This window comes from Dreissena polymorpha, chromosome 1, assembly GCF_020536995.1.
Source record: "Dreissena polymorpha isolate Duluth1 chromosome 1, UMN_Dpol_1.0, whole genome shotgun sequence".
Taxonomy (NCBI): Eukaryota; Metazoa; Mollusca; class Bivalvia; order Myida; family Dreissenidae; genus Dreissena; species Dreissena polymorpha.
This window is the reverse complement of record NC_068355.1, coordinates 72,310,737-72,454,915: the sequence shown is the minus strand read 5'-3', so window position 1 is coordinate 72,454,915 and position 144,179 is coordinate 72,310,737. Positions and strand designations below refer to the sequence as shown.

Here is a 144,179-nt window from a genome sequence, read left to right as displayed (position 1 = left end):
TTGTCGAAGTTTTTCGACAACGACACCGACAATGAAGATTTCAAAGGTTTTGACGCATCAGACATCGACAGAAGACCATTATAGACAACACCTAGACCATCACGCTGACCACAACGACCCTTTTTAGGGCCCCCATATTCTCGAGAGAATAATCTTACAAATTGTCTAAAATATAGTGCTATGCAACCCATGCTCCTGATCGTATAAATGCTCCCTTCTTTAAAACAAACAATTAAGCGCTCGAGAAACTCAGATTAAATGATTGTGCAATCTTAAAATGGCGGCCATTTTTGGCCCGATTTTCAGGTATTTTGGTCTTGATTTCTTTTTTTTCTCCATTTTGGCTTTTAAAAATTGCATGAGCGCTATACATGGGAGCGCGCTATACAAGGAAAAATACGGTAATTGGCATCAATAAAGGTAAGATTGTACTCAGTTTGGCCATAATAGTATATTGAATTGAAAACCAAATCTTATATGCTTTGTTTTGCTGTTTTCATGAAACAAGTATACATTTTACACCCAAATTAGTAACACACTACAAAAAAAGTACTATACAACTTGTTATACGTACTACACATGTATGTAAAGTAACTTTATTCATTGGTAAATTATACAATTTTACAATTGAAGTTTTGCACACAATTTTTTTAATGAAAGCAAAATGCAACATTGATTTAATTTCTCTATGAAGCTCTGACGTGGGTTGACACTAAGTAAATACAATATTGAAAACACTTATTCTCAATTTTAAAGTATTTGTTAGCGTGCAATAAAATACTCAAATTTCCCAAATTTAGTCAAAGCAATGCTATTTTCCCCAAGATACAAGGCCCAGGCCGCTTCCCTATACTTTGAAACCATTATTATTCGTCCGACATTAATTTTCGCCTTTTTCGTCTTTCGACCGATGGATGAATTCAAGATCCTAACGAACAATAATGTCCCATATTTGAAACAAATAAGACTGAATTACCGTAGGCATGAGGCATTTAAATCCAGCGTAATCCATGCATATACACAGGGCTCGAAATTAACACTCGCACACTCGCAAAATGCGAGAAAAAAAGATTGCAAGGTAAGTTATAAGCCACTAGTATTTTTTGCAAATAAAGAAATAGTGAAAAAACGAGTTATATTGCTTAATGCGTTCGACGGCGTGAACGCTAAACCGTAGGTCAATTTTTGGAACATCCGAATACCCATATGCGGAAGCGCGCACCTTGTTTGTTGACTGGTATACTTATAATACAGATACACAGATGGTATTGATACAAAGAACATGAAACAGTCGACTTGATTCACACTCAAGTTAAATCCGGTTTTGACACAAAGGGGTGTTCATTATACAGTGTGCTGACAACTGACATTTCCTGTAAAACGCGAATGCAATAAGGCTGTATCGAATGCGTCGACTTCATTTAGGTATAATAGTGTGGATTAGCGCTAATTGTTAACAACTTTATTACCCATTGTGTGTATTGTGTTTTTCAGGGGTGTTGCAGATTATACAGCCTACACGCGGCGAATCCGGATTAAAGACAATACTATTAAACGCAATGAAAATATGACGATGTGTGATCAACACCTGACTGAAATATATTCTGCGCTTTTATTACAAATTAATAAAGAACATATTGATTTGTGTTTGGTTGTCCGTGATTGTCATGGAAAAAGACTAATTGGCAATTGGCTTCGTTGTTTAAAACACTCGTTAACGGTTATTCAGTCCCACTTATCCGCTAATCATAACAAAGAACGTGTCAATGACACATTATAAGGGACAGTTACTATCACCTGAAATAACAGACTTGTTAATTGGCATATGCCAAAGTGTCACCTCTCTTTCCCCAGCACGATTTTTTCGCAACCGCGTATTACATGTATTATGAACAAACAAATCGGACGTTTTTGGTTTTTTTCAAAACCAGAAATGGACGAATTTAAGAGCGGACGAAATAGTCATTTTTATGAAAAAGGCGAAATTGTGTGCCGACGAAAATAAATGGTTTCACAGTATGCTGAAAGGTATATGGCATTTTTACTAAAACATGACAATGTACAGCACATTATAAAAGAATACAACAAACCAACAAAATATCAATTAGTTGAAAAAGACTGGTTGAATGTAGTGGCTTTCAGTCAAACCAACCCTAGTTGTTTATACAATGCACAGGTTTAATGGCTACAATGCACTAACAGTGCGAAGGATTATTAAACAATAATGCATAAATGACCAAAGTCATGTTACAAAGGATCGAATATTTTATGTTTGTTTGCTTGTTAAGTTATATTTGTTATATTTACCACTCCAATCGGTCTCTACAGTGTCCTTCTCCACGATAAAACCGCTCTACATGACAAACTACTCACAATATGTCATTGCAATACCTTCATCCAAACTAAATGTTTTGAGCAGAAACTATTTTTCTACATTAAGAGACAGTGACCTTGAACCAAATGCAATCTCAAGCTTGGTCAGTCTATACTTCCATACGTAAGCTCTACAGCATAAGCAGATGCCCTCTTTGTCGTAAAATTGACATTGACCAACCCCAAATGCAATCTCAAGCTTGGTCAGTCTATACTTCCAAACGTAAGCTCTATAGCATAAACAGATGCCCTCTTTGTCGTAAAATTGACACTGACCAACCCCAAATGCAATCTCAAGCTTGGTCAGTCTATACTTCCATACGTAAGCTCTACAGCATAAACAGATGCCCTCTTTGTCGTAAAATTGACACTGACCAACCCCAAATGCAATCTCAAGCTTGGTCAGTCTATACTTCCAAACGTAAGCTCTATAGCATAAACAGATGCCCTCTTTGTTGTAAAATTGACACTGACCAGCCCCAAATGCAATCTCAAGCTTGGTCAGTCTATACTTCCAAACGTAAGGTCTATAGCATAAACAGATGTCCTCTTTGTTGTAAAATTGACACTGACCAACCCCAAATGCAATCTCAAGCTTGGTCAGTCTATACTTCCAAACGTAAGCTCTATAGCATAAACAGATGCCCTCTTTGTTGTAAAATTGACACTGACCAACCCCAAATGCAATCTCAAGCTTGGTCAGTCTATACTTCCAAACGTAAGCTCTATAGCATAAACAGATGCCCTCTTTGTTGTAAAATTGACACTGACCAACCCCAAATGCAATCTAAAGCTTGGTCAGTCTATACTTCCAAACGTAAGCTCTATAGCATAAACAGATGCCCTCTTTGTTGTAAAATTGACACTGACCAACCCCAAATGCAATCTCAAGCTAGGTCTCAATGTAAGCTTCCCACACAGAGCATTTGAATGCAATACCTTTATCAAAACTTAAGTTATTGAGCTGAAATTGTTTATACATTTTTAGTAAAATAGTCCTTGACCCAAATACCTATCAAATACAAACTTTAGATTGGTCTCCATTTAAACTTGCTTTGACATCTGAATATCATCAATAATGGTTAATCAAACTCGAGTAATTGGGAACAAAAAACCCTTTTATAGAGGAGAAAACTTGGCAAACCGGGGATAATTAAAATGCCATAATTCAGAAGTATTCCTGGGATTTTGATGGTTATCAAATTTGTTGGATATTATATGCCAACAAACATTACCACCATGTTTCATGATCTCCAGATGCAAACTATGGGAGTAAAGAGGAAAAGGGAATTTGGGCATTGTTTTACAATTTAAATAATTCAGATGTGCTTAATTGGATCTGGCTGGTTAACAAACTTAGCCTATATATTACATACATTAACATTATCACAGCGGATATATTACAACCATTATTAACAAGTTGCATGATGATCTGATTTTAACTGTTTGAAGTACATGTATTGAGTTAAAGATCTGCTATTAAGTGTTCATGGATGAAATAACAAACAAACTAAACAGTATGAGTGTAAACCACTTTACAGTTAAATCAGATAATATCAGACAATCCCTTATAAGTGTCCTATGTATTCAACGCTCCTGTTTTATTTTTTATGAAAAAACACCAGTTGGACTGCCACATTCTTGCTCACAAAAAAGCTTTGAAAGACAACATATATGTTATAATATTATTTTCAACATAAACCTTAAGTCAACTTTAATTTAAATAACATTAGGGATGTTCCTCATCAGTTGTTTATATTTGTATGACAGAGCAGTTTTATGTTACTGCTCAAGATATATGTGTTTCTTGTTGAATAATTATAATTGAAATAGAAATGTAAAATTTGAAATTGTGGCTAATTTACACTTATTAACTTGAAATACTTAAAATAAGATCCAGGCCATGCAATTTTGTTACAGGCAAGCACTTAAGCAATGTAATAAACAGAGGATTATCATTCAATATCTTTTTGAAACAGGAATGCACACTGCATACACACTTAATACTAAAGACCTGAACATGTCATTAGCATGCTTAAATGTTAGAGGTATATTTATGGAATTTATGTAACACTCATTTAAAATAATTTGACTGAGTTGATACAAGTGATAAATTACATGCTTGATAATGACTTGATAATTGATAAGACTAACTTTCAACTTACAACACTGTAATGAATATTTGTCTAAAATTACAATGTCCAATCCAAATTTACAACACACAGTATCTACATGTTATATGGATTCATTCTCAATTGAGTTAGAACTGAAAACACATGTCCAGTTTTTTTAAACTTTTTTCCTGTGTTACAAAAACATGACAGGCAACACACATTTGACAGCAGACAAAGACTGATCATAATAGAACACATCTAAGAACTTAACCTCAATTGAGCATGCAATCTGTGATTGGGCTGCATGCCACTGAGGCTGTGACTGTTATTGATATCAATGTAATCTTACCTGACAAGACTTGGCTTGTAATTCTTGACTTGACAACAATCTCAACCAAAGTCACTTCCACCATAAAGGAGGGAGGTCAGTATAGGTCCAGTGTCTGGCTGTTCCATTTCTGCTGCTCACTTGACCACTGTTCCAACCACAGTCACTTCCACCTAGGCAGGATAGAGGTCAGTACATGTCCAATATTTGGCTTCAATTCTGGTTCTGCTGCTCCCTAGATAACTATCCCAACTACTGTCACTTCCGGACGGGGCCAGTATTATAGTGTCAAGTGTTTGGCTTGAGTAACATTTCTGCTGCTCACAATACCGCTGTTCCAACAACAGTCACTTCCACCCAAGCAGGAGGGAGGTCAGTATAGTATAAAGTGTTTGGCTTGAGTTACATTTCTTCTGCGTACAATACCACTTTTCCAACGACAGTCACTTCCACCTAGATAGGAGGCAGGTCCGTGAATGTCCAGCGTCTGGCTCAAGTTCTATTTCTCTTGCCTAAAATGCATGAGCCCTTGCTTGCCAAAGTGTCCTCTGTACATCAACTGTGTATTCAAAACAGAAAAATAATTAGCTCATTAATTATTTCCCAAAAAGGTCAACAAACCTCTGTGAATACATATTATTAATACCTTAATACCTGTTCAGCCTTCAAACACCCTATCAGTTTCTCAACTAATTGAAATCAACTTACCAACATTGCTACCTGAAATTGTTTTTTTTTTGGGGGGGGGTGCAGGAAGTATTTTCATCATAACTCCCAATATAGTTCAATGTTTTATTAAAGGTTAATTATATCTTATTACAAAACTGAAATCATATAACAATTATCTTGCTCAAATATGTTGCTATGTCTGCTTTACAAGACAAATCAGGGATACAGGATGTAGAAGTAAAGACAAGTATAAAATTGCGATTTTTTTTAGAATGCAAAAATATGAACCTTAAGGAAAATACTTGTGTTTTGTGTGTTCCTTGGCTATTCATAAGCAATATGAATATTGCATTTATCAGCTACTGAGGTGTTTTCATGACTCTATTAACAGTATAACAAAATACACCAATTACATCAATCTGATGTAATCAGGGCATTCTCGTTCGTAATATAAACATCATTCACTACTTGTTTGGGTGACATAGTGTATTGTTATGTTACTTCTTGCTTGGATGATGTAGTATATAGTTATGTTACTTCATGCTTAGGTGATGTAGTATATAATTATGCCACACCAAAAAGGAGAGTTCTCTGATGAAATAAGCATTAGGACAACTAAACTTAAAAATTTCACTTGTATATAAACTTAACAGTATACCTTCTTCTCATTATTGACTTTCCTCATTGTATCACTGGTGTTAACAATTCAATAGTATAAGCTAAAATTTGTTAAGATTAACAGTTCTCAATTTATAAAAGGTTGAACATGAGTTCACAAATAACTATAGGTATACTATAGACAAGGACAAAAATGCTTTATATCGCTAAAACAAAACATAAAAAACAACTAAATATAACAAGAAATATCTTTACAATAGATGTTCGGCATAAATGCTGACTTTGAAATAAAGTTAAAAAATGTATGTGTCTAAATACAGTAGACTCTGCCAATACCGGACTCTCGGAATACCGGAACTCTTCCGATTCCGGACGGTCGGGCCAGTCCCGTATTTTCTTCTTCAATTTCTTTGTTAAAAATGTTGAATAAACCGAACTCTCTGAAAACCGGAAACCGGACGGGTATCTCCGTATATTTGGTCATTTTCATCGTAAAATACATTGAGTATACCGGACGGTCTAAATTCTCAAGATGCCCGAGGCGTGAAAATAACAATACCTAGTCAGCACAGCGAGTGCGGTGTCACACATTTTGCTCGCTCAATTATCGATAATCGTATTAAACATACCATAAAGGTGACAAGTCGTTACCCCGCTATGGGAGTCCGATTAAGTAATGTAAAACAAACTGTGAATGTCTATAATAGACGTGCGGTAACATCAAAAAGTAAAGTGATTGACTCGATCGTTTTATTAATTATTTATTATCGCCTATGATAAACAATTTAATTAAAAAAATTAATGCATGCCGTTGCGACAATCACTTTCTTGTGATCTTTTCGGGTATTTTAAAAGATCTTATAGCCTTCTTAACATTGCAGAAAATAAGATCGTAAAGGAGAAATGTGCTTTCAAGCAGAGAGTGATCTTGGACTTTTTCGAGAAATCGTAAACTTCAAGAATTAGTAGGTTTTGAGATTATGAATATCTTAAAAAATAATTATGACGCTGTTTTTTTGCTTGTGTGTATGTTTTATGAAATGTGGTACATGTATGTATTGAATAATAAATCGTGTATCTACAACAATCTTATTTTTAAGAATGCAATTAACATCATCAGTACCTGCGTACAGTTATCACATGGTACATGTAAATGTATTTGGTTTGTTTTATTTTTATGTGATTCTGTAAACAATACATATCATGTATATTTCGGCAATATGCATACTCTTGGTAAACCGGAACTCTCTGAAAACCGGACGATCAGGCCGGTCCCGAGCCTGTCCGGTTTACAGAGAGTCTACTGTAACTTAATTTGAAACACAAATTTAACTATTGTGTGTTTTTTTCCACAAATTTGCATAGTCTACGCATGAAGTGTGTATTTTTTATAGTCAAACTATACATAAGTGTTAGTAGATACAAATTATACTATGGGAGTTTACATCATATTGTCCTCACATGGCTTACTATGAATTTATTTCTTCACCATCAAAATATATTGTATGTTAATATTTGATTAACACACAGTTTTGTTTCGATACATTCAAATCACACTTTTATAGCCGCTTTATGCAAAATGGGTTTTATGGCGTTTTTGCAAGCCTAGCTTAAGCCCAGCCTAGCTCAAGCCCAGCCTGCACATTTACCCAGTCTGGTCAGAGGCGAAGGTATCCCCCTATAAAATCACTCAAAGTTGTTATGGCCTCATTATGTATTTCCTGACCAGACTGCAAGATGTGAAGGCTGGGTGGGCTATAGCTATGATGGGCACGTATGGCATAAGACCCATTTTGCATGACTGTCTTTTAAAATCTTATTGCGCATTATAAATGGCACATTTTGGCACAATGTTTTTCGATATAAAATTGAATTCAAATAAGCAAATATAGCAATCTGGCAAATAAGGGTAGCCTATTCAAGCGTTCAGTAACGATTTCCAGAGGTGCTGACCGAGTACAGCAAACTGTGGTTAGATAATTAAACGATTTCCATCTCATTGAGACACTTCAATTTCAGTAGTGTTTGTTTTCTCATATTAAAAGCAAAACTGTGTTAAGCAACAGTCAATTATGTCTTCCCCTGACGATTTAGTGACCGTGTACAGACCCTGAAATTCTGCGATATGGATTTTAACGCGTAATTGTAACTGAGCCACAATTCGTGTCTACATGTGTCATTTGAACATTGAGAGAGTAGTCCGGAATTCCTTACACTGAACAGTGTTACATGCTTTACGCTGTGCACAGACACAGTGATGTAAAACAGTAAAATATTTGAATGTATTCAATCGTGTCTGCTGGTGTTATGTATAGGTCAAGTATCCCTCCGTGGTGACTAATTTCTAAAGAGTTCTTTTTCTCTTCATACATAAAAGCCATTTAACAATCTGAGACTTGTATTATGTGGCTATTTCTAATATCCTACCGGTATATGCTTGTTGAGTATTTTGATGACATCAATTGCATTCTAACTTGAAATATTAATTTTAAGTGTGTGTTTTCTGTTGTATGGGGCTTTTGACGAAAAATGCTTTATCGAAATATAGCTGCCAAAACGCTGTTTGGACTGGTGTCTGAAATATTATTGAAATTATTGGAAGACGACATTAAAATTATACCAGGCTTGGAAAAGGAAAAGCCAGAAATAATGTTTTAAAAGTTGGCAGTATTATAATGGGAACCTTTCAGATTGGAATACGTGTAATTTAAATTATAAAAGCACATAGACTGGAGTGTCAAAGTCGCAGAAATTCATCTGCAAACATGAAAGGAAAAAAATGTTTAATGAGTTTTCGAGAGTTGGAGTGCTAGACAAGATAAGAGATGTGAATATTTTGGTAAAAATGGGTGGGAATGTAAAGGATAGGAAGGGGATCTGGTTGGGAAGAATAAGTGTTACATTTCCGTATTACCTTACGATGATCTTCATATATTTAAATTACAGATGGAGGACAAGATTTAAAAATACGCAATGGCATGCATGTACCGGTATCCCATTGATGCCATTCTCTCTTTTTTGTAAGCCTGATCATTTATCCCTTTTAAATCATTTTGCAAAAAAATCAGTGGCAGTCTTGCTTTGACCGAGTACTGGACATGATTTCAATCAAGATTATCCGGATTAAATCATTTGAACACCACTATCACTTTTCTGACTTAAATAGTAATGTCTAAGCTTTGTTTTACCCGTGGACCTACATTTTAGTTTAGTTTAAGTTGGTTGATTTGCTTGTTGTTTTGTTCAATTTTTTATTTGTGTTTGGTATATCCCATACACCATCAGTCACTAACTGTGAAACGATTATATCTCAACCGACTACTCGATTACTCGGGGTCTATGGAAATTACTAGGGGTATATGGAAAATACACCATAGGCATGCAGGTAAATTTTCCCCCAGACTTCATTCCCCCTCCCCCCCCCCCCCAATTTTTTTTTTTTTTTTTTTTTTTTAAACTTCAAGTACATAAGTTAAAGCCAGGCCGAGTTGATATTTCTCACAACAATTTGGTTTTCTCAACTGACCAGAATTGATCAATATTCGTAAGATACATTCTAAACCTTAACTCTTCCATACTGATTTTTAGCAAAAATTGTGCCAAAAAATGCTAAAGCATCAAAGATACAAAACTTAATCATGTACATAACGGAATCCTCAAGACTTTTATTAGCATGTGACGTTTACTCGCCTTGGGTCACGTGAGCGCCAATTTCACGTGATTTCCACTTCGGCGCTTTTCAAAACAAAGAACAACTACTTAACCATAATTGCTGGGCGCGTGGCCAAATCACATCATCAATATGTAATAAAACAACATTTTTCATCATTTAGACAAAAAAAAATATGATAAATTATTTATAAACAAGGAAGGTATCTCTTGACACAGGAAAATCACCTACTTACAACTATCAAAATATCACAGCTATGGAACATAATCCACATTAGTACAATTAACAAATACGAGTGTAATAAATTACAACACAGATTTGTTCTTTTGTTTGCGTTATTACGTCAAAATCGTGGTAAATCGTGATTTTTTTATCGGTAATTTCGAGGCCAGCTCAATGTTGATCAGATGCTCAAGTTGAATCAATTCTCGGTTTCAGATATTCGTTAACTCTGAAGCGCGGAACCAATAGTTGGATAAATAGTGTAAGGTGAAGGACGGTATATCGTACACGATTGAAATAAAAATTTAAACATAACGATTATATTAGTGTTTGGTGTGGGCAAAAGACAAATCTGTGTTGTTAGTTGATAAACTCGTATTTGTTTATTGTACGTATGCTGATTATGTTCGGTAGCTAGGGTATTTCGATACCTTTACTCTTGATAAAATCAGCCTAAACGTTCAGTCAGACGAGAGCCAACCTATCATTTCTACGAGTTCGAGAAGTGTTGTAGTTTAAATTGGCAAGTAGCCGTTTTTGGACATTGTTTGTCATGAGACAACCTTTCCCAACAAAATGGTACATATTTTACGAAAATCTACCGCCATTTAGGCACTTAATGGCTTAAAAAAGTGTCGAAGAAGGTGATTTTCTTGTGTCAAGAGATAACTACCTTGTGTGTGTATATATATATATATATATATATATATATATATATATATATATATATATATATATATATATATATATATTGACAAAAAAACCTACATATATATATATATTGCCAAAAGACCACGCGCCCAACTCCTATGCTCCGAGTCTGTGCATTTATTTTTATGCTTCAGTCCATGCCTCGAGCGAATCACATGGTTTTACATGTGACCCGCGCGTGTTTAAATATAGATCATTTCTGTCCATGGACAGAAATTGAAAAGCCCTATCTTTGTACTGATTTTGGGCATTTCCTGACCGAATTTGGCCAAATCTTTTGCACATCTGACATAAATACGTTCACATTTTGACTCATAATCACTTTTTGTACCTTTTTGCTTAACTGTATGTGTATATAACACTAGTGACACTGCAGCAGGTTGTTGTTATTGTGTTGTTTTTTTTCATACATTTCACTTGATACACTGTTGTAGTACTTTCTGTACTATACATCTTTTTATTAGACCATGTGTGTGATGTGCATTAATTAATGCTTCTTTGCTCATCATTTGCCTTCTGAGGCTCTGAAATAGTGCTAGTTACACATGCGGTATAATCACTTAAGCATTAGTATTGTATTGTTTTGCATGTATAATGATATTTTATTCTTCATTCATCATTGTTGTATTTTGTTGATTTTACTGTGTGAAATTTGCTGATCAGTTCCCTTCAAGTCTGATTTGAGGTGATAATTTCCAATCTTTAACACAGCTCTTAAAGGGGCCTTTTCACAGATTTTGGAATTTTTTAACTTATTCAATAAATGCTTTATATTGATAAATGTAAACATTGGATCGTAAAAGCTCCAGTAAAAAATCAAGAATAAAATTAAAAAAAGGAAAAGAACATTGCCCGGAGCAGGTTTCGAACCAGTGACCCCTGGAGTCCTGCCAGAGTCCTGAAGTAAAAACGCTTTAACCTACTGAGCTATTCTGCCGAGTACACATACTTGACGTATTTTATACCTTATATAAGCAATCTTCGTAGTTTCACAAAATTTAACGACAAAAACAGAACTCTCCAAATTATTCAATCGTTTCGCGTTGCAACGCTTTATAATTTTTAGGTTTTTAAATCGTCAAAAGATGCATATAATGGCTATATTAGACCATGGTAAATGTTCAGTATTACTGTTTCCTCACAAATATCATAACTAAAACGAAAATGTGCGAATCTGAAACAACTTTTTGCAATTTTGTCAATTTACCAAAGCGTGAAAAGATCCCTTTAATTTTGAATGTATCGTTCTGATGTATATTTTTGCCTAGATTTTAATAATGTGCTATAAGAATACTGCTTTAGTTATGCTTTTAGTGTGTTTTATTATTATAATATTTCTTATGTATGCCATGTATTTATGGTGTGTTGACATTTGCTACTGTTTGTTTATAGGTCAGTCAAAAGCTATACATAGCTTATGTTATACTCATGTTATCTCATACCGACAATAAATAAATTTTGATTAGATTTTAATCATCTTCCTTGTAAAGGGTATATGCTATAGTCTGGTTGAGTCGTGGGTAATTTTCATAAAGTTGTTACATCACAAATATTTTATAAATATATGACCATGAATCATAATGAAAATAATTATTAACCTTTCTTCTTCAAGATGTGTTGCTTTTTTACAAATGTTTATCGTCATTAAACATCAAAATCATCGACTGTCATACATGCCATACGTCCCGGATTGTCTGGGACAGTCCTGGAAATGAAGAACTTGTCCCGCTGTCCCGGAAATCTGTCAAATGTCCCGGAATTGACAAAATCCATTTATACATGTACCTTATCTTAGGCTTAACTGCACCTCAAATCTGTGTATATCTGCAGCTTCTCCATGACAATGATGACCCGAATAGGCACACTACGCTACGTGTCAAAATCGATCAATTAGTAGGGGTCCTGTTATCATATCGATTTTCTCACGTTCGACGAAAAGGCGGCATTGTTTAATGTGGTTGTTAATTGACTTTAATCTACTACGTCATTATTTCTCGCTGCGTAAGGGCAAAGGATAGTTGTTCACACATCTGACTGTCCGGATTTTAAGTTGACGATCTACCGGTACTGTTTTGTTGTATTTGTTTTATTGTGATTGGTTGTATGTATTGTGAATTGATTTGAGTTGACGATCAAACGGTACTGTATTGTTGTATTTTTTATTATATAAATGTTATAAATGAATAAAGGCGTATCAACAACTACGCGTTACACACCGGTCTTAATAATAATAATGCAGTGACGTCACCATCTATGTTTAGAACGCTTGCATTAAATTTGACGTTAATAGATCAAGTGTATTTCGGATAGGCTTTCAAACTTTTGCAATTAACAATGCGAAACAAAAAAACGTACCAAAAATGCATATGTCTATAAATATCGTTACATTTTATACATGTCCCGGAAAATCGGCAAAAGTCCCGGACAATTTAACTCAATGTCCCGGAATTGGTCTGAAAAATTATGGCATGTATGCGACTGTGTTGATAGTGTCAAACTACCATCATGAAAATAAGCTTCCGGTTGATTCGTGGGTTCTGATTGGCTGCCAGAATTTTAAGATTTGCATACTATAAATAGCCTTTAAACTGCCTTGCAGGACAGGTTAATTTCTTGTGAATAAATGTCAACAGACGATGTAGCATGGTAAATACTCATAAATAAACAATTTTGTGTAACTTTGAAATACTATATGAACAATACATAAATGAGGAAATACTTCATAAGGACCTATCAAGTTATGATGAATTACACTATTTACTTGTTTTTGACGCATTTTAGATCGGAAAAAAATGGTGACCGTTTCAAAACATTTTTCAATCACGAACTGCATCATGTGCGAACGTTCTATCGTGAGATTTCACGCGATTTCTATACCCACAAATCAAACAGAACCCACGACTCAACCGGTAACAACCATACTGTAAAAAATGTTTTACCTTTTGCCAATGACAGGTTGTACGAGGCTGCTATTTAGAGCAAAAACAATCACTGCTTTAGAAAGAGTAATCAAACTAGACCTGCATTACATGTTGTATTGGCAATTCAGAGCACGGTATCAATTAACTTTAAACCTATTAGTATTAAAGTCCATGCAAACGGGATCGAACTTGTCGTGGGGCGAATTATAACAGTGTCTTCTTGTGGTTCAATTTCATTATTTATACTTAAATATATGGCAAACAAACACTACGAATGTATTATGAGAAAGGCCTACCACATCTTCATCGTTGTTGTTTCAGAATGGAGCTTTTTGGTCGTTTATCGGAAATACACGAGATATTCCCGCGTTGTTTACTGCGTCAATATTTTATGTGGTCGTGAAAATAGCTTCTTTTAGATCAATTCGTTCTTCCGAATTTCGTAACAAAATTTAAATAAATTCCTTATCCCAACTCGGTGATAGCGTCGTTGTTATACCGAATTATGATACAGCAAAAGTATACAATTCCCTTGAAAATAATTTTGCCAAATAATCAGTTGCTTCAAAATCACATGAATTTCACAACAAGAGGCACTTTTGCTCCCTTCGTCGCGAGGGATATGATTGAAGACCGCAGAGGACCCATATCCGCGGAAAGGGTTTTAATTGAACGGAAATGGCAAAAGAAATGATTATCTTTTCGGTTACGAATATGTTGTCTTAACCGAAAACAATCCACTGACCACTACTGCTAAGCTTGATGCCACTGGCCATAGATGGCTGGCCGGTCCATACAATCACCGAAAAGCACCGAAAAGCGCCGAATAGCACCGAAAAGCACCGAAAAGCACTCAATTTCTCTCTATATATATGCAATATATCGTTTCTAGTGTGTGTTAACGAGTTAAATTAGTAATAAATGGTTATATGATTGTATGTTTATACTACATTGTGCCCAAAATGGTAAATATCGGCAATTACCGACCGAAAAGCACTTCATGTGAAGACCGAAAAGCACTCAATTTCTCGCTATATATATGAATATTTGCGTTTCTATTGTGTGTAAACGGTTTAAATTAGCTATAAATGGTTATATTTCATGCATATTTATACTACCTTGTGTTTATTATGAGGTATTAATGCCCAAAATTGGATAAATATCGGCAATATACCGACCGAAAAGCACTTCATGTGAAGACCGAAAAGCACTCCCGCGACAGCAGAGAATCACCGAAAAGCACTCAAGTTATCTATATATACATGAAAGTTAACTATAAGGGCCGATTTTAATGGATTGAAAAGATGTACATATTTATTTAGTCAATGTCTGTTCAGATTAAAACTTAATTTTAAGGTCTGAAGTCATCAAAAACAACTTGTGAACGAACGGCCGGTACGCTTCTTTAATCAGCACAAAGCAGTTTTGAAATAGATTTTCGCACCTTCAATAAATTATATTCCAGATAATGATGAGAAGTTGTGTTATGATCGGCGCCTTTCATTCATGTCCGAACGGTGCGGCTCGTGTGAATTAATGTACAGTTTTGTTGAATTACATGTGTTCAATTAATCACTCGATGTACGATGTGAATCTAATCTTAGTTTAAGTGCAGATTCGTTCATACGACACAAAGACACTATTTTATTTTACGGATCATTTCGGTTTAGAGGACTGAGACAGTCATGTTAAATATCGAATATAATATATATTTTTATAAACAACTGGTAGCAAGTTATAAATATATCGGCAATGTACCAACCTAAAAGCACTTCATGGTGTATATCATCTTATACGTAAATTGATGTATATGTTTTAAGTATTTCTAATTGACGTGAAACTCTTAAATAGAAATTGCAGCATGACTTTTAGTTAATGTGCTTTGTATTAATAATAGCGATTTTAATCGTTCCATTAAAACCATTCATTGCGCGAGTATCGAGTGTACGCTGGTAACTTAACATACATTTTAAATGACTATTAATTTACAGCTCAAACACAAATTTAAAAAGGCGCGTATGCGTTAAATCAATTACAATGGATTATTGAAGATACAAAAAATCAACATGTACACTTGAAATTCAATAGCTCCCCCAATAAGTGCAGAAAAAACAACAACGTGTCAACGTGAAACCCGTATATTTCCCCTCCCTAACCTACCTGAATTAATATTGCAAAAAACAACGTGTCATCATTGCTTCTCGTATGACCATCCTCCCCCAATTAATGCAATAAAAACAACGTGTCAATATGGGACCCAAAATACTTCTTTGAACTTATGTTGTCCGCCGACTTTTAGAATAGTTAGTGTCAGTAATAAATGTATTGCTTAAGATTCACATGTTGTTGTTTTTAGATATGAAAAATGCAAATGTGTCTTACTTATATTGTTTTCTGGTCTTTAATCTATCTTATATATATGTGACTACGTGCTAATTTTTTGGAGAAATGAAAGATTCAAATGTGTCTTATTTATATTGTATCCATGTATCATGTGTATTCAGTGACATGCGAAAATAGATCTTATTTCTTAATTTCCACCTTCACACTTTATTAGCGCTGTCTTTAATTAACCCAGTAAATTAATTAATTTAATAAAAAATGTGCAACGGTGAGGTGGATCAATTCGCGTTGTTAATTGTTAAAGTACACACCACTTCAGCAATAAATGAAATCAGTTATTTTGGCTGTAAATCCGATATTTCCAGTACAGTAGCCATGTTCCTGTGTATTGAGCTGATAAGATAAGATCACCACAGCAGGTTGCTAATACACAGTGTAGACTGAAATGAAAACAGTTATTTTGGCTGTAAATCCAATTCCAGTACAGTAGCCATGTTCCTGTGTATTGAACTGATAAGATCACCACAGCACGTTGCTAATACACAGTGTAGACTTCCCCTGTTTTATTATAGTAATTGTTATTTACCTGCTTGGAATAAATGGTGTATTTATTCGGGTCTGATGGCATTACAATTTCATGAAACAATGGATATATTGGCGTGATGGAACATGATTCATAAATCAAGCTGACAGAATAGTATCAGCTTTCAATTATGTGCAATTTAATACGCATCTCCCCCTTAACTCAACGTTCAATGGCACGCGCACTTAGCACAATTATAAAATATCATGTGCATCATTATTTTTCTTTTTTATAAATTATGTACAAATATTATATGTTATACATGTTTTTTGTGTGTTTTTTTACTCACCCAGAAAGAAGTAATATAACATTGTTATATATAAAGCTCGTTAATATTGCAAAATTCTACATTAAATAAAGAAATATCTTTTTTTTGTTAAGTGTACGTGCTTGATTTATTTATATAAAATAACAGTTTTTTCTAATACAATCGGATTTTGACATTCAATTTGATGCATTCCACATTTTTTTTAAGCGGACAAGCGCAGTATTCTGCGCTCGGCCGCTGATGGTGTATTGTTATATATATAATTCTGATAAGAAGTAGTAGCACATAACAGGAATTAGGTTGATAAAAAGAACTGATGTATTTACTGAAAGTGAATAACAACACCAACTAAAAAAGTTTTGAAATTATAAATTTGCCCAGAATAGTTGTATAAAATTATTCATCTAGCGGCCAAGTGCATTAATCTCGACCGCTGTTGGGTATTTTACTGTTTAGTAACACCTTAATACCATCATTTTTAAACTGATAAAGGAAATAAAGAAATATCTTTTTTTTTGTTAAGTATACGTGCTTGAATTAATGTTACATCTTTCATTGGAGATACATTGCGGCAGAGTTCTAGGTCGCAGCGTAATCAAGCTCCGTGTAATCGGTATCCTACAATAAATAAGTGCAACTCCAGGAAGTGTTTATGTTGCAAGTTTTTTTTCTGACATAATTTTTCAATCATTTAAATTAAAAAAATAATAATGAAACAATGAACATATTGTCGCGATGAAACATGATTTATAAATCAACCTGACGGAATAGTATCAGTTTTTAATTATGTGTAATTTAATTCGCAACTCTCTCTTAACTCAACGTTCAATGGCACGCGCACTTAACAAAATTTTAAAACATCACGTGTTTTTGTTAAGTGTACATGCTTGATAAATTCATAAAATAGCAGTTTTGTTTTAAAACAATCGGACTTTAACCTTTAATTTGATGCAAATGAAAAGAAGAACTGATGTATTTATTTAACGTGAATAACATTATGAACTAAAAATGTTTTGAATTAATGCTAATGCAAAAATAAATCTATAACATTATACCGCTGTTGGGTATTTTACTGTTAGTAACGCTCGATTGGTCATTGTCGGCTCGGGTAAAACTTACATGTACCCCGGGTACTCTTAAGTAACTCATACTCAAAAATCATGTTGATGCAGTTTTTCTTAACAGAAGTTTGTTTAAGATAATCGTTTGCGCGTTTTACGACATCGGATTTTGGGCGGGAATACAACTGGGGTACAGTCTAATATCGACCGGGTACATGTAGGTAGTACCCGAGCCGACAATGACCAATCGAGCGTTAGTAACCCATTAATACAAACATTTTTAAAATGTGAACGGAAATAAGGAAATATCGTTTTTTGTGAAGTTTACGCGCTTGATTTAATGTTAGCTGTTGAAATTTAGTCAACTCTTCGGGACACCCTCTTTTTACAGACTTCGGGCCGCATTACAGTCAAAAAAGAAAATGCATTGATAAATGCTGCTAAGTCCGAAAGGAAACTATTAGATGCGTATAATGTGGGATTCAAGCAGACGGATGTTACGTTCCCGTCTTCAGACGCGGACAAGATGGCGATCAATATTCTGCACAAATTTCATCCTGTAATGATAGGGCATTACACACCTATAAAAACAATCGGTGACGGCAACTGTCTGTTTAGATCTACATGTATTTCAAAATGTTTGAATGGTAGTGAAGAGCAACATATTTTGTTGAGATTGTTATCTGCTCTTGAACTTATTGAAAACGCTTTTATGGTATTTTTAGTTTCAAGGAAGTCACTCCTCACCGAAAATCAAGTTTGGGCGAAAAGTGTCGTCCCTGATTAGCAGCGCGGACTGCACAGGCTAATCTGGGACGACACTTTACGCACATGCATTAAGCCCATTTTTCTCAGAACGCGCCTCATATATATAGTGCTTTATTTTTAAACTTAAATCAATATTTTACGAAGTCATCATTGACTATATTAAATATAGAGAGAAATTGAGTGCTTGTGCTTTATCTTTAAACTTAAATCAATATTTAACGAAGTCATTATTGACTAAATAAATATGTACATCTTTTCAATCCATTATAAACGGCACTTATAGCTTAGTTTCGTGTAAATATTGAGAAATTGAGTGCTTTTCGGTGATTCTGTGCTGTCGTAGGAGTGCTTTTCGGTGGCCACAAAATAGTAATGAGCTTTATATTTAAACTTAAATCATTATTTAATGAAGTCATTATTGACTAAATAAATATGCACATCTTTTCAATCCATTAAAATCGACCCTTATAGTTAACTTTCATGTATATATACAGAACTAGTGTGCTTTTCGGTGATTCTCTGCTGTCGCGGGAGTGCTTTTCGGTCTTCACATGAAGTGCTTTTCGGTCTGTATATTGCCGATATTTATCCAATTTTGGGCATTAATACCTCATAATAAACACAAGGTAGTAAAAATATGCATGAAATATAACCATTTATAACTAATTTAAACCGTTTACACACAATAGAAACGCAAATATTCATATATATAGCGAGAAATTGAGTGCTTTTCGGTCTTCACACGAAGTGCATTCGGTCGGTTTATTGCCGATATTTATCCAATTTTGGATGATAATACCTCATAATAAACACAAGGTAGTATAAATATGCATGAAATATAACCATTTATAACTAATTTAAATTGTTTACTAACAATAGGAACGCAAATATTCATATATATAGCGAGAAATTGAGTGCTTTTCGGTCTTCACATGAAGTGCTTTTCGGTCGGTATATTGCCGATATTTATCCAATTTTGGGCATTAATACCTCATTATAAACACAAGGTAGTATAAATATGCATGAAATATAACCATTTATAACTAATTTAAACCGTTTACACACAATAGAAACGCAAATGTTCATATATATAGCGAGAAATTGAGTGCTTTTCGGTCTTCACATGAAGTGCTTTTCGGTCGGTATATTGCCGATATTTACCATTTTGGGCACAATGTATTATAAACATACAATCATATAACCATTTGTTCCTAATTAAACTCGTTCACACACACTAGAAACGATATATTGCATATATATAGAGAGAAATTGAGTGCTTTTCGGTGTTATTCGGCGCTTTTCGGTGCTTTTCGGTGATTGCAGCATTGGCTGCATACAATTTCACCATTAAGTACAAACTAAATATTGATGCTGATTCTTTGAGCAGGATACCTGAAGTTTCTTCAGATATGGTCCAAGCCATAACACAGGCATCTGAAGTACAAATGCCCCTAGCAGAATGTATTGCCATTGATATCTGTCCTCTTGCTGCAGAAAAGGCCAGATCTCAATTACAACCTGCACAAAGGACTGACTGGAGTACAGCTCAGGCTCAAGATCATTACCTGGCTAGAGTACTTGACCTATTAAGAAGCGATTCCCGACCCAGAGAGGAGGCACTCCGTAAGGAACCAAACGAGGTACAGCTGTTACTCAGAGAATGGAAACGACTCACTATTGAGGATAAACAGCTGTACCGAACCACCTCTTTAGATGGTCAAGTCGTTAAGCAATTAGTTTTACCTAGTGCATTCAGGGAACAGGCTCTTAAAGGTGTTCATGATGATGTTGGACACCCAGGCAAGGACAAGTCCTTGTGGTTGGCCAGGCAGAGATTTTATTGGCCCCATCTAGAACGAGATCTAGAACTGAAAATTAAGGGTTGTACCAGATGTATTTTGAGGAAACGTCCTCAACAGACAGCTGGTCTGGTGAACATCAAGACCACAAAACCCATGGAACTGGTTTGCATGGATTTTCTGTCCCTAGAACCATCAAAGGGAGGCCATGAAAATATCCTGGTAATAACAGACCATTTTACCAGGTATGCACAAGCTGTCCCTTGCAAAAACCGAACTGCCACTACTACAGCAAAAGCCCTGTATGACAACTTTATTAGATACTACTCATTTCCTGAACGCCTTCACAGCGATCAGGGCAGAAATTTTGAGAGTAAGGTAATACAGGAGCTTTGCAAAATAGATGGAATTGAAAAATCCCACACAACCCCATACCATCCAATGGGTAACCCAGCGGAACGATTCAACCAAACACTCATAAAGATGTTGGGAACACTAGATCCAGTCCAAAAACAAGATTGGAAATCCTTTGTAGGTCCCATGGTGCAAGCCTATAACGCCACTAAAAGTGACGCTACAGGATATTCGCCCCACTATCTCATGTTTGGGTGGCATCCCAGACTTGCGATAGATACATTCATGGGTACCGAGCCCGGGAATGAAGGATCTCCAGACCCTACTGGTTACATACACACATTGCAAAATCGCATGCAGCAAGCCCATAAGCTGGCTGCAGAGGCCTCTGCGAAGCAAGGTGTAAAGAATCAGGCATTTTACAACCGCAAGGTGAATGCCACCAATATTGAGGTCTATGATAGAGTTTCAGTGAGAAAAACTCATTTTGATGGTAAGCACAAGTTGGCTGACCATTGGGGATCTGAACCGTATACTGTCATGGAAATCCCAAATCCTGACATTCCAGTAAACAAGGTTAGACGAGAAGATGGTGCTGGTCCTATCAGAACACTGCATAGGAATTTACTGCTGCCAATAGCAATATTCCCTAGTGCTTCACCCACATCAATTCACAAAAAGGAAACACATGTCATGAAAAAAGGATTATCAGATCCCAGTCAAAACACATGGAGACATCCGATAGTGACTGCACGTCCGAGTCAGACTCTTATGTCATTCCACAGCGGAGTGTCGGATATGTACCTGGGTATGTCACAAGACAACGGACACACAGTACGGTTGTCAATGCCAATTCTGAGATTCTCAGTCCTTTATCTCAGACACCGTCAGCGGTAGATGGTAGCATGTCTGAGCAGTCAATCAACTCACTCAATTTGTTGAGTGATCAAAATTCCACAAACTCAGGAGTTAACTCTCATGTTGGTGAGTTAGTTAGTCAGCCAGTGAGTAACCAATCTCAAGGTGAGACTCAGACTTCATCACATACAACACAGCAACATACACCTCAGGTTACACCACCTACAATAATACAACCAGAACGAGTTGGCAGACCCCAAAGGCTAAGACAACCTCCAGATAGATATGGAGAATGGGTCATGCCAATCTTTGCTCAGAACTATAATGATTGTAAAAAGGAAGTCCATATTTATTATGTATAACTTATTTAGTATACATAACAGTCCCTATGAAAATGCATTGTCTATCTGCTTTTCATGAAAATATTTAAACATATTTTAAAACAATTGTTTTAAATTGATTTTGTTTTTGCATGTTTTAATTTATCATATTTCAATGGTTTAATAATATTTAGACCTGATGAATGGTATTGTTTAATTTTCATCTTGTGTACATTGTCTTCTTAAGTCAATGTGATGTTTGCTAAAGAACAGTTTTCAGTATATTATTATCAGGATATATTTATCTATATTTTGGTCAGTAAATAGAATGTTTTAACAGATTGATTTATTTGCAATCTAATAATTTATATTGCAATTAGTGTGTGTACTTAGATTCAACCTTCTAAGTTGAATTATTGTGCATATTTTCCCTGTATATATATAGCACAAACTCTGTTTACATTTGATTGACAAGTGGGTGAACTGTCAGCTGATTGAACAGCTGTTTTCATACATACTGTATATAGGTCAGGAATTTTCCCACGCTCCTTGTAAACACTGTATACTCTAGTGGAGAGTGTACTTCAGTAATGTGAACTGCTGGTATAGTCAAGGGGGTACTATAGTAGGGATTGGTCATTTAAATTTTTGTGTTATATGTTTAAAATGTCAGGAGCCATTTTTTCCAACATAGGGAGTATGTAACAGGGTATTCACTCTGACACTAATCCTTTAATATTACTAACCCATGCAAGAATGTGAGCGAGTATCAGTGTGGGTGCTAAGTGGTGAGTGAATGAGTTACTAACACTGTATGTTTTTATGTGAGATGTTTTAACTATGGAGTTTCAATGGTTTTATACCCTAGTTTATGATCATTCCATCATAAAGTCTCGTAAGAGATAGATGTTGGCATGTTCCATTTGTCAGCATATATTTATTTTAAAACTTAAGTCCTCAGGTCGCTGGCCATCATTTTCAATATTATAGACATCTATAAAATAAAGAATATATACGACAACCCACTTGTGTTCTCTATAAACAACCCGGCTACACCATTAAAATTTTTTAGACCTGTAATATGTGGCTATTTCTTATATCTTATATGTGTCTGGGGAATTTTGATGACATCAATTGCATTCTAACTTAAAATATTTTTTTAGTGTGTGTTTTCTGTTGTATGGGGCTTTGCTTTTGTGGAGCAATGTTTTGTAAAAAATGATGTTTTTATCGTGTCTGCATTCGTAGGACATGCCTTTTTATTGCAATTATTTCAAGACATATAGATCTTTAAAATTATACCATGGTTGGAACAGGAAAATAAAAGGCCAAAAAACATGCTTTAAAAGTTGGCAATATTATAATTTGTTCACTTAAAGTCACTTGCTCACGAAGTGTGTGTTGTCATGTGGTTCATTCCGTCACGCATAGTCACGTGCTAACCTAGTTTTTGCAGTCACGTGGTTCATTCTATCACGTGATTCATTTTGTCACATTTAGTCACATCCTCACGTAATGTGTGTTGTAACGTAGTTTGTTCTGTCACGTGTTTTGTTAACGTATAGTCACGTGCTTATGTAGTGTGTGTTGTCTCGTGGTTCGTTCTGTCACTTGGTTCATTCTGTCACATACATTCACGTGATCACGAAGTGTGTGTTTTCACGTGGTTCGTTTTGTAACATGGTTCATTCTTTCACATATAGTAATCTCTCACGAACAGTGTGTGTTGTCACGTGATTAAACGTTCAAATGTATTGCAGAGTGCCGGGGTGCGCAGGAGAAGGCGGAGGTTGCGGGAACTCAAGGAGCACCGGATGGAGCGGCGCATGCATTCCGACAAGATCTTCCACTACAACGTGCACTGGGTCGGCCGGGAAAGTATGTCGGGAGCCCAAAGGCTGGTCGGCCATACATTCGCTGAACCCTTTAACACTCCGCTTCTGAGCAGGAAAGGGTTAAACTCAATTACAATTACGCACGATTTTAGACGACAATAGCCCCTTATTCCCCGCGTTTGGCTTTCACAAGCGTACGGGAGCAGCTACTGACGCTCTTTTCCATTTGCAGACAATCAAACGCTTATGCGTACCTTTAATAAAAGTAACAGTAACAGTGTTTTCCACAATTGAATTGTATATGCGGACGAGTAAACAAATATCGCTACTAAACATGTACACCTTCAATTCAATGAAATTAGTGTCAAGACAATTACTTTTTTACCAATTTTAATGCCACGATTGATTGTGTTTTATATTAATATTCAAATGTAATCCAATAAACGTGTTAGGTTTTAAGCACATCCGGTTTGCGCCGCAGGTATCTAGCCGGATACATGCTAAGAGCACCGGAAGTACCTGGCGCGCCTCTGCAAGGACTTCGCGGACAACATGATCTCTCGTGTGACGCAAGCTATTCGGAATCGAAAGCTTCTGCACGTCCGACTCACCGAGGAATTTTGCAGCACATTCGGTTGTGCGCGGAGTTCCATAGACGTACCGAGATTCTGGATGTACGCGCGCTCAACATTCCAACGCTATCAATTTGGAGAATCATGAGCGATATCTCTGTTACTAGTTTGCTACACCTAATTGTGTAATGCTCTATCGTATTAAAATCTGTATACTACACTTTGAGTATGTTCGGGTTTTCAATCAAGGATCCTCCAACTGTCCAAGACAGAGCGGTAGTCGGAAATAAATTGGCACAAATGTTTATCTTAGATTTAACATATTTATTTTAGCTCGATTGCATCGAAAGTCTCAGGCTTACAGAAACGCTCTCGAGTCCGATTCCTGAGTATATAACTAGTACTTGGTGTCTTTGGGAAAGATCTAGAGAACGCTCCCCGAGTGGGGGTCGATCCAGTGACCGCCCGATCTCTAGGCGAACACCTTATCCATAACGCCACGGCGAACTGAATGTTTATCTTAATAAGCAGTTGTAGAGTGTAATCAATTGGTGGCTTCTTGTGTAAGGTCTTTTCTGTATTAGGACTTTAATATACTATTTGTGTTAATAGTATGTGGATGTTCGATTATTATTGTTAAACATGAAGCTAAGACAAAACGTGTGCAAGTTATCAATGACTTAAGATTTGAGCCTCGCTCTGGGAAAACAGGGCTTAATGCATGTGCGGAAATGTTATTCTCAATTTAGCCTGTGGAGTCCGTACAGGCTAATCACGGACGGCATTTCCCGCTGTTGAATTTTTCATTAAAAATGGTTCTCTTTAAAACGAGAATCAAAGTGTAATTAGTTTGTTGGGACTGCACAGGCTATTATGGGACAACACGTGCATTAAGCCCTGTTTTCTCAGCACGAGCCCCATTTGTTGCCACTGTGCATTCTTCTCTTACAGCGGATCAAATCCTTCTTGATGGACGAATCGACAACGGCCCCGCTCGTGGTGCACGGAAATAGAGGTTCGGGCAATTCCATCCTGGCGTTGTCGGAAAAATTGAGCAAGATCTGGCTGGCCAAGACGCCCAAGCTCGTGTTAAGGTAACTGATGCCATGTCGATTTGAGCATATCTTGAGTGCCCTCGACCTGGAGGGTGTAAAGATTAATTGAAAAAACACACATACGCACGCGCGCACGCACTCGCGCGCAAATGAGACGATGGATGATGGAAAATGCAGTATTTGTTTTAAACTGTTTAAAATAAGGTTTCCTACATGAACTACCGATATAGCAGTATTGGAACTAGTAAATTTACTTATGTCATAAATAAGTTGCGAAAGAGATAAATTTATCGAATATACTCTTTTTTTTCGTAGTTTTGTAAGACCTTTATAAATTAAAACCGATCAAGTGTTCATTAGTTTACGTGTTTGTGTATTTCGAAGTTTAGGAGGCCCGTTCTTGCCTGAGGCTTGAATAATATGTTTTGCTATGATAAGTCCACGAATAAATTGTGGTCGCAGAAACTAAATAAACGCGATTTATCAATTTTGTGTAGTCCGTTAGCAGTGTAAATTGATGTCCTCTTTATCATAAGAAATAACGTCATTTTGCTACCATTTACACGCAAACGCATTATTCATATATTTCGGCTTGTTCTGGAAAAACGAGGCTTAAATCATGTGCGTAGAGTGCCGTCCCAGATAAGCCTGTGCAGTCCGCAGCGAAGACACTTTCCGCTTGGAGCGGATTTTTGTTAAGAATTTTTATTTAAACGAAAATTTTCAGAGAACGCGGAAAGTATCGTTATTTTACGCACATGCATTAAGCCCAGTTTATCACACACAGGTTAATCTGAGCCTACACTTTACGCACATGCATTAAGCCCAGTTTCTCACACACAGGTTAATCTGAGCTTACACTTTACGCACATGCATTAAGCCCAGTTTCTCACACACAGGTTAATCTGGTCCTACACTTTACGCACATGCATTAAGCATAGTTTCACAGAGCAAGGCTTCATTATTATTATGTACCTGAAACGTTAACACACATCACATGACGCATATTTCTCTGGGCTGCAGGTTTCTCGGTACAACAGTGGAGAGTTCTTCCGTACTGCCTCTGCTACAGAGTCTGGTGCAACAACTGAGTATGCTGGGGAATCAAAGCCCACGACCCGGCCTGGTACGTGTGTCATTATCATCATCATCATCATCATCATCATTATCATCAGCATCATTATTAGCATCATCACCATCATCACCATCATCATCATCATCATCATCATCATCATCCTCACCATCATCATCAACGTCGTCGTTGTCGTCAATAATTTCATTATCATCATCATCATCATCATCATCATCATCATCATCATCATCATCATCATCATCATCATCATCACCATCATCATCGTCATTATCAACATCATCATCATCATCATCATCATCAATAATTTCATCATAGCATCTCACCCTTTTCTTATATTTAGCTCGGCTGTTTTCGGAGAAAACTCGAGGTATTTTCATAGCCAGCTCGTCGTGTCGTGTCCGTCGTCGTGTCTTGTCGTGTCGTCCGGGTCTAGCTAAATCCTTAACATTATGTCAAAGTTTTGAACATTGGCTCTAACATCAAAGTGCTTTCACCTACAACTTTGAAACTTTATATGTAGTTGCACCTTGATGGGTTCTACATGCCACACACATATTTGGGTCACTATGTCAAAGGTCAAGGTCACTGTGACCTTAAAAAAAATCTGAAAAGCTTTCATTTATTCAAAATGCACCCGCAGCCGAGCGTTGGCACCCGTTATGCGGTGCTCTTGTTCTTATTATTTTTGGCTCGTAATGTTGTTTCTTAAAATTTGTCTTCTTTGTCATAGTCATGCTTACATAAATAAATCTGGTCGTACAGTCTTAAATATTGTAGAATGCCAGTCCCAGGTTATTTCCTTTCAAGATGCATATGAGCCTCGTTCTGGGAAAAGTGGCTAAATGCGTGTGCGTTACATATTAGCCTATGCAGTACGATATTATAGAATTCAGTACGGTATTATGGAATTTTTCGTATAAAGGAAGTCTATTTCACACGCAAATTCAGATAAGGCGGAAAGTGTCTTCCCTGATTAGCCTATGCGGACTGCACATGCTATAAAGAGACGACACTTTAGCACATGCATAAAGCCCAGTTTTCCCAGGGCGGGTTGCACAGGCTAATCTGGGACGACACTTTACACACATGCATTAAGCCCAGTTTTCCCAGGGCGGGTTGCACAGGCTAATCTGGGACGACACTTCACGCACATGCATTATGCCCAGTTTTCTCAGAACACGACACATATGTATATCGGGTACCATACTATTTTGTTTAAAACACTCCTTTCTTAAATTGTCTCGTGCAAAGATAAATTGTCATCTGGATTCTGAACAATAGTTTTTCTTTTTCAGACCGTTGACCTTCTAAAAGTCCAGTTGAATCCGCTCTAAGAGTAAGGCACAAAGAGTGTTCACTCGTGGTCATCTTGGACTCGCTTGACCAGCTGGACACCTCACACAATGGTCGCTCTTTGATGTGGCTTCCGGCCTCCCTGCCGCCTCACTGTAAGATTATTGTGTCATCACTTCCGGAGGAGAAATACGAGACGCTTCCGGCTCTCAAGGTAGCGAAACCTTAAAAAAAAACTCAACTAGTGAACTAGTATAAAGATAAAATAACATGTAAGGGCGAATTCTTATTCATAGAAGTACTCCCGGCTGTACATTTTAAACCTTGTTATGAGTGATAAAAGAGCAACACACGAACCTACATTAATATTCAGTTGTCAGTAGCTTGTCTATTAACAGTTATTTTAATAGTATTATTGATTTAAATTTATTTATGCTGTCATGTGGTTTAAAGGGAAATAACATTGATTTAAAACTGAGATTCACTGTTTCAAATAGTAAAAAAAATATATTTCGACGTCCACATTATATTATTCCAGTGAAAGTCACCAGTTTATCTCCACATAGGGCAAAATGCATAAAATATAAAGATTTTTTTTTACATATGGTAGACTATCGATTTTTAACCACGTGTGATCATTGAAAATCTTTATGTTCACTTATAGCTGCCCCATTCGGTGTTAAGATATGCATTGGTTACCGTATATTTCAATCTATATGTTCACTAATGGCTGCCCCATTCAGTGTTAAGATATGCATTGGTAACAGTATAGTTCTTATATCTCTTAGAACCAGTTTTTCCAGTTTACAAAAAATAGAGAAGAGTTTTGTTTCTACGTGCCCATTGACTATTTAAAACACTGGTGACCACATTTATTATTTGATTGTTCTTTGAGGAATATTTTTTTTAATACCAAACGACTTCGAAATATGTGTAGATATACACTTAAAATATACGCCGCCAAGAATTCTTTAAAATAATTCACCAAACTCAAAATGTTTCATTATAATATTGTAATACATGTTTGCCGTTTTTTATAGAAATTATTTCCTGACGAGGATAGGTACATACAGGTCCCGGAACTAGGTCAGAGGGACGGGAACAGCCTTGTGTCGTCGTGGGCGGAGAAACGGAACCGGAAGTTGATCCAGATGGACATCCTGCTTAGCACATTCCGGAAGTGCCCGACACCGAACGATAAAGAACATTCTTTTTGAAAGATGAATAGTTTATTAGTGCCAGTTGTATTTGTAATCTTACATTAAATGTCAAGCAAAAATACTTTTTAGTCAGTAAAGCATCATTGAATTAATTGGGAATTCATTATTTTCTTTTAGTAATCAATCTCATGGGTAATCCCAAGTTATAACCGTACTGTCCAAAAAGTCTTCAATCAGGATCATATGAGTCGACAAGTTTGAAGTGAGCAGAAATTTGAACGTTTGATGCAAACCATAAATTACACAGCTAGGTTTTTTTTCAATAAATCATTTTGTATAACGCTATACTGACAATTTGTTCAATTCTGATCAGCTGTCGTTTGACGAAGCCATGCTTTGGCGCTCGTTCGACCCGCCGTCACGGACAGTACTGCAGACGACAGTCCGTACCTCAGTCGACTTCCTGTTCAGTCGTCTGGAGAAACTGCACGGCCGGATATTGGTGTGTCGCGCCTTGGGATATTTTACCTTAGGTGGGGGTTGAGTCACTTGTATTTAAGTCTTATTCTGAGAAAACTGGCCTTAATGCACTTAATTCGGCCTTAACTGGATTTTTGTTTAGAAGAGATTGTATACTAACCAAATAAAAGCGGAAAATGTCTTCCCTGATAAGCCTGTCCGGACCACACATGCTCATCTGGGACGGCACTTTTCGCACATGCATTACGACCAACTTTCCCATAACGAGGATCACTTGTTTATCTACTTGCTAGCACATTAATGGAAGTCTCGTTTAGCAAAAATCCAGTTCAATATGGATCTTTACTTCAGCCAATAACGGAATCACCGAGGCGGAGCTTGATGACGTGTTGTGCTGCGATGATGACGTATTAAATGACGTCTACACCTACTGGACACCGCCCATGCGCAGACTGCCCCTCTACTTCTCGTGTGCATACGGGCGGACATCGACCAATATATCGATACTGAACTTTACTGTTATTTTCTCGTTTGAATTTAATGTTTTACGAACGTCGAACTGATGAGAAGACAATGATGTTATATGTACTATGGCGATTTATATTGGGATTTCCAATTCATTATCAACATCGCATATTATTAAAATAAAGATAAAGCGGTTATCGCAACGCGGTTGAACGTCTGCCTTAAGAACTTGTGATCATATAGGTTCGCTACCACTTGATGCTTTCTGATTTGTTTTCAGCTGAGAAACACTTTGTTCAACTTTCTTTAAGTGACTTGCTTATGACTTTTGCATCAGCGGAAGTGGTAAATTAGCTACATTCTGCATGTAAACAGTACATGTACTACATACACACTGCGCGTATTTTTGTAATGCTCTGTGACTGACTATAATTAACAGATGTGTTGTTTTTTCACCGCAGTTGAGCGCGGTGCAGACGGTGCGCGCGTGTTGAACTGGTACCACCGTCAGTTAACGGAAGCTGCGCACTAGCGCTACTGCGCAGATTTTGCGCAGAAAAGCGTCTCCATAGCAACCTAGCTGATTTCTTCGCGGGAACCTGGGCCAATGGTAGTATTGTGCATAATTATGATATGTATGGACAGTTAGTCGTTATATCAGAAAGATAATCACAATAACGAGTATGCAAAATATGAAAATATAAGTTGATTGTTCAATCAGGCGCAATTTGCTATGTGAGTCTTTGATAATTTTTGATCCTCCAATAAAGAAGTATAATGAGGAACATTATCGTATTCATGAGTTTTTAAACGTTTCGTTATTTTCGAATTGCCGCAAGTCATTTTTAAATAGAGACTTTTGACATTGGTTTTACTAATTCACTCCCTGTAATATCGAAATTTTCACCGAAAATACATGTAACCAAATTCATGTGCTAGCACGTGAGTATCTATATAAGTCTCGCTTAAGGAAAACCGGACTTAATGCATGTGCTAACATTGTCCCGGATTAGCCTTTGCTGACTGCAGAGGCTAATCTGGAAGACACTTTACGCACATGCATAAAGACCAGTTTTCCGAGATTGATGCTAAAATAAGCTTTAAAGTGTTTTATTCCAGGGAGAAAAGGCCGTATACGAACGATGAAGGGGAGGTAATAGAAGAGGACCGCTATGGGACGTCACAGCCCTTTGGCTTTCGAGAGGATGACTACAACAATCGGGCTCTCAACAATCTGCCCTATCTCCGCTTGCACGCGGGTCACGTTGACCTTCTCAAGAAGGATGGTCTCGCCAACGTGCACTTCTGCGTTGCTAAGTTACACGCACTTCCTGTTGAGTAAGCGTTATGGTTAAGAAATGTTACATCGTATGTTATAATTACTCACTTAAATTGTTACGACCTAACCCTCTACCTTTGGTTTTAGTTGTCGTTTACTGTCATTGTTACCACTGTAACTATTGTATGCGGACTTACTTACCTGATGTAATTGTAGACTGATAAAATGACTTTTTTACCTGTTTAAATACACGTTAAAGTAAGACTGCACGATTTTGTCAAATATTTATTAATTTACATCAAATATTTATTAATTTACATCAAATTTAATCTAATAAAAAGACGAATGCTTCGGTTATTGTAGGAAAATATGTACGAAATATCTTCGTCACAATCGGCTCGGGGCGCTAATTTGTCTATGCTGCATTTTATGAAATTCGTCTTTAATGTATAATTTTTCTTGGCTATTTCGTGTTATTCTAACATATTTTTATCAATTTAATACATATAAAAATCGTGCAGTCTCACTTTAATTTAGATTGTTTGAGTTTTTTTATTTGAACATTATATATAGCTTTTAACAAATAAGTAAGTAAACTTTGCTCGGTAACATTTTTAGCTTTTCGTTAAAAACATATGAAGATAAATAATGGTACATGTTTTTACTGTCGAAATAAACAAAAATACTGTCTCTTGTATTAACACTGGAACATGAGCCAAACGCGTCTTAAAAGTATGTAATTCACGCATGTTTCTCGCGGCTCTCCCAGGGCGCTTTTAGACGACTTCACGGCGGCCAAAGCGGCATTCCCGGGGAAACCCCTGATCACGTGCATTCTGGAGGCGCTTTTGCTCTCCCGGAAGGGGCTTCAAATGGATCCGGTTCAGTTCATGCTTCAGCTACTAGGGCGCCTGGAGGACAACGAGGTTTGAAATAGGACTGATATGAGCCTCGTTTCAAGAAAACTGGTCTTAATGCATGTGCGCAAACTGTTGTCCCAAATAACCCTGTGCAGTCCAAACATTCTAATCAATGACGACACTTTTCGCCGAAACTGGATTTGCGTTTAGAAGAGACTTCTTTTTAACGAAAAATTCCATATAAGCGGAAAGTTGCTGCCTGTTCTGGCTAATCTGGGACGACAGTTTACTTACATGCGTTAAGCCCAGTTTTCCCAGAACTAGACGCATATTTATAAACATACATTAAGGTAAAACAAGAATACAAAATCATTTTTGTCCATCTCCGGTAGCACTTGAATAATAGATCATTGAATAAGAGATCTGCTATTCAAATATCTTTATTAATTAAGAAACCCCACGCATACAAGTGGAACACTCTTTTTCACCAAAAATAATCAAAATATGCTGTTTGATGTTATAATACGTTATATGTATACAGGCATTTAACAAGGAAAATCACCGAAAAATGTTTTCTTAAAAGTTCTGTGTGAATTGAGCCGCTTCATGCGAACACTGTTCTTTTGCCGTATGTGGTCAGCGAAGCCCCAGGCCATCCTGCGCATTCATTCAGTCGGATCAGGAGTTACCATGTCTGCTATTGACATCACGAAATATCGCGTGACTTTAAAGAGGACAAAGTAACTCCTGATCAGAGTGCGCAATCGGCATACGACCCATATTCGCATGACGCGGCTCAATGCAGTGTTTTGTTTCAGTCAACAGCCGAGTTCAAGCAGCGCTTACGTGAATATAGCTCAAAAGTGTGGTTTGAGCCCGATGTCAACATCCTGGAGCGTACCGGGGGTCAACTGCTACACAGCATCCACGTGCACGCGTCCGAAATTGACATGATGACGATTACGTCATGTGGAACTTACGTAATCACAGGTGCATTATACGTTATGGCATAACTTTATAAAAGAGTTGCTTTTTGTGGGGGGGGGGGGTTTACGAAACTGAATTAACGTTTATAGTTTCACAATTTTCGACATGTATAAATTGTAAGAGTGGGTATTTTATTACAGTTTTGAACTTTCTTTATCAACATATATAAGCGTAATCGAGGCCACATATTTCCATTACGATGAAACAAATATTGCACGAGAGAGGTCCGTATTTACCGTTTAATGGTGTGATGAAAAATGAAATAATTCACAGTTTTCTACAGAAACGAAACCAAAATAAATTGGCTCTAAACTGTAAACAAACGTGAAACGCTAAACAAGATGGTCTCATATAGAGAGATTATTACGGCTTGACCTTCTTGAGTCTGCGGGTCGTTGAAGGAGATCAAAATCTTGAACATCAAGGTCGACCCCCACGGTTGCTACGCAATGTGACGGGTAAAGGTCAGTCTAGAAAGATCGCGTTTTGTCATGGTGATGAGTGGATCGCCATGAAATTTGGCAACGTAATAAAAGTAAAAGGTCTGCACACAGGTGAGCATTACCAATAAAAAACTCTATATTGAAATATATATTTTTGATTGTGTATGTATGCATGTTAATTTGTATTTTGCTAGTCTTTGAAATATTAATATGTGTTCTTATCATAAACCAACAACATATTTTTACAAACAAACAGAACATCAACACAATAATTAGGCCAAGCCGAAAATGACTTTCTCTAAATACTAGGATAGAACCTGTCACGAGTTTCTTTTCAAACACCCTATTGTTATTCAACGGTTTTGGTGGTTACTGACGAATTTTCGGGACGAATAAATGATATGAAATAAAATAACAACGAATGTCGGATAATTTTATCAACAATCAGTTCTGATTCGCTGTAAATTCATAAACACAAAGTCATTTCACCTCTCAAAGAAAATGTATACTTAAAATGTAAAATACATATTTAAAATGTATCTTCCACATTTAAAAGTAGCAATTAAACTCCATAAAACTTAACAGGCATGAAATTATTATTATTATTTACTTTTTTTATAACAAAAACCCCAACTAAAACATACAAACATACCACGATTACCGGTCATTGCAAAGAATTGGTAGTTTGCACGCTGCAGTTGCATTCAACTCTTATACGGTTGCAATGATGCAGTCGATAGTTTGTTCGTTTGCGACCGGGCTATCACTTATTAAATCCCCACTCGGGGTGCGCTCTTAGAATCATCTCAAAAGACATTAATACGTTGGTCTTGCTATGAAATGGAATCGATTCAACTGCCAAAAGTATCCGATGTTATATGGTTTTAATAAAAAAGATTATATAACCTTCATTATCGCATTCCTGTTTGCAGGTAAACAATGTATGGACATACCGCTACTCAACGGCGATTTTGGTAACAGCGTAAAGTGTGGTCCCAGATAAGACTGTGCAGTCCGCACAAACTATATATGTATACAAGTATTGACTTAGATATTGAATGTATTAGAGACTCGCTATTGGTAAACCGGGGCTTCTTGCTAGTACGTAAAGTGTGGTCCCAGATAAGACTGTGCAGTCCGCACATACTATATATGTATACAAGTATTTACTAAGATAAAGAATGTATTAGAGACTCGCTATTGGTAAACCGGGTCTTCTTGCTTGTACGTAAAGTGTGGTCCCAGATAAGCCTGTGCAGTCTGAACAGACTAACTAGGGACGACACATTTCGCTTTATGGTATGTTTCGTTAAAAGAAAATCCAATTAAGGCGGAAGTGTCGTCCCTGATTAGCGTGTCCGGACTTCACAACCGAATAAGGACGATACTTAACGCACAGTCATGAAGCCAGTTTTCCCAGAGCGAGGCTCAAATCTTTATCCATGTAAAATCTTTACATGCAGTAACGATTCAGAAGGCATACCAAACACAAGTTACGTAATATATTTCAGTTCTTCGTTGAAAAATAAACAAATAACATTTATTAAATAGATAAATACAAAATAATACAAAAATACATACATACATAAATAAATATATGAATAAATAATAGGACTTTGGTTAAGAACAAAAATGTTATTTATTCAGCTATTCATGGTTCGGCCTGTATCATCGATTACGATTACAAGATGTGGCATATTTTCACGGCATCGTGCACCGCTCTTCGCGACAGGAGGAAGATCGTCTGGAACACACAAATGATCTGAAAGGCGCGCGCACCGTTGACATGGTAACGGTGGTAACGATTGCAAAAGACAACAACCTCAGGGTGTGGGCTCGATCCCGGGACAAAAAGAGGACCACAGATCGGCAGGCCAGGACGCTGGCGCCAATAGAAAGGATCGAGTTACTAGCGATAATTAAAAAATATATAAAATATAAAAAAAGTATTCTGGTAAAACGGGGATAAATGCATTTGCGTTACGTGTCAACCCAGATTAGGTCATGCAGTCCGCACAGCCGATGGTAAACGGGGATTAATTCATTTGCGTTACGTGTCAAGCCAGGTTAGGTCATGCAGTCAGCACAGGCGATGGTAAAACGGGGATAAATTCATTTGCGTTATGTGTCAACCCAGATTAGGTCATGCAGTCAACACAGGCGATGGTAAAACGGGGATTAATTCATTTGCGTTTCGTGTCAACCCAGATTAGGTCATGCAGTCAGCACAGGCGAACCAGGAACGACACTTGTCGCTTAGACTGGATTTTACTTTAGAAGAGACTTCCTTTAAACGAAGATTTCTATTAAAGCGAAAAGTGTCGTCCGTAATTAGCCTGTGCAGATTCACAAGCTAATCTGGGACGACACTTTTCGCACATGCATTAAACTCTAATTTCGCAGAGTGCGGCTCATATATAATTATATTTTACTTATTTTTAGGGCTGTTTCGTTTCCGGTTTCGTTTCAATTGTAACGTCATTTATTATATTTTATTAAGTTCAAGTTGTTATTTTTAGCGCATGTTTTTAGTCCTCTTGATTCGCGACTTTAATATCATACAGCTTATTTATATTTATTTTTGTTGTAAAGAAATATTTCAGAGAAACGTATTTGCTTATTATATAACTTAAAAATTATATTAGTTAAAGGTTACACATATTATTCAATAAAACAACAACGGGGACTGTGTGCGCAGAGAAAAAAACATTTCAATGGCCTAGCTATAAAGTAAAAATACACCGCAATAGCATTAAGAAAACTAACAATTATTCTTTAATTAGCCCCAATAAAGTCTGTCTACACAGAAAGTGTTTTCCGGCGGACCACCATAACAATTATATTAGTTAAATGTTAAATGTTACACATTATTGTTTTTAGAAAATATTAATGGTTTCGCTATCAAGTAAAAATACACCGCAATATCATTCGGAACACTAACAATTATTCTTTAATTACCGGTAGCCTCAATAAAGTCTGTCTCCACAGGACGTGTTTCACTGGACCACCAGGATGCGTTGTTCGTGACCGGCAGTGCGGGAGAGGACTCGCCGAACATAGTCGGCGTGTATGATGTCGGCAGACTGGAATACCGCGCAATCCGAGAACTTGTTAGACGGGTTTTATTTGGCTCTTTGCTAATTGTATGTGTATTGCTCCCATTTGCTTAAATGAATTTCGACAACATATAATGATGACGTCTATATGAGCCCCGTTCTGTGAAAAGTAGGGTTCATGCACGTGCGTAAATTGTCGTCCCAGATTAGCCTGTGCAGTCCGTACAAGCTAATCAGAAACGACACTTTCCACGTTTGTTGAATTTTTTCGTTAGAATAAAGTCTCTTTTAAACGAAATTTCAGTGTGGAAACTGTCGTCACTGATTAGCCTCTGCGGACTGCACACTCTACGCAATGCGTGAAGCCCAGTCTTTCTCAGAACGCGGCTCATATAAATAATCCATTAATTACAGTTTTGTTTTCAAATATTTTTTATTGAGATTCTTTTATGTAATTATACTTTCTACACTTAAAACGTCCATATTTTTGTAAAATGTTGCATTCCCCCTGAAAATTATTCGATACTTAAGATACGTTCATGATCAATTTGATAACAAAACAGTCCAATTAAGTAAACTTTTCAAAAATAACAAAATATCGTGCGTCATACTTGCAAACGTTATACTCAACAGAAGGTGGCCTGCAATGCAAACACGAGGTTTTACGAAGCAGACAACAGATCAGTGGTCATGGAAATTTACGATAAGTTTTACTTGTTTGACCTTGAAAAAATGGACGTCAGCATCGTGTTTCTGGGTCGAGTAGTCGATACACGAGTGTTTATCTTGACCAAACGGAAGCGTACGTATAATTCTTATTTACATTTTACAATTCATGTGTGGAGGTGGCAGTATTCACAACATAGTTATTAAATATGCCGGTCATGGTGTGTCATTACTATTCCGCGTCACTAAGAAATCAAATTCATGATTTAAAGATTTTGCTAACTGAACGATTTGGGTCAGACCGTGTTAGAAACCGTTCCGCCCACTTTATCTCTGTCTATGACGTCATTCTTCCATTGTAGAACTCCTCGTGACGTCACGTTTTGTCACGTTTTGGCAAGAACGTGAAACTGTACAACATCACAAACGGCTGCATTGACGACATAATAAAAACTGGGCACAAGAAGGAGATCTACCAAGTTGTGGTCAGTTTTTATACCTTTCTTAACATTATGTCATATGCCACCTGTACTGTACAAGTGTAGTAGCAAGCAGTGAACATCTCAAAACTGTATTGCAGTTTGTTTTTTAATGTTGTGACGAACATTTACATTCGCAAGTAATGTGTTCATATGTATACGACCATTCTCCCCATACCTCTGATTCAAGTAGGGGAGTTAACAGATCTGATAAAAGCATGTGTACTAACTTTTGTACTAAGTGATTGGAATCGGTTCACCAAAACGGAGTCGATTAATCGGAGGCCATAATCAGCGATTAATCAATTAATCAGCTTTTTTAACAAAAAAAAAAGTTTTTAATATTTAACCAATGTTTTTGTTGATATTAACATTATATTACTATATTTTATCAAAAAGAACTTTATCATGACTATTCCTTATGTGTTTTGTGATTAAATAATGAATACATGCTTAAAAATCTTGCTTTGTGTTTGAAATATTGGCTGCAATGTTACGTACTGAGTGAAAAAGGCGTTAAACCCCAATAACTACAACAAATCTTGTACAGAGTGAAGAGTAATACAGATTATTAAATAAAAACAGACCTTTAAAAAGTAATTTTATTTCAAAAGAAAAACTTGTATGATCATTATCAGAAGAATATGAAAATATCTACTTAAATATGGACCTTATGATAATAGTTTCTTGACATGGAAAGGGAACAAATTCTTCTCTGACCGACATCTTGAATGAATTGGCTATAGCCGCTATACACATCCGTATTACGATCGCTGATAGGTTTAAAGGGGTTGTTTTATAATGTTATTGATTAGTTGCATTCATATTGGCTTTGTTATTGAGCTAAAGACAGCCGTATTGGCCTGAGGCCGCAGGCTCAATTACAAAGCCAATATGAATTCAACTAATATATGACAATTTTATTAATTAACTTTATATTGTTCAGCAAGAAAAACTTCACTTTCGAATTACAAATTTACAGTTTTTTGCTATTTAATTAAGAATGAAGTTTTGAATAATAGGAAAATTTCTGTTCTATACAACTTATTGGTGCACAGAAACAATAGCATTTAAACTAAGTATATGGCGAAAGATGCTTTCTAGACATTACATGGTGCAGGAACACAATTTGACAGGTCGCGAAATTATGTAAAATTTACCTGAATAACCATGATAACATTTCAGTCCCACTGGATCCACTACCGTTGTTTTTGATACAACTCAGAAAGACAATAAGGATTGAAAACTTACTTATTGCCATTAGGAATTGCATTTGCAATGTGTAAATCCTCCATGATTTCGAATTTATTTTGCTGTCTGCGTTCGTTGTACTTGTACTTGTATCTCATTGAAAACATTGAAAGTTGTTATTTATGTACGCTGAAATATTTAACCTTACTGCACTATTGTTATTGTCAAAAAATGGAGCTGAATATGCAAGGGGCTGAGTGCTTAAAATATATTTTTAAAGATTTAAACTTTTGCACACAAAAACATATATATCGAATGATCCGTGCGTTAAAAAAATCCTCAACTTTTCGTTGACTCTAAATTTTCATGGTCATCGTCACGTCAGCAGCAATTCGTCGATTACGCGTCGACGATCTGATTAATCAACTCACCACTAGTACTTAGTAATAGGAAATCAGCTAGCCAATTAAAAGTGTATGTTAACTGGCCGCCACGATATGACTTGTATACTGTTGAAAACGGTGATCAATGTAAATAAACCCCGTTCTGCGAAAAATGGGCTTAATGCATGTGCGTAAAGAGTTATTTCAGATTAGCCTGTGCAGTCCGCACAGACTTATCAGGGACGATACTTTTCGCTTTTACGGAATTTTTCGCTAAAAAAGGTCTATTCTTAGCGAAAATCAAGTCAAGGCGGAACGTGTCGTCTCTGCTTTCCCAGAGCAAGGCTCATATCGTTGTTTTACAGGTGAACGATCCGGGAACGCTCGCTGCAGTGACGGTAGTTTTTGGACCTGTAGTGTTGATGGACCTTGTCACTCACTCTCGCATGTATGAGATCTCAAACAGTACGTTCAGGAGATGCGAAAGTATCTTTACCTCTCAGAATTAAACATACGTTGGAATTTCGCGGCATATATCGTACAGTATATTTTAATGTTAGCGGCGTTTCTTTTTCTGTGTACGCATTGCATACTAGCATAACATATACTATCAATAAATCGCACTTTGCGAATGTTGTTTTCAAGATCAGTTTATGGTGTTCGCTCCATATGTTATAAGACAACGAAAGTGTTATCGACCAATCGACTTTTAAGTTTGAACGGATGTTGTTTACCAATGAGTCTCTTTCGTCATGTTAATCTGTTGAAGAAATTCAGTTCTATTCAAACAAATATTTATTTTATGTGAACACATGTAAGCACCGTTGTCGCTTAGTTGATTGCCTTTGTAACTTAATATATAAGCCGCGTTTTGTGAATACGGGGTATAATGCATGTGCTTAAAATGTCGTCCCGGATTAGCCTGTGCAGCCCACACAGATTTATCAGGGACGACACTTTCCTCATAGAATAGATTTTCGTTTATAGGAGACTTCCTTTAAACGAAACATTTCATAAAAGCGGTAACTGCACATGGTTATCTGGGAGTATACTTTAAAAGCATGCATTAAGGATTGTTTTCCCATTGTTAGCTTTGTTAGTTTCCGGATTGAAAGAACTTAAATTACCGGTCGATGTTTTTAATTTCGATTTCTTTGGTATTGGCAGATCAATGTTTTACAAGGTCTTATTAACACAAATGTGAGTACATGTATAAATATATGGTATAAATCTATGTATATATTGTTTATACCCATATCCTTTTCTAACTCCCGATGCACATGGTTAAATGTCGTTCAGAATATTGCATCATGAACATGTCATTTAATTCATAACTGGTTATTTAAATTTATATTAATTTCTTAAAAAGATGTTCTCGACATGTCTGTATTTCAAACGGTATAATTGTAAATATTCAAAGCGGTTGTCAGCAACATTCACTTTTTGAGCACAAATACGAATTGCATAAAGATCAAAAATCGAATGTCAAGAAGTAATCAAGCAGTCGCTACTCTCAAGATTGATATCTGCAACAACGCATTTTTTTCAAATGTTTATTGAGCAAAAGCAATTAACAAGAAGCAGTTAAGCATTCTTTTTTCACCTTGAGATGGTCTCATCTGAATAAATACTAAATACAGGTGTAAAACAGTTACGATTAAATGTAACATAAAGGTTTGAAAAAAACACACAACAACATGTCTTTCATTCAACGTTGAATCCGAAATAGGAATCGCTTGAAATCAAAGCTAAATCTGAACCAAATGACTTAACTATGTCTGAAAGCGGACAGTGCCGCCCCTGATTAGTCGGTGTGGACTGCACAGGCTAATCTGAGACGACACTTAACGCATATGCATTAAGCCCGATTTTTCCAGAGCGAGGCTTAAATGATTTTACAGATTTAGGATACCAAAGAATTGTGCATGGAACATCACGAAATATACCGGTAAGCAACAAAAAAATCTTGATGCAAATCACATGTACATCCAGGCTCCTTCGAGTAGCGCTATTGGTTTGAATGATGCAATATTGTCATAATAGCGATGGTCTATGAGCCGCGTCATGCGACAATGGATCGTATGCCATAATCACTCACCTTATTCAACCGCGTGTTCGGGCCATTTAAAACTAGTAGATTATTGAAACAGATACGTTCATAAAAGTTTCGTTTATCTCGTAGTAGAATACATGCTGAGTCCGGTGTATCTGAAAAACACATGATAAGACCAAAAGTAAGTACATGATATTTCGCATCGGTCTACATTTGGGTTTTAACAGACTGATTTGGGTTTATTAAACCAAGTTCTAAAACCATACATGACCTATAAAGTAAGATAAGTCCTATTCACATTACATTGAATGTCCTTTTCACGTTTTGGTTAATTGACAAAATTAAAAAGAAATGTTTCAGATTCGTAAATTTTCGTTTAAGTTATGATCTTTGTGAGCAAACAGTAATACTGAGCATTTACCATGCTCTGATATATACATTTTATGCATCTTTTGACGATTTAAAAACCTGAAAATTTTAAATTGTTGCAACGCGAAACGACTGAATAATCTGGGGAGTTCTGTTGTTGTCGATATTTTTTTTTTGTGACACTACGAGGATTGCTTATATAAAGTATAAAATACATCATTCATTGTATGAGAACGGATGGCCGAGTGGTCTAAGCATTAGACTTTAACGTCAGGGGTCAGTGATTTGAGTCCAGTTGAGGGTTACTTTTTGTTTCTTTCTTGATTGTAAACTGGAGCTTTTAAGATCAAATGTTTAAATTTATTAATATAAAGCATTTAATGATACACTACAATAAATGCCAAAATCTGTAAAAACGGTCCTTTTGAGTCCATACACAAGTCATTTAACTTTAGGCTTGCTATGCTGTTTAAGCATGTACTTAGACAAGACTTCAATATGGTGTCACATACATAGGTAATACGTATGCGATTCATACCAAACTTGATACCGTGGAGATGGTAATTAAGGAAATATTTACAAAACAAATATGCTCGATTTGAATCATTATTCCAAACATTCGCGGTTCAATATGGGAACATGAACGCTTTCGTCATCAAACGAGTCGCGTTCTGAGAAAAATGGGCTTAATACATGTGCGTCAAGTGTCGTCCTAGATTAGCCAATGCAGTCCGCACAGGCTAATCCTGGACGATAATTTCCGCCTAAATAGGATTTTTGCAAAGAAGAAACTTCATTTAAACGAAGAATGTCGTAAAAGAGGAAAGTGTCGTCCCTGATTAGCCTGTGCGAACTGCACAGGCTAATCTGGAACGAAACTTTACGCACATGCGTTATGCCCAGTTTTCTCAAAACGCGACTAAAATAAATGACAAAATGCTTCCATGAACGAACTGTAACATTGATAGAGCTACGACGCTTGATAGAGCCACGACGCTTGACAGAGCTACGACGCTTGACAGAGCCACGACGCTTGACAGAGTCACGACGCTTGACAAAGCCAGGACGCTTGACAGAGCCAAGGCTTGACATAAAAACGATGTTTGACATAGCCATGACGCTTGACAGAGCCACGACGCTTGGCAGAGCCACGACGCTTGACATAACTATGACGCTTGACAGAGCCACGACGCTTGACAGAGCCACGGCGCTTGACAGAGCCAAGACCTTTGACATAGCCAAGACGCTTGACAGAGCTACGACGCTTGACAGAGCCACGACGCTTGACAGAGCCACGACGCTTGACACAGCCATGACGTTTGACAGAGCCACGACGCTTGACAGAGCCACGACGATTGACAGAGACATAACGCTTAACAGAGCCATGACGCTTGACAGAGACATAACGCTTGACAGAGCCACGACGATTGACAGAGACATAACGCTTAACAGAGCAATGACGCTTGACAGAGCCATGACGCTTGACAGAGCCATGACGCTTGACAGAGCCACGACGCGTCTTAGGATTGGAAACACACTCTAACTCGGTGGCGCAGGAGAGTATGTCATTGTTCTGGAACCGTTGTCGGGAGCCCTTCACGGCTGCCAACATTCTGCTACACTGCAACCTCTTTTCATTGCAGAGGCGCCGGCTTTGAGCCGCATTGCACTCCCATGGACTAGTGTTAAACCTTTTCATCGACCCCAAGGAGCGACAGGGAAGGCCCGGTCTTCCCTGTGCTGTCCAAATATCTACTAGACATTCGGATAACTGACAAAATCTTGGTCATTGGGAAAGAGGCAGTCAATCCCACCAACGTATCATACATCTTGCGCGGAAACATACCCGGGCTGATTCTAGTAATATGGTACCGCATTCTTATAATTATTGGAGTGATAGGTGCAATGCTAATTATAATTAAATATTAATACAAACTTTGTATAATTGTATAGTCAAATTTCATATTATAAATACGTATTTAATGATAGTTACAGTCAATACAATATAAAGAAGTGAAACTCCAGCTGCTGGAGCAGTATTGAATTTTCATTAAAAACAATTAGTTGGTCCTTTATTTAAGGCAAGTGACCGATTGCCCAAACAGTACAAAACAGCACAATACAGCACAATACAAACCAACATAAACACAAAATATGAATAAAGCTGGGGTCACCGCCTTGGAACGGTCAATGCAAAGCATTGGGGGTTTAAACCTGGTTATAGAGCGCTCAACCTCACACTTGGCCCAGCAATATTCATAATACATTTAAGTGTAAATAAAATTTAACGTCATAGCATTGTAACTCAAATTAAACAATAATAAAAGGGAATTAAAACGCATTCAATTTAATTACTATTTAATTACTCAATTGCATTGAAGATACAAGAGTAACAGAATTACAACTTTTTGACGAACGATCAAATAAAACTATTAACAATTGTCAACTACATTCCTTCTTTATAGAAAAGATTTGAGAATGTAGAATCATAGAGTTAATATCTCAGATAATCATCGCGCAAATACAGGAAGAATAACTATATTAACACTTACGTACGCTCTGCGTGTCATACCGTGGTAATGTATAGTCCAGTATATTCCTTATGCCCTTAGGAATAAACTGTTTAAGACCACTATTGTGGACTCAAGAATGGTTACACGATTTTGCTATGATTTGACATAATGACATAGTTTCAAACACGTGACTAAAATTGTGTCTTTATATAATGTTCAAACAGTCCAATATTTTCTGACAAATTTCCATAAAGATTAGATGGAAAACGTGGCCTCTATATTTGCAACGATCTGAAATATTACGATACACACATACCGCACACCAAATGATGCTGGACGCTTGACATAGGATGATTACAGAAGCTCACTTTGAGCACGGAGAGACGTTCTTAAAACGAAAAATATCATAAAAGCGAAAAGTGTCGTCCCTGATTAGCCTATGCGGACGGCACAGGCTAATCTGGGACGACACTTTACGCACATGCATTAAACCCCTTTTTCACAGAACACGGTCCAAATATATTAAAAGATCACTAGTAAGAACAATAAAATAAGAATGCATAGATAAACACATAAGTTTAACAATTTATACCAAACAACCCAACAAGAAAGTGTTAATTGTCATTCTATACAGTCATGCGCCTTTTATGCTCACTAGAAACTATTTTTTATAAATATGTAATGTTGATCTTATCAATATCAATCTTATTTTATATTATGTGAAGTGTTATTTACCTTAAACTTAAATGTCTATTTTATTATTTTATCCATATTTCATGAAGTCAATGTCGAAACGATGACACCTGGTTTACTGCACTGATTACCATGGTACCATGTGGAATACTTAATTGTAACATGTACTGTTACAATTTTGTTACACGTATACACTATATGGGCCTTGTTCTGAGAAAACTGGGCTTAATGCATGTGCGTAAAGTGTCGTCCGAGATTAGCTTGTGCAGTCTGGACAGGCTAATCAGGGACGACATTTTACGATTTTTTGGTTCGTTTTAGTTTCAAGGAAGTCCCTTCGTATCGAAAATCAAGTTTTGGCTCAAATTGTCGTCCCTGATTAGCCTGTGCGGACTGCACAGGCTAATCTGGGATAACACTTTACGCTTATGCATTAAGCCCAGTTATCCCAAAACAAGGCTCAAATAGTTTCATCATGTGATCTTTATAAAAGTGGTATACTCTTCTTTTCTCTCTCTTCTCGCTATAGTTCCAAGCTGCAGAGAAAGAAAAATACTGAAATAATATCACGTTATCATATTTATTGTAATAAAACGACGCCAAAGTGTGTCTGGTGCCATGTGGAGTACTTAATTGTCACGTGAACTGTTACAATTTTTGTTACAGGTATACACTATATGTTCATAAAGTGGTTCTATGATCAAACAATATAACGATTTCATAAATAATAAAGCACGGTTTGGCGGAAAAATCTCGATGGCATATCTCACTGTACCTGATTTCCTCGTTGTGATCATTCCCCAATTTGGGAATGTAAAACTCGTCTATTGCTTGTTTTATGTTGTAATGCCCACTTCATACAGACAATATGTTGCTATTCTATTATTGCATAATTTATCGAATCGGCTAGGCTTTACATACCATGGCCTGAAATGCGTATATGAGTGTTTTGACCCTTTACCAATTAGATACGTATTTTCAAGCATGTGTAGTCCCTTAGAAAGTACTTTTAAATTAAAGGCCTTTCTTCAAGTTTGTAAGGCTTCCTTTCCAACACTTAGATACTGGTGCGTAGCAAACAGCATAAAACCTGAACAAATTGCGAGTTACTCCAAGGCTGTTCTGGTTTTATGCTGTTTGCACATAGTCATTTTCACTTTGCTTCTGAATGGGAGAGGGTTTAATATTATACTGCGTGGTTGATATATACGTGAATTCTTCAGCAAATACAAAAGCTTTTTACAAGTAAAAGAACTAACGTTATAAAAAGTATTTAAAAACATCTTATCCTAATGCTCACGCACGCGCATTGACAATAATCAAATTGTAGTTCGGCCGTGTTAGATACATTGCTTTTTTCAAATCAGATAGCGTTGCAGTCTACTATTGTTCATATATATTTCTCGCTTATATGGCTGGAAAGTGAGCGGCATTAAAAAAGGTATTCAAGGTCATACAATGGCGAAAAATACGAATCTCGGAATGGGCGTCGCCAAATTGTCTGTCACGTGATTGCATCCCACTTTTATTTATAATCTGAATCAGCCTGTTGACAGATTTATTTCTGAGAAAACTGGGCATAATGCTTGTGCGTAAAGTGTCGTCCCAGATCAGCCTGTGCAGTCCATTTTCGTTAAAATGAAGTCTCTTCTTAGCAAAAATCCAATTAAGGCGGAGAGTGTCGTCCCTGATTAGCTTGTGCGGACTCCACAGGCTAATCTGGGACGACACTTTGCGCACATGCATTATGTCCAGTTTTCTCAGACTCATTTAGTCCAGTTACTCAGGACTATGAAATATCGGTTGAATGGTTTCAATGTAAAATTGTATTGTTGGTTTATATCAAATCGCTCCATTGGTGCAAAATGGTACCACATACCGTTAAATTTAAAGTACACAAGGTACCTTTTTGCACCATGGGTCGAAATAAAACTATGAAGCGCATGCGAATGAAATTGATAAAGACTGATCCTTTTATGCTACTTTGAATTTTGAGCTGAAAATACTGCCTATGATTGGTCGGCTAAGTAAGGGCATAAGATTGCTGATGATGGGCGTTAGGTCACTAAAGTTAACTTATTATCAGAACTGTTAAAATAACTATATTGACTGTGATCTGTGAAAAAGGGGTTAAATGCATTTGCGTAAGTGTCGTCCCAATCTGGGACAAATAATTTTCTTTACATCTTTTTTGTTGTTCCCATAAAACAAACATAAATAAAACATAGCCGTTAATTATACAGGTATGTTATTAAACGTCAGAATGAGAAATATGAAATAAGACTCTTTATATAATTGCTTATTTATTTTTAAGTTTCATTACTCATTTCCAAAAAAAAAAGTTATTATCTATACAAAAAGTATTTTCAGCTTTATAACAAAAAAACAACAACAACATTATTTTAACGTTGGCGCGTATATTAATTCGGTATATTGAAATTCCTATAAGCTTCTTTAAAACAAACAACAGTTTGTTTATGACGTGAAACCCAAGTGTTTTCGTTCAAAGAATTATTTTATGTGTATTTAAAATATGTCATGCATTAACTCATTTATGCCTAGCGTCTAGAAAAAAGGCCTTGGCAAACAGCGCAGACCCAGATGAGACGCCGCTTGAGGCGTCTCATCTGGGTCCGCGCTGTTTGCTTACAGGAATTTCTGTAAGAAATATTCTAAATATATAAATAAAAATACTAGACATCCCTAATTTTGGAATAAAATTGATCCAATTTAGAATAATGGGAGAGTCCACTGGGCATACATGGGTTAAAAGTCTCAGTGGTATTAGTTGCGCTATGGCTTTAAACTCTTCATTGTAAACACTATTTTCATATGACAAAATGTTCTTCCTTTGATATTGTATCCGCATTTCTCCGTCCATCATGCTTCAATAGCATAACTTTGATTTCCGATTCTTCTTAAATTATTCAAAGCGACAGCTTTCCCTCATGACATCATCAAACGTTACTAAAACAAAACGTTTGTTGTTATTGAAGTATCTGATTGACACATTCATTTCCTCGCATTTTCATTTTCGGCCGCCGAATTTAAAAAAGTACCAGTTTGCACTCCTCCTGTTCAATATTATGGGAACAAAATACGTTTCACGAAATACGTTTTCTTTCATGTTATGCTCAATTATTCGTTTACTAATGAAACGCTATTGTCTACCGCTACATTATTGCAGTTTATTGTAAGTGATGTTCCGAATAAGAATTGTATTTCGATAACAGAAGCTCTGAATTATAAGTTCTGTTAATTTATAACTTTATTGTACATACAATGTACAAGATTATTTAAATTTTGCACACACCAATACTTATAAGTGCTGCGATTCATTCGAAAGATCCAATGAGACCACATTTTTAAAGGCATTCTGACAAAGATTAAATACGGGCCGTACTCTGTGAAAAGAGGGTTTGATGCATGTGCGTAAAGTGTCGTCCCAGATTAGCCTGTGAAGTCCGTACAGGCTAATCAGGGACGACACTTTCCGCTTTTACGTGATTTTTGGTTTGCAGATAGTCTCTTCTTATAAAAAAAAACATTTGATGTGCCTCTTAACAAATAGTTTAAATAATCAAGCTCGCGTAACGAGAGCCTACACGATTGCAATGTGAATATATAAGTCGTGTTCTGAGAAAACTGGGCATAATGCATGTGCGTTAACGGTCGTCCCAGATTAACTTTGAAGCCACACAGGCTGATCAGGGACGACATTTTCAGCCTTAATAGATTTTTTTGCTTAAAGGAAGTCCCTTTTTACCAAAAATCTAGCTTAAGCGGAAATTGTCGTCCCTGATAAGCCTGTGCGGACTGTAGGCACATGCATTAAGCCCAGTTTTCTCAGTACACGACTCATATTATTATCGCAATATCAAATTAATTTATGAACATGACTGATAAATGTTATAAAACATCAAATACTTCATATGTTCTTACTTCATGGAAAATTCACGAGCAAATTAACGCCAATACCGACAAATTGACTCGTGTTTGATATATAATTGATCACAATTTGTCCATGTTTTCTATGAACGAATTTGCACAAATTGGGATTACACAACTGAGTACCTGTTTTGAGTACAAGAAAGCAAAACATTATTTGCCATTGAAAAAAAAACGTTACGTTATTATTCTCGACTTCGTTTGAAATGTATTAAAGTCGTTAATACAATATCGTTTTATCGTTTTAAAAATAGTAATACGATCGTATATACGCGTAAGTCCTCAGCAAGTTTTGACTGTACAAACAATATATGCAAGGGTATAAAGCTTTCAGTGTCGCGATGTTCAGGGACTGTTTCTTCTGAACTTGTATTCAAGCTTATTATAAATTAACGTTTAAATTGCCAGTTACATAGTACGCTATTTGCTGTTTTCAGTAAATAAAGCCTTAGTTGTTTATTTTATAAGCATTCGCCATTTAAATGGTATGTGGGTCATGAAAACAGAAAAAAAAGATTTATCAAAATTACAAAATACGCGATGCAAAACGCGAACTTCACGAGGCAGTCAGCAAAACAGAACAAACTGGTTAAACAGTAACAAATTACATGCAAACACTTTAAACTTACATAAGATTTTGAAAGCACATAATCGGAACGACTGACACAAAATATTTGTTGCAAAATGAGAACTTTTGTGGTTTTTTAAAAACCTTATTGCCGGGATTTAACCATTAATCCTGTGAAAGCATTTCTTAAGTATGTTTTCGTTTCGTATGTATCATATCGGCTGTGCTCTGGAAAAAGGGGGTTGATGCATGGGCGTAAAGTGTCATCCCAGATTAGCCTGTGCAGTCCTAACAGGCTAATAGGGACGACACTTTCCGCCTAAATTGGACTTTTCTAAGAATATACTTTCTTCAAACTAATATTGTAATAAAGGCTGAAAGTGTCTTCCCTGATAAGCCTGTGCGGACTGCACAGGTCAATCTGGGACGACACTTTACGCACATGCATTAAAACCTCTTTTCACATAGCACGGCTCATATGTATGGGTCTGTGGCTTTAGTATAAATCCCTCTATCTCACGGAAACATAGTAAATAAGAGCCAGTGTATTGAGCGAGGGTGCATCCATGACGTTCAGTTACGGGTTGGTTGGCGGAAGATCGTGTTTATGATCAGCGGTTCTTGTTTCGCTCATGTTTGGGGCAAAAGAAGACCATTCATGTTGCTTTGGCCCACTTCATTGTGCCCAAGGACTCTGTAATGACGGTATGAAGGTCTGCGTAGAACTTTGTTTTCACTTATTCTGGGTAAAGGCTTAGGAGCTGAGCATAGTACGATGCTTCCTTCCTTTCATAAATGGGAGCTAACTGGGAAGTCTACGATGTCATTTCCGTATCTGACGAGTTCGTTCTATATCAGAGCTATTCTAGTGTGGTATGTCTGTATGGTACCTGCGCACAGGTTTGGCACGTAAAATACGTCTAACGTGAGAAGAACTGTTCTCGTTCTATTTGTTTTCTTTTTGTTCCGACTGCTGGTGTAGGGCCCCCTTCCAGCCGCGATAAGCAGTCTTGGGAAGGTTTGAGCGAGCAATTTTTATGACACCTTTTCTAGCCCTTTCCTCATACCTGTAAGTGAGCAGTGCATTCTTAAAGAGGGCTGCTCAGTCGTTTATGGATCTGCCGGACTCCACTGCTGCTCCTTGTAACTTAAGGGGGAACCAATAACCTAGACCGCCTGCGTGCAGGATTACGCCTACGGCTTCCAGTGTGCCCGCATCTGCCGGTTCGTCGTTCGCCCGTCGCCACAGCACTTGTTGTTCTGATCGATGGGGCGAGGTTGATGATGGCAGAATGACTTGTGTGATGACTTAGATTTGAGTGAGGAAGATTTTCGCAGTTCGTCGACGAACAGGGTCGAGACGGCTTGAGACAGAGACGGATGTAGTGGACGTCCACGATTTCCTTTGTGTCTTGTCGTGCCCGTAGCGTGCCACAACGCCTTGCTGAGAATCACCTTCTTGCCCGTTGATCGTCTGGTGGTTCCTCCGCGCAGTCCGCCGATTCCAGTATTCACGGTAGAGATTCTTAATTCATCGAGGGTTTAAGAGTACCACCACGCTGGCATGAGTAGGTGCCGTCTTAATACGTTTCGAGTACTTGACACGTGATACCATTGGGCGTTTTTCTTTAAATAAATCCCGTTTTTTTTAATTTTATCCAGAATCCCAAAGTACAGTTTTTTCCATAGACTTATAAATTGTTATAGATCGCACGGGCATACATCACTCTGCAATAGACACCTGCCATCTTAACTCGTTATATCAACATGCTAAATGATCACATTTCGTGTTTAAAAAGTCCTAAGGCCATTGATAAGCGTCAAATTATCCCAACAAGAGTTGTTCATGATTATGGATAATACGGTTTGTTTGCAATTTCAGATTCAACATAACAATTCTCTAATGTGTGAACCCGCCCGTGAACTTGACCTACACGGTTGCCTGAGAAAATCAAAATTTGAGGATTCACGACTTATTCAATGCAGAAATAACTACCCTTTCTGGAAATGTACATGTATTGTAATATTTTGATAGATGCTGGGTCAAATTTTAAGAAATAACACGATACACAATTCGCGTGACCTACGTTCATTTACATGGACATTAGATATGTACATTTTCAGAAAGGAAATTCATTTCTGCGTTGAATAAGACCGAGTTCATGGAAATCGATGCACTATAGATGAAGTTATGGATGTTCAAAGCGATGTGTGTTTTCGGGTTGACTGTATAAATAAATAAATATATTGATTTAAATAAATAAATAAATATATTTCATTGGCGTGTTTTTTCACCGTTTACCTTTTCACGGAGGATTTACCGATTAAAGCGATATTTCAAAGCCAATGTAGTAATGTCTACATTTACATTCACCCAAACTTGTTTCTTAGACAGACGCCGTTAACGTTGCCTTTGGTAAACCTGCCTACCAAACAGACACCAACCGTCCATATACGGCGGACCGTAACGTTGACGAAAATACGAAATCGCGTTTGATTGAAGACCAGTCATGCACCCACACAGCGTCTCACAACGTCTCATGATGGGTGAATCTCGAGCAGATATTCCTCATCCGAAGCGTCAAGATTTACAAGAGGAATGTATGACGTAAGTGTGAACCTTTAATTTGATGAAACTCATAATGAATGGGTTTGTCGTGCGTTGTAATTTCTCGTGTGGAAAATCGTTATGAAAATATATTGTAAAATGTAAAACCGTTCAATCGTTTATATAAAAAGATTGTCAAAATATAATGTTTCGTATCAGAATCTTTTTATGTGTTGTAAGTCAATATGTTTGGTCAAACAATGCCGTGTTTGGTAATGCATATTTACACAACTCTCTTCGGCGTATGGAATTCAGACATGTCTAGTAATAGACAACTAACAAGAACCCTAACCATATGAGTCGCGTTCTGAGAAAACCGGGCATAATACATGTGCGTCCGCACAGCTAATCAGTGACGACACTTTCCGCTTTTATGTCATTTTTCGTTTAAATGAAGTCTTTTCTTAGCAAAAATACAATTAAGGCGTAATGTGTCGTCCCTTATTAGCCTGTGCGGGCTGCACAGGCTAATCTGGAACGACACTTAACGCACATCTAAGAAAAAACATAAATTCATCTTCAATTACAGGCTACATGGACAAATCCTTGAAGTCGTAGACAGTGCTAAATAGTTAGGTGTTTCCATTTCAGATGATCTTTCTTGGAACAAACATATTACCAACATTACAACGAATGCTAATAAATCTCTTGGTTTCATCCGCAGGAATATACAGACTAAAAATGAAAACATCCGAGAAGTAGCCTATAAGACCTTAGTTAGACCCCAGTTAGAATATGCGTCCTCTGTCTGGAGTCCACATACAAAAGAAAATAGTGACAAAATAGAAAAAGTACAACGTAGAGCAGTCCGCTTGGTGAAAAACGACTTCTCATTCTACAGCAGTGTAACCGGTATGCAGACTGAACTTGGCTGGCAGACTTTGAAGGACCGACGTGACCTCTCCTGACTGACCCTTTTTTACAAAATTGTGTATGACTTGGTAGCCATTTCGCCGCCATCATATCTTGAGAGGCCTATTAGGATGACTCGTCATATGCACCCACTCTCATTCAGACAAGTCCATACATCAGCCAACTACTTTAAATATTCCTTCTTTCCTTACACCATAGTTCTTTGGAACGGCCTACCGGCCTCAGTTGTACAGCAGGCAGACCTAGAGGGGTACAAGCAGCCTACCGGCCTCAGTTGTACAGCAGGCAGACCTAGAGGGGTACAAGCAGCCTACCAGCCTCAGTTGTACAGCAGGCAGACCTAGAGGGGTACAAGCAGCCTACCAGCCTCAGTTGTACAGCAGGCAGACCTAGAGGGGTACAAGCAGCCTACCAGCCTCAGTTGTACAGCAGGCAGACCTAGAGGGGTACAAGCAGCCTACCGGCCTCAGTTGTACAGCAGGCAGACCTAGAGGGGTACAAGCAGCCTACCAGCCTCAGTTGTACAGCAGGCAGACCTAGAGGGGTACAAGCGTTGCCTTAGCCAAACTCTACTCCCCAGTCGTCCCTGAATGCACAAAACAGGGATTTTTAAACAACTTTTAACCTATAAATATGTTTCTTCTTGTTTAACACTATCACACTTTTATCTTCACCTCACTTTCATGCTTTGAAGTCTCCCTTTAAATGCTTTTAAACCTTTTATTCTTGCACTGACACGCGCACCTGCCAAAAGTACCCGCAAGGGGGTTCCGGCAGTATTGAAAGATAGATAGACATGCATTAAGCCCAGTTTTCTCAGAACGCGGTTCTTATATGCGTCGTGTAGGACATTCGTCACTTGTCTAAAATAAAAGAAAAGCGGATGGTTACAATAATTTCTGTCACGAGTATGCATCTGCATATAGTGATAATTCCTATACTCAGGACTTGCCCATCATTGCGCGTGTCAATAAAATATCAAAATAATACTAAATAATATGCATTGAATCAAACATTGTCCATATATGGACAATATACTCACGTTAAAGCATCAAAGGGCAGTGTATCGGGCATATCCATAGTTTGAGTATTAGCTGTTTATTGGACGAGTTGATATCAAAGTAATTAACGCTCTCGAGTTCGTTTCCTGGGACTATAACCAGTACTTGGTGTTTATAGGGGTAATCTAAAGAACGCTCCTATAGTGGGGATCGAACCCGTGACCTTCCGATCGCTAGGCGGACACCATATCCACTAAACCACTGAGACCTCTAAGTCTATGGCCGCTAAGTCTTCAGTTGTTATACACGTATTTAAGGTATTAGACTTAGAGACGTCGAGCTTTATGTCGGGTTATCGGAGGCCGGCTTTCAATCTCTTGAAGGGTTTCACCCTGGAGAGGTCGGCGTTTCATACACGTTTGAGCTAGCTACACCGGTGTACGGACAGTGGGTACGGATAACGCGTAGCACTCCTAACGATGTACTCACTCTGTGCGAGGTTAAGGTGGAAGGTGCTCCGTACTCTGCAGTCAATGGTAGGTTGCGTAATAAGTAAATTTTTAAGATATTTATAAAACTATTATTTCTCGGTTTCATATTGAAAAATACAGAATGTATATGCAACTGGTCGGCGTTGGAACAGGCACATTACGTGAAAAAAAACACGTGAATTTATATTTGAGGATACATGTATTAACTGACCAGTGCCTAGAAGACAGTAGATAGCTACGATGCCGCAGTCAAAACATATCCATACATGTAGAAACAAATCCTATTACAAATGCTCGTTCGCGTTTTGACATGTTCTCGTCTTCAGGCACACGTTATTCGGTTTTCCAAGGATATGTTCACATTGGCACTGCAATCGACGTTTCCGCGAAGGTCCCGTCAAATCTCCTCTGCGCATCAAGCTGTTCCGAAACAGAGAACTGCATCAATGCCCACTACAACAAAGCGACCTTGACCTGCAGCCTGTTTGATTCCTTGGCATTCCACCCAAGAGACGTCGAAAATGACATCACTGTTGTCAACAGTATTGCCATTACAGAGAATTCAAGGGCAAAGTTGTTCGGGACATAAACCGTCAATTTTTCTGTCGTGTGTTTCAAAGCCACGTTTAGCAAATTGCAAACATCAATATATTCAACAAAACAAATGCGATAACCGCATCTATCACAAATATACATACAAATCAGCTGTACAAACAGTAGACACACCTTACTATATCACACGTTGCCTTAAGTAATGGCAATTGGTTATTTTCAAACCCGTCAGACACAAGCCATTGATTCAGTTCAAAACACTGCAGACACACAAAGAAAAATGATTTAAAATTCAGTCACCGCCTTAGGAACGGTCAAACTCGGTCAGCAGCTAGAGCGTGCGCGTCGCGACCGAGGCGAGAGTCGTCCGCAGAAGATCTACTCACTTGTGCGGGTGACTCTGCTTATCCAGCTGAGTCCGTCACCCTCGAGGCGGACGTCTTCTACACTGTTGGGATTGCTGTCTTCTCCAAGATGCAGCGGACTTGTCACCCGCTGTTTAATGTCGAGAGCTCGCTGACCTGGACCTACCAGAGGTCCCGTCTGTAGAGGGACGGGGATAGTGGGACAGCAAGATCACCAGTGTGGAGGAAAGACAGGGCGGACTTGGGGCTACTTTTACGCTCGGAGTAGCTACTAGAACATCGAGGGAGTGGCCTTATATAGGGACCCCGGGACGGCGGTACTCAGTACGCTCAACGCACTGGGGAAACTGTCTCAGGTGAAGACGACGGCCGGTGACGACAAGTGGGCCATAAAGGTGGAGCTGTGTGCTGCAGTTCCTTGGCGGTGCTGCGTTCAGACATGAATTTGTCTTGACATTGTCTATCTGCCAGTGCACATTAAGGTCTTTTTGGCCATCTTGCACTGGTATATTTGGATCTAAATTATATCTTTGGCGAATACCTGGAAAGCCGGGGTAAATTTTACCTACTTTGGCTCAAAATTAAACTTTCTCCCCTGAAAGGTCACAGGGGCAGGTCGGACTATAAAGACCTCGTGAAGAGGCCAGAAGGACCTGTCAATAAACTCTGATTCACATACTCAGTTCAATTCCCGTTCTTGGCAGCATGTGAGTTTGGTTGGTTGTCACCATACCGCACAGGTGGGGTTTCCTACTGCCCCCATCCCCTCAAAATAACAAAGAAACAACAAAAAAAAAAAACACAAAACCACACCAGAAATAAAAAATAATAATCCTGACTTAGAAATAAAGGTAGAAAATAGACGTTCTATGTTTTTAAAGTTAAAACAAAAGTTTAAGTACTGTTTTATTATTTTACTTCGTGAGATCACATCATGTGTCCTCACATGGTTTATCATGTATTTCTTCGTGATCAAAACATATGGTTTGTTGATTAAAGCCACACACTTTGCCATAAATGAAATACTTGTTAATCAATACATATAGATGCAATTTGAAAATGTGCAAAATTGTCATTAATTCTAAAGCCTAGTTAGCAAGTTATTAATAATTTTTCAAACGGTACCGCTTTTAAAACCGAAAGTAGGATTTCTAGACGTATACGTCCATTTCGACAAACGCGATTATTTTTAAGTTTTTAAACGCAAAAAAGACGGATTTCTACCTTGTAAACACCAGATGTATTGTAATTGGCATAAATAAAATTAAATATATAGCCTAGTTAGCAAGTAATTTATTATTTTTCAAACGGTTCCGCTTTTAAAACAAACCGAAAGTAGGACTTCTAGATGTATAGGTCCATTTCGACAAACGCGATTATTTTTAAGTTTTAAAACGCAACATTATATGGATTTATACCTTGTAATCATCGGATATATTCTAATTGACATAGATAAAATTAAATGTATAGTCTAGTTAGTAATTAATAATTTTTCAAACGGTACCGTTTTTAAAACCGAAAGTAGGATTTCAAGACGTATACGTCCATTTCGACAAACGCGATTATTTTTAAGTTTTAAAGCGCAAAAAAGACCGATTTTTACCTTGTTACCACCAGATATATTCTAATTGGCATAGCTAAAATATGTTTCTTATTTATACTTACATTTACTATGCCAAATAAGTTGTTTGGCTTTGAAACGCAGTTTTTTCCCCATATTCAAATAAAACTATATCATCCGCGTCATGCGAAAATCGGTCTTATGGCATATGCGGCCAGAGAAGCTCAAGCCAAGCCTGTGCACTTTCCCATCAATGGCTACGCTTTCCGCTTTAAGAAAGGCACGCAAGGTTTGGTAATAACTCCAGAGTAGTTTATTCAATATTCATATTCTTACAAGACTGTGCGATTGCGCAGGCCTGGCTGAAGCTACGTTGGGATCATATTGCATAAGATCAATTTTTGCATGACCCGTGTACAAATCTCATTGCCTCTTATAAATAGAACATCTAAGCACAATACTTTCCGATAGAAAAGTGAATTCACCTTGTGTTGTTTATAGCAAACTGGTAAATGTCCGTAGACTATTTTGACTTGCATACGTCACACATGTGTGGTTAGATAATTAAACGATTTTCCTTGTACATGTATCATGGGCACTCCTCTACTATTAGGTAGTTCTGTCTCACAATACAAGAAAAAAGGCATTTACCAATAGGTTTTCATAAATGTCTTTCCCTAAAATGTGTGTTATTTGATATATTGAAAACAATACTGTGTTATCAACAGAGAGTACCGTAGTCTGCATTTGCAAATTTTGCTTTGACCAATAGCATGCAGCTATTCTGGCGACATGACTTCGTCAGCATCAAATTGCATCACAGCAGTTCTCAAATTTTAGGATTTACCAGCATGATTTAGTAAAATTATTATGTATGACGACGTCTCAATAACGTCTCTGTCACCATGAAGAAAAGTGTGCAAACGTCTTAGTGGTGTCTTTCCGTAAAGCGATTTCTTTAACGTTACGTCAAGTTTATACTGAATGCAAAGACGATGGTTTGCTCAAGTCTTAATCCAGTCATTGTTACCATTTTCACATAAGAGACCCATGTGACATTGTCACTTTACCAGAGAAATTCAAAATCAAACGAAATTAAACTTCCGTGAATGCCAATCACAATGTGAAATTTGAAAGCTCTTAACGGAATAGTTCTTAAGATATTGATTGGTACCCAATGTCAACCAAAGTATGACGGCGAACTAATGGACGGAGAGGCCAAAATCAATATGTGTGCCATAGTTTCAATAGGGGAGCCAATATAGTACTAATACAACGGTTCATAGTATTTTTATTTGAACTCACAACACTTTTTCACAGTAAAATACTACATGTATTTACATTTGAATGAGATAACTTGTAGTTATCAACTTTAAATAGTGTGCAGGAACAGACTTGGATCAGCAAAAACACATCACTAACATAAACATGTATATCTCTTTAAGTCACATAAACTATATTATTTCCATAACAAATTCAATGTTTAAGCAATAACTTGTACACTAAATAAATGCAACATTTTGCACATAGAGACCCTCATAACCATACCATTTCTTAAAGATAATTCAGATCCAAATTAATTAAAAAAGATAGTTCATGCATATTGCATGCATGACATATCTTGCGTGGAGTTCTGTCTTACATTGTTTAACAGCAATCTTTTTCCCAGCTACTCTGCAGTTAAATGTTTACTGCCATCTTTCAAAATGTCAACATTAAGTTTCTAACCCTCAAGCAAACAATGTTTTCCCTACCGCACATTCAAAGAAATATTCACGAATAAAGTCATGGGAAGTGCCCATATAAAAAATCAATAAATAGTGCTGATTTATTAAGAGAGCAAAGCATTGCACAACTGAAATATTTAGTATAATGCAACCTCTACGGAATAAACATTGGTTATTAATGATGGAGAAAAACAACATGAGTTGTGTAATGTGCTTTGTCTAAACCATACACCGACAATGCATGTTGGCGAGAATATAGACACTTCAATTTCATTAGCTAGACAATACAATGTATAAAACTTAAATTAACAGATAACCTGGTTATAGTTTAGATAAATATCGTAACATTATTAAAATACTATTTGTAGTAATTTAAGGACTATGAAGAGATAAGTCAGACATAGGCACACACAAATATGCAATACATAAGAGTCTTTAATCAATATGACGTACACAAGCAATTTAAAAAAGGCATCTAAGCAGTGTATATACACCCTATATTTACAAATGCACAATGCTTATTTGGAATGGATGACAATATTAACACATTATTGTAAAAATTGCATCTAAGAGTATTAATTAAGTTCAATACTAATATGATTGTATTGTAACAATTGTTTGTTATGCATTCAAAGTAACGCAAAATGTAATTTTATTTTTTTATGTAATCAATATGCTTTATTTGAAACATTCATACAATTTTACAAACATCAAGCTATTTTCAGCTGTTAAGCAACAGAACAATCATGTTTCATGCATTCAATTAAAGTTCAATATAAACAATCACATTTTTAAGGAAATATGGTCTGATGATCGAGTGAAACTAACGGTAACACAAGTAGTAAACAGCCGCTATCATCAGCCGTAAGTAAATTCTTATCATGTATAATATAAATACAAGTACAATATGATTGCTACAATTTTCACATGTCTTAAAAAGACATTTTGAGCAGAACATTTCCTTTATCATCGCAATTGCAAAACTGTAAGCATTGTATGGACAACTAAATTTTATGATTTCAAATAAATGACATTATATTTTTATTACACATGTTTTGTAACACTGAGTATCATATTGTACCATAGCTATTCATTCATTAAACAGACGTTTATTAGTTTAGTAAGTATTCCACAAAACCCCAATACAAACTGATGGCTGAGTATTAAGTGTGTCATATTTTTGATAGCTGTATGAATGCACTTGTTATGTTGAGAGATGAACAAAATCATTATCTAACAAGGGATACAACTTTTTTTCAAGCAAAAACATCCCTCTATCTTGCTTAAAAATATTCATCACTCTCGCTTGATTTGCAATTGACTGATTTCCAAGTTGAATATATTAATTTTTCTTAAAATAATGCAAAATAAAGTTAAACCAATCTTTCAATAGTTGCTTGACTTTATTTAGTGAAAGGCATTACATATACTAGTAACAAGATGTTCCTATTGCCTAAAGCATATTTGCCTCTTCAGAATGTGTTATTCTGTATCATTAAGAAAGTTTTAAATGAGCATTCCCACAAGCAATGTTTTTTTTATATTATCTGGCACCTAAAAGATGTACATGATGAAAATTGTTATTACAAATAAATGTTAACAGCGAAAATCAAAATGGCAACAATAAACGCATGATTTACATTGCAAATACAATCATTTCATAATCGCTATATATACAAGTGACAAATGTACTGACCGATATATACAGTGAGCACGAATTATTGGTCAAGTTAATCTGGTCGTCTAAATGCCTACACACAAACATATAAAGCATAATAAACTTTACAAAAACAAAAAAATAATTATCATAACTTTGGCCATTTTTCCTACACCTCATATTTTCGTTTTTAAATACTCAGTTCCAAAACAAATAAAGCATTTTAAGCAACACAAAAGTCATTCATAAATCATATTCATGCAAATTAATAAATAACTGGTCGTGAATACAGAATAGACAATTTAAGGAAGATTAAATGATTTTGTCTAAAATTAATCAATATTTTCAAGAAATTGTTAGACAATAAACAATATTCTTGAAAAAAAACTTACACCAATGGGCACACTTTAGAGTATCAAAGCCATAGCATAAACATTCTCCATCTGGCTAAACAATTCTTGTAACTACCACCTCTATATTACAGGTTAAGCCACAAAAAACTGAAGCATGTCTCATTACATGAAAATAATACATTTCTTTAAATTTTGTCGAAGTTACCAGCATCATTTAAACAGCTTTGACAAATGTCAAAATCAACATTCATAGACATATATTTACTAACATTATATTTTCCTTAACATTTCCAAAATAAAATGTCATAATACAGACACAGTAATTGGATAGACTTGTAAATTTTGCGCTTAAAATACTATATAACATTATTTTTTTTATCAAGTAATCTTAATCTTATTATATTTAAATATAGTTATTTAAAGCCTTCAACATAAAATGACTGACAGCATCATAGTTCCAATAAATCATGAACTATTGTTTTTCTTTGAACACAACTTAGTGGTCACATAAAAACATTGCTGGCCACAAGACTTTCTTGCTTTCCATTGTTTGTTGTGATTTGTCACTATGCGATTTCTGTCTGAATCAAATCACTAATTTTCCACGTGTCCCAATTCCAAAGATGAGACATTCAATTGTACATGTTCACACCAGACATGGGGTATGTAGAGACCTTCAATTGTACATGTTCACACCAGACATGGAGTATGTAGAGACCTTCAATTGTACATATTTTCACCAGACATGGGGTATGTAGAGACCTTCAATTGTACATGTTCACACCAGACATGGGGTATGTAGAGACCTTCAATTGTACATGTTCACACCAGACATGGGGTATGCAGAGACCTTCAATTGTACATGTTCACACCAGACATGGAGTATGTAGAGACCTTCAATTGTACATGTTCACACCAGACATGAGGTATGTAGAGACCTTCAATGGTACATGTTCACACCAGACATGGGGTATGTTGAGACCTTCAATGGTACATGTACACACCAGACATGGGGTATGTTGAGACCTTCAATTGTACATGTTCACACAAGACATGGGGTATGTAGAGACCTTCAATTGTACATGTTCACACCAGACATGGAGTAGGTAGAGACCTTTAATTGTACATGTTCACACCAGACATGGGGTATGTAGAGACCTTCAATTGTACATGTTCACACCAGACATGGAGTATGTAGAGACCTTCAATTGTACATGTTCACACCAGACATGGAGTATGCAGAGACCTTCAATTGTACATGTTCACACCAGACATGGAGTATGCAGAGACCTTCAATTGTACATGTTCACACCAGACATGGAGTATGTAGAGACCTTCAATTGTATATGTTCACACCAGACATGGGGTATGTAGAGACCTTCAATTGTACATGTTCACACCAGACATGGAGTATGTAGAGACCTTCAATTGTACATGTTCACACCAGACATGGAGTATGTAGAGACCTTTAATTGTACATGTTCACACCAGACATGAGGTATGCAGAGACCTTCAATTGTACATGTTCACACCAGACATGGAGTATGTAGAGACCTTTAATTGTACATGTTCACACCAGACATGGAGTATGTAGAGACCTTCAATTGTACATGTTCACACCAGACATGGGGTATGTAGAGACCTTCAATTGTACATGTTCACACCAGACATGAGGTATGTAGAGACCTTCAATTGTACATGTTCACACCAGACATGGAGTATGTAGAGACCTTCAATTGTACATGTCCACACCAGACATTGGGTATGTAGAGACCTTCAATTGTACATGTTCACACCAGACATGGAGTATGTAGAGACCTTTAATTGTACATGTTCACACCAGACATGAGGTATGCAGAGACCTTCAATTGTACATGTTCACACCAGACATGGGGTATGTAGAGACCTTTAATTGTACATGTTCACACCAGACATGGGGTATGTGGAGACCTTCAATTGCACTTGTTCACACCAGACATGGAGTATGTAGAGACCTTCAATTGTACATGTTCACACCAGACAAGGGGTATGTAGAGACCTTCAATTGTACATGTTCACACCAGACATGGGGTATGAAGAGACCTTCAATTGTACATGTTCACACCAGACATGGGGTATGTAGAGACCTCCAATTGTACATGTTCACACCAGACACGGGGTATGTTGAGACTAGCACATATTAAACAGCATTTATATCTCTGAGCTTCTTCGGTATGGGGTTAATATGATAACAACGGTAGCAACAGGCTGTCCTTCTGATTTGCCGGTTTGATTTCGTCAAGGGACGTCTGAAAAAAGAAAGATTCATAACAGTTAATGTCAGTTGTTCATTGTATGTGTGTTACGGATGAGAAACAAGAACAAGAATAGCACTTTTATACATTGAGTTACATTTAAAGTTAATCATAACCACTTTATTACCAACTAACTATAAATCTCATCATCAATCAGGAAATTTGGGTTGATATTCGAGAAACATGCATTTCTTCCATTGGAAAAATATCACCTTATCATTTATAACAATAAGAAAGGGCCAACTAGCCAAAGCAAATAAAACGTGCTGGAGAAGAGTTTTACTGAGATGTATGTGTGAGGTAGGCAAAAGGCAACCGATGCAACCACATTTTACTTTTGACTGAAAACTTCTCTACTATAAAATAAATGAACCAATACTAGAGCTTTGTCACGGACGTGACAAATACCCCACATGCTGCATTGACACAGGTTATTTTGCATGTTGTCTTCACAAAAAAAAGCGCACACCATGCTCAATGTTTAAAACGCACTAAGTGACCCCGTGACCTAGTTTTTGACCCGGCAAGGCCCATGTTCGAACTTGAACTAAACATCATATAGCTACAACTTCTGACAAAGTTTGGTGAAGCTCTGATGAAAACTACTTGAACAACTAAAAACTAATAATAATGCCGTAATACGTGATCAAAATGAAATATTAAAACACTGCCAAATTTTATGAAAATCTTTATAAAAAAGACAACAATATAGATATAAACATCATGAACATTTCCATACCAATATCTGCAATAAAATAAACCCAGAACAAACGCAAAATGAACAAAGATACATATCAGAGTATGAATGCGCTAAAGCACTGCTAGACATGAAAAACAATAAAAGTCCAGGATCAGATGGCATATCTGCAGAATTTTACAAAATATTTTGGAATTACATTAAGCAATATGTCATTAATTCTCTTAACTATTCTTTAGACACCATTATTGGTGAAGATAAATCTAACAGATTTTAACAGATTTTATCTAACAGAATTGCAAAAACAAAGCATAATTACTTTACTACCTAAGACCGGAAAGGACACCCTTTTGATCGATAACTGGAGGCCCATCTCGCTTCTTAACGTTGATTACAAAATAGCTACAAAATCCATTGCCAATCGTATAAAACCTCATTTAAATAATATAACCAGTGTAAATCAAACAGGATTTATCAAAGGAAGATATAATGGCGAAAATGAAAGACTTTTGCATGAAATTATTGAACTAATGGATGAAAGTAACGAAAACGGTCTCCTATTTTTTCCGATATAATAAAGCCTCGACAGTATGGATCATGGGTTTATGTTTAAATGCCTCGCCATTTCGGATTTAGTGAGCACACCTTACAGTGGGTAATGCTATTTTATAAAGATGCAACATCAGGCGTTACAAATAATGGTCATTTTTCAGATTTTTACGAAATACGAAAATTTACAATATAACAGAAAATACAAAAGCTTGCAAAATGGTATATAAAGCACTTATACTAAAACAAAAACCAGAAGTATTCAAACAATTTAATAAATGGAAAGAAACTCTGAATAATCAAAACATTAACCAAAGAACCATCTTCAACCAACCAATCAAATTAACTATTGACACCAAACTTAGAAACTTCCAATATAAATACCTCATGCACATTTTACCAAACAATTCTTTCCTCCATAAATGCAATCTCGTTCCATCAGCATTATAATATGCACACAGAAACGAATTTTCACTTAATCTGGGATTGTCATCCTATTCAAAAGTTTTGGATGGATATAAAAAACTTTATTTACGACAAGTTAGAAAGGTTAGAAAACTTGGAGCTAAATTATGCAACTTTATCATTTTGTAATTTGACCCAATTCACATGTCATTAACTTCATAATATTGTTGGCTAAATATTTTATCTTTAAATGCAAACAGGAGAAAACAACACCACTAGTAGAAACTTTTATACTATTTTTTAATACTAGAATTTAACTCCAGGAATTAATCCCAACAACACAAAACAAACTACATATATTTAATACTCGCTGGGCACTTGTTATGCCCAATTTATACACCTACCCTAAAAACATCTTTACACATACTCACTTACATAAGAACACCTACCTTACTTAAAGCAACAAACACCCCTTTTTTCTTTCTTTTTTGTATATTTGTATTATAACCTTTATTGACCTGTGTACACCATTTTTGCAAACTTTTAAATATTGTTTGAAACTATTTCAAACATATTCATTTCACACCAACTATTGTTTTCATAGATGCTATGTATCACAAGTAATATAAAAAACTTTGTGAAACATTTTGCTCAATGTATGTATTTCTAGTAATATATAATAGGCAAAATACACATGCTTTATCTACAACAATCATAGTCTTCAAAAATGCTATGTACCATTATATAGTAATACATTGTGAAACAAACATACTTATTGTGTGTATATTTGACATATTATGTATTATGTTATATGCTAGATGTATTATGTTTACGAAGGAAATAAACAAGAGCTGTCAGAGAACAGCGCGCTCGACTATTCAAGTGCTTGACAGTATAACGTAAGCCATCATGGGGAAATTGTTCATAATTATTCAATAATTTATAAGACGATCTTTCAAAAATAAAAAAAAGGAAAAAAAATTTTTTCGCTGGGGTAGGGGGGTTGAGAGTAAGGGTATCACGTTTAAACGGTCGCGTTTCGTGTTTTGGTCAAAAACGTTTACAAAAACTGTAAACGTTTAAACGACAGTCAATATCAATATAAATCAGTTTAGTTCATTACGTTACGACGTTGCAAAGCTTGTTAACAGCTGCTGAAAAAGACTCGTATTAAAAACTATTTGTATCACGTGCACCACATGCCCCTTATTCACAATACCATAAACATAACAATACACTATGTACGGACTAGACGTCTTGAATATTTAATGCGCGTCATCACACAATTCCAGCCTTTTGTTGCATGAGCATGACCGGAATCGTCTTGACCATTCGACGCGCATCGGCACAAAGTGCACGAGGAAATTTTTCCGACGTTTCTTCATCGGCATTCATTTCAAGAGATATGGCGAACAATCTCCGTCTAGGAATATTTTTACCTTAATTGAATCATGCATCTTTTGATGTACATCGTGTTAAGTAAAACATTGACAATTTTAAAACAGGTTTACCCTTATTTAAGGAATGTTGGTTCGATATTAATTCGTCTTTGTTACAAAATATTACGGCATGTAAGTAGACAAAGTGTAACCCAATGGTTCGACAACGACGAGAACAATTGGTTTTAATATGACGTCATTGCGCGAATGGGATATGCACTAAATATGACTTCCGGAAATAATTGCTACTTTCAGTTTGGAGATGCAAAGGCACTGATGCTTTTAAAACGGACATAGGGATACCGTTTAAACAGTAACGTTTCGTTTATTTAATTTCGTTTAAACGTTTAGAAAAATCTGTAAACGTGATACCCTTAGTTGAGAGTGGGGTATAATGTGGGGGTGGGGTCATTTATAAGATGATCTTTCAAAAGTAAAAAAAAGGAAAATCAAATATTTTTTTTTGGGGGGGGGGGGTGGAGGCAGGGATTCTTGGTTGGGGCGTGGAGTTTTGTTTGGGTGGAATCCATTGTGGTATTCAGGTAAGTGTTGTTTTGTCAAAGTATTAATAAAATCTGATCATAAATAAAGTAGCTATGGCAATTTAAGCAAAATGTTCAATTATCTAAGTATAAAAGGGGCCATAATTCTGTCAAAATGCTTGATACAGTTGTCTGCTCTTGTTAATAGGTTGGGGTCATGTTGGTAAACAAGTATGCAAAATATGAAAGCAATATGTCAAGGGACACAGGAAGTAGTTGGGGTAGTATGCAAACTTTAACATAGATTTATCAATAATGCATATTCTAAGTATAAAAGGGGACATAATTCTGTCAAAATGCTTGTTACAGTTGTCTGCTCTTGTTTATAGGTTGGGGTTATGTTGGTTAACAAGTATGCAAATTATGAAAGCAATATGTCAAGGGACAATTAAAATAATTGGGGTAGTACGAAAACGTTAACATTTGCACGCCAACGGAAACGCCGGGTTGAGTAGGATAGCTCCACTATATATATTTCATATATAATAATCGAGCTAAAAATGTAATAAAAAAAAAGAAAACTAATTGAATAAGAGAGCGGACATCATGCTCAATTTTTATAACGCACCAAGTGACCCCGTGACCTAGTTTTGACCCGGCATGACCCATATTCGAACTAGACCTAGACATCATCTGACCAAGTTTGGTGAAGATCGGATGAAAACAACTTGAATTAGAAGCGGACACTTAATACAGACCTACCGACAGACCGACCGACCGACAGACTAGCTCATCCCAAATACCTGCTAAACTTCGTTTGTGGGGGTATAATAAACAAGAAGGCAAGTTCACATGATTGTAAATATGTCTGGTTTTATCACATTAGGAGCAATACTTTTTTAGATAACACACGACCAAAAAACCCACAGCTGGATTGAAGGATGTATTGACACACAAGGATAAATCTCCATGCACCCACCAATCTCTGAAAGTGAGGCAATGAAAAAGGAATACTAACCCAAGGTTCGCTCTGCATGATGTTCATAGACTGAGGGTTGTGGAGCATGGGAATCTCATAATCTGGAGACGATGACTGAAAACGCTCCTGGGACATACTCATTGCTCTGCTACCCAGGTTTTCTGGAATTAAAGTAAATCATGCCTCAAACAAAACAAATTCAAGGCAATACTAGTGTTTTCAACTGATTTCAACCCGACAAAACGCTTGTCAGTGCCTCGACCTATCATATCAAAAAGGTAATGTCAAAAGATTTAACTAAAGCCCACCTTGTGCCCACGATGTTCTAGAGTTGTAAAGCTTGTTGAAACTGTGAATGCATTCAATGCATTGAAGCTAAAATCAATAGAGAGAGAGAACATTAGTTCAACTAGGTCAACGATTGTTGACGATTGATTGATCGGAAAGGATTTTCACATGTATTGTGACATTGATCTTTGACCTAGTGACCCCATTTTCGATAGTGGTCATCTACTGTCCTAGGCAAATGCATATGTGAAGTATCAAGCCTATTGGTCAATTTGCTGACGAGTTATTGATCAGATCATTTTCACAATTATTTTGACAGTGACCTTGACCTTTGAACAAGTGACCCCAATTTCAATAGAGGTCATCTACTGTCCAAGACCAATGCACATGTGAAGTATGAAGCCAATATATCAATTCGTTGACAAGTTAGTTATAGGAAATCAACTGGTCTACCAGCACACGAACGACAGACCGGCAAACATCCTGCAAAACAATATACCCCCTCTCCTTTAAAGTGGGGCATAAAATACACGTGGCGGGTTAACAAGAAATGGTTTAAATATACTTGTTCAAGAAAAAGTGTTATACATATATGAAGATTTACCAAATGCAACACTTTTCTATGTTTCAGTACAATAACAAAAACTAACGTGAGAACAGTTTAAAAGTAATTTACTTGTGTTTTATTTTGAAATAACTTGAATTTACAGGGTTTACATTTACGCACTGTTATTTTTTAAAGTAAAAATTAACCTTGATAACATTGATATAGTGACTCATCTGAGAATACGACAAGTGAAAGTATGACAGCTTGTTTATTGCAAAAGACATGTGCACAGGTCGGTACTGATTAGTCTCTTTATAGGCAGGGCGCTACTTCTAATAGGGGTCTGATGCAAAGTCGGATACACACTCTTTTTAATTGCGTCCTTACAAACCGACAAAAAGTATGGTGGAAAAAACGTGTCAGAATGAGTGCGCTGTTGTAGATTAATTTAATATTTTAAATTGATTTATAACAAACACCATGTCCTATTGATATTCGACACACATTTGCATTTTTCAGAAAAACAAGAGCTTATCACAATAGTACCAAATCCCTGCCGACATGTGTTTGCGTGTATGACATTTGTTTTAGAGTAGAATAATATTTGTAAAACATGGCACCTGTGCCATCCATTTATATTTTAAGGATCAATTATTTATCACTGTATTTTTCCTTACAAGTTATGCAAATGCTTTATTCTTTCTTTTAAACAAAAATATTCACACAACTTTACACAACTGTGGGCACAATGTTAGTTTAAACGTATTTATTGCATCAAATATGCATGGGATTGGATTACAAGTTTTTGCAACATTATTTGTTAGCTATTAACCCTGAATAGAATATAACTTACACAGCCTCTGAATCCCATGTGTGGTGAGATACAGTGATATTAATTTGATCTTGTGCAAAAGTGACTTGGCCAATGATAATTTAGGGCTTTGTCACAAGATGACCATCTACCAATCAAAGCAAGACTTCATGGGGATCAAACAACTGAAGTATCAATTTAATCCCGTGAGAAATGTAGATGTTGTTTGATAAAATCTTTTTACGTTATATGCAGACAAAACGCTCATTTTACTGACCAACTACATGTAACGGTGGATGATTTCATCGCTAGGCACTCAACGTTGTGGGGTGACCCTTGACCTGGTTCGGAAAAGAGAGGCAACATGATAAAAATCAAACAATAAATTAAAGCAAAGTAAACAAGGGCTGTTTGTAAAACATGCATGCCCCCCATATGGGCTGTCCGTTGTAGTGGCAGCCATAATGTGAATACGTTTTTTGTCACTGTGACCTTGACCTTTGACCTAGTGACCTGAAAATCAATAGGTGTCATCTGCGTGTCATGATCAAGGTACCTATGAAGTGTCATGATCCTAGGCAAAAGCGTTCTTGAGTTATCATCCGGAAACAATTTTACTGTTTCAGGTCACCGTGACCTTGACCTTTGACCTAGTGACCTGAAAATCAATAGGGGTCATCTGCGTGTCATGATCAAGGTACCTATGAAGTGTCATGATCCTAGGCAAAAGCGTTCTTGAGTTATCATCCCGAAACAATTTTACTGTTTCGGGTCACCATGACCTTGACCTTTGACCTAGTGACCTGAAAATCAATATGGGTCATCTGCGTGTCATGATCAATGTACCTATGAAGTTTCATGATCCTAGGCGTAAGCGTTCTCGTGTTATCATCCGGAAAGCATATAACTATTTCGGGTCACCGTGACCTTGACCTTTGACCTTGTGACCTCAAAATCGAAAGGGGTCATCTGCGAGTCATGATCAATCTACCTATGAAGTTTCATGATCCTAGGCGTATGCGTTCTTGAGTTATCATCCAAAAACCATTTTACTATTTTGTGTCACCGTGACCTTGACCTTCGACCTAGTGACCTCAAAATCAATAGGGGTCATCTGCGAGTCATGATCAATCTACCTATGGAGTTTCATGATCCTAGGCGTATGCGTTCTTGAGTTATTATCCGGAAACCATTTTACTATTTCGGGTCACCGTGACCTTGACCTTTGACCTAGTGACCTCAAAATCAAAAGGGGTCATCTGCGAGTCATGATCAATCTACCTATGAAGTTTCATGATCTTAGGCGTATTCGTTCTTGAGTTATCATCCGGAAACCATTTTACTATTTCGGGTCACCGTGACCTTGACCTTTGACCTAGTGACCTCAAAATCAAAAGGGGTCATCTGCGAGTCATGATCAATCTACCTATGAAGTTTCATGATCTTAGGCGTATTTGTTCTTGAGTTATCATCCGGAAACCATTTTACTATTTCGGGTCACCGTGACCTTTGACCTAGTGACCTCAAAATCAATAGGGGTCATCTGCGAGTCATGATTAATCTACCTATGAAGTTTCATGATCCTAGGCCCAAGCGTTCTTGAGTTATCATCCGGAAACCACCTGGTGGACGGACCGACCGACAGACCGACTGACATGTGCAAAGCAATATACCCCCTCTTCTTCGAAGGGGGGCATACAAATATTGATATGCTTAAATATGTTTTGAAACTAATGTTTGCGAATAAATTAAATTATAAAGAAATTCATACTTTAGTTTGTGCATTTATACTTGTATTAGCTGTCATGCATATGCATCAGTGTTGTTGATGAAAGTGCGTTATAAAAGTACGATCTTACACGAGAATCAGTAATTATGCTCTATAACTCCATTAGGTTTTATTAAAACAATCCATATTGTGACAACGTTGCTGAAAACTGCTACAACTAGGTAGCTCAAACATGTAAGACAGCTTACTAGACTGCTACTGTTGTTTTTGCTGCTGCGTCGACTAGGCTTGGTACTGCCAAACACTTAACACGATAAGCTAAAAGACATATGCTTGGCAATTTGTCAAAATGCAACATAATATTTCACAATGGCTCCTTCATGAACATGATTGATTACAAGGGATGCAAGTGACTATGCTTTATTTGTTTTTAGACACTACTATTCAAACAACTTTGCGAAAACTGTGGACACAATCACACAATGTTAGTTATAACCGAGAATTGCATATAGGTTACAACGCAACTGTGGGCAAAATGTTAGTTAAAACCCTGATTAGAATATAAGTTTCATATCTTCTGATTTCCCATTATAATGAGATACTGAAAGTAAAATAATACTGGGTAAAAGAGTTACTTGGCCAATGAAACGATGGGGCTTTGCATGCAACAAAATCACCACTTATCACTTACTGTTCAACGGTTTAACACAATTTAAGTTCCAATTTAATCCTTTGAGAAATTTAGATTTGATACAAATCTTTTTATAATATATGCAAAAAATGCCGCTTTGACTAAACAACTTAAAGAAAATTGACTCCAATATACCCTCTCCAAAACGTGGTATGTGGAGGGTTATTATCATTAATTCACATCAATTGCTTTGAGATTGAGATGTTCAGAAATAAGTAAGGCCATGGGTGCATCATGAACCTGCGTCCAAGGCTGAGGCTATTGCTGGAGACCGGAGTAGTACCGGTTTGACATTCCGCCTGGAATCTCATTTCACTGAAGGGTCACATATGGCGCAGTCGCACCCAGCGAGGTTTTCAGGAAGGGTGTCCTCTGAAATCAAATATCAACGAAGTGAATATCTAGTTGCATCATCAGAAGGTCATTCTTATATTTACTGCAAGGTCCAACCTTGACAACAAGTTACCATTTGACATTACATTAGACACAGTATAAAGGAGTGAAACGCCAGCTGCTGGAGTAGTATTGAATTATTATTATAAACAATTAGTAGGTCCTTTATTTAAGGCAAGTGACCGATTGCCCAAACAGTACAAAACAGCATAAACACAAATAAGAGTAAAGCTGGGGTCACCGCCTTGAAACGGTCAATGCAAAGCATTGGGGATTTAAACGGGTTTTGGATCTCTCAACCTCACACTTGGCCCAGCAATATTCATAATACATCCAAGTGTAAATGAAATTTAACCTCATAGCATTGTAACTCAAATTTAACAGTAATAAAAGGGAATTAAAACGCATTCACTTTAATTAGCATTTAATTACTCAATGGTGTTGAAGATACCAGAGCAACAGAGTTACAACTTTTTGTGGAACAATGGAATGAAACTATAAACAAGTGTCAACTACATTCCTTATTTATAGAAAAAGATTTAAAAATATAGCATCCACACAGGCCATAAACTATTCAAGACAATATAACACGGTTTTGCAATGTGACAGCACACTTAAAACTGTATAAACTGTCAGGAAAATTACGCCGATTGCATAAATTCTGATGGTATTTATGCTCAGACAAGTCGCATTTTTTTAGGCAGTTCATACACAAAAATAAATTAAGAACGAGAATGCCAACAAAATGCACCCAGTTAGAAGAGTGGTTTACATTGATCGTGAGTACATTGGCACACATGTTTACTGGTCATTTTTTCTTCATTAAACAAGTACAGAGAATCTGGCTTGTTACTAAACTTGTACACAAAATTCTGCCCACAAACATTATTGACAACTTTCGTAAAGAATCAACTTAAATTGCCTTGAAATAGTGAGCAGATGTAATAGTGGATGCCAACTGCCCAACAGCCAACATGCAGCTGCTGCTGGTTGTTCTATTATACATGAACCTTCAGGAATAACCAGGCCAATCAGGGATAAAACTTTCCACTTTTATAGAATTTTTGTTTTAAAGAAATATGTTCTTAGCCAAATCCAATTTGTAAGTGGTGTCCCTGATTGGAGTCAAACACTTTACGCATTCAACCCGTTTCCCAGCGCAAGGCTCATATCTGTTTTTAAAGCTTCTATTACTCTGATAATTACAACACAAAGTGAACATAATCTGTTATATCTAATCCTTTTAACGCCTTGTTATTTCTGTTTTAATTTTTGATTAATGGCTTGGTGTAAACATTAAACTCACTTTGCCATAGACAAAAGTAACCCAACAATGCTGAGGTTGGCATAAAAAAGACATAATTTTGTATCTCGTGAATGAAATTAAAAACAAATGATGAATTTGCCTTGTTTTCAATTATGGAACATTTAAATTGCTTTAGAGCAAAATCTTTACATATAAGGGTTTTTTATTTTCAGCTACTTAAAAAACATATGGAATTGATTATGCTCTAAATCAATGTAAATGTTCCATAATTGAAAACAATTCAAATGGTAGCTAAAGATGTTCAATTTTAAATACAAATTTGAGGGTCAAGCTTGAACCTTATGCATTTTCTTCACATGTCTATATACAATACAATAGTTTGTGACTGAACCCTTAAACTTAGTTAAGATAAACTGGTAAATTAATTGAAGAGCAGAAACCTCAGTTTGCATAGGGTTTAACCTTATTTGTTAAAACTTGATTCCATCTAAAGTATCAGGCAATGCCACAGTGACCCCTTTTGCGATGGGAAGAGGACTTACCTATTGAGACGTACTGGTTGTGTTGTAGTTGGGGAACGCCGTTCTCTGGGCCTGAACTTGTGAGTATAAGGCCTCTGTGAACAGATAAAAGGACCTTGGCGCATCCTAGAAATGTGTCCCTGTAAACCAAATAATTCAATGCATTCTGAAATGTCATCAATTACATTGGATGTAAATCAAGTTTGTTTGAGTAAAAAAAGAAATACATTACGTTTGAAAACTCTTGATACAAATGAGATATACACTAAACACTTCATACAAACATACAAACATAGACTACTATATACTATACACTAGAGCCAAACATTTTTCATCCATCTTAAACCAATATTTATTAAGTGCACTTCAACAGCAAGACAAATCAGTATGCACCCCCCTTTGCCATTTCAAGGCAATTATGAATGTTAACGATAACATAATGATTTTATTAAGTTAGCAGCCATGATAGAGTTTTATTAATATATGAAAAGCACAAACTATTTTAATTGAAATTTGAAGTTGACAAGAGATGTGTTCATCAGAAACACAATGCTCCTTATTGCGCTGCTTTGAAATAAAATTTCAATATATCATTTGGCAGGTTAAGAAATTATCTCCCTTTTAAAGCTCATTTCTTCCCTTGGATTGTATTTTTTTACTTTTGACCTTAGAGGATGACCTTGACCTTTCACCACTCAAAATGTGCAACTTCATGAGATACACATGCATGTCAAATATCAAGTTGCTAGCTTCAATATTGCAAAAGTTATGGCCAATGTTAAAGTTTTCAGACGGACGGACAGACTGACTGACGGACAGTTCAACTGCTATATGCCACCCTACCAGGGGGAATACAAACTGAACATTATACATAGTAAATGACAGTACCAATGTACCTTATGGATGAGGTAATCTCGCCCCAAAGCAGGAAAGTTTTGAGCCCAAGGTTTAGACTGGCTTCACCATGCAGATAGGACACGTTGAGCATTTGCCCCAAGGTCCTGGGCCAGGAAGTGTTGCTGGGCATCTGGGACCCAGCTGACCAGGGATCCTGTTTTTCAGCAGGGTACTGATCTATGATTGATAGGAACTAGCTCTTAAAACAAAAATCGGCAATTTAAATAAATATTGAAAATAAATGAAGATAATAATTTTATAATGTGCTGAAGGCATTAAATAATTGTTTTACTTAAATTTAATAGAATTTAATAATTAAAGTGGATTTTTTTATTGCAAGGAGAAACTGTTGTTCAAGGGCTAAATTTCAGCAGTAAAATATACAAAACTATGCCCTGACCTATGATTAAAACTTATATCAGATTAACTTTTATTTGCTTTTTATTTACCAAGTTTGATAAATTTAAAATCAGAGAATTCACATTTTATGCTAGGAACTTTTCCTCAATCAGGCAGAAAGAGGACTGACGTTAAGTGAACTATATGAGCCTCATTCTCAGATAAATAGGGCTTAATGTATGTGTAGTCTGCACAGGCTTATCTGGGATGACACTTTAATAGGACTTAATGTATGTGTAGTCTGCACAGGCTAATCTGGGATGACACTTTAATAGGATTGATGTATGTGCAGTCTGCACAGGCTAATCTGAGATGACACTTTAATAGGACTTAATGTATGTGCAGTCTGCACAGGCTAATCTGGGATGACAATTTAATAGGACTTAATGTATGTGTAGTCTGCACAGGCTTATCTGGGATGACACTTTAATAGGACTTAATGTATGTGCAGTCTGCACAGGCTAATCTGGGATGACAATTTAATAGGACTTAATGTATGTGTAGTCTGCACAGGCTAATCTGGGATGACACTTTAATAGGACTTGATGTATGTGCAGTCTGCACAGGCTAGTCTGGGATGACAATTTAATAGGACTTAATGTATGTGTAGTCTGCACAGGCTAATCTGGGATGACACTTTAATAGGACTTGATTTATGTGCAGTCTGCACAGGCTAGTCTGGGATGACAATTTAAGCACATACATGAAGCCCTGTGTCCCAGAACACTGCTCAGATACTACTTATTGTTCTTGTTGCTGCTGCTGCTGCTGGGACTGGGCCATAGACAGAGATGGAGCAAGTCCTGACGCTGAAGTCGCCACCCCAAACCTGAGAATTGCCGACAACAACTTTTGTTAAATGGCGTCAATCGCATACTGCTCTCCAGGCCTAAGGTTCACATTATTCGAGAACAACATATCGAGGTCAGTCACATTAACGGACGTGTCACGCAACGCTTGCTCTACCTGTTGGATCAGATCGTTTCAGTTTGAGCGACTTGTCCGGCCTAATTTGTCGACACCCATCATTCAATTGTTGCTAAGCGACATGGATGCTGAGACGGAAGTCAAACTCACCAAGGCTCTGCTGTTGGAAGTGTTGATGTAGCCAACATGGGAGGATATATTGATAGGAGGCTTGGTAGTCTGACGCAAGACGTCTTCATGCTGATTTTCTTAAGCAAGTTGTAGTATTTGTGCAAGAAGGGGGTTGTCATCGACTTTCATTTCAATGACGTTTGTCATGTTTGCTAGTAAAGTTCACTGAAAAGGAAATGGAAAGTAAACTAAAACCGGATTGTTTAGTGACACATGAATAAGCCTTGAAACACCTTACCTTACAGACCTGTTTTTTAAATGCCAAACATCGTGCCTATAATTGATATTTAAAATATTGCAATTAATTTTTCACCAATTAGAATTCAGAATAACGTAGTATCAATGTTTTACGCGCACCAACTTGAAATTGGAATTTTTGGGTTTGTAGCGAGGTGTTATATCTATTTTTTGTAAATCAAAAACAGGCATTACTTGAGCAATTTAAAATGTGAGACTGTACACCTTTAATTGTGTGACTAAAGAACTTTAAATTTGAGACTACATAATTTTAAATGAGATTCTCAGCAATTAAAAATGTGTGACAACACAACTTTAAATGTTACAATCTACATATTTAAGTGTGAGTCTGCACACCTTTAAATGTGACAGTTTATGACTTATACCTGAGACTTAACAACTTTCAATGTGAGACAATACAACTGTTTGGCATTTAATAAGAAACAATAGATGTGAGTTCAAAATAGTAATTAAACTTAGTGAAATAAGCAAACTAAAGCTTTGTCACAGATGTGACGAATACCCCCACATGCCGCATTGACACATAATATTTTGCATGTCGTCTTCACAAAAAAACAGCGGACACCATGCTATATTCTTAAAACGCAATAGTGACCTCTTGACCTAGTTTTTCACACAGAAAGGCCCATGTTCTGACTTGGCCTTAAGATCATCTCCATAAAACTTCTGACCAAGTTTGGTGAAGATCGGATGTAAACTACTTGAATTAGAGAGCGGACACCTTGCTGAATGTTAAAAATGCACAAAGTGACCCGGTGACCTAGTTTTAGGCTTGGAATGGCCCATGTTCAAACTTGTCCTAGAGATCATTTAGAAAAAACTTGTGACCACGTTTGGTGAGGATTGGATGAAAACTACTTGAATTAGAGAGCGGAAAACATGCTGAATGTTTAAAATGCACTAAGTGACACCGTGACCAAGTTTTTAACCCGACAAAGCCCATGTTTAAACTTGGCCTATACATCATGTGGTAAAGATCGGATGAAAACTACTTGAATTAGAGAACGGACACTAAATACGGATCGACAGACAAACCGACAGACTAGTTCACTCCTATACTACCTATATACCCCCCTAAACTTCGTTTGTGCGGGTATAATTAAGCCAGTTATTCTGATAAAAAACTTTATAATGTGCTATAACTAGGGGCTAGCTCTATGCAGAGTTTATTGTAACCATTTTTGGATTGGGACAATTCGTACAAAATCATAGTGTTTTGAATAAAATTTGGAAAATGGTTAAAGTTTTTGCTAAACATAATTTAAAAATTGAGAATAAGTGCTATCAAGATAAATTGCACTAAGGTTCAACTTATAGAGCTGCATAAGGAAACAAACTCAATTTGTAACCCATTAAAACATTGTTTGGGGTCAAACCTTGAATTGAAAACTTAAGCCAGTAATTATGGAAAAAATAAACTGTTTAAGATTAGGAATGGGACTCAATTTTGGCCCCAATTTCGACAAAATGAATAACACTGTATGATCTCACCTGAAGCTCAAGAAGCTGAGCTGATACGCTGGCTTCGCTGATATTGCCAAAGGCTGAATTTGAGTTCTGATTAACTCAATGTTGCAACCAATCAAAACATTCTTTTTCTTGCGGGAAACCATGAATTGAGAACTTAAGCCAGTAATCATGGATATAGACTTTTTGAGATAACAATGGGGCTGAATTTCAGCCCTAATTTCAACAAAAAAAATAACACTGTAAGGTCTCACCTGAAGCTCAAGAAGCGGAGATGACATGCTGGTCTTGCTGATATTGCTAAGAGCCGAGTTTGAGTTCTGCTTTCTTCAGGTTGAGAGTCGAAGGGCGTACTGGACCACACAACAAAACTGCTAATATTTTTCAAAGCCTTCTCTTGCATCAATTCAATGCGAGGCCTTCTGGGCTTGGAGTGCTAAGTCCTCATACCAAACCCAGACATGTTCACTTTAAGCACCTTGTTCACAATAGTGGGCGTAATTTGCGGCTGTGGCACACCCCATGTATATATGGATCTCTTAGTCTTTACAACAAGGTCTTTACTGCCTTTCTGTGTCATCATGGATGTATTGTGCTCTGGGTGTTTACAACCAAGTCTTTACTGTCTTTCTGTGTCAGTATGGATGTATTGTGCTCTGGGTGTTTACATCCAAGTCATTACTGCCTTTCTGTGTCAGCATGGATGTATCGTGCTCTGAGTTCACAGCAAAGTCATTACTGCTTTTCTGTGTCAACAAGGATGTATTGTGCTCTGTGTTCACAACCAAGTCATAATTGCCTTTCTGTGTCAGCATGGATGTATTGTGCTCTGTGTTCACAGTCAAGTCATTACTGCCTTTCTGTGTCAGCATGGATATATTAAGCTCTGTGTTCACAGCCAAGTCATTACTGCCTTTCTGTGTCAGCACGGATGTATGTTGCTCTGTGTTCACAGCCAAGTCATTACTGCCTTTCTGTGTCAGCATGGATGTATTGTGCTCTGTGTTCAGAGCCAAGTCATTACTGCCTTTCTGTGTCAGCAAATGATGTATTGTGCTCTGGGTGTTCACAGCATAGTCATTACTGCTTTTCTGTGTCAGCATGGATATATCTTGCTCTGGGTGTTCACTGCATAGTCATTACTGCCTTTCTGTGTCTGCATGGGTGTATCGTGTTCTGTGTTCACAACCAAGTCATTACTGCCTTTCTGAGTCAACATTGATGTATTGTGCTCTGGGTGTTCACAACCAAGTCATTACTGCCTTTCTGTGTCAGCATGGATGTATTGTGCTCTGGGTGCTCACAGCGTAGTCATTACTGCCTTTCTGTATCAGCATGGATTTATCTTGCTCTGGGTGTTCACAGCATAATCATTACTGCCTTTCTGTGTCAGCATGGATATATCTTGCTCTGGGTGTTCACAGCATAGTCATTACTTCCTTTCTGTGTCAGCATGGATGTAGCATGCTCTGGGTGTTCACAGCATAGTCATTACTGCCTTTCTGTGTCAGCATGGATGTAGCATGCTCTGGGTGTTCACAGCATAGTCATTACTGCCTTTCTGTGTCAGCATGGATGTAGCATGCTCTGGGTATTCACAACCAAGTCATTACTGCATTTCTTTGTCAGCAAGGATGTAGCGTGCTCTAGGTTTTCACCACTAAGTCATTACTGCCTTTTTGTGTCAGCATGGATGTATCGTGCTCTGGGTATTCACAACCAAGTCATTACTGCCTTTCTTTGTCGGTAATATTGCCAAAAGTCCGTTCCATTATGATATTTTTGCCGCTGAATGGACAATCTGGGGCAGTCCGTAACCCTACTGTCATCCAAACTATCAACAGCAGAAGCATCCCACTAGGAAAGCTTACGCTTTTATTGTTCCTTGATTTTCTCCCGTTCAATTTCTGTTTGTCCCATAAAGATTGGAACAAGTTATTGAACTTTTTGTTCTTCAGGATATTTGTTGTGATGTCCAACAGCAACAACTGACTGTTAGCGTTACCATAACTACTGCTATAACTTTTCGTGTCTGTAAAACTCGTCCCTCTCAGGCCCAAGCGGAACTCTAGCTTAACAAAACTACCCAGGCTTTTGTGTGGACAACTCGACGTTTGACCAGAATCATGCTCAGAATTTCCTGCAGAACGGAGTTGTTCAACGATGCTGACTTTTTCAGTCAGGAGGTCAAGGGGAAGGAGTTAGAAGTCAGGGGAGGGGAAGGGTTGTTCTGGACTGGGGCTCCTGCAGGCGGGACTCGTGCGGTTGCTGGGCCAACTCGATATCAATCCTGGTGCTCTGCTGAAAACAACAACAACACAGTGGGTGATAGGAACTTGTAACAATTATATTATAATCTATAACAAACTATGTACTTATCTGTACATTTATATCTATTATCTTGACTCCATTTCTAGAAATGTATTTTCATAAACCAATATGCGGATCACTAATGTTAGAAAGTGTCGTCGCAGATTAGCATGTGAAATTCACATAAGCTAATAAGGGAGGGTACTTTCTGACTAGACTGGATTTTCATAAAGAGGATTATTTGTTCAATGAAAAATACCTTTAAGAGGAAAGTGTTGTCCGTGATTAGCCTGTGTGGACTGCACAGGCTAATCTGTGACAACAATTTAAGCACATGCATTAGGCCCCATTTTTCCACATCACAGCTTATTTATCTATTAGCCAATTTTTTGCTGCAAAACACAAAGAAGGAAAACCATTTGGTTAAAAATTTAATATTTTTAATTGTACTTATTCTATTAATCACATTACTTTTAAAATGTCATTAGATATGTTTTGTTGTTATTATATGTTTCAATAAATGGGAGGCAACAATATTAATATTTAATAATAATATTAATGTCTCACCAACGTTGCAAAAAAACACACACACATATTATTTTACCTTGCCTTTACTGATCTTTGATGGTTAAAATCTGTTTAAATTCACATTAGAAAAAAGTCTTAAAGTCAATCAACATGTAAGTTGTAAGACATAATACAAATAAATAAAACATTAAACAACTTAAGGGCAACAACTCACTGCTGGTGCAGATCTACAGTTCTCTCCCTTGTTAGTTTCAGCTAAAATGTCCTTCATGTTGCAATACGAGGACATGGGAAGGCTGTCTCACCCTCACATCGCTGGACTTTGATTTGGCTGAGCCTTTCACTACTCCTTGGTCTTCTGAGCTTAGCAGTTGCTGTAACATTGAGAAAGCCGATAGTCTTTTGAACTTGCCAAAAAAGTATCTGTACCACACCAATGAGGAAAATTAGCGTAATATTATCAAACATCGGGAAAATTCTATCTTTTAATTTGAGAATTATATGTCTTTTTAATTGCATGGAACTTCATTGCACAAATCCAATCAAAATATATTCTTTGACATGCGTTTTTGTTGAAATGTTCAGTTTCAGTGCTCATTTTATTAGTCCACTTGCATATAAGGAAGTGCCTATTACGTGTACTTTATAAAGATGGAAAAGTTTTTTTCACACATACACCTTGGAGTAAAAATTATGTTTCAGGCCATTTGCCCTTAATTACCATCATATTACAATACTAGTTTGCCTTTACTTTGATAAATCTATATTTTCACAGTTACAAATAACAAAACAATATTTTGTCCAAGTTATTTAAAACATTAACTGTGTTTGATATGATATTTTGTGAACAAAATACGACTCAAAATTTTTAATTTTGTGAAAAAATGAGTAACCAACTCTTTAAAAATGTCAAATGTTGAATTGGGAAATTGTGAGCTACTATTAGAATTGCTCAATGTGTATGTTAAATTTGCATTTATATGTACACCGATGTCTCAATTACCAGTTTTTAATCATAGTGGTTTTTATACCATATTTGTTCTAATCAGAATTTACAAATACCAACAGACTGGAAGCAGACTGAACTTGAGCCATATTCAGGACAACTGGGCTTAATGAATATGTATAGTACCACATTAGCCTGTGAAGTCCACACAGGCTAACTTGAGACGACACTTTCCACCAAGACATGATTTTTGTTTAGAAATAATTTCTTTAAAGCGAAAATTTCCTCAAAAATGGAAAGCATTATCCCTGATAATTCAGAGTGCGCACTGCACAGGCTAATCTGTGGATGGTACATAACATGCATTAAGCACCCTTTTCCCATAACAAGGCTCACCTGGTATCATCTTGTACAACTCTGTAACAGACTGTAGGGGGATTTACTTTGAGCCTCATACCGAGAAAACAGGGCTTTATAAATTGTGCACAAAGTGTCTGCCCAAATAAGCCTAACAACTTAAAATGAAAGACTACATAATTTTTAATTTGATACTCAGCAACTTTAACTGTAAAACAAAACAACTTTTAACATGACACTGAACAACTTAAAATATGAGACTGTACATATTTAAATGTGCACATCTTATTACGCAAGACTAAACAACTTGCAATAGACAATACAACAAGTCATAAGACACAATACTGTAAGTATATGAGTACTTGATCACACACGTTTTGCCTATGGATTAGACAGAAATGCAAAAACAGATGAAAGTCTATGGTGAATTAAGTATATGATATTCTGTCTTCGTACCAGGGGCCATTATACTAGTAATAATAGCCTATTCTGGTTAAATTTTTTATATGTACGTGATATTGAATCGATACTAGTTGATGTCTACATTTTATGCAATTGTTTTTGTAAGACAGACCTTAGATGTAAAGTTTAGTCACTGGTGTTGAAAGTGTGTGCATAAGGATATAAAAGCAGTATAGTGATATTGTCTTTGCAAACATCCGGTTTCTAATTTAAACAAGAGCACCGCCTTGCGGGTGCAGACCGCTCAACTATTTTCTTTTTAAAGGTGAAGGGACGCTCATTTTCAATCACAAAGGAGGGAGGAGTGGAGTGAAGAGGGGTGTATAGTGTGGGGTTGTGGATACTTATTACATTATCTTCCAAAAAAGCGAAAAAAAAAAAAAAAAAAAAAAAAAATCGGGGGGGAGGGGGGGGGGGGGGGGTGCGATGGTTGGACGGCATTTCAAACATAACCGTTTTAAAAAAAAATGGGGGGGGGTATAGAGTGAGGGTGTGGTGAAAATTTGTGAGATGATCTTAAAAAAAAAAAAAAAAAAAAAATCAAAAAAAAAATTGGGGGGGGGGGGGGGGGGTGGGGTGGGGGGGTGGGGTGGGGGTATAGTGTGAGGGTGTGGTGGTCATTTGTGAGATTATCTTAAAAAAAAAAAAAATAAAATAAAAAAAAAATAGGGGGGGGGGGAGGGGGAGGGGGGGAGGGCATGGGGGATGGTTTGGGTGAAGTCTATTGTGGTATGTCAGGTAAGAGTAGTTTCATCAAAGTATCAATCAAATCTAATCATAAATAAAGAAGTTATGGCAATTTTAGCAAAATTTAATAATTTGACCTTGAGAGTCAAGGTCATTCAAAGGTCAAAGTAAAATTCAAGTTGCCAGGTACAGTAACCTCATGATAGCATGTAAGTATTTGAAGTTTGAAAGCAATAGCCTTGATACTTCGAGTGGATCGAAACACAAAAATTAACCATATATTAAAAGTTACTAAGTCAAAAAAGGGCCATAATTCCATAACAATGACAACCAGAGTTATGCAACTTGTCCTTTTACTGTACCCTTATGATAGTTTGTGAGTTTTCCAAGTATGAAAGCAATATCTATGATATTTAGGGGTAAAGTGGACCAAAACATAAATCTTAACCAAATTTTCAATTTTCTAAGTATAAAGGGCCCATAATTCCGTCCAAATGCCAGTCAGAGTTACATAACTTTGCCTGCACCGTCCCCTTATGATAGTTCATAAATCTTGCAAGTATGAAAGCAATAGCTTTGATACTGTAGGAATAAAGTGGACCTAAACACAAAACTTAATCAAATTTTCAATTTTCTAAGTATAAAAAGGGCACATAATTCTGTCAAAATGCCAGTCAGAGTTACATTACTTTGCCTGCACAGTCCCCTTATGATAGTTAGTAAGTGTTGCAAGTATGAAAGCAATAGCTTTGATGCTTAAGGAATAAAATGGACCTAAACACAAAACTTAACCAAAATTGTCAATTTTCTAAGTATAAAAAGGGCACATAATTCTGTCAAAATGCATGCCAGAGTTATCTAACTTTGCCTGCCCAGTCCCCTCATGATAGTAAGTAAGTGTACCAAGTTTGAATGCAATAGCATTGATACTTACTGAGAAAAGTGGAACAAAACGCAAAACTTAACCAAAATTTTCAATTTTTTTAAGTATAAAAAGGGCACATAATTCTGTCAAAATGCACACCAGAGTTATCTAACTTTGCCTGCCTAGTCCCCTCATGATAGTAAGTAAGTGTACCAAGTTTGAATGCAATAGCATTGATACTTTCTGAGAAAAGTGGACCTAAACGCAAAACTTAACCGGACGCCGACGCCAACGCCAACGCCGACGCCGACGCCAAGGTGATGACAATAGCTCATAATTTTTTTTCAAAAAATAGATGAGCTAATAAAAATCATAATCAGTTATACGTGAACACAAATACTTAACAATTTATAATTTTTGATTTGTATTTTAATTGTACTAAGTTTCAACTTATAGGGCTTAATAAGGCAAGTAACTCATTGTTGCAACCTATCAAACACTTTTTTTGGCAAATAATGCATTGTAAATTTTAACCAGTAAATATTTATAAAACAAGGGCTGTTTGTAAAACATGCATGCCCCCCATATGGGCTCTCCGTTGGAGTGACAGCCATTGTGTGAATATGTTTTTTGTCACTGTGCCGTTGACCTTTGACCTAGTGACCTGAAAATCAATAGGGGTCATCTGCCAGTCATGAATAGTGTACCTATGAAGTTTCATGATCCTAGGCATAAGCGTTCTTGAGTTATCATCCGGAAACCATTTTACTATTTCAGGTCACCATGATCTTGACCTTTGACCTAGTGACCTTAAAATCCATAGGGGTCATCTGCGAGTCATGATCAATCTACCTATCAAGTTTCATGATCCTAGGAATAAGCGTTCTTCAGTTATCATCTGGACACCATTTTACTATTTCGGGTCACGGTGACCTTAACCTTTGACCTAGTGACCTCAAAATCGATAGGGGTCATCTGTGAGTAATGATCAATGTACCTATGAAGTTTCATGATCCTAAGTATAAGCGTTCTTGAGTTATCATCTGGAAAGCATTTTACTATTTCAGGTCACCATGACCTTGACCTTTGACCTAGTGACCTGAAAATCAATAGGGGTCATCTGCAAGTCATGATCAATGTACCTATCAAGTTTCATGATCCTAGGCATAAGCGTTCTTGAGTTATTATCCGGAAACCATTTAACTATTTCGGGTCACTGTGACCTTGACCTTTGATATAGTGACCTGAAAATCAATAGGGTTCAACTGCGAGTCATGATCAATCTACCTATCAAGTTTCATGATCCTAGGCATAAGCGTTCTTGAGTTATCATCCGGAAACCATTTTACTATTTCGGGTCAATGTGACTTTGACCTTTGACCCAGTGACCTGAAAATCAATAGGGGTCATCTGCGAGTCATGATCAATCTACCTATCAAGTTTCGAGATCCTAGGCCTAAGGGTTCTTGAGTTATCATCCGGAAACCATTTAACCATTTCGGGTCACGGTGACCTTGACCTTTCACCTAGTGACCTCAAAATCAATAGGGGTCATCTGCGAGTCATGATCAATGTACCTATGAAGTTTCATGATCCTAGGCCCAAGCATTCTTGAGTTATCATCCACAAACCACCTGGTGGATGGACCGACCGACAGACCGACCAACAGACCGACATGTGCAAAGCAATATAACCCTCTTCTTCGAAAGGGGGCATAAAAAATTAGACTTTTTGAGGAATGGGGCTGAATTTAAGCCCAATCTTTGACAAAGTTACTAACACTGTAAGGTCTCACCTGAAGCTCAGAAGCTGAGCTCATATGCTGGCCTCGCGGATATTGTTAAGGGCCGAGTTTGAGTTCTGATTAACTTCGGGCTGAGAGTCGAAGGGTGTACTGGAGCATACAACAAAACTGGTGTCATGTTTTTTAGCCTTCTTTAGTCTCAATTCAATGCAATGCCCTTTGGGCTCGGAGTACATAACCGGACGTGTTTACTTTTAGCAACTTGTTTTCAATAATGGGGGGAATTTGCGTCTGTGGTGCACCACATGAATATATTGTGCGCTGAGGACAGTCTGTAACGCTACTACTGTCCTAACTATCTACAGCAGATATACTTCTGAATGAATCATTTCAATTGTTCCTTTTTTTCTCTCGTTCCTTGCTGAATATATAGCTGTCTTATAAAGAATTAAACAAATTATTCAACGTTTAATTCTTCGTGAGATTCTTCGTGATGTCCACAGCAGGAACTAACTGTTTGCGTTAACTGTTAGCGTTACCATAAGTACTGCTATAACGTCTCGCTTCTGTAACACTCATCCCACTCTGGCACTAGAGCTAAACAAAACTACTCGGGCTTGCTTGGGGAAATCTAGACACGGATATTTCGGTTGTTCATAACAGCGCATGAAAACTTGACGTGCTGAGGATTTATTGCACAGACTTATGTAACAATGCTGACCCTTTGAGGCCGGAGGTCCAGTGGGAGGAGCTAGGGATCAGGGGAGGGAAAGGATGGTTCTGTATTGGGGCTCCTGCAGGCCAGACTGGTGCTGTTGCTTGGCCAACTCGATATTAATGCTGGTGCTCTCCTGAAAACAACAACACTAGATTGGGGGATATGAACTTGTAACACATTTTTATAATACAATGCATAATACACTACATATATGCCTCTTGATTGGATGTGAAGGTTTTCAACAGCAAAACATAATTATCTGAATTTCTAATTTGGCATTTCATTGGTGCCTTGTCCTAAATAGCAATTAATGAAAATTAATGCAATTAAACCTTTTCGTATTAAAACATTAAAAGTGTTGGCTAATGCTTTAATAACCTGTAAATTCATAATAATTATTCTTACTTAACTTTCAGTGTAATTTCATAAGCCAAATTGCCGCTCATCAATATTAGAAGCTTTCATCCCAGATTAGCATGTGAAATCCACATAAGCAAATCAGGGAGGACACTTTCTGACGATACTGGATTTTCACAAAAGAAGATACTTTTTTTCAACAAAACATACCTTTAAAGAGGTAATTATTGCCCCTAAGTAGCCTGTGCAGACTGCACAGGCTAATCTGGGACTACAATCTAAGCACATGCATTAAGCCCTATTTTTCCACAGCGTGGCTCATAGATGTCTTAAGCCAGTTTTTTCCTGCATAACAACAAAAAAGAATGGAAAATCATCTTGTTAAAAGTAATAAATGGTTTATTGTTCTCATAATCATTAACAGTTAACTTTTACGATTCATTCACAGAGGATTTACTGTTGATACAAGTTTCAACGAGCAAATTAGTTGAATTGATATCCCCTGCTAATATGCTTCTGGACACAAAAGTGTTATATTTGACACTCAAAAAAGCATTTTTTCAAGATACAAAGGGCCATAACTCCATTATTAACAGATGGTGTACAACGCCGTTTTGCGTGCATCATTCTCTTATCAATATATATACTCATACCAAGTTTCAATGCAATCCGCTATAGCACTTCCAAGATATGGCTCCGTACGAATGGACGGACGGAAAGACAGACGGACAGACAACGCCAAAACAATATCTATCCACCTATGACTGGGGATAATAATAAATGGGAGGCAACAACTTCATATTAATGTATTCCCAAAGTTACAAAACACACACACACCATTTTTACCATGCCTCTACAGGTCTTTGGTGTTAAACTCTGTTTAAATTCACACTAGACAACAGTTCCAAAGTAAACCATCATGTCATAAAAGTTGTAAGAAATATTACAAATTAATAAAATATGAAACAATTTAATGGCAACAACTCACTGCTGGTACATATTGACAGTTCTCTCCCTTGTAAGTGTAAGCTAAATTAATTAAAGGCCACAATATACTAAATGATTTCCCTATATAATTCAATGTAAATGCGACAACTTAAAGAGAAAATAAATGCAACATTTTGAACATAGAGACCACCATAACCAAACTTTTACTGAAAGTTCATTCTAAGCTTAATCGATTTAAGCCATAAAAAAAGATATGTCATGTTAAAACCAAACATTAACTTTACTCAAATCAAACTCTACTTCTTTTGCACCTTAAATTTTCCGGCCATTTTCTAGTGCAATGTAACTGTTTTCAGGTCAAATTTGTACTTAAGTCTTTAACTTTATCATATGTCAGGGATTAAGTAGTGAGCACCTTTTCTTTCCCTTCCAATATATCCAAGAGATAAAGGCAGAACACCAGTCTAAAGTGTAAAACATGGCTTCCAGTAAAATATTATTTTTTTTAGTGAGTACAGCCCTACATGAAACGATTATTTAGTATAATAGTAACCTATAAGACAACCTGAACTGTTTAAAACGCAAAAAAATATGCACTTCCTTATCATTTTTCATCCATCCTCAATGTGCATGCCAAATTTCAGTTAGATCCTGAACGTAGAAATGTTTGAACAATGAAAATTATAATATAATTATAATAATGCCTGATAAGACATATGGCTTCCATTGTCGGTGCTTATATTTATAAAGGGCCTTCAAGAGCAAATAACATTAACTTATATAACAGAATACAGAAAATATGCTGTAAACTTCTTATATGCTATATCGAAGAAGAAATATAATATTATCAAAACGTTTTTGGGCTTCTTTCAGTGCGAATTTGTGAGTTTAGAGTGCTCAATACGAGTTTCTGTACTTTTTATTATCCCCGCCATAGGCGGAGGGATATTGTTTTGGCGTTGTCTGTCAGTCTTTCCGTCTGTCCGTCTTTCCGTCAGTCTGCCCGTCTGTTCGGAGCCATATCTTGGAAGTGCTTTGTCGGATTTCATTGAAACTTGGTATGAGTATGCATATGGATAAGAGGATGATGCACCCCAAATGGCATTGTACACCATCAGTTAATAACAGAGTTATGGCCCTTTGTATCTTGAAAAATGCTTTATGTGTGTCCGGAGCCATATTTTTGAAGTGCTTTAGCGGATTTTATTGAAACATTAAATGAGTATATATATGGATAAGAGGATGATGCACGCCAAATGGCATTGTACACCATCTGTTAATAACGGAGTTATGGCCCTTTGTTTCTTGAAACAATGTTGTTTTGAGTGTCAAATATAATACTTATGTGTCCAGAAGCATATTGGTGTGGGCTATCAATTCAACGAATTTGCTTGTTTAAATTATTTTCCCATACAAATTTTCCCATTTAATTATTTTTCTTTCCACTTTTCAATACTCGTTTACTCCATGAAACAAAATGCATTTATTGCATGTAAGTAACAAGAACGCATTATAATATCCCGTGAAAAAATGGTGGTTTTATGTCAATCATGCTCCCTTGTGACTTGGCCTGTTTTGACAAAAAAAACAACACTGTATACACAATGAAAACTTAACACCTCCTCGCAAACAGACTTTATACGGCATTAGATGGAATAGATTCCAATCAAATAGGCTTAATTAAATATCTCACAGCTTTATAAAAACTCAAGGCCTGCATGGGGGTGACAGAAATTATTGCGGTGTTATGTTTCTGAGGTATATGTATCGGTAAGTTGGAAAGCATCGAGCTGGAGAAGGGTTTGAGTTATTGATCATCAAGTTAAATAAGTTGTCCTGAAAACACGATATACACAAGAATAGACGCCATTTTACCTTCTGTGAAATCATGTCATATCATTCTCGTCCACTTCACTCATTTATATACTGCAAAAACATTATTATTTGTGGGACATTATTTTTTATTGATTTTAAGGGTTGAACGATCCACAAATTAAATACAAACACACTGGAAAATAACTGACACAAATTCCATATTTATTGTTTCCAAACTGAGAAAGTCACACATTAACTACCACGTCCATGAAAGTCTTTTTTTAACCACAAAATAACATGCGGACGAATTTATATGATTTTACAAAAAACAAACAATTTAAAAGGATATTTTACCTTATGTAAATTCATACTATTTTTTTCCACCTCAACTTAATAAACAGAAAATACACAAGCAGTGCTTTTCCTTGAGTATTCATGGGTCTGTTTAACGGACCCATACCCAAAGCATGTTATATGCTGTTCCTTATGAAAATTATATCTTAATTATATTTCAATTATATCTAACAAAGTTTATAACTATTATAATAGGAAATTTGAAGTATTATTAATACTTATATTAAATGTGTTTTTCCCAAATCAATGGACTTTTAGCACGAAACAAATTCAAAATCCCAAAATTGCATTGTTTCCCAAAGTGGCCAAGAAAAGGCCTGACAAAGCGTCTCTTTTACCTTCTGCGTCATGCTTGTCCCCCACATCCTCAGCATCGTTGTCCCGACTGTCAGCAGCAACTGGAGCAGTAGAAGAGCTTGATGTATTTCTTGTATGTATATTTAGGACTCACACACATTTATATAAATGTAATAAAAATCAATAAGACATGTAAAACATCATAAAATATGGCAAATTAAGAAATCTCACATCAAGTGTTACCTTTCTGTAAACATTGCGTAAAATATCAATATATACTCCTCCAAAGATTACTTAAACAATGTCATACTTTATTAAAAAAGTATTCATCCATATACATTTCTTACATGGCATCACGGTGTTTATAGAAAATGAAAGTCTAAAAATAGCCTCAGTTGCTATGTACATGTGCATATATGTAGAAATATTAAATTTTCAGTTGAAATGCTTCGTTTTTTCATGCAAAGTTTTCAAGAACTAAATTTTAATGACACAAACGTTATGCCAACATAACATAATATGCATTAGATCTTATGTTCAAACAAAAACCCTCACATTGTATAATAAGATAACAATATGTGTACATAAATTATTTGTGTCTTTAACTACACACTTAATGTTGTATTGTAACATCACACACTACTATGTTGGTATGCTAAACAACACATTGTCATTGAAATACTAATCACTAATTACAACAACTAATACATACATGTACACACTATTCCACTCTGAACACCAGGATGTTGTCGTCCCACCTCTGTCCCACAATGATTGATGATGTGGTGCTGCTGTAGCAGACTGACACTGGTTCCCTCACTCCATCCTTATGAGTAGCCAGCGTAGCCAGCTTACTCTTACCCTCCCTGTCCACCTGATGTACAGTGTAGGGCCAGTGTCCACAGACCAGCACCTGGCCTGCAGGGGTCACATGTAGACTCTCTTGGCGCCATAGTGCTGGGTCTGTGTATGTAGCCAGGAGTGTGCCATCCCTGGCCAGGGTGAGAAGCTTGCTCTGGTTCCAGCTGGTGATGTACAGCCTGTCTCCTGTGGGACTCACAGCACAACTGTATACTGCAAAACAGAGTAACATCAAGATATTGAATTACTGTCAATGTTAAATAATCTTATTAAACATACTGCAGTGATATTGTATTTCGCATATGTTGCTATAAAGAGGCCTTTACACATCTGAAATATATGCATACATTTCAATGATTCAATAGTTAAGCGTGACAATAAACTTCAGTAGCAGAGCTATTGTGTTAACGTTTGACATGTTGAAATGCGACTGTTGAGTAAGATATGAATTGAAGCAAAACAAGTACACAGATGGAAACAATTACACATACTGAAACAATTGCACAGTTCTATCAACAGGTAAACATATTGTACATGTACAATCATTTTACAACCACAAAATTAAGACCAGGTCAGAAAGTGTCTCACTGCCAGGAACTCAGTTTCTATTTATAGACATGCCATGTAGTGACAGTCAAAATACTTCATTACTCATGTTTATAAATCAATATTTCTGAATCTTGTTTTGGCTACAATGTACTGTAGTATTCAAGGGCACATATGAATTAAAGAACAATTTTTTTATAATACATCAGCAGGTTTTTTGCTATTACATCTGAATTTTATTTTATTATCATCTCACAAAGTATGTAACTATAATTTATATTATTTTTTCAAAATAACAAGATAAAGGCCTAATGGGTCAATATTTGTTGATTAAAAAAATAAATCCCAACTCGGTTCATTTAGTCAATAAAAATTCCCAAATTTGTCATTGTATGAATTTAGAATAACACAATTTGACTAGACTCCTTTTCCCACAATGGCTAGACAAATCCCTGTACATAATACACATGTTATCAGGATGGATTCACCATGATTCTTACCTGTCCAATTAGCTGATCTATCTTGGTAGAGTCTGCAGATCAGTTTGCCACTCAATGTGTATTTGTACAATTCTTTACCAGAGGTGACAAAAAGGTCTCCTAGGTGATGGGTAATACATGTACATTCATGTTGTAACTGAAACTTCCTGCCAGAAACAAGCTTTCCCTGGTTGACAGTGATAAACTGGACCTCATGTATCTTGCTATTATGGTCATTCACAGCCACTGCAACCTCATTCGGTGTGATCAAACATATGGCCCGTGGATAAGCATTCACATCCCAGTGACTCACCACCTGGTACTGCTGGCTCAGAAGCTTGACTCTCTTATTATCGAAGTCTGCAACCAGGACCTGTCCATCTGGAAGAACACATATGCCTGAGATATCACATGTAACTGAATCACTTGGTATTCTCACATTGTGCACAGACTTCCGCTGGACATTAAACACCTCGCCTGACTTTCCTAGCAGAGTCAATGCTTGCTGTATTATATGCTTACATTTTATGCTGGCTATAAGACAGAGCTCCTTATTATCTCCAATTTTCTGAACAAGTTCATGGAATTGTGACAAGTCATTGTGAAGAGTGGTGCATTTAAGAATAGAACTTGTAACTGACTCTTTAATACTTAAAACTTCATCTTTCATCTCGTTAAGTTCCTTCGTAGTAATATTATCAAATTCATTCACGATAGAGAGAACACTCCTACACATCTCTTCTTTTAAATATTGCTCATTTCCGCCTGATGTACCCACAGAATTATTATCACATTCATCTATATAAGTATTTAAATTGCCACACATTTGCTCTATCATAACTTCCCTATGTTCCTTGTATGTTCTCTGCAATGACTGAATGCTGGCCTCCTGACTGATCTGCAGGGTTTTAATTTCCCCCAGGACAGTTTCCAGCTCCACTGAGAGCCCCTCTAAGCCTGTGGGCTGCGAGTTGGTCAGCTCCGAAATCTGGGTCACTTTTCTGCACTGGCTGAAATAAACAATTAATACATGTACATAACAAGGAATAGTCAGTGATATTATGTAATGCTTCAAACAAGTATAAAGTGTCAAATAAAAACATACATGGACAATAAATTAACGCTTCTTGGGCTTAATATGGGGTATATAGATTTGCACTTTTCCATCCATCTGTGTGACTTTTCTGTCATATATAACTCAACATGTATCCCTGCAACTTTACAAGAACAGTAACCAGGCATGTGAGCTAATGCGCACCTCTATATGTTGTTTCTGTTGAATTCATCATAATTGTAGTAATGTCTCATATTTATACATAAATGACATTTTAAAATATGTGTAGAGTGTAAAATAAACAGTATTGCTTGCTACAAGAGGACTAACACTTTACATAAATATTTATCATTGTGTAATTTTACCCACATGCATAGTTTGATATGTCTTTTTTCAACATACCCAGAGTTATGGCCCTTGTTTAGCAAAGAAATCACATTTAAAATTGTGTTGTGAGTAACTCAAAGAGTACAGCTGATAGAGGGATGAACTAATCTTAAAGCATTACCCACCGTGTGAAATTATGCACCTTGATATTTTTTTTATTTTTTATTTTACATAAGAAGAGTTATGTGACAGTCTCTTTAACCAAACGATATTTATTCAATTGTGAGAAGCGTTACTCAAATAGAGGGATACTTCTACAGTAACATAATCGTCAGGTTAACTTGTGCAACTCCATATATTTGTTCATAATTGTTTGACATTAGTGCAGTTGTGGGACAAATGGGATTGTAGAGGTATCCATGTACTAAGACCACATTTCTAGTAGTTTATATTGTTTTCAGTTTAAGTGTCATTGTACACCTTGACCACACTATCCATAATATCACATGCAAAAAAAAGATCATTAATGCTCTTCCATCCCACAAAAAACATGCATGACGTATATTTAGTGTCTATTCCCAAACTTCGTATGTACAATCTAGCCTGTGATGAGCGACATATGACATGCAACCTGGTCTACTATCTCCCAATATTTGTTGTTGTTATCTAACCTATTGTGATTATTTTGCTTTTGTTGTTGTCACTTGATCTATTCGTGGAAAAGTAAAGACGCCATTGTAAAATGTTTGAATGGTCAGGTTAGCGTGTGCAACTCCATTTGTTTGTTAAAAATGTTCCTTATTATTCTTGAATTATCATCCAGAAACCATTTTACTATTTCAAGTCACTGTGATCTTGAGCTTTGACCTAGTAAACTGAAAATCAATAGGGGTCATCTGCCAGTCATGATCGATGTACCTATGAAGTTTTATGATCTGAGGCGTAAGCTTTCTTGAGTTATCATAAGAAAACCATTTTTCTAAGTTGAGTCACTGTGACCTTGACCTTTGACCTAGTGACCTGAAAATCAATAGGGGTCATCTGCGAGTCATGATCAATGTACCTATGAAGTTTTATGATCCTAGGCATAAGTGTTCTTGAGTTATCATCCGGAAACCATTTTACAATTTCAAGTCACTGTGACCTTGACCTTTGACCTTGTGACCTGAAAAACAATAGGGGTCATCTGCCAGTCATGATCAATGTACCTATGACGTTAAATGATCCTAGGCCTAAGCGTTCTTGAGTTATCATTCGGAAACCATCTGGTGGATGGACGGACGGACCGACCTACCGACATGTGCAAAACAATATACCCCTTCTTCTTCGAAGCGGGGGGGAGGGGGGGGGATAAAAATGTGCATGGCTGTAGGTCGAAGCATGCTCTAAGTATCATTTGAAAATGATTGGTCTACAAACCAATCAACAAACAGACTAAAGAAATAATGCAAATTTAAATACAGTCCAACCTGTCAATAAAGACCACTCAAGGGATTTGGCCGTTTTGGTCTTTGTTCACAGGTGGTCTTTATTCGCAGGGTCGATCGAAACTTAGCAAAATATGCTAGTAGTTTTTTTACAGGTACCTTATCTATGTATGTGCTCTATTGTTTAAATGTTTGAATACTTATGCATGTATTATAAAATAAAGGATTGAAAACACAGTTTTGTTTTACATTTGTATATTTACTACATGTTGTATTTCTATTCCCTTATGTTTTTATTATTTATTTAATTTATCATATACTGTATAAATAACTATTGACATACATGTATACGTACATGTACATCTTACAATCTCACTCTTGACTTCACCCCGCTCACCACTATGAATCTTAAATACAATGCTGTTTCTTTTTACAAAAGACTCAAGCCAGCCATTGCTAGCCTTAAAGTCCAAATATCCTAACTCACACGCAAACTCCAAGGCTTTCTCCTGGATCATAGGTCCAGACACAGACAAGAGCCTTGCACTTGCGTCAACAAACCACTTATGCACTAAGTCATTCACTGACGCGAATTCCGACTCACGCTTAGGGCGTTTACTTTCACAGTTTACGTTCTCCTCGAATTCGTCCATAATCTCATGTTTACGCTTTAAAATGCTCTGAATTTGAGTTTTCCCTACACCAAGATTACTAGCCACTCGTCTTCAACGGTGTCCTTTACCTAACAAACTAATGACCTTAACGCGTTCTTCCAACGTCAAGAACTTAGGCTTGGAAGCTATGATGGTTAACTTGAACTGACAATTTACTTTTCTATATTCTATGAACGTCTTATTACGGTGAAATTTAAGAATGAATGACTATCAAAATGTTTGTCTTTAATAGGCATGGTAAATGATATGAAACCGTTAATTTCCTTTATGAGTTTATGAAAGCTCCAAATTCGACTTTGATATTTTCGGCAATTAGTACATTAATCGCGAGTCACTTAAATACAAAGGCAAAATTTTACACTTTTGACAAACTGTCAAATGCATAAAAGAAGCAGGCGACTACCAATTAGCAATGCATGTTAAATAAACAAACAACTGCTATCAAGTGCAATAAACTGTCACTTGCCAATACCTCCATAGCGACCGACGAGTCCACTGGTAAGATGTGTATCACGTGACTACGCAGCGTCCTGGCGGCCGTTTTGTTTTTTGAAAGCTGCGAAATCGTTGATTTTTATGATTGCAGTGGTCGTTGTAAGTTATAAAAATGGAGATTTGGGAATGTAAAAGGGTGGTCGTTGGTTTTTGTTCACAGGTGGGCTTTATTCGCAGGTTCAATATATAGGGAAATCGTTCGGGAGGAAATCGGTGTGGTCGTTATTGACTGTTGGTCGCTATTATCAGGCGGTCGCTCGAGCAGGTTGGACTGTAACCCCAAATCTTAGAGGGGGTCCTCTATTTCTGAATAAAGTGTCAGTATTAACAATCTAGCCTGTGTTGAGCAGCTTATGACATGCAACCTGGTCAACTATCTCCTAATAAGTTTATTTGTAATTTAACCTATTGTGATTTTTTTGCTTTTATTGTTGTCACTTGATCTATTCGTGGACAAGAAAAGACGCCAGTGTAAAAATATGTTAAAGAAAGATCCAAGAGATTGGCCTATTGTATATTTATTTGTGATATTGACATTTCTTACAGTAGCAAGTTTAAAGTCAATGATTTTTTAAAAGTTGGAAAATACACATGCATGAATAATATTTTGCAATTAACTATTTGCTACACACAAAAAAAAAAGTGTTCTGCGGTCGGAGACATATGCCCACTTATTGTACAGTGACCTTTACCATTGACCTAGTGACCCTAATTTCGATAGGAGTCATGATGACATATATTACATCTCTGACTTGGCCTGTACAGAAGATTTTAAAAATAATTCAACTATGTAGGTATATATCAATTATGTGACAGAGGAGCATTTCCACTTTAGAAAATCAGGAAAATAACTAGAACAGTATTTTTAGTGGAACACATTTGGATTTCACATACGACATATCAAAGCTGTAGGTATTGTGGTTAAAAAGAAGAAGTTATTATGGTTAATAATTCCGTATGGCCATATTTTTTCCCAAGGGATGCATTTAAACATTTTTGTTCAGGCCTCTACCAGATGTGACATACCAAATAATTGGTCTGAGACTTATGAATCATATTTTTTAAGTCTCAAGTCTTCATAATCATCAGACCACTGGGGCGTGGCCAGTTTTGACATGAGGGGCATGATTAGAACAAAACTTGTAGAGGACAATTAGATGATAAATATCAAAGCACTGTCACTTGTTGTTTCAGTATAGAAGATTGTGTTAGTATGTATTTCATCAGTTTTCATAGAAACCTTGGGCCCAGTTTTGACAGAATGGGCGTGATCTGATTAAGCTTGGTAAAAGATGGCTGCATCATGATGATAAACAAAACATATCAAATGCCTGACCTTGTGGTTTGGGAGAATATCTGTACAGTATAGTATTTAGAGTCAATATAAATTATGTCATCCCTACGGCGTGACTAGTTTTGACCCCTGATGGTCATAATTTGAACCAACCAAGCAGAGGACCTATATATGATGTTACACCACAAATATTAAACCTTGACCATTCCAGTTTCAGAGGATAAAATTTTTCATGCAATTAATATTTAATTTAATTCTAAATTTACAATTAATTCTTCTGATTTCATTTGCAGTTGACACAAATGCTGTTTTTCTTTTACGCGTTTCATGTTTTGTTTGCGTGACTTATGATGTAGCACGACAACATAATAAATGTTATATATTGCCAGGTAGTGTGTGAGGGTGGGGGCGGGGCGGGCAGCATAAGATAAGAATTTGTAATTAATAAAAGTACAAGAAAGAGTTACAAGTAAATCTTTAAACAATTAATTTAAAGCAGAACAGTATACTCATGCCCTTTGACCTTGAGCTGCAAGTTTTCCCCAAGGATCACCTAATTAATGAGTGACACATGGTATGGACGAGGAAGATATTCCAAAGTTAAATCAAAACCCTTCCAGGCATGTTTATGTTACAAGTTAGTCTCATTTATAAGACGCGCAAAGAATTTAGAGATACTTTTTATATGGGCTAAATTCTTTGGGACGTCTCATCGTTGAAGGACCTTTTTTGTGGTCACCAGGAAACCAGAAAGTTTCAATTTTCATCAATTTGCGTAAAATTGCAAAATAACATTACCAACTCATTCAGTTTTAATTCAGAAGTCAATTTTTACATCATATATCGTCTATTCGAAGTTAGAAAGGCATAAATTCTTCAGTTTAACTTTTACTTAAATCGCAAAACAATCACTGACCTGTAGCCATGTCAAGAAACTGATTTAAATATGAACCAATCAGAAGAAGGCATTACGGTGTAACATGTACGCGTAATTTTATTTAACATGAGCTTTTAACACCAACTTTTACCTAACTAGATCTAGTATGCTAATCTTTGTCTATTTAATAAGCATATGTTCAAAACAGATATCGTGCAGTTTTAATGCATGTCTTTCTCGCACCTCTGTCTGTGTTAATAATGTTTGATGTACTTACATTCTACGTTACATAGGACGGTATACTGTACGATCTGTATCAATATTATTTATGTACAGTATAAAAATAAAAGAATTTATTTTGTAATTTATTTCAGAACTTTTTAATTTTCACCTTAGAAAAAAAACAATTCTAAATTAATCCAGAAAAGGATGATACCATTGTTTACTATGTAACACTCTGCAGCACAACAGACAAACGCCATCTGTATTTTTAAGCTATTTATTCTTCCGCATTTAAACCAGATGCTTAACATGAGGTCGTGTTATCGATTTATATCTACACAGCGAGCCAATCGAGAGATATTGAATAAAGAGCTGCGCCATGAGCGCATGATACGCCCGTCGTTCGCCAATGAAGTAGTAAGGTAATAAATAACCCTTTGAATCATTTTTTTACTTCAGTTTATTTGTATTTGAATACATGGTTTATTTTATAAGAACATGAGCATGGAGCGCCGTCTCCTTGACATTCAACAAAGTCGCATAACTGTGGAACAACAATTCAGAATTCCGTCAAAAACGAAAGGGGATCAGGTTTTATCAATATTAAGATTGTGTTGAAATTTGAAAAAAATCCATCGAAGGATATTTGAGCTACGGTAGGACATTCAATGAAATAACGAAATTTTGACGAACAAAGTCCCATAACTCTGGAACGACAATTCAGAATTCCGTCAAAAACGAAAGGGGATCAGGGTTTATCAATATTAAGATTGTGTTGAAATTTGAAAAAAATCCATCGAAGGATATTTGAGCTACAGTAGGACATTCAATGAAATCACGAAATTTTGACGAACAAAGTCCCATAACTCTGGAACGACAATTCAGAATTCCGTCAAAAACGAAAGGGGATCAGGGTTTATCAATATTAAGATTGTGTTGAAATTTGAAAAAAATCCATCGAAGGATATTTGAGCTACAGTAGGACATTCAATGAAATCACGAAATTTTGACGAACAAAGTCCCATAACTCTGGAACGACAATTCAGAATTCCGTCAAAAACGAAAGGGGATCAGGGTTTATCAATATTAAGATTGTGTTGAAATTTGAAAAAAATCCATCGAAGGATATTTGAGCTACAGTAGGACATTCAATGAAATCACGAAATTTTGACGAACGAAGTCCCATAACTCTGGAACGACAATTCAGAATTCCGTCAAAAACGAAAGGGGATCAGGGTTTATCAATATTAAGATTGTGTTAAAATTTGAAGAAAATCTGTCAAAGGATATTTGACGTAGCGTACGACATTAACAGACGGACAGACGGACGCGGGGTATACCATAATACGTCCCGTCATAGACGGGCGTATAAAAATTGAATAGTGGTTGGATTTAAATTAATAAGGGGTGCAAAATTCAAAGTGTCATTACATAATTTTTACGGTACATTATCGAGAAATGAATTATCTACACAGGTATGTAAATATTATTGCAATCTGTTGATATTAAGTGTCTTATATCGGGCTTGAATGTTGCGCACACAATCCTTGCGCAACAAAATAGACAAAGAAGGAAAAATTCCCACCATTTATCGAATGGTTCAGCCGTTGGACGCTCCAAATATTACCAATATAACAAGGGCTGTTTGTAAAACATGCATGCCCCCCATATGGGCTCTCAGTTGTAGTGACAGCCAATTTGTAAATATGTTTTTTGTCACTGTAACCTTGACCTTTGACCTAGTGACCTGAAAATCAATAGGGGTCATCTGCCAGTCATGATCAATGTACCTATGAAGTTTCATGATACTAGCCATAAGCTTTCTTGAGTTATCATCGGGAAACCATTTTACTATTTAGGGTCACTGTGACCTTGACCTTTGATCTAGTGACCTGAAAATCAATAGGGGTCATCTGCCAGTTATGATCAATGTACCTATCAAGTTTCATGATCCTAGGCATAAGCGTTCTTGAGTTATCATCCGGAAACCATTTTACTATTTCGGGTCACCATGACCTTGACCTTTGACCGAGTGAGCTCGAAATCAATAGGGGTCGTCTGCTAGTCATGATCAATCTACCTATCAAGTTTAATGATCCTAGGCATAAGCATTCTTGAGTCATCATCCAGAAACCATTTTACTATTTCTGGTCACCGTGACCTTGACCTTTGACCTGAAAATCAATAGGGGTCATCTGCCAGTCATGATCAATGTACCTATGAAGTTTCATGATCCTAGGCATAAGCGTTCTTGAGTTATAGTCCGGAAACAATTTTACTATTTCTGGTCACCGTGACATTGACCTTTTACCTTGTGACCTGAAAATCAATAGGGGTCATCTGCCAGTCATGATCAAACTACCTATCAAGTTTCATGATCCTAGGCATAAACGTTCTTGAGTTATCATCCGGAAACCATTTTACAATTTCGGGTCACTGTGACCTTGACCTTTGACCTTGTGACCTGAAAATCAATAGGGGTCATCTGCGAGTCATGATCAATCTTCCTATCAAGTCTCATAATCCTAGGCATAAGCGTTCTTGATTTATCAGATGGACACCATTTTACTATTTTGGGTCACCGTGACCTTGACCTTTGACCTAGTGACCTTAAAATCAATAGGGGTCATCTGGGAGTCATGGTCAATCTACCCATTAAGTTTTATGATCCTAGGCATAAGCGTTCTTGAGTTACCCGGGTGTACTTTGTCCAGGGTTTTCCATGGAAAATCCATGGAAAATATGAGGCTGGAGTATTCGGACTAAGTTTCCAGCCTTTTCGCGTCAATATTTAAAAAAAAAGGGTGGAAAATTGTCTATGGTATGTGGAAATAGCCTGGAATAGTTTCCATGGTTTTCCAGGCTCCCTGGAATAATTACCATGGAACAATTTCCAGGGTTTTCCAGCCAGCATGAATAAATACCGTCCGAATACTCCATGTAATCTGGAAAACCATGGAAAACCATGGATTTTTTTCCAGGGTTTTCCAGATTACATGGAGTATTCGGACGGTATTTTTTCCATGCTGGCTGGAAAACCCTGGAAAATGTTCCAGGGTTTTTCTTTGTTTAATATTCCATGGATGCCTGGTATAACATGGAAAATTGTCCAGCGTTTACCATGGTCACTGAATAGAAAAAGAAATTTCTGGTCTAAAAGCAATATTCATGTATTAAATGAATACAATACTCACATCTTAAATAAATCATAATTTAAGGTTAGATTAAAACAAAATAAACAAGAGCACCGCCTTGCGGGTGCAGACCGCTCATCTATTTTCTTTTTAAAGGTGAAGGGACTCTCATTTTCAATCACAAAGGAAAGGAGGAGTGGAGTGAAGAGGGGTGTATAGTGTGGGGTTGTGGACATTTATTACATTATCTTCCAAAAAAGCGAAAAAAAAAAAAAAAAAAAATCGGGGGGGGGGGGGGGGGGGGGGGGTTGGGTGCGATGGTTGGACGGTATTTCAAACATAACCGTTTTAAAAAAAAAATGGGGGGGGGTATAGTGTGAGGGTGTGGTGATAATTTGTGAGATGATCTTAAAAAAAAAAAAAAAAAAAAAAAAAAAATCAAAAAAAAATTGGGGGGGGGTGGGTGGGGGGGGTTGGGGGGGTATAGTGTGAGGGTGTGGTGGTCATTTGTGAGATGATCTTAAAAAAAAAAAAAAAAAAAAAAATTAGGGGGGGGAGGGGGAGGGGGGGAGGGCACGGGGGATGGTTTGGGTGAAGTCTATTGTGGTATGTCAGGTAAGAGTAGTTTCATCAAAGTATCAATCAAATCTAATCATAAATAAAGAAGTTATGGCAATTTTAGCAAAATTTAATAATTTGACCTTGAGAGTCAAGGTCATTCAAAGGTCAAAGTAAAATTCAAGTTGCCAGGTACAGTAACCTCATGATAGCATGTAAGTATTTGAAGTTTGAAAGCAATAGCCTTGATACTTCGAGTGGATCGAAACACAAAATTTAACCATATATTAAAAGTTACTAAGTCAAAAAAGGGCCATAATTCCATAACAATGACAACCAGAGTTATGCAACTTGTCCTTTTACTGTACCCTTATGATAGTTTGTGAGTGTTCCAAGTATGAAAGCAATATCTATGATACTTTAGGGGTAAAGTGGACCAAAACATAAATCTTAACCAAATTTTAAATTTTCTAAGTATAAAGGGCCCATAATTCCGTCCAAATGCCAGTCAGAGCTACATAACTTTGCCTGCACCGTCCCCTTATGATAGTTCATAAATCTTGCAAGTATGAAAGCAATAGCTTTGATACTGTAGGAATAAAGTGGACCTAAACACAAAACTTAATCAAATTTTCAATTTTCTAAGTATAAAAAGGGCACATAATTCTGTCAAAATGCCAGTCAGAGTTACATTACTTTGCCTGCACAGTCCCCTTATGATAGTTAGTAAGTGTTGCAAGTATGAAAGCAATAGCTTTGATGCTTAAGGAATAAAATGGACCTAAACACAAAACTTAACCAAAATTGTCAATTTTCTAAGTATAAAAAGGGCACATAATTCTGTCAAAATGCATGCCAGAGTTATCTAACTTTGCCTGCCCAGTCCCCTCATGATAGTAAGTAAGTGTACCAAGTTTGAATGCAATAGCATTGATACTCACTGAGAAAAGTGGAACTAAACGCAAAACTTAACCAAAATTTTCAATTTTTTAAGTATAAAAAGGGCACATAATTGTGTCAAAATGCACGCCAGAGTTATCTAACTTTGCCTGCCCAGTCCCCTCATGATAGTAAGTAAGTGTACCAAGTTTGAATGCAATAGCATTGATACTTTCTGAGAAAAGTGGACCTAAACGCAAAACTTAACCGGACGCCGACGCCAACGCCAACGCCGACGCCGACGCCGACGCCAAGGTGATGACAATAGCTCATAATTTTTTTTCAAAAAATAGATGAGCTAAAAATCAACATAATGCCTTAGATTCTTCGATGTATTATTTTGTTCACAATTCATCAAAATATAACATCAGATTACAAATTGTGTTACATTTATTTAACAAATTATTCAGATCAAACAAGTGTTGTTTAATACATGCTTACAAAGCCTCTAGGTCCATTATCATAAATCAGGCCCTTACATAACAGAACAGGCGCTACTTTAAAAGTTAAAAAGTATAATGCAACCTTAACAACATGTATTCAAAGTAACAAAATACAAGCAAGTCAAGTAATATACAGTAACAATTCACGAACCCTGTACAAACGATATACAAGAAACAAAATGAAAAATTTAAGTTATTTTAGCTACTTCATGTTTGTCACAATATATGTAGCTGCCCATGAGCACAAGGATACTATTTTTCTCAGCTACTTTCACTTAAATGCAATTTAGGTGCTCAATTTCATTAAAATACTTTTATATAATTTTATTGTTCAAAGAAATTCAGAACATAATGCATGTACATGCATTACTTTCCAAGTGACAGTTTAAAATATAATTGCAAGTCTAAAACTTGTGAAGGCAGCTTAGTAAATTATAAGTACCCAGGTGGGATAAAATTACAGTTTTTAAAAACTTTTTTGTTAATTAGCTGGGCTTCAGTAGGTCGTGGATCTTTTATAGAACTTGTACTGCTGTTATACTGCATGTACGGCTCCTGCATGATCTCTGAAAGAAAAACAAAGCAAACAATATTACAAGAAAGTCATAAGTTTTTTACATTCATCTGTAAAAGTAAATGTGCAGCAATCATATGATTGAATATCTATACTTCAATGCTCATTCATATTTTAATCTATTTTAGATATTTCATATCACTGCTCAATTCGGTACATCTGGCTTTTTTGTATTTGAGCGAACATTTACGCTCCTAAGTAGTTAGCAATTATTTCTTTTCCATTTACTGAAATTTATTCTCTTAAAGTTTGCAAGCGGGCTTTAATCTACTTGCAAACAGGCAACCACACAGGAAAACTGAGACTTTCAAGTGAATAAATTGGTGATTTAACTTATATTTTTATATGACTCTCTTTTATTTTGAAATTTATATTGTTGTTTTCTTAAATGCCCCAAAACGGGGTACACTAGCATGTATCTGGAAACTCAAACATATATAGGAATTTTATATTCAGATATTGCTATATGAAAGATATGCTAATTTGCTAATTCATATAAAAACAAGGGACAAAATTGTCACAAAACCAGGTTTTCATTGTGAAAAAAAAATCTGATAAAGGGAGAAAACTCAAACTGAACTTTTGAAATGACCAAAAAAAATTAACCCCCTTTGTAAGTTTTTTTTTTTTTTTTAAATCTATTTTTAGTCGTGGCGACCTTGACATTGGAGATATTGACGTGATTCTTTCGTGGGACACACCGTCCCATGATGGTGAACAAATGTGCCAAATGATTTTAAAATCTCACAATGAATGACATAGTTATGGCCAGGACAAGCTCATTTATGGCCATTTTTGACCTTTGAACTCAAAGTGTGACCTTGACCTTGGAGATATCGACATAATTATTTCGCGCGACACACCGTCCAATGATGGTGAACAAATGTGCCAAATGATTTTAAAATCTGACAATGAACGACATAGTTATGGCCCGGACAAGCTTATTCCGCCAGCCCGCCAGCCAGCCAGCCCGCCAGCCAGCCAGCCCGCCCGCATTCGCCAATCTAATAACCAGTTTTTTCCTTCGGAAAACCTGGTTAATAACCTGTAATTGAAACTAGACCAAAATATTGGATACCAAAAAGACAAAATACTTTCAGGTGGTTAAAACTTAATTACTTATATGAGCCCGGGGCATAACAATATTTACCATGAATTTGTGGCCATGTTAGTCCTCTTGGTAAATGCGCCAAAAGAGCCGCTTTGCTGTCTTGGGTTATTTCCCTGCCAAACTCTGCAGTATCTTCCATCAACTGGTCAGCTACAGTTAAAGCACATAATGAAAATGTATATAGAAAATAATTCAAGTATTGTTTTCAATATTTAGTAAAATTGTCTTTAAATAATAACTTACAATGAAGTTAATACATCACAAAGCATAGCATAACAAAATTTGTAGGTATGATTAGTACAAATTTATTATTGCTATAATTAGAATGATGTGTAATTCTATTGGTATGAAAATGCACAGTGAAACCTAAAAAACAATGCTATTGGTTTAATTAATTTATTTATAAACATTAACAGCATTAATGAGCATTGAGTTCTCATCATGCACAGCACATAACTCCCTTAGCCTCAGTTCCCTAGCCATGCATTATAAACTTCCGATACTACATTCAAGCTTATTAATATCTCCACATAGGACTTCCTTTATCAAGCTGCAAACTGCACTTAGTGAAAATGTGTGTGACAGCTGCTTTTAAACTTCTTTATTTGCCATACTTTTACCTAAAATGTCACATAAAAAAGGTCTACAATGATGACATAAGAAGAATAAATTTAAAGGAATATTTAGAAATAATGAAAAGCACAAACCTTCAGTTGTTGTTCTATTCCTAGACAGACTTCTGAAACACTTGTATGCATCACTTTTTAACAACATTTCATGTCACTTTCCAAATGATATCCATACATTATTATTTTAAGAAATTCTTGTTAATGGAAAAACTCATTAACTCTACTGTTTGAGAACATTACATTAACTTCATTTTAACAACAAGATTAACCTGCAAATTTTCTACAATATGCCAGAATTTCAATCTAACAGGTAAACTTTCTGTATTTGAACTCAGCCAATCAGAAAAGGCTGTGATATTTTATAACCAATAGATTAGCAGCAGACATATCTGACTCACACACAGGTTTATCAGATAGTTTGTTAATTGCAAACCTGGACAGTAGTTAAATATTGAGTGTGTATACACCTTGAACAGGGTTAAAGAATTTAAACTTGTAGACATTGCTTTGAAAGTTACTACTATTACTTCTACTACTAGTACTACTACTACTACTACTACTTCTGCAAAACTACTACTACTATTACAACAGCCACAACAACAACAACAACTACTACTACTACTACTACTACTACTACTACTACTACTACTACTACTACTACTACTACTACTACTACTGCTACTTCTACTTATACTACTACTACTACTACTACTACTACTTCTACTACTACTACTACTACTACTACTACTACTACTGCTGCTACTACTGCTACTACTACTACTACTGCTTCAACTACTACTAGTGCTTCAACTTCTACTACTACTACTGCTACTGCTGCTGCTACTGCTGCTACTACTCCTGCTGCTGCTGCTGCTGCTACTACTACTGCTACTGCTGCTGCTGCTGCTACTACTACTACAACTCCTGCTGCAGCGACTACTACTACTACTACTGCTGCTGCTGCTGCTGCTGCTGTTACTACTACTACTACTACTACTACTACCACCACCACTACTACTACTACTACTACTACTACTACTACTTCTACTACTACTAGTACTTCAACTACTATTGCTACTACTACTGCTACTACTACTGCTACTGATGCTGCTGATGCTGCTACTGCTACTACTGCTGCTGCTGCTACTTCTACTACTACTACTTCTACTACTACTACTTCTACTACTACTGCTGCTGCTAATGCTACTTCCTTAACTACTACTACTACTGCTGCTACTAGTATTGTTATTATTATTTATACTACTATTGCTACCGTTACTGCTACTATTCCTGTAAATGCTAAAACAACAACACAATAATAACTGCTACTACTGCTACTGTCACTTAAATTTGCACCAATAGTATAATTATCAGTAGTTTAACTGCTTAAACAACTTATACAACAACCACTTTTACTTCTACTCCTACAACATATTCTACTGCCAGCCTCAGCATTACTACTTCTACCACTACTACTACTACTATAACTACTACTATTTCTGCCCAAACTATGCACATTGTTTTATGTTTTATTCATATGTTGTGTAAATTGTTGAACTCTGATTTACTTTGAATAAAATGTGTTGCATTTTTATAAGTTATTTTCTCCTCTTATAAAGTCTAAGTTTTTTCCAGGGTCAGCTGAAAATGTTAGAGTCTTTTCCATGCTTAAAAAATTCTATGTTCCACTTTCCATGCTATCTGGAAATATTTTCCATGGTTATCCAGCCTAAATCCAGCGTTTTCCATTCCTTTTCCATGCTTTTCCATCCAAGGCTGGAAAATGCTTGGAAAAAAAGTCCACGTTTCATGGACATTTCTAGAACAAAACCCTGGAAAACCCTGGAAACTGTTTCAAATTCCAGGGATTTCCATGGAATTCCATGTTATACCATGGATTTCCAGCCTAAGTTCCATGATTACCCTGGACAATGTACACCCGGGAAATATTATCCGGAAACCATTTTACTATTTCGGGTCACTGTGACCTTGACCTTTGACCTTGTGACCTGAAAATCAATAGGGGTCATCTGCGAGTCATGATCAATCTTCCTATCAAGTCTCATGATCCTAGGCATAAGCGTTCTTGATTTATCAGATGGACACCATTTTACTATTTTGGGTCATCGTGACCATGACCTTTGACCTAGTGACCTGAAAATCAATAGGGGTCATCTGCCAGTCATGATCAATGTACCTATGAAGTTTCATGATCCTAGGCCTAAGCGTTCTTGAGTTATCATCCGGAAACCATTTTTGGTTTCGGGTCACCGTGACCGTGACCTTTGACCTAGTGACCTAGAAATCAATAGGAGTCATCTGCAAGTCATGATCAATGTACCTATCAAGTTTCATGATCCTAGGCATTAACGTTCTTAAGTTATCATCCAGAAACCATTTTACTATTTCGGGTCACAGTGACCTTGACCTTTGACCTAGTGACCTCAAAATCAATAGGGGTCATCTGCGAGTCATGATCAATGTACCTATGAAGTTTCATGATCCTAGGCCTAAGTGTTCTTGAGTTATCATCCGGAAACCACCTGGTGGACGGACCGACCGACAGACCGACCGACAGACTGACCGACCGACATGTGCAAAGCAATATACCCCCTCTTCTTCGAAGGGGGGCATAAAAAGTAGCTTAATATTTGAGAGCGTCAACAAGTTGGACTAAGCGGCGAAAATGATAAATAAGATTCAAATTAACAACGGATATCATATGGTTATTATGGAATAATTTAATGCGTGTGCCAACTAACACAAAATACTATGTTTGAAATAAAAAACAACAAACAATTATTAGAAATCTGCACAGTGAATGTGCGTCACGGAATTCAGTGTTGGAAAGCTACAAAGTTAAAGCATTTAAGATGAGTATTGTTCGAAAATGGAAAGAGACAAACATGATTTGATTTATATGCTATTGGATCTGTGTATACTCAGATTCATATGCATATTCTGCTTTATTATGTTTGTCACGCTGTTCAGTTTACTGTAATAGCATTGAAATGAGGATGTAAAGTGCAAGATATTGAAAGGTAATTACATTAAATATATTATTTAACTCCATTTAATACATCATTAACACAGCAAGAACACTAAAGTGTGTTTGTTAATATTTGTTAATGTTTTCACCATATGATATTTAATTAAAAAAATTATTTGTTAATGTTTTCACCATATGATATTTAAATTAAAAAAATTCTGAATTAAATTAATACTCTTGAAGAAGTTATGATTAAATGGTGTATATAAGAATCTATAGATTATTGCAAGTTTAATAGGCATGTGGAAGGTTATTAACTATATGCTGTCTTCATTGTAAGAAGACATTAAAGCAGCACTTAATAATATAAAAATGCTGTCAAACATGCACTATTTCATGGTTTATCGCGCTAATTTTCCCAATCCAAATGGCACAAGCTATAACAAAAAAAAGCAAAAAATCACTGTGCGTCCATTAAAAATTAGTTGTACCAGATTTCTATGTATTATTGTTTCAATACAGACGAAGAACTAATTCTTTACAGATTTTACGAATTATTTAAGCAATTTTCTTCTGGGCAAACAAAATCTGGGTAGAATTAAATCTGGGGAGTCTTGAACTAAAATGGGAGAATGGAATTCTGTGCCGAGTAAAATCTGTACAAAACTTCTGTTCAGAAAAAGTAGCGAAATGTAAAATAAAATATATAGACTGTAAATAAAAACATTTTTAGCTGATCTATTTTTTTAAATATGAGCTATTGTCATCACCTGAGCCTCGACGTCTGCATCCACTTTTCTCATAAAGTATCAAAGCTATTGCATTCAAACATGGCACACTAACTTAATATCATGAGGGGACTGGGCAGGCAAAGTTAGATAACTCTGGCAGGGCTCGAATTTAATTTTTCTTCTACTTGCAAAACATTGCAAGCAGCTTTAATACTAACTCGCAAAATCAAAAACATTCTCGCAAAGTTTGCTGGAAACAATTTTATTTCCGTTGTTTTTTTTCTAACTCCATAGTTAACTTTGCTTTATCTTTTGTGTTGTTATTTCAGTATTGTTGCATTTTTTTAATAAGCTCATTTTGTCCATTTAATTATGTTCAAGTTGGGAGTAATGGATACTTCTATAATGTTATTGCTGGTCAAACAGTGACCTCTGTTTAATACTAGGTGCAGGCCATCTCTCCCATGAGTACCTCTGCATTTCTGCTAATTGCCATAAATCTCTCAATTTCTGCAATTTCCAAAAATTTGCATATTTGCGAAAATTTGCATATTGGTGAAAATTTGCATATTGGCAAAAATTTGCATATTAGCGAAAATTTGCATACAGCCTTATTTGAATAGTATATAAAGAAGGTTTTGGAGATTAAAAAGGAGTTCAGGAGGGAAACGGGTGGATGCTTTAAATATATATTGTTGAAAACTTGTGTCTTGAAATCAATACTTAAATGTTTTAAATATACTTTTTGTTACTAATCATAAAAGTGTATTTCTAGTGTGCTTTCTTGAATAATGTGTGATTGTGAAATAAAATTAGTAGAAGACATTTGAGTTTGGATTTAATAATTGTTCACAAATTGAACGTGGACTGGTGGCAGCAATTAAATTTACCGCTGTTTGCCCAAACTAATCCATGTTGTTTTGGGCCATGCGATAAAACTGACCGTGTGGAGAAAACGGTTACAGTATGTGGGCAAAAAGAAACTTGTCATTTTTCACTTCATCGCCATGCCTGTTCAAGTTCAATGAACACGTGTAAATTAGTAGACTGTTTCACGTTCTTTGTACCAATAACATCCGCGTATCTGTACTATAAGTATACAAGTCTACATACAAGGCGCGCGCTTCTGCATACGGGTATTGGGACATTCTATAAATTGACCTACGGTTTAGGGTTCACGACGTTGAGCGCATTTAGCAATATTACTTATAGTTTTTCCACTATTTCTTTACTTGCCGAAAAAATACTAGTGGCTTAAAACTTAACTCACAATCTGTATTTTGCACTCGCATTTTGCGAGTGTGCGAGTGTTAATTTCGAGCCCTGTCTGGCTGGCATTTTGACAGAATTATGTGCCCTTTTTATTCTTAGAATATTGCAAATGTTGTTACGTTTTGTGTTTAGGTCCACTTTTCTCATAAAGTATCAAAGCTTTTGCATTCAAACATGGCACACTTACAATCCTGAGGGGACTGTGCAGGCAAAGTTACATAACATTTGCTGGCATTTTGACAGAATAATGTGCCATTTTTATTCTTAGAATATTGCAAATTTTGTTAAGTTTTGTGTTTTGGTCCATTTTATTCCTAAAGTATAAAAGCTATTGCTTTCATACTTGCAACACTTATTCACTATCATAAGGGGACTGTGCAGGCAAAGTTATGTAAAATAAAATAATTAATTCTTCAACATCCTGTTAAGAAATAAATCCCTACAGTCTTCAAAATTAGCTTTGAAAAGTAACATGCCAGTCGGGCCAGTCACTTAAGAATTTTTACATGCCCAACATATTTTTTACATGCCCAAACTTTTTAAACCAAAATTATAACAAATCACAACATTTTAACACTTACATGCTACACATAGTAAAGCAGAACATTTGTTTCAATAGTAGTGAATACAATTACATCTAATCAATCACTAGAATTAAGACGGTCGATCGTTACACCAGTGCTCTTAAAAAGAGCGTTCTCTGGTGTCCTCGTACCATTTCTTGGCTTCCTTTTTCTCTAAATCATTGTCAATTTTCTATTTTGGAAGTGCTTTATCGGGCTTAGCCCCATCAACATACCTAAGATATTGCCTCTATGTCGACTTTGACATTTGTTTACATTGACAAAAACGGAAGCGTATTACTTGATTGAAATGATCGATTCAAAAAGCATCTTCTCGATTAATGTCTAGAGAAACCATCCATAAGAAACGAATGTGACCGAACTGCATCGGTCAAAAACAATAACGATGATGTGTGCAAGCAGGTGCTTGTTGTTAAACTAATCAAATTTCATTGTTTTACAACTTACGGCAAGGTGTTTGTTCGCAAAATTGAAAAATAGATCTGCAAATATCAAGAACCGCTTACGATTTTTTTTAATTAACTGTCAATTGGCTTCAATAATTTACATGCCCGGCGGGCCACAAACGTGAATTTTTGTATGTGCCCGGCAGTAATTTTACTCGCCACAAACGATCGGGCGTGTGCTAATTTCGAAGACTGTCCCTATATACAACACACATTATTGCATCAGGGCTTTTTTTCCAGATTCACTCCCTGGTGAAAAATGAGTCGCAAACTTTTGAAAATGGTGAAAAACGAGTCGCAAACTTGTACAAATTGTGAAAATTAGTTGGTAAAGAAATAGTATAAGCATGTTTAATACTTTCATCATATTGAAATGTCTTTAAATAATGCATTAAAATAATATTTTCATTGTCTTTTAATTGACACTTTTTTTCAACAACCTGTACGAAATTTCTATGCAAATTCTGTATAGAGTCTGTACAAAATCTGCCCAGAATCAAGACAGAATTCCTTTTTTCTGTACAAAGAGGACACAGACCCAGAATATACCTTGAAATCTGTACAGTTTTTCTAAGCAGAATTACAATGAAGCAGAATTTTATCTGTAAAGATTATTACACCAGACAGAATTTTAACACTTATAATTTTTACAAGACAGATTTTTAGCACTTTGCATTTTAGCAAGGCAGAATTTCTGTACTTGGTAGAAAAATGAGGCAGAATGTTGGACTTAGAAAAAATTCAGATTCAACATTTCAAAATGGGACTTGTATAATTTAAGAAACAGGCTTCTGATTTCAGTTTCTTATTGTTTATTGCAGGAAACATTTCTCTATTCACTGAAAACTAACAGTAATGTTCAATTCATACGATAGTTAAAATGACCACAAAATACAGCATATTATTAATTAGCAAAAAAAAACAACAGCAGTATTGTTCATACCATAAGGAACATGGAAAGTTACAATTTAATCCAACAGGCTTAAAGAAAAATCTACAATGGAATGAAATAAGGTTTAATTTTTGTACACAATTTTTATCCTTTGCTTATTGCTGGATAAATTGTCCCAAAATACTGAAAATTGATAGAACATATTGTCTGCTGTTTCTCAGCAGTGACATTTTAAATGATATCCAAGATAGAGAGAGATCCAATTACCCAAGTTTACCCAAACGCCAGTGGCAGGTGTGATAAATTTACTCCTATTTCAGCACATTAACTTTACTTGGCTCTTGTTTTATGAAAATATTCATTTGAATGCGAGTGCTTTAACATAACAAAATTTGTGACAAAAAATAAAAATACCATTATAAATATGAACAATTAAGACATAACCTTATTAAAGTGTTGTAATATATATGGTTTAAAGATGTTTGGTTTAGTCTACTTTGAAAAGGTGGTTTAGTCTACTTTGAAAAGAATAGTACACTTGTAAGTGTGCGACAAAATCTCAGAGACTTGACATTCGAAGTTTTCAAGCGAAAAGCAAAATGTTTCATGAAATGGAGCGCAGAAGACTATGAGGAAAGAATTATCATTACCAGAGGTATGTTAAAATTTGCTTTTTCTTTCATCAAAATATGTATTTAATCTGTTGACAGTATTTGGCTTTGTTTGTAAATTTGTTTAAAATTGAAACTTTGGTTGTGCATATTCAACTTATAATGCATAAATCATAACTTCCTATTTTGTGTAACAATGACCTTGACCTTGAAACGCCTGGTCCCCGAATGAATTCCTATGCTAGGTCTGTATGTAAGCAATGAATCTACATACAAAAGATATATGCAGTATCGCCATCCAAACTCAAGTTATTGAGCAGAACTTTTTTTTAGTTCACCTTAGCACGAAATGCTCATGGTGAGCTATATGATGTCAGTCTATGTATGTATATATAAGATCTTTTAAGGAGGCTTTTAGATCACCTGAGCACAAGGTTGTTCTTATTGTAAACTTTTGTGATTGCCTTTTATCCATTGTGCCTCAAACATTTACCATGTAAACACTGTTGTGGAAATATTTAATGTAAAATCTTTATGAAACTTGTTTTGAACATATTTTTCAAATAATAGCACTTTTGCTCATCTTAAAAAAACAACATTTGTTTTAATGGTAATACGCCAAGTAGGGAAATGGTTCCTATACAAACAAAAACATAGACACCAAAGTAATTCTTCGATCTTGTATTGCTATAATGAAATCTTCTGAACACAAGTGACAAACTGCACAAATCAGTTGAGTTACTTTGGGTCTTAGGTACTGGTAAGCTTACTATTTTCCTTTGACCCTCATGTTATTTGCATTAGCAGGCAAGTTAATAAAGATTAATGATTATAATTTTCCAGATGGTTCAACTGATGGAACATAATCCAACCACAATAAAAAGATTTGGATTGCGCAAGTTTTGCAGTGCTGCCTTTTACCTGATGGTGAAACTAGTTCCGGGTATGTAAGGTATTAAAGTAAAAGTTTTATTGTATCATCATAAAGCATACATAACTTTGACAAATGCTTCAATTCAACCTTTGATTAGCAATGTTCACAGATTTTGATTTAGATCAACGTCTGTCTTAAAATATATATTTTTTAGTTAAGTGGAATGAAGTGCTTTCAATTTTTTTTAAACAGCAATAAATCCGAGTCAGGTTCTAGCGGGGAACAAGCATGACATAAAGCCTGTGCTTGATGCCGTCATCATTTCTGCCTGCAAAGGTACATTTTGTCTTGTTTTTTTTTTTGCTAGGTATTTAACATAATGAAACAGTGGTAGGAATTTTATTTAAATTTATGACCAGGTTTTCAAAGAAAAGTAAAAATGAGATTATTAAATGCGGGTAGGGCGTATCTTGTCAATAACTTAAGTTTGCCTAAACTCAATTGATGACCTTGCATTGAGGCCAAGATAGGGATTGCATACAGAGCCCAAATGTGTCACTAAAAATAAAAAAGGTTAACTTGAGCTTGGATGGAGGTATTGGACACAAATTGTGTGTTAGCTTTATCCTTTTTACAGCCATTCTTACCCTTCCTCTGAGTTGTCTGTTACTCAACTTACTGACATTAGTTTCACTATTTGGTATAAGCACTTGGTCCTGGTAAACCAGCTATTCCAGGATACTGTGAGTTGGTTAACTTACCGCAATGATATGACAGCATATTGTTGATATGCTGTTGACAACAGCCAATAATCCAACAAAATCAAACAATCATGCAAACGTAGAAAATTTAGTTGTTTTCAGTTGAAGTCGGATCAAGGTCAAAGTAACATTTACTAAATACCGAAAAACTATTTGGATCACATTTTAACTTTGGGTCTAATTAATACTAGAATCAAACAATAGTTTGAAATTCAATTGGATGTTTGTGCTATAAGTGAATTTTGTTGGGCTGGCACTTTATGTTTGATGTCTTTATTACAGGTATGGCATTACTGTTGTAAATCACAGAAGTTTTGAAACTGAGAAGTTAGAATAAATTGGTTTCACAATGTATCAGTTTTTTAGCTTGGCTGTTTTCGGAGAAAACCAGAGGAATTGTCATAGCTAGCTCGTCGTCCGGCGTCAGCTGTCCGACGTGCTTAAACCTTGACATTTTGCTCTAAAATCAAAGTGCTTCCACCTACAACTTTGAAACTTCATATGTAGATGCACCTTGATGAGTTCTACACGCACACCCATTTTTGGGTCACTAGGTCAAAGGTCAAGGTCACTGTGGCCTCTAAAAAAAAAAAAAAATCTGACAAGCTTTTATTTATTCAAAACTGCACTCGCAGCCGAGCGTTGGCACCTGTTATGCGGTGCTCTTGTTTAGGAATGATATAAATATGTAAATGTATAAACATTTTTTTTTTTCCGATAGATTATGTCTGGATGCGGTGCAAAGACCACAGCAAAACAGTTCCAGATGACACCTCCATCAACATGGCCATGACACTCCAAAAATTAATAGACTACTCCAGGAAATAAATGAAATCATCTTGTTTAAATTGAGACTAAAAATAGGGGGTGTTAGATTTTTTAATTTTTACCCTGTCATAATGTGATCAATTCAACAACAACAAAAATATTGGTACTGTCAGTATATTTCATGGTGTACATTTTATTGTTTATATTTTATAATCTCATTAAAAAAAATGTTATTTATTGATGTTCTGTTTATTTTGCTTGTTCTTCCTGCATACATTTTTTGTACAGAAAATTTTCTGTACAGAATTTAATATTAAACAGATTTTTTTCTGCACAGAATTCTATTTTCACATTTTGGTTCTCCCCAGATTTAATTCTGCCAGATTTTTTTCTGCCTCAAACAAATTCTTGTTTTATTGCTCAATCAAGCAGCGATAATCCAATATCCTGTGTATTACAAAAACACAAACTTTTGATGAACACGTGTCGTCTGTCAAAACAATAATTGTATACGTCAGTTAACATGTCGAAGTAATTCTCGTATATGATCTCAAAAACGGGACTTGCTTTAAACATTAACCATTACGATATTAATTTTCATAAGATTTGCTAAAAACAAATGAGAACCAAACAAACATACACAAACAACACAAAATATTTATAATTATGACAAATTAAATGGAAAAAAAACGTTGGTTTATTTTCGAAAAATCACTTTCACTTTCTCCCAATGTCCAGAAAATGACTTGTACATGTTGCATAAAATCTAAATATAGATGACGCTGTTAATTGGTCGTTGTAGAAGAATATGAACTGTACACGGCACTTTGCGTGCAATCAGATACAGTACAATAATTGTTGCAATATTGAAGGAACTAAATTATGAAAATGATACAGTGTTCATTACTTTTATTTTATTCAGGAAAATGTCAAAATCATTTGCGAGATACACCGATACTCAAATGGAAATTTACTACGAAGCTTTTACAATGTTGTCGGCGCTACGCAGTTTTTGTGTATAAATAAATACACCCACACCAATTTTCGCGCGCTTTTTGTCAAGACCAACACTGGACACGAAAATATCATGGGCATATACATGTATTTATTTACTGCTACAATTTGTAAAAGGACATGAACTGCACACAATGCGCACACACCACATTAAGTTATTTACGCGTGTTGGACTATCCTTGTCCCGATTGGACACCTATTTCATCAAATCTTTAAATAGAAACATATGCCAAAATTCATTGATACTTTAGATAAATGTTGGATGTCTGTGTTAATGAGTTTTCTTGAGCACTTTTGTTGTCAATATTAATCAGAATTTGCATTTGAAAATGGACATTGGGAATATACAGGATTATCGGGTAATGGATAGACACGGAAAATTTCGCATGTATGCGGTAATCGATAGAGACGGTAATAAACGCATGTATCGGGGAATCGATAGACTCGGGCTTATACGCATCTATCAGGGAAAGGATTAACCAATATTTACACTTGTTAACTTATAAGGTATAGAAATCGAGAATAACAAGTCGGGATCGCTCTCGGTTATACTACATCAATCATGCATGTCATGTACTTTATCAAAATTTCAAATGACTTTCCTATTATATAAACCATGTTTGTTTTAATAGTGTATTGTAAAAACACTAACCCTTCTGTAGAAATTGTCTGTTTCTTTATTGTAATCCCGAATTACAATAAATCGGGATTATTTGATGTATTTTAAATCTTTTTAACATAGAAATGCGAGTTACGCGAAGCCATTTTGTTTGTTTAATGGTGAGGTTGATCAGCCGCAAATACATTGGTTGCACCTAATTCAAAATTTAAATCTATTCACGTTTGTAATCGAATAAAACAAGCAATGACAGTTTAACGATAAGTAAACATTATTTGCGAATTCGGAATAAAAAACAGTGAAATCAAATGTATTTATAGATTGTGAAATGGCCGTTTGTGACAATTTTGAGCTCAAAATGTCCATTTGTAGAGTTTGAAACGGCCATTTTTGTAAAAAATCTCGGCCGTGCTAGATTTGTGAATTGTCTGTGTCAAAATGTCCTTCCACGGCCAGTCTCAAAGAAGGAAAAAAGCCCTGGTTGCATCAGTTATATGACATAAAAAGCACAGTAAATAAAGTAAGTTTATGTTTCAATAAATTACAGTGATTATATTGAGATTAAAATTCCTTTTAGAGCTTTTCTTTTGCCTTGAATGGACTCAGGTGAGGCAATATCACTCTGTGACGGCACTATTGAGGTCATAATTATAATAATGTAAACTGTAATGGGACTATTGGATCACGTGGGTATTCAACATATTCAGTGCCTTCCTCAGGAATTTGTTCAGGCGCCCCAGGGGTGGGTTGGGGAGGGGTGTCCCCTCCCGACGTTGATTTTTTTTTTAATTTAACGTGTCAATTCACGTTCTGTGGTGCGTTATAACTCAAAGAAAAACAGTGTCAAAAGGCGTCATTTGGTGCGCTATGACTCTTCAAAAAAATCCCCCAGTCATTTAAAAATATATTTTTTTATATTGTTTAATTGTTTTAAAACTTTTCCGCACAGATAGTAAAATCCCGACTCGAACGATTCCCCAATACATCCGTTTAAACCCGAATCTATTACTGTATACTTACTATTTTTCAAGTTTCTATTTATTACCCGATAATCCCTTTATTCCGTTTTTATCAATCTCTTTCTGGTAAATATTTACGCTAAAAGCTTTCAGTTATTTCTTTAACACAAACCTTGCCATTTTTTAAGTGACTATTTATAGATTTGATGAAATATTGCCTCTGAATATGCGTCAATCCCCTGACCTGTTGTGTGCTTGTTAAAACGCTCAATACACGCCATTTGTATGCAATAGACGCGACGTTGTACATGTTGCATAATTTTCGCGCTCTTTTTAATTGAGAAAAAGATTCGACACAAAATAAATTTGCACTGCTAATTTAAAGCAAAAATATTGAACGTTGCGGTAACATTTACATGCGGAAGTGTGTTTCGGATTAAAAACGCGTTAACATCGACTTACGGTAATGGGTTTCGGATTACAAATTTAATTATTCTCATTTGAGATTTCAACAAATATTAACCGTTGCGTTATAAAATCAACGATAATTTGTTTACACACTTTACGAGTCGAATAAATGTTTTGACGGAATTATGCATGAAATTCACGTTGTCCACGAGGATCACGGCCGGTTGCCATCATCAGTCTTCTAACTATCGATTATCGGACAAAACATTTACAAGTGTGCGTAATTAATTCAACAAAAATTTGTTAAAGCGCATTACGTGTCGAATAAATATCAGAGAACGAGGTGAATCAGTTCTATAAATGGACATGTTGAAATATACATTTACTGGAATTAAATAAATTGTTATCACATAATTGTAACCGCTATAATAATTAATTGTTTACCACTTGCAATTAATTTCTCGTATTAATTATGAGTCATAGGTAACACTTGTTTACAGTAAAAAGGTGTGATGATGATGCCCGAAACCGTCTTTAATGTTCTGTACTGTACTAATTACCGGTTTTATATTACTCAAATGGTACAACTACTTGCTAATTAAGCTGCGATAAACTCTTACTTCATGCGTGACGTCAATCAAAAATAATGGTCGATAGTTAACCCCGCCCTCATAAGCATTCGCGTAACCGATTGGACGATGAACTTCACAGTTTGACGACTGGAAAGTTACCAGATACATCCTTGTCAGCATTTAAATGACCGTGTAATGTGGCTAGAATAATCGATACGCGCGTCATGCTATTCTCTTATCAGTGGATTATCCATTACCCCATGTGGTGTTTATGGCGATTACTTGTGAAAGTAGGTACCGAGTGCTCTTTTAAAACAGGGAATATTGATACACTGATAGGTAAACCTTGATTTTTTTTGGACAATCTCCACTTTCTTTTACTGAAGAATACACTGATCGGAAAATTTCAAGCGCCCCGGGGACTCTGATTTCGAAATTCAAGCGCCCCGGCGAGGGGCGCTTAAATGGCCTGGGGAAGACCCTGATATTATATTTCAAATAGTGGCAAAGAAGATACCAAAATTGAAAATTAGATCATGTTGCATAATTAAACAGATTGGTAAGCATGACTAAATGCAGTGAGTTTGAATGCATATTTATTAATGGACTGAAATGTATGTACAATGTTAAAAGCATGTTGTAAGTGAAGGACACCAATTGTCTTTTTATCACAAATTTAAGTTAATTTTGCTTAAACAAACAACTTTTTGTAATTGCTATAATTAAAAATTAAAATGATATTTTTACAATTAAAACATCATACCATTTTGAATATAAAATCCATTGGAACAATTGTACGTAATGGGACATCCTACAAGTAAATCACCTATCATCAGTAAATGAACAGTATTCAGATTTGATTGTCTTATTTTTGAAGCATTTACCAAACTGTTGAAATCTGATATAAACAATATAACAACAAGAGATGTGTTCGTCAGAAACACAATGCTCCCTTCTGCGCCGCTTTGAAATAAAATTTCTATTTATCATTTGGCAGGTATAGAAATCATCTACCTTTAAAGCTTATTACTTCCCTTGGATTTTGGTTTTTGACCTTTAACATTGAAGGATGACCTTGACCTTTCACCACTCAAAATGTACAGCTTCATGATATACACATGCATGCCAAATATCAAGTTGCTATCTTTAATATTGCAAAAGTTAGGACCAATGTTAGTTTTCGGACCGACAACTGACAGACAGACGGACTGACAGTTAAACTGCTATATATCACCCTACCGCATGGGGGGGGGGATGGCACTGTAGACAGTCAAAAATGACCAAGTAAGACATCGCTGACTACCAAGGCCTGTGGTGTTTCAAAGAGATCATCATGTATCTATGTATAACTTCCACAGGTAAGTAATGAAACCAACCATTCACAAATTAGTGCAGGAAAGAAATGATAGTTATATATATCATTTAAAACAAACTTTGACAAATCAATCATTTAAGTTATAAATAAACAAAATACAAAATATGTACAGTAACTGTAAAGAGAACTTAAATTCTTAGTAAGGAAATACATAATATGAGATTTATAATTATATAAATTCTTTCCCTTGAAAATAATTGTCTTTAACAAATCTCTGTTTTTAGTAGCAAATATTTATAAGCCACTACCGTGACTGTAAATTCACAGCTAACCTTAAAGTACCTAAAATACTTGTATGCCATAAAGTGTCATTGTGTGCTTGGCTTGACCATAAAATGTCATTTTGATTTTGCTTCAGTTGTATGGTTTCATATTAGTATATATATAATAATTATCTCCCTTTAAAGCTTATTACTTCCCTTGGATTTGTATTTTTGGCCTTAGACCTTGAAGGATGACCATGACCTTTTACCACGATGTGTTTGTCAGAAACACAATGCCCCCTACTGCGCCGCTTTGATTTACTTGAAAAAATATATAATTTGGCAGAAGGGGTTGACAAATGTTATTTCCGCAACTTGCCCTGCAGGGCGAGTAGTTAAGAATTTTACTTGCCCTGCTGAAATATGTACTTGCCCTGCAATTTTTTAAATGCAATAAATCAGTAACTTATATGTTTTATTGTGATTTTCTTTTGGTTATCATATAGAACTGTAAACTCATGAACTTCAATAAAGTTTATAATCTGTTTTAACACACTTTTAACTTTTTTGTTTTTCATTTTGTCCTCATGGTCACATTTATTATGATTACACTTAAGGATCATTGGAGAGTCTGAAAGGCATTTTGTTAAACTCAAACAAGCCTCTGTGTGTACACAAGGCAGTTTTCTCTTTGTCATTTTTGTCCATTAAAACTTGCCATCAGCCACTCTCTAAATCTAAAGATGTGAAGAATTTAGACGATTTTTTAGCAGTATCAAAAGACCGTATTGTATACCGTACTGTATAGGATACATTCACGGAACATACCGGTTTCGGCGCGTAACAGGAACAGGACTATTTATAGCGCGGTGTGCAATACTCAACATCTGGTAAATTGGTGGTTTATTTTTAATTAAACGTTGTTTTGTTTGGAAAAGATGTGTTAAAACTTGAAATTTGAATCTTTTCGGCCAGAAATGCCACATGCTCTGCAGGACGAGCGCTGCCGGAATATTCACTTGCCCGGAGCTGATTTTTACTCGTACTTATGAGCAGGCGAGTGGATTTGTAAAGCCCTGTGGCAGGTCAGATAATTATCTCCCATCAAGCTTATTATTTCCCTTGGATTTGTATTTTCAACCCTAGACCTTGAAGGATTATCTTGACCTTGAAATTTTACCACACAAAATGTGCAGCTCCATGAGATACACATGTATGCTAAAAATCAAGTTGCTATCTTCAATATTGCAAATGTTATGGCCAATGTTAGTTTTTTTTCGGACTGACAGACAGACTGACATACTGACGGACAGTTCAACGGCTATATGCCACCCTACCGGGGGCATAAAAAAGGCAGCCCAAGAGACAGCAATATCCTCCACGAAGATTGTTATGACCTTGAAGTAGTGACCTTTGTTTTGAGAAAGTGTTACTAACGCATGCCTTTTGTACATTGTCCCAATAACCTAATTCTTGTTGCAAAACTTGATAAAAATCCTTCAATGGGTAAAGTAGTTATAGAATGAACATGTAAAAAATACTAAAACTTTGTATCTTAAAGTACAACCTTGACCTTCAGCCAGTGGGACGCTATCATCTCTTCTGCACATTGTCTCTATGGCCTAAACATTTTAGTCAAGTTAATTGAACATCTTACCATGGATATTATAGGAGATACAGACCAGGCTCAAAAATAGAAGCTAAAACTGTTGACCTTGCAGTATAACCTTTACCTTATACAGGCGTGACTGACTTATTTCGCATTCACATCATCTTAATGACCTAAACATTGTAGCCAAGTCAATAAAAATCCTTCCATGGGTATAGGAGATATTGACCAGACATGAAAATAGAAGCTCAAACTTTTGACATTATTGTAAAACCTAAATGATTGAAGCCAATAACTAATGCCTTCTGCACATCATATAAAAGACATAAACATTTAAGCCAATAAGCTTCATGAAAATATACCAGAAGTATAGGAGATACTGAGCAGAAAAGAAATGTAGGCGCACACCTTTAACTTTAAAGTACGACCCTGACATTGAGTCAGCATCAATGACTCATGGCTTCTGCACATCATTTGAGGAAAGTTTTACACAACTATAACAGACAGACTGATGGAGTGACTTATTGCAGAGGGACGATGGGCATTCCTGTAATATAGATCCTGGTAGGGGACTTACACACCTAACGTGTTTACTTTGAGGTAAAAGCCTTTCACTTTAGATATATTAAGATAAACAAGACTATTGTCAAGCAATAGGGTGCCCTACCGTTAAAACTCCACCATTGTCATAATCATTTTACAGCCCACTCTCGTTATCTCGAAGTCGGCGGGAACAAGAAAAAATATTGAGATAACGAGAGTTCGAGATATCCGATTAGGCGTTTTCAAAGAAAAAATGAGACGAAAATTTACCTTGTTTTTAACACCTTAATACCTGCTAAGTGGTCTAACTAAAGCCGTCACCGTGTGGCATAATACTCTCTACCTAATATATACGCGTTTTTATGAGGTACGATTAATTTTGCTATGTAAATGCTTAAAATGACGTTTTAAGTATTACAGTATTGCATGAACACATGCGGCTATAATTTTTCTAATCTGTCGAGTAAACATCCGGTAATGTTGCTTTTTAAAGTTATGATGCAACTGACGTCCAATCTAGACGAGGGTTTTCCATCTGAACATGCGTAAATCACGTTTCGGAATACTGAACTGTACATGCACATTTTGTAGTTTGAAATGCTAAGTTCAATCGATTATTAGTACAGGATCAATTAAAAATGAAAAGCCATTTTGAGTCTTGTCTTTATTATCTTTATTACTCAACATACCCAGATGTGCATACAGGCTGTGTATTAATTGCAGTTAACTGGTGTTAAAGTGACAGTTAAAGTGACAGGCCTTCCTCAAGTGTTAAGGGCTATCGACATTACACACGTGTGATCATTGATGCAATTAACGGATCAATTTCCTACCGCACAGTATCGTGAGCAGCCGGGCGAAGCGGGGCGGTGAAGAATCAAAGAAATTTGTTCTCACCTTTTGCCGACACTGGAACAGTTATCGAACTTCGAGATAAACCACAGTAAATACATGTAAAATCGGGACTCGGGACAAAATTTTATATCGAGATATCAAATTATTCGACATAACAAAAATCGACATATGCGATGTTTATTTATATAGATAAAGAAGGAAAAAAGTTGGGACATTGAACTTACTTCGACATATCGAGAATATCGAGATATCCGATGTCGAGATAACGAGAGTGGACTGTATATGTATATATATATATATATATATATATATATATATATATATATGTTGCCATAGCAACCATAATCTTTGACGCAGGAACAAAATTAAATGATGTGCATAATCTCCATATTGCCATCTATCCCTGTTGCAAGTTTCATGAAAAAATATTAAGAACTTTTAAAGTTATCGCAGGATCCAGAAAAGTGTGACAGACTGTCTGACTGACTGGCACACAGAGCGCAAACCATAAGTCCCCTCCGGTTTCACCGGTAGGGGACAATAAAAGATGGTTAGAAATTATGTTAAACACCCATTATATGTACATGACAACATATTATATTTTAGCTTGATTGCTGAAAACGCCCAAGTTTAAGACATCCTAGATGTCTGTGTTATCCAAGTAGATAATAGAAAGGCTTCCAGAGTAAAGGTCGCACACACGACTGCCTAATAACTAGGTACCACATGCAATATTATCAGGACCTTATTGCTATTTTCCACATAATTTGATAATGTAACCAGCAAATGCGTTGAATTGATATCCCCTGCCAATATGTTTCTGGACACAAAAGTGTTTTATTTGACACTAAAAAAGCATTTTTTCAAGATACAAAGGGTCATAACTCCGTTATTAACAGATGGTGTACAATGCCTATGCGTGCATCATCTTCTTATCCATATTTATACCCATACAAAGTTTCAATGAAATCTGCCAAAGCACTTCCAAGATATGGCTCTGGACACACAAAAAAAGCAATTTTTTTCAAGATAAAAAGGGCCATAACTCCGTTATTAACAGATGGTGTACAATGCAATTTGGCGTACATCATTCTGTTATCCATATATATACTCATACCAAGTTTGAATGAAATCCGCAAAAGCACTTCAAAGATATGGCTCCAGATGGACGGAAAGACGGACGGACGGACAACGCCAAAACAATAGCCCTCCGCCTATGGCGGCGGATAATAAATGTAAAAAACTATAGAAACATGTACACTTGCTTATAGAAGAGCACTCACTGTGTTCTGATAATAACACCAGAATGACACACACTCACTGTCAGTAATATATGCTGTTCCGTAACAACCATGCCTAGTTTTGCATAGTGAACATCTGTGTTTGAAGAGCAAGAACTTGAGTAACGCTGGTGTGATAGACACAATGTGTCATTTGTGACTTTTACCAAGGACTTAAAAGACATGGTTGTTGAAGGCAATTAATGGGTTTAATCACAAATGTAGGAGCACTTTTAAGATCCCTACAAAGTAGGGGGAGTGAGAGGGGGTATAATGTGGGGCGTGGTTATTTATTAGATGTTTAAACAAAAAAAAAAATTGGGGGGGGGGGGGGGGTGGGCGGGTGGGGGGGGTTGGGGGGGGTAGGGGGGAGTGAGAGGGGGGTTAAATATGGAGTGTGGTAATTTATTAGATGTTTAAAAGTTAAAAAAAACATTTTTTTTTTTTGGGGGGGGAGGGGGTGGGTGTGTGGGGGTGGGGGGGGGTAGGGGGGTGGGGGTGAGAGGGGGGTACTAATGTGGGGTGGGGTAATTTATTAGATGTTTAAAAAAAAAAAAAATTGGGTGGGGGGGGGGTGGGCGGGTGGGGGGGTGTTGGGTGGGGTAGGGGGAGTGAGAGGGGGGTTTAAATATGGGGTGTGGTAATTATTAGATGTTTAAAGTTAAAAAAAACATTTTTTTTTGGGGGGGGGAGGGGGGGTGGGTGTGGGGGGTGGGGGGGGGGGGTAGGGGGGGGGGTGGGGGTGTTGGTTGAGAGGGGGTACTAATGTGGGGTTGGGGTAATTTATTAGATGTTTAAAAATATTGGGGGGGGTAGGGGGAGTGAGAGGGGGGGTCTAATGTGGGGTGTGGTAATTTATTAGATGTTTAAAAAAAATGGGGGGGGTGGGGGGTAGGGGGGAGTGAGAGGGTGGTATAATGCGGGGTGTGGAAATTTATTAGATTTAAAAAAAAATGGGGGGGGGGGGTGGGGGGGTAGGGGGGGGGGGGTGAGAGGGGGTAATAATGTGGGGTGGGGTAATTTATTAGATGTTTTAAAAACAAGGGCTGTTTGTAAAACATGCATGCCCCCCATATGGGCTGTCCGTTGTAGTGGCAGCCATTGTGTAAATACAATTTTTGTAACTGTGACCTTGACCTTTGACCTAGTGACCTGAAAATCAATAGGGGTCATCTGCGAGTCACGATCAATGTACCTATGAAGTGTCATGATCCTAGGCAAAAGCGTTCTTGAGTTATCATCCGAAAATCATTTTACTATTTCGGGTCACCTAGACCTTGACCTTTGACTTTGTGACCTCAAAATCAATAGGGGTCATCTGCGAGTCATGATCAATCTACCCATGAAGTTTCATGATCCTAGGCGTATGCGTTCTTGAGTTATCATCCGGAAACCATTTTACTATTTCGGGTCACCGTGACCTTGACCTTTGACCTAGTGACCTCAAAATCAATAGGGGTCATCTGAAAGTCATGATCAATGTACCTATGAAGTTTCATGATCCTAGCCCCAAGCGTTCTTGAGTTATCATTCAGAAACCACCTGGTGGACGGACCGACCGACCGACATGTGCAAAGCAATATACCCCTCTTCTTCGAAGGGGGGCATAAAAATTGGGGGGTGGGGGATGGGGGGGGGGGGAAGTAGGGGGGTATAATGTGGGGTGTGGTAATTTATTAGATGTTAAAAAAAATTGGGGGGGGGGGGTAGAGGGGAGTGAGAGGGGGGTATAATGTGGAGTGGGGTTATTTATTAGATGTTTTAAAAAAAAATGGGGGGGGGGGGTGGGGGGTGGGGGGGGGTAGGGGGGGGGGTGGGGTAGGGGGTGGGGGGGTAGGGGGGGTGGGGGGTAGGGGGTGAGAGGGGGGTTTAATGTGGGGTGGGGTTATTAATTAGATGATGTTTAAAAAAAAAATTGGGGGGTAGGGGGTGATATCCTCTATTCATTAAACATGAAATTTTCACTTATTGCATTTGTTTCTCCTGTATATAAGAAAGATATAATAGTGTATTACCTCCCCTGTCCTGCTTATATTTATATTAATCAACAAAATTAAACATTAACACAATATTTAATACACAAAATATACAAAAAAATCATATTCTGATAATATTTTTACTGATCCACTTTATTTTACTCAAAGGATGATGTTTCATTGGACTGATAATTATAGATTTAGGATTACAGACCAGTTGCTTCAGTTATATTGTTCAGAGTTCGCCCTGTTGGCCGTGTATGCATTTTTGAGTTTTCATCCAAAAACCATTTTACTATTTCGGGTGGGGGGGTGGGGGGTGGGGGGTAGGTGAGGTGGGGTGGGGGGTGAGAGGGGGTAATAATGTGGGGTGTGGTTATTTATTAGATGTTTAAAAAAAAGTTTCATGATCCTAGGCCCAATTAAGCGTTCTTGAGTTATCATCTGACAACCACCTGGTGGACGGACCAACAGACAATCACCTGGTGGACAGACCGTCAGACAGACTGACATGAGCAAAGCAATATACCCCCTCTTCTTTGAAGGGGGGCATAAAAATCAAAACAATTAGGATGTATGACATACAATGCTGTATATTTATCACTCGTAATCACTTATTAAGAGATTTCAATATATATAAATAGACAGATTAATTTTCACCACACACATTGTTTTTCCCTCTTGTATAATAATAATTCTTCATTGAAGTCATTCACTGTAAAATCAAATGTATTCAGAATTATTATAGCATTTAATAGTGGTATTTACTTCGCTTTTTAAAATGATTTGCAGTGGGGGTTTTCATTCAAAATAGGGTCTGGTACTATTCCCATTTCCAATGGAAAAAAGTGTATATTTTTCCCACATAGAGCCAAAAATTCCAAATGGAAGGTTGTTTATTCAAATCTCAATATTTCGTTCAACTCCCATCCATATTAGTTTATCCTTAGTAAATATAATACTGAAAACACTTGTATTCTCAATTTTAAAGCATTTTTTAAGCAAAACAACAACACTAATTTCTCAATTTTAGTAAAAACATCGCAAATTTTCCCAATCCAATGGGAACTTGCCCCATTCCCGACATGGAAAAAAACAACAACACTGCAGTTTGCCTTATGGTTGATTCAACACAACTCTTACCAACCAAAGGATCATTCCTGTGACAGGGCACGACTTAATTATTTCTGTTTATTATTTGAACATAATAGTGAGCGGCTTTTATTCCTATTATCACAATAATAATCTTTCTTGCAAAGATGTGCTGTCTAAAATGGCAATTTGATTTTTTATCTAATACATGATACCAGCAAAAGATATTAATCCCAACTGTAATCATATTTTTATTAATACATATAATTCTATCCATTCATCAAAAAAACACTCAAGTCACAACGTATTATTTCAAAAGCAAAATCCGGCCAATATTGAAATTACATGTGCTCAAGTATTTATAAAAAATCGCTTTCACCATTTTTTGGAAGTACATGATGTATAAGTTGAGCTTAAAGTTATGTTATTTTGAAAACAATTAATGCATAAATCATGTATCTTGATTATTACAGTAATGACTAAAGAAATAAATGTGTCAGATACCTGTGAATTTTTACAACACAATCAGAGCAGCACAGCTGACTGTGGTCATGGCAAAACTGTGACAGTTTTTTATCCACATGCTCGTCACACTTCCAAAGAAAATCCTCCAACTCCTTTGAAAGAAAATTCCCCTCCTCCTTCGAAAGAAAATCATCCTCTTTATTTAAAAGAAAATCTCCCTCCTCCTTCGTAAGAAAATCATCCTCTGTATTTGAAAGAAAATCTCCTCCCTTATGTAAAAGAGAAGCATCCTCCTTTGAAACTGGCCATTTCTTAATATCTCCCCTTCCACATGTTCGATGTTTCATAAACAATTTTTTATGAGGTTTGATACATTTTTTACAAAAAAAACTTGAGCATTCCTCACAATAAATGACCGCCAAATTCTGAAGATTATGTTCCTCACAAGATGTGCAACAAAAGTGTCCAACCGTCGACGAACGTTCAGCAAAAGTAGAAGAATTACCTACGCCCATTTTATTATTCTGTGTTTCAAGTAAAACCTATTTGTTTAAATAGTTTAAGTATTTTTCTTTTAAACAAGTCCACAAAATACTGGCATTTAGCTACCTTTAAAAGTTGTTCAGCTCAAGAAGTTTACATGAAAACTAAAACACAGGTGCATTCAAATACAAATAAAGTTCAAGCTCAATATCCTTCAAGGTTTACATTCACTTAACTAACAGTAACTATGTAAAACACCGCATGACTTTGACAGTAAGAGTAAACCAAATTGTTAGACCTCACTTAATTATGCAAGTAAATTGAACGCTGTGTAGAAGTAAATTGGAAGTATATCTCACTGGTTTAAGTAAACCATGTATTTAATTGTTCAATCAGTCAGTGTTACAAATGTAATTGATGAAAATAGTATTTATAGTGGTCTAATGAGTAAAATAGAACAAATAATATCATGTTTATAAAATATTCATACATGCAATCAAATTGTCTCATTGATTGATTTAAAAGTTTCCCATTACATTTTGTTCTTTAAGGATTTTTCACATTTTCCCTCATCTCAAAATAAAATAAGAAATCGGTGTCACTGAATTAGATTATATGAGTAAACAGGGCCTGATAAATTTAACACTACAATGAGTTTTCAATACATTATTCCAGCTCATTGTTTAGTTTGCCCTAGTGTTAAACATCTAACAAAAATGTTCATAGCTATGATTTAAAAAGTGTTATTTTGACATAGTGATCTAGCTTAAATGTCTCAAATATTTTCAAGCTTATTTTAAGAGTACCTGGCTCAAGTCATGTATTTCATTGATTCATAAAGTACCGTATTTTACCACGTAAATCGCCCCCATGTAGAGCGTGCATGCAATTTTTTCAAGACAAAATGGAGAAAAAAAGATTTCAAGCCCAAAAATCTGAAAATCTTAAAATGGCCACCATTTATATATTGCACAATCATTTGATCCAAGTTTTTCGAGCGCTGTTTTTGTTTTGAAGAAGCGAGCGTTTAAACGATCAGGAGCATGGGTTGCATAGCACTATATTTGAAACTACTTTTAAGATTATTCTCTCGAGAAAATGGAGGCTGTTGTCATCATCGTGATGGTATGAAAATAGTCTATACTCGTTTTCCGTCGATGTCTGATGCATCGAAACCTATAGCACATATCTCTCGATGAAAGCTGTCAATTACGAAGTGCAAAAAGATCCCTTTCACACCTACCTTAATCAGCGAAACACAACTCCTTCACACATAACTTTATCTGCTTTCATTTTATGTCGACAACAGCCCAAAAAACTGCAGTCAATGAAAAAGTGTGAAAGCACAAACAAATACAATTTTTTTAAATTTTAATTTTTGTCCAAACTATTACTACCCCGTTCATACCTACCCTTACCCGCTATTTGTTTTATATAGACCTTCAGTCTATAACATTTTAGGGTGTAGTTTTCTGCAATAACAAAAATGGCGGCTATTATGAAGATGTGCAATTACGAATGGATTGTTCAAAATTTAGCGACCAGGAAAGCGTTGTATCAATGTGTAACACGCACCAATTTTTTATTTGAAATTTGGAGGCAAAAAACTTCGCGCTATACATGGTAAAATTTGGTAATGTTTTTTAATCAAAGTAATGTACTGAAAATGTACACAAAAAGTATAACGGTGTTTATTTTATATAGAAATTTCATTTTAAAATGATTAAAATGATTTTAAAAGATTAAAATTATTTAACAGTGAAAAGTTTGCACATTTTGTTGTAATGTAAAAAATATAAACATTAAGCTCATCCAGTTGGAACAGGCTTCAGAATATTTTTAGAAATGAGGCCCTATAGTGTTAAACCCTTTATTGCCCAATTTTAATTGAATTATTATCATACTTTCTTTGGCTGGGCACTTTTGCTTTCAAAAAATAAAATCATATATCATATGAGCAACATTATTCTGACAGGTTAATGTATTGTCAATGATCTGTAGTCCATACTTTTGACTAACACTAAAATGTTGTCAATGTTATGTCTATTGTTTGGTTTGACACATTAGTAATACATTGAATTTAGTTATCTTGTGAAAAATATGAGCCATATACTGTTTCCAAGTTTAAACCCTTTGTCAATAACTATTGTTCCATGTCACATGCCTGCAGGATTCCCTACAAATCATAAATACTTATAATGTCTGAAATGTTAAAGGGATCTTTTCACGTTTTGGTAAATTGACAAAATTGAAAAAAAGTTGTTTCAGATTCGCAAAGTTTCGTTTTAGTAATGATATTTTTGAGGAAATAGTAATACTGAACCTTTACCATGGTCTAATATAGCCATTATATGCATCTTTTGACGAATTAAAAACCTGAAAATTATAAAGCGTTGCAACGCAAAACGATTGAATTATTTGGAGAGTTCAGTTGTTGTTGTTTAATTGTGTGAATCTACGAACATTGCTTATGTAAAGTATAATATACGCCTCTTATCTTCACTTGACAGGATGGCTGAGCGGTCTAATTGGTTTTAACTACAGGACTCCAGGGGTCACTGGTTTGAGCCCTGTTACAGGCTACTTTTTTTCCTTATTTTGAATTTTATTCTTGATTTTTTACTGGAGCTGTTTAGATCCAATGTTTACATTTATCAATATCAAGCATTTAATGACAAACTTCAAAACATGCCAAAATCTGTGAAAAGGCCCCTTTAATGCATTTCATGAAAATGAAATTTAATCAATTTGAAAAGAAACTATTCAAACAATATTTAAACTTATAAATGGATAAGCATACAAAATCAACTCCAGATTGCTGCACTTGTCTTAATATCGGTCATCACTACATTACTCATGTGTTTTCAGTGTCGTCACATGATCTTTCTTATTCGATGCTATTCCCCTTGTAAAAGTGCATGCTTTAATCTTACTGTGATTTCTTTACAGTATAATATACGCCTCTTATCTTCACTTGACAGGATGGCTGAGCGGTCTAATTGGTTTTAACTACAGGACTCCAGGGGTCACTGGTTTGAGCCCTGTTACAGGCTACTTTTTTTCCTTATTTTGAATTTTATTCTTGATTTTTTACTGGAGCTGTTTAGATCCAATGTTTACATTTATCAATATCAAGCATTTAATGACAAACTTCAAAACATGCCAAAATCTGTGAAAAGGCCCCTTTAATGCATTTCATGAAAATGAAATTTAATCAATTTGAAAAGAAACTATTCAAACAATATTTAAACTTATAAATGGATAAGCATACAAAATCAACTCCAGATTGCTGCACTTGTCTTAATATCGGTCATCACTACATTACTCATGTGTTTTCAGTGTCGTCACATGATCTTTCTTATTCGATGCTATTCCCCTTGTAAAAGTGCATGCTTTAATCTTACTGTGATTTCTTTACAGTGAATCTAGACTGACATTTTTAGCATAGGTGCGTTTACGCACCTATGCTTATGGTATATACCACATTTCAAAAATCCACATCGAATGGTTACCCATTATGAAGCCTTACCTGATCAAAAATCAGACGAAATATCTATTTAATTTAGTATATGGTCATTCTTACAAAAAAAATTTGGAAACGTTTTTCTAACGTTTTCTTCCAAGAATATTGCTGACACCGTTTTTAGTGAATTTTTCTAAGACCGTTTTATGTCAAAAAATCTTATAACCTAAAACAAATTTCGTTCGTAAAACAATTCTATTTGCACTATAAATCTCAATCTCCTACGCAGTGGCCTCCCTTATACTAGAAGTTACTGACCGGGCGAAGCAAGGGAAGTAACTGCTTTGAGGATTTTCTATAAAAATCTGCATTCAGAAATCTGTATTCAGAACTCAATCTGTTGTGCACGTCTGCATCTAACGCTTACCACAAGTTTTACGACAAATTCTTGACGCAGACGAATAGGGTAGCGTCTATTTTCATTTGTGAAAAGATACAGATCTGTCCGTGCTTAAATTTTGAAAGGCTTGGGTAATTATTTTTCATAAGCGTTTCAAACACTGATGTAAATGGAAAGATTATCTATTTAAATAGTCGGTAATTGTTTGAAATTATTGATTTGAGAAATTCGCGGATGGCGATATCGAACTACATTATACCACGTGACGCCATTCTTCCCTGTATCTTGCACCTATGCTTTTAACGCCATCGGCGCTCTCGTTTATCAAAGGATCTCAATTTTTACTATACAATTTTCTTATGGTTTGAAATGACTGACAGAGGGATGGACAAACTGATAGGCGGACTGATAAACTGACGCACGGACTATGTAAAAACTATATCACTCTACCTTTGGCATTTAAACAAGTATAGCCTGTTACCTGAGTAGGAAACACAATTTGTAAAATCAGAAATACAAACAAAAAACAGCAACATATATTGTGCTTTTGAATGTAAAATGCATGTTTTTGACAGTGTTTAGCCTAAAAGTTCATGTCAAACAGTTTAGAAAGGCTGTTTTTTTGTAACACATTGTGAATATATTTGAATTGTAAAATGCTTGCATCAAAATTGTGAGATGGCTGACCCAGGCCACAATCAAAGAAGTAAAAAAAGCCCTACAACATTTTCACGGTTTTGATTGCAGAATAACTCCATGATTTATTGCAGTGTAACCACATGATTTATCGCAAAACACCCTTTAATTTTATACTCTGTCTTCAGTAAATAGGTTGTGGTGGTGGTAGAATAATAATTAATTAAAGCAAAGATAAAAAAAATAATGTAAATTGCAGTTGAATTTTAAACTTGTTAAAATTTACTTAAGACCACAATTTAGACCATAACGTTTGCTCAAGACATTTTTATAAGGCAAAAGGGAAATTATTGCTTGTATCGAGATATGAAAACCATTGAAATAAATGATAACAAGTTTATATGCAGTTATATGCACATACTATACTGTCATTGATGGTCTAGGAGAAAACATAGCACATTGATATATTTTCTGTTTTTTTTTTATATCCGACATTTAAATTATTTGCAATTTAGTATCTGGTGGAGCTTGTTTAAAATTGCATAATAAGAGTACGAATTGAATCTTCTAAAAACAAACCTCTTTAACCAATTAGGCCACGGCTTTTATATTTCTTGGTTTACAAAACCGCCGACCCTAATTTTTGGAAAAAGGGAAAAAAAATAAAATCGGAAAATCGTCTTTTTTTTTTAAATATTTTATTCCCGACCGCACTGCAAAACGAGCGAAACGAGAAAAAAAAAACGATCCGGTTTGAGTACGGTTGCGAATAAAATCAAGTAAGTACAATCAACGATTGGTTCACATATATTGCAGAGATCGGGATATTTTTCAATGTGACACATTATGTACCAGTCCTTTTATGGGCACTTCTCAAAATTTATTTCGGGTAAAAATTACAGACAATAAGAAAATCAGCGTCAGTCAAATGTCGACCCCATCAAAATTTATTTCCGTGTCTGTGACGCAACTATATTGTTTAACATGTTAATTATATTAAACAAACCCGATAGTATTTGATAATAAGTATAAATAATCCAATAAAACACTGCCATTATTTACGATATATGTGTTTAGGAATTTTGTAAACACGTCCGCCATAGTTTATAGGAACTGTACAGAAAGTTTGGAAATCGGAACAAATCGGTATATCTCGGAAAATCATTGATAAATGTATTTGTCGTTTCAATGCTTAGGGCCGAGTAATTTCGGCAAATCGGAACTCAACTTGTGTAAAACACTAGCTCAATTAACCGTTTAACTCCGCCTCCGTTCTCTGCAAAAGATTCGAAGGCGGAGCTATGCACGTGCTTTTATTAAATTGGAGGATTGCAATTGAGAAACAAACACACGATTGGTTCGGCATGTTGATTGCTAGACAAAGGAAGCCAATTTTTTCGGCGCGAAATTTGTCGCTTTATTGCTTCCGACAGAAAGCGGCTTTCCTTTGATGACGTCAAACTGTCAATTCACACAGACTGCACATTTTCGGAAGACTTTAACTGACTCCTTGTTTACAATTCCAGTTAAAAAAAAACACTTGCTAACATTAAACTTTGGATTAAATTATCAAAATAAAGCAAAAGCGAAGTTGACAAATATGATTAAATTAATTCGCGTCAGTTCAAATAAGACGTTTTGCGTTGTAAATCAACGAGTTTTCATGACAACAACAACTTTGACAAACATTACCGCGACGACGCATGGATCGATCTACCTCGATTTTTTTTCATGTACGATCTCATAAGTCGAGTAAGAGCAAACACATACCGGGTAATTTGTGTATGAGTAGTTTATCTTATATAAGATTTATGCAACGGGCATTGCATTGCGTAATGAAGCGCATTGAATTATGGAAATGAAGCGCAGATTTTTCGTTTTAATGGGAGAAGAACGCATGTCATGTAATGGAGTGTTTAAAATTGCCTGATGTTACAAAAGGTGCTTTTAGGACTCATTTCATTTGAAGATATAGATGTGTTTCATTGCATAATTTGATCTTTTGTCTCTGTGTTAAGGTTATAAAAGATATGTTGTCTTTGTTCTGATGTTATTAGTATTAACTTTTTTTTCCGATGTTTTTTTTTTTTTTTTTTTTCGACCGCCCGATGGACCATTTTCAAAATAATTTTTGTAAACCAATAAAAAAAAAAGTCGTGGCCTTATGAGTAATAATAAAAATACGTTTTCAAGTAAATAGTAACATTGATTAAAGCATTGTTTAGTTGTGTGTGTCTTTCAGTTTCAGTTTAAAATTTGTCATTATTAATAGACTTGCCAGCCTAAAATCTTGCTTGTTACCAAGAACACTAATTGTTATAAACTAGTGAATGAAGTGTGCATGCTCGACTCTGTATTGAACCACTAAAGAACAATGTACAATACATCCTTCTCTAATCTGAATGTTTAAACATCAAAAGTGCTTTTAGAAGAAGCCATAACACAATTTCCAACTAAAGGCTTTTTTCAATCATAGATTGAACAATAACAAGCATTAATGTTGGTAAATAAATGTTGGTCTTCAGACTGAAATCTGCAAACGAAATTAAAAATGCCTACACACAAAACAAGAGAAACAAGAATATCAGTGAAACTGATGGATGCTCGCCGATGATGCGCTTTGTCAATCTTTGTGTTAATAACCACCTAAAAAATCTATTATTGGCCTCGGTGACCTTGACCTTGACCACAGTGACCTCAAACCTCACCAAAAGGTAGAGGTCCATGCAAGGTACAAACATGTACGTACATGCCAAATATGAAAAAGATCGGTAAAGTATTAAAGGTGCTATGAGAAACTGTAACAAAAGTGTGATGGACAAATCTATTATTAGCCTCAGTGACCTTGATCTTGACCCCAGTGACCTCAAACCCCAACAAAAGGTAGAGGTCCATGCAAGGTACCTACATGCCAAATAGGAAAGAGATCGGTAAAGAATTGAAGGTGCTATGAGAAACTGTAACAAAAGTGTGACGGAAGGAAGGAAGTAAGGAACTACAAACTGGCAACTATATGATCTCCGAAGTATTTCGGGAAGCGTAAAAATGTGGGAAAAAAAGTTATTAAGAAAAAGAATCCATATTGTGATTATACAATACTCTTGATATTTATGTGTTGCTTCCAGCCCAATACTAAACAGAACTAGATATGCCACCGACACTGATCCCCCATGACACATGTTTGGACATCGGCAGATTTAATCTTTATTTGTACCGGGGTGATAGTTGGGTTTTCTAAACTCGTGCTTTTCCGGGATAGATCTATTGATTAAACATGGAATGCCTCCCTTTTTGATCACTTACACATGATCTTTTTTAGGGTGGTAAATTTGCAAAGCATTTAAAGAAAGTCGAGTTAAAAACATATTTTTTTATAATTATATTTTCTGGATTATAAACTAGAAAAGCCGCAAAAACACTGATGCCCCCATAGTGCATATTTGGACACCAACCATTTCCACTATTATATTCTACAAATGGCAAAAAACACAAAGTTCAATAACTTAGGAAAAAATGGGTGGCTCTCAAATTCCATTATTTACGATCATTTACACATATTTGTTATCAAACTATGGAAGTTGGGGCAATATTCACATAGCAGTAAAAGGGGAAATAATAACAAACTTTTTGGAAATATGTCTTCTTTAGTGGAAAAACAGACAAAGGGTCATAATTCTAGCAACACTCCACGCATCAAAATTCCTTTATTTAAGATCATTTACACAGTAGACCTCTCATCAGTGCTTAATCAGCTCAGAAGGGAAGTTGTTCACACCCGTAGATTACCATTCCTTCAGACTGCGCTCTTCCTCCTCCACTTCTGCCTTAAGTAAGCACAGACTGTTGGTGCTGTTTGGAGATGTCCTTTAAAGCTAATTGACAACTGACCTCACACAAGTGACAACAGAGGACACGCCGCTGGGTCAGATACTACCATAGCTCACCGAATTTTGTGCTGAAGTGAGTTAAAAAAGAACAAACACATTCGTTGAATTGATATCCCCCGCAAAATTAATTGTGTTGTACGTTGGTGCAAATCCTTTCATATAAAGGTATACTCATACAAAATAAATAAGTTAAGAGTCATTGTTTTATGAATTATCCTCATTGATATATTTACACCAATGAAATTTCATGTTGAAATCTTGTTTTGTATCTGGGATATAGAATTGGAAAGATACATCATTCAACAAGATGCGTTTGTGAAACACAATGTCCCCCTATATGACGTTTGACCTTGTAGGATGACCTTGACCTTGACCCTTCACCACTCAAAATGTGCAGCTCCATGAGATACACATGCATTTCAAATATAAAATTGCTAGCTTCAATATTGCAGAAGTGACATTACATGAGCAAATTTGACCCATATATTTGACCTTGAAGGATGACCTTGACCTTTCACCTCTCAAAATGTGCAGCTCCATGAGATACACATGCATGCCAAATATCAAGTTACTATCTTCAATATTGAAAAAGTATTCATAAAATAAGCGATTTTGGCCACATATATTTGACCTCTGACCTTGAAGAATGACCTTGACCTTTCACCACTCAAAATGTGCAGCTCCATGAGATACACATGCATGCCAAATATCAAGTTGCTATCTTCAATATTGCAGAAGTACTCATAAAATGAGCGATTTTGGTAACATATATTTGACCTCTGACCTTGAAGGATAACCTTGACCTTTCAACACTCAAAATGTGCAGCTCCATGAGATACACATGCATGCCAAATATCAAGTTGCTATCTTGAATATTGAAATACTGCAAAAGCGTACATTAAATTAGCGATTTTGACCCATATATTTGACCTTTGACCGTGAAGGATGACCTTGACCTTGAGCTTTCACCACTCAAAATGTGCAGCTCCATGAGATACATATGCATGCCAAATATCAAGTTGCTATTTTCAATATTGCAAAAGTTATTGCAAATGTTTAAGTTGGCGCAAACAGACAGACAGACAGACAGGCCAACCAACCAACAGACAGGGCAAAAACAATATGTCCCCCACTACTATAGTGGGGGACATAAAAACAACAAATGGCACTCCTAGTTAAGAAAGTGGAGGGTTATCGTTTTGTGTATTTCACTACTTCCAATTGGTTTTTACACATTAATGAAGTTTCATGTTGAAATGTTGTATCACATATGAGATATACCGGTAACCCTGAACAGTTTAATTGTACAAAAACAACAAAGGCATATATCTCTTAATTAAGATAATACAGGGCCATGTTTTTAGTCATGGCACTTCTCCTAATTAATATCAATACATCCATGAAGTTTTATGTTGAAATCTTGCATGGTATCTTAGATATTGACCACAAATGTAACATGGTACGATAAAGAAACAAAGGGCAATCACCCCTATTAAAGAATGTTGGAGTTATGGTTATTGTGCATACATGTATCACTTCTTCTCATTGATGTCTACACACCCACAAAGTTCCACATTTATATCTTAATTATATAGTTTCTGATATAGCTCTTACACATTTGTTGACAGAAAGCTGGACGAACTGAATGACTGACAGCAGGGGTTTTTCAGCACTGTCTGCGCCTCCGGAAAACGGAGGCACTCCCAAAGCAAACAGACCCAATCTCAAACCAAAATTATAAAAAAAAATCCCAATTTCAAAACAACAAAAAAAAACATTTTTTTTTTATTTTCTTTTAAGAATGAAGTGTCTTATTACTTGTGTGACTAACCAGTGTTTGTTTTGGTAAAAAATATCTGCTATAAGGTTTTGACTGTTCAGTTCTTATCTCAGAGTGTAACTGTAACTGAAAAACAAAACTGCAGTACTTGAATAAAAGTTGAACATGCCCAATATTGCATCTGTTTATATAAAGAAGACAAAATAACAAATAAAAACAAATTGATTTGTTAAACAACTGAAATATGTTAGCATAATAAATTTTTTCCTTAATGAGCCTAAGCAAAAATTCCCAAAATTTGGTCAGATCACTCCTTTTCCCAAAATAGTAGGGCTGCAACGAATCCAAAAAATTTGTTCGGATCCAAATCCGAATCCGAATATGGTTTCTTGCAGCTTTTCGGATCCGGATCCCTCAGATAAGAGAACATTAGAATTTTCTGTAACCATTAAAGAAATCAATGTTTTAGAAGTATTAGTTGACTAAAAAACATTAAACATTTATTAACGAAAACAATAACAACTTTCTTGTTTAACATTGTAGCAATGTCAAAATAAAACAAAACCTTAACACTTATTCACTTAATAGTTTGCTTGTTAACATACACTTTTCACTGTTCATACAGTTTGACGTTTGTTTTCACAAAATTAAGATATCAACATTATCCCGGTCCAGGCAAGCCCTTTGAGCACTGACGAGGTCTCCTGCTGTGGAGAAGATTCTCTCACTAGTCACTGAGGTTCCTTGTATCACATGATAACATTTCAACTTAGTATATGACGAAAAAAGCTTTCAAGACAATACATTATGCAGGAACACAATTTGACAGGTCACGAAATTATGCAACATTTACCTGAATAACATACCAGCCACAATGGATCCACTACCGTTGTTTTTAATACAACTCAGAAAGACAATAAGGATTGAAAACTTACTTATTGCCATAAGGAATTGCATTTGTAATGTGTAAATCCTCCATGATATAGAATTAGTTTTGCTTATGTAATGTCCAATGACACTCTTTTACAATAAAAGCCGAAGGATATCTAATGATCCGCTATTTGACTGTCACATGTCAATATATATCGAATATTATACGTAGCTTTTATCCTACAAACAGAACCAGTCTGTATGAAAAACAATACTAGTGAAAACAGCGCTAGGTCACATACAACTATGAAAATAAATATTCCTAACTGAAATTTCTAGTGGTGAATCCGTACCCGCGAATCTGAAGTTGGATCCGATATCATCGGATATTTCGGGTACCCGTTGCAGCCCTACAAAAAAGGCAGAAAACCCCTGGACAGACCGATGTAGGGACGAAAAACGCCATTTATGTATCCCTCTGCCTTGGTGGAGGATAAATTGGACCATGATTCTGCCAAAATGTGTTTTTCAGTTAAAAAATCCGAACGATCGTCTACATATTAAAGACATTGGACTGTGAAAGCTTGATCCACCCAGTAGTTATAAAACAGAAGTATACAACATAAGCTTCGAGACAGACGTTGTAAAGGACAAACTTACGGACGGACAGTTGGATGAACAAGTGCACTGCTAAATGCCTCCCACTTTATGGGCCCATCAAACAGAAGTATACAACATAAGCTTTGAGACAGACGTTGTTAAGGACAAACTGACGGACGGACAATGGATGGACAAGTGCATTGCTAAATGCCTCCAACTATATGGGCCCATCAAACAGAAGTATACAACATAAGCTTCAAGACAGACGTTGTTAAGGACAAACTGACGGATGGACAGATGGATGGACAAGTGCATTGCTAAATGCCTCCCACAATATGGGCCCATCAAACAGAAGTATACAACATAAGCTTTGAGACAGAATTTGTAAAGGACAAACTGACGGACGGACACTTGGATGGACAAGTGCATTTCTAAATGCCTCCCACTATATGGGCCCATCAAACAGAAGTACACAACATAAGCTTTGAGACAGAATTTGTTAAGGACAAACTTACGGATGGACAGTTGGATGGACAAGTGCACTGCTAAATGCCTCCCACTATATGGGCCCATCAAACAAAAGTATACAACATAAGCTTTGAGACAGACGTTGTTAAGGACAAACTTACGGACAGACAGTTGGATGGACAAGTGCATTGCTAAATGCCTCCCACTGTATGGGCCCATCAAAAGAACAAAAAGGCCTTAATTCTGCCAAAAAAAGTCAAAGCACACATTCCTTTCTATATAATCATATTTACATTAAGGTCATGCAAATGTAAAAGTTTGAGCAAAATAGGCTAAGTTTAGGAGGAGTTGAGTACATACTTTTGAGGCCTATAGAGGCCATAGAAAAATAAAAGCGCTGAATGCACTGAAGTTACTTGCAATTGCATAATATTAGACGCAATTCATTTTTTAAAGTTAATCGCAAGTATTAAGTTAACACAAGTCATTCAAATTTATAAAGAGTGAGTCTTTCTCGGCACAGATGCGGCAGTTATCAGGTTTATCGTACCATAGAAAACTGGCTTGAAAAACGTGGTATAAACCTAAGTTGTTAGCAAGCAAACAACTAACAAAAGGCAGATGAGGGCCTGAATCGCTCTACTGCTATGAACACTGTGCATGTTTGGAAATAATAAGATGGAAACTGTGTACTTAAATCGTGCAAACAAGGAGAATTTTCTGAAAATCAAGGGGAGATTATTCTGTACTTATTTCTCCTATAGTGCACATATTCGATAGGGTTCAAGTCCTATTTGATATATATACCCAGTGTTTTTTTGCACTATTTTGGGAATGGGGCCGGTTTGGATTGGGAAGTATAGCGTCTCATTTACTAAAATCTTTAATAAAAGTGATAATTAATAATGTATTTCACACCCATGCCCATGACAGTGTTTTCTGTCTTTTTAAACGCCCGCGTATAAAAGAAAACCGTGTTCGCACCTAGCTGTAGGATACCGCACCTGCCATGGAGGAGTGTTAATTGAGTGTTTGATTATTCAATGAACAGTTTGAAGCCATGGAGAACTCATAACTGATTGTAGTAATCGTATTATCCCGAGTCCTTGGTTCCCCAATACATATGTGTCATCTGTCTCAATCGCATACATGCAACTTCTCCCATCTTTATCCATTACTCGATAATCCCATATATGCCCGATTTCCATGTTTAAAATCAAATAATGGGTGGGTAATATACACGATAAGAGTCATAAACACAAACGTTTGCAATTTTTGAAAGTATCAAATAAATTTCGGCATATGATTCTATTTAAAAATTTGATGAAATAAGCGCCCAATCAGGACAGTTATATTGCAACATGCGTAAATCATCTGACACAGTTTGCATGCGTCATGTACAGCTATTTAAGGTTACAATTTCTACATGAATTTCTTTGTCTAGAAAAAGCGCGCACAAATTGGCGTGGGTGTATTCATTTGTAAATAAAAAATTGTAGCGGGTACAACATTGAGATCATTTAATTTCCATGAAAAGTTTAGTTGTGAATTTCAACTTAAGTACTGGGATATCTCGCGAATCATTTGGTATTGACATTTCCTCTTAATAAAATATAATACCACATCGTTACCATTACTCTGTATTCATTACAATTATTGTATTATGTATACTGACTGCACACAAGTGTCGTAACATACTGATGCAATACGTAAATTCGGACAGTACTTAATTCGGACACAAGTAAATAAATGATTTAATACTCTCTTGATTTCTTTGAAACTCAATATTTGTTGTTAAAAAGGGCAATTGCATTGATTTACACAATAAGAGTTAATGGTATTGATCTTATAACCGCTTTATTTACGTTTTCGACTTTACGTATTGTCCGTTTTTAAGTACGCATACATGTTTACATACGTGTAATATCTACATGTAGTATATGATTTTTTTTTGTCATTTACATTTAAAACGCGGTCAGGCGTTTTTGTTTAAGTACACCGTGCCTGTACTGTATTGTGTGACACAACGAGGATTGCTTATATTAAGCATAAAATACTTAAGTCAATATATCAACACGGATGGCCGAGTGGTCTAAGTGTTAGACTTTTACTCCAGGGGTCAGTGGTTTGAGCCCAGTTCAGGGTCACTTTTTTACTGGAACTGTTAGACTTTTACTCCAGGGGTCAGTGGTTGGAGCCCAGTTAAGGGTCACTTTTTACTGGAACTTTCTAGATCAAATGTTTGCATTTATCAATATAAAACTTTTAATGAAAAACTAAAATCAGGGTTGTCATTATGATTGTAAACAAAGGATTATTTTTGAATAGTAACCAATTGGGCTGGGGGTCAAGAGGCCGGTTAGGCCCCCTTGTAGGTCCAGGGCAAGGCCCTGTTAGGGGGTCAGGGGGGCGAAGCCCCCCGACCGAAAAGGAATTCTAGACATTTTAGGGACAAAATACTGCTATTCTCAGAGCATAAAAAAGTTAAAATGATGTCTAAAAAGAACAGAACATTTTAAGATTTTCACATTTTTAGTATACTGTACAATGTAAAAACATATTATATTGATATATCTTTGCATGTTTCAATTCTATGAATTACCCGATAATCCAGTATTATTACGATTTCTTTTTTTTCAAAACCAATTTACGGCCAATATTGACAATGAATGTCGTCCGCCATTTAACGCAAGTGCATATACAAATTGAATTGTGGGATTGGGGAATTCCAGTTGAACATGAGTGAATCACGTGACGCAATTTGAGAGCATTGAGAACCGTTTTATAATTCACAATAATGGCGATGAGGATGAGATTTTATCTTGGTAGAAAATCGAAGAGC

General features: G+C 36.3%; 2 protein-coding genes and 3 long non-coding RNA genes across 55 annotated transcripts; 2 read left to right on the top strand and 3 right to left on the bottom strand.

Moving 5' to 3' along the window:
- The first annotated feature begins 24,891 nt into the window (after positions 1 to 24,891).
- Positions 24,892 to 33,059, top strand: LOC127866370 (uncharacterized). Its single transcript, XM_052406857.1, has 8 exons — positions 24,892 to 24,950; positions 25,339 to 25,481; positions 26,466 to 26,568; positions 29,362 to 29,521; positions 29,820 to 30,543; positions 31,053 to 31,271; positions 31,982 to 32,138; positions 32,891 to 33,059. The coding sequence occupies exons 2-5, from the start codon at positions 25,357 to 25,359 to the stop codon at positions 30,029 to 30,031; spliced, it is 600 nt and encodes a 199-aa protein (XP_052262817.1). The 5' UTR covers positions 24,892 to 24,950; positions 25,339 to 25,356; the 3' UTR covers positions 30,032 to 30,543; positions 31,053 to 31,271; positions 31,982 to 32,138; positions 32,891 to 33,059.
- Positions 33,060 to 34,658: 1,599 nt separating this feature from the next.
- Positions 34,659 to 39,909, top strand: LOC127866363 (uncharacterized). Of its 2 annotated transcripts, none has more exons than XR_008042970.1 (5): positions 34,659 to 35,407; positions 36,491 to 36,612; positions 37,192 to 37,360; positions 37,587 to 37,709; positions 39,643 to 39,909. It is a non-coding gene; the product is annotated as an uncharacterized LOC127866363 (long non-coding RNA). The 2 variants fall into 2 exon arrangements; XR_008042971.1 differs by lacking the exon at positions 34,659 to 35,407 and adding an exon at positions 35,559 to 35,668.
- An 18,241-nt stretch (positions 39,910 to 58,150) lies between these two features.
- Positions 58,151 to 91,019, bottom strand: LOC127834761 (uncharacterized). Of its 50 annotated transcripts, none has more exons than XR_008028202.1 (18): positions 90,921 to 91,019; positions 90,250 to 90,309; positions 85,771 to 86,570; positions 80,873 to 81,032; positions 78,075 to 80,121; positions 75,964 to 76,260; positions 74,598 to 74,775; positions 73,723 to 73,841; positions 71,761 to 71,892; positions 71,078 to 71,147; positions 69,378 to 69,441; positions 67,494 to 67,615; positions 62,604 to 62,897; positions 62,428 to 62,515; positions 62,252 to 62,339; positions 62,120 to 62,163; positions 61,724 to 62,075; positions 58,151 to 61,547 (listed from the first exon to the last, which is right to left on the bottom strand). It is a non-coding gene; the product is annotated as an uncharacterized LOC127834761 (long non-coding RNA). The 50 variants fall into 50 exon arrangements; XR_008028207.1 differs by having other exon boundaries at positions 62,472 to 62,515; XR_008028192.1 differs by having other exon boundaries at positions 62,120 to 62,251; positions 62,296 to 62,339; positions 62,472 to 62,515.
- Positions 91,020 to 91,065: 46 nt separating this feature from the next.
- LOC127881480 (uncharacterized) lies at positions 91,066 to 129,554 on the bottom strand. Its single transcript, XM_052429410.1, has 4 exons — positions 128,790 to 129,554; positions 92,116 to 93,104; positions 91,127 to 91,282; positions 91,066 to 91,082 (listed from the first exon to the last, which is right to left on the bottom strand). The coding sequence occupies exons 1-4, from the start codon at positions 129,263 to 129,265 to the stop codon at positions 91,066 to 91,068; spliced, it is 1,638 nt and encodes a 545-aa protein (XP_052285370.1). The 5' UTR covers positions 129,266 to 129,554.
- On the bottom strand, positions 103,419 to 107,786 carry LOC127834757 (uncharacterized). Its single transcript, XR_008028113.1, has 3 exons — positions 105,931 to 107,786; positions 105,263 to 105,373; positions 103,419 to 104,104 (listed from the first exon to the last, which is right to left on the bottom strand). It is a non-coding gene; the product is annotated as an uncharacterized LOC127834757 (long non-coding RNA).
- Positions 129,555 to 144,179: the final 14,625 nt, after the last annotated feature.

Coding starts and splice junctions, on each gene's coding strand:
- LOC127866370 (XM_052406857.1), top strand. CDS start 25,357: ATGGACGAATCGACAACGGCCCCGCTCGTGGTGCACGGAAATAGAGGT. Junction 25,482..26,465: donor ACGCCCAAGCTCGTGTTAAG/GTAACTGATGCC, acceptor TCTGGGCTGCAG/GTTTCTCGGTACAACAGTGG. Junction 29,522..29,819: donor CTTGGGATATTTTACCTTAG/GTGGGGGTTGAG, acceptor TCTTTACTTCAG/CCAATAACGGAATCACCGAG.
- LOC127881480 (XM_052429410.1), bottom strand. CDS start 129,265: ATGGGCGTAGGTAATTCTTCTACTTTTGCTGAACGTTCGTCGACGGTT. Junction 93,105..128,789: donor TGTGTTGTAAAAATTCACAG/GTATCTGACACA, acceptor TGTTTATTTCAG/CCAGTGCAGAAAAGTGACCC. Junction 91,283..92,115: donor TAGATCAGCTAATTGGACAG/GTAAGAATCATG, acceptor TCTGTTTTGCAG/TATACAGTTGTGCTGTGAGT.